The sequence below is a fragment of the Piliocolobus tephrosceles genome, chromosome 9 (genome assembly GCF_002776525.5).
Source record: "Piliocolobus tephrosceles isolate RC106 chromosome 9, ASM277652v3, whole genome shotgun sequence".
NCBI lineage: Eukaryota > Metazoa > Chordata > Mammalia > Primates > Cercopithecidae > Piliocolobus > Piliocolobus tephrosceles.
The window spans coordinates 58184395-58306494 of NC_045442.1; the positions used below are offsets into that span (position 1 = coordinate 58184395).

The 122100-nt window shown below is 36.8% G+C and overlaps 2 protein-coding genes across 2 annotated transcripts; both read right to left on the reverse strand.

The window, feature by feature from the left end:
- Positions 1 to 27833: 27833 nt before the first annotated feature.
- On the reverse strand, positions 27834 to 73688 carry LOC111537963 (rhotekin-2). Its single transcript, XM_023205139.1, has 8 exons — positions 70806 to 73688; positions 70241 to 70438; positions 56980 to 57074; positions 51815 to 51921; positions 50760 to 50891; positions 38511 to 38676; positions 33463 to 33570; positions 27834 to 32162 (listed from the first exon to the last, which is right to left on the reverse strand). The coding sequence occupies exons 1-8, from the start codon at positions 70865 to 70867 to the stop codon at positions 31627 to 31629; spliced, it is 1404 nt and encodes a 467-aa protein (XP_023060907.1). The 5' UTR covers positions 70868 to 73688; the 3' UTR covers positions 27834 to 31626.
- A 47-nt stretch (positions 73689 to 73735) lies between these two features.
- LOC111537964 (rhotekin-2-like) lies at positions 73736 to 109160 on the reverse strand. The gene is made up of 5 exons (XM_023205140.1): positions 109101 to 109160; positions 102801 to 102994; positions 79838 to 79896; positions 75241 to 75294; positions 73736 to 73857 (listed from the first exon to the last, which is right to left on the reverse strand). The coding sequence occupies exons 1-5, from the start codon at positions 109158 to 109160 to the stop codon at positions 73736 to 73738; spliced, it is 489 nt and encodes a 162-aa protein (XP_023060908.1).
- Between the last annotated feature and the right edge of the window lie 12940 nt (positions 109161 to 122100).

The window sequence follows — 122100 nt, forward strand, 5'->3', positions numbered from 1 at the left end:
AGAGCATTAAATTTTTTAGTAGCAAAAAGAAACTAATTACATTTTAAGGGAGAGAGATACAAGGAAGTTTGTGTGGCAAGAGTGTCATTTATACATTAAACATATTATATTTGGTCATGGATAATCCATAATTAGGAAGTCAAAATATACTATGCTGATGTCAAGGCTGATTGCTAGAGCAAAAACAGTTTTAATTTAAAAGTTTCCTTTTTTTCTATACATTTTAAACTATTTTTTTTTGCTTGATGAAAGCCAGAAGCATATGTAAATGCATCTGATTTTTTTTCTTTACCATTATGTTTGAGTTTTTCTCTTTTGTGAAAAAAAATTGAGGATCTAGGTTCACCTGAAAATTTATGAGCTGAAACCTATAATCAAATGAATACATACTTCATAATACAATAAAATTATAGCATGAATTCTTTGTTGCTGGCCTTAGCCCTATTTGGTCTTTAGCTTAAAAGAGACTATATTTTGAAATGGAAAAGAGAGATCAGTTCAAAATAGCCAAATGTAGGAATTATTCATTAGAACACTGAGAAACATGACTTTGTATCCTGAACCCACCCACTACTAGCTGTTTCCATTTGTAAATTTCATTATTCTGTTCAAAAAGATGTGATATAATGCATGTATATTTGAAGTAGTACTTTGAGCTCCCCAGAACTTAATAATTCAAAATATTACAGTAAATTCTCACTTGTTCTGAATCCAAACTACCAGAAAGCTGAAATAATGAGAATTTTTTGTACAATTTATAAAATGGTAATGTCCCTGGAGCATTACAAGATTCTAAAATCCTTTGAACAGTCACAGAAAGATTAAATTTTGTTCAGCATAATTTTCTGGGAAGAATGTTTGATAGAGTTCTAATTCTTTGAAGATAGTAATTAATCCATGTGTAGCCTATGGTAATTCTTTTTTAACTTCAATATAGAAATAGTATCTTTGCATTTCCAGAAAACCTTGGTTTTGTATTTCCAGCTGATAAGACCCTAAAATGTATGGCACATCATAAACCTTACAAAGGTTGAGAACAGATCACATATGTCCTACCTTACCATATTTTAGTTTATTTTTATTTTTTTTAGAGACAGGGTCATGCTCTGTTGCCCAGGCTGAAGCACAGTGGCATGATGACAGCTCACTGCAGCCTCGACTGCCCGGGATCAAAGGATCCTCCTACCTCAGCTTCCCAAGTAGCTGAGATTAGAGATGAGTGCTACCAAGTCAGGCAATTTTTTTTTTTTTTTTTTTTTTCCTGCTATGTGGTCAAGTCTGGTCTTAAACTTCTGGACTTAAACAATTCTCCTGGCATGGTCTCCCAAAGGTCTGCGATTACGGGTGTGAGTAACGGCAGCAAGCAGGCAGGTGGTACCTAACTATAAGTGATTCAGTGTGGTTGCAAGTAAAAGAAACCCACTCAAGCTGGCTAAAGGAAAAGATAATATTTAGTAACATGACACTGGGCTCTTTTATATAACTCAAGTCCATCTTCAGGCGTAAACTAGAACCAAAGAATAGAGACCTGGGAAACCCTAGAAATTTGTACTTTTCTGTCTGTCTCCCTTCTTTCCCCCTCTTTGTGTATCTGCTTTATTCTCTTCACAATCTTCAAACCAGCTTCCCTTCTTGTTCTCTCCACTATGTGGGAGGTTGGACCCTTTATGGTAATTTACCTCATATACTATGGGGTCAGGCTTTAGATACAAACTAACACACTTTTGACTCTACTTGAATTGTAAGGGGAGAGTAAGATAGGCCCTGCTGGGGTCAAAATCCACACCCCATGCCCCTACCCATTAACCCCTCTATCCCTCAATACACTGATCCAGGGAGGAGAGGAAGGATGATAGCCTAGGTAAAACAATAACGTTCATGGATAGAGGGAGGAGCAGTTATCAGAGAAAAGGAATCAATCTGAGCTGGGAATCTTCCAAGAGTTCTCACACTTGTTTTTCTCAGAATCCCTTTATAGTCTTAAAAATTATTGAGGACCCTGAAAAGCATTTGCTTGTGGGGTTATAGTTACCAACATTTACCGTATTAGAATTTAAAATTGAGAAATTTAAAACCATTTAATTTTTAATCCATTAAAAATAATAAATCCATAATGTTAATATTGATATAATTTTTTTTTCTTTTTTGAGATGGGGGTCTCACTCTGTCATCCAGTCTGGAGTGCAGTGGCGCGATCTCAGCTCACCAGGGTTCAAGCGATTCTCCTGCCTCAGCCTCCTGAGTAGCTGGGACTACAAGCACGCGCCACCATGTCTGGCTAATTTTTTGTATTTTTAGTAGAGATGGAGTTTCACCATGTTAGCCAAGATGGTCTTGATCTCCTGACCTCGTGATCCGCCCACCTTGGCCTCCCAAATGCTGAGATTACAGGCATGAGCCACTGTGCCTGGCCTGATATAATTTTTATTAAAAATGAATATATTTGGCTGGGTGGTGGCTTATGCCTATAATCCCAGTACTTTGGGAGGCCGAGGTGGGTGGATCACCTAAGGTTAGGAGTTCAAGACCAGCCTGGCCAACATGGTGAAACCCCGTCTCTACTAAAAATGCAGAAATTAGCTGGGTGTAGTGGTGCATGCCTGTAATCTCAGCTACTTGGGAGGCTGAGGCAAGAGAATCACTTGAACCCAGGAGGTGGAGGTTGCAGTGAGCCTAGATCTTGCCATTGCACTCTATAATGGGTGACAGAGTGAAACTCCATCTCAGAAAAATAAAAAAATATATATATATATAAAATAAACATATTTTCCAAAATGAAAATAAATTAGTGAGAAAAGTAACACTGTTTTACATTTTTGCAAATTTCTTTAATGTGTGGCTTGATAAGAAATAGCTGTATTCTCATATCTGCTTTTGCATTTACTCTGTTGTGATATGTTATTTTGGCTGAATATATGTAGAAAACTGGTTTTATACAGATATGTATTTGCGAAAGGGAGGAGTATTTTAGCAGCCTTTTCATATAATCATAGATATTCTTTTTTGATACTATACCAAAGTCTGACAAATAATAGTTGTAATGTAGAATCTGAGATCATATCAACTAACATTTTGTACTCTGTTACAGTAGTATCCATTGGTTTATCTTGCACTTTTATTCAGGCATGATCATGCACTGGCCATTTGGAAAATATTGGCTGACTGAGTTATAGAGATTTTCCAAATGTTGATACATTTTATTATGCAATGTAAAAAATCATATTTTCTAATATCGCTATCAATTTATCAGAAGAGTTTTTAAGTATTAGGAAGCTGTCACATTCAAGGTGACAGATACAAGTTTTCTAAAGTTCTAATTTTCACTTGAAAGCATACATTTTAGCATTGGCAACAAATACTGTCAATTGTATGTCTTATAATGACAGGCTGACTTCATTCATTTTTTAAAAAATGTCTGCCAAATATCCAAGTATAAATAGCCATAAGTTGTCTTTCAGTTGCACCTTCAAGTAAAAGTAAGGTTCTATTTTTTTTTTTAAGGAGGTTAGTTGCACTCACAACTCAGGCAACCACACAAGTGCTTCTCCTTGAAACAATTGTTCTTTGGTATGCAGAAGAAATACTTAAGCATACTTTCTCTTTCGTCACACAGAATATTAAAAACAAGTAATCAACTGTTAATGTTTAATAAAATTAATGATTTTTTTTTTTTTTTTTTTTTTTTGAGACGGAGTCTCGCTCTGTCGCCCAGGCTGGAGTGCAGTGGCCAGATCTCAGCTCACTGCAAGCTCCGTTTCCCGGATTCACGCCATTCTCCTGCCTCAGCCTCCCGAGTAGCTGGGACTACAGGCGCCCGCCACCTCGCCCGGCTAGTTTTTTTGTATTTTTTAGTAGAGACGGGGTTTCACTGTGTTAGCCAGGATGGTCTCGATCTCCTGACCTCGTGATCCGCCCGTCTCGGCCTCCCAAAGTGCTGGGATTACAGGCTTGAGCCACCGCGCCCAGCCAAATTAATGATTTTTAATTGCTTCATCAAGGATATTAAATAAAACTGTCTTTTTCTTTCTCTTTGAATGCACTGTAGTGAAGAATATAATGACTAATATAGCCTTGGCGTTTCTGCTGAGGTACCAGCAGTTTTATCCAATATAGCCTTTTTATCATTAGTGCAAATGTCAATATAAGAAGGCAAGTGTCTTTTTTTTTGAGACTGAGTCTCGCTCTGTCGCCCAGGTTGGAGTGCAGTGGCGCGATCTCGACTCACCACAAGCTCTGCCTGCTGGGTTCACACCGTTCTCCTGCCTCAGCCTCCCGTTTAGCTGGGACTACAGGCACCCACCACAACGCCGGGCTAGTTTTTTGTATTTTTTAGTAGAGATGGGGTTTCACTGTGTTAGCCAGGATGGTCTCGATCTCCTGACCTCATGATCCACCTGCTTCAGCCTCCCAATCTTTTTAGTGTTTTTATAAAAATAGTTTTGCCCTCTCAGATCACCAAAAGGTGTCAGAGACACACCCTTTACCTGCCCCTACCACCAGAGATTTGTGGACCACGCTTTGATAACCACTGTTATATGCCAACCTGCTAAACACGGATTCACACTAACTGAAGTCACTGAGTAATTTAGAGCAATTTATTATTTTGGTCTATTATCTTCTTGAAAAAAAAGGAAATATACATTCATATTAAATGGGAAAAGATCACATTTTAAAAACAATAAATTATAACTTTTTAGTAATCAGTTCTAGGGGAGAATTTAAAAACTCAGACTGGTAAAGTTGGTTAAAAAAAAAAAAAGAAAAAGCAAATAAACAAATGAAAACCACCCTCAGAGCTGGTGGAGTTCAATGTAATACCCAGTGGAAGACTATTTAGAACAATAAATGCCGTGGTTTCTGCTTGATGGATTACTTTGCAGGAACTGAGAGGGCCATGCAATGAGACATGTGGTATGGCAATTTTCCAAATCACATAAAATTAAAAATGCAAGGAAATCCTCAATGCTTAAGTTACCACAAACAGGTTTGTGAATTAAAACAATAACAATAAAAGCAATAACACAAAACTAAATTTTCAAAGGAGGCAGTTACCACATATAGTATTGATTTGACATAACCAACATAAACTTCCTAAAACTGAGAGACCCAGGGCTAAGGAAAGAGGAGTTTAATCCAAACTCCAAACCATTTACTAGCTATGTAACCATGAGCAAGTGTCAGTACAACTGTTAGGCCTCAGTTTTCAAATGTCTAAGATAGGAGTAACAGTCCATCTCTCCTAGTATTTTTTTTTTTTTTTTTTTTTTTTTTGAGGCGGAGTCTTGCTCTGTCGCCCGGACTGGAGTGCAGTGGCCGGATCTCAGCTCACTGCAAGCTCCGCCTCCCGGGTTTACGCCATTCTCCTGCCTCAGCCTCCCGAGTAGCTGAGACTACAGGCGCCCGCCACCTCGCCCAGCTAGTTTTTGTATTTTTAGTAGAGACGGGGTTTCACCATGTTAGCCAGGATGGTCTCGATCTCCTGACCTCGTGATCCGCCTGTCCCGGCCTCCCAAAGTGCTGGGATTACAGGCTTGAGCCACCGTGCCCGGCCTCTCCTAGTATTGTTATATTACATGACCTGATGTATTTAAAGTGTTGAAAAGTACATGGCACAGAGCAGAGAGTAAAAATGTTCCTGTGAAAGTTTTAGGAGGTAGGTAGTGATACAACAGAGAAACCCCATAGCTTATCTAACAAGATGGCCTTTACTGTACACCCTAAAGAAACCACTAAAACAACAGAGTTGTATCTTAAAAAGGTAAGAAGGGTGATACACGAAATAATTTTAAAAATTCAGTTAATCCAGAAGGCAGAAAAAGAAGAATAATGAACTGATGGCACAAATAGAAAACAGCAAGATGATAGATTTAAACCTAATCACATCAATAATCACATTAAACATAAATGATCTAAACAGCTCAGTTAAAAAGCAGAGACTGTCATACTAAAAAACAAGACCTTAACTGTACAATGCCTACAAAAAACTTGCATTAAATGCAAAGAACAAATGGCTTTAAATGTAAAAGGATGGAAGAAGATAACCATGGTATTACACAGAAAATAAAGAAAAAGAAAGCTGTAGAGGCTATGTTAATATCAGCAGAACTAGTTCAGAGCAAAGAATAGTGCCAGGGAGAAAGAAGGTCATTTCATGATGATGAAGAGATTGGTTCATCAGGAGGACATAAAAATCCTAATTACTAATGAACTAGTAACAGATTTCCAAAAGGCGTTAAGTAAAAACAGAACTGCAAAGAAAAATAAATCCATAATTCGAGGTGATTTTAATGCCTCTCAATAATAAACAGGTAGATAAAATTCAGTAAGTATATAGAAGACTTGAACAACACAATCTGTCAACTGAACTTAATTGATACTTAAAGAAAACTCCACCTAATAACAGCAGATTAGACATTTTTTTCAACTGCACATGAAATATTTACAAGGACAACCACATTCTGGGTCATAAAACAAAACTGAATATTTTGAAAAGAATTCAAGCCATAAGATAGTATGTTTTCTAACACAATAGTATTAAATTAGAAATCAATACTGGGAAGATCTTTAGAAAATCTACGAATGTTTAGAAATTAAATAACACTCTTCATAACTCATGATAAAAGAAGGAATGAAAGATTTTTTTTTTTTTTTCCACCATGGAGTCTTGCTCTGTTGCCAGGCTGGAGTGCAGTGGTGCAATCTCGGCTCACTGCCACCCCTGCCTCCCGGGTTCAAGTGATTCTCCTGCCTCAGCCTCCCAAGTAGCTAGGACTACAGGCATGTGCCACCATGCCAAACTAATTTTTATATTTTTAGAAGAGATGGGGTTTCACCATGTTGGCCAGGATGGTCTCAGTTTCTTTGTATCTGGAATTAGTGGGTTCTTGGTCTCGCTGAACTTCAAGAATGAAGCAACGAACCCTCCTGGTGAGTGTTACAGTTTTTAAAGATGGTGTATCAGGAGTTTGTTCCTTCTGATGTTCAGAGGTTTCCGGAGTTTCTTCCTTTTGGTGGGTTCGTGGTCTCGCTGACTTCAGGAGTGAAGCTGCAGACCTTCGCAGTGAGTGTTACAGCTCTTAAAGGTGGCGCGTCTGGAGTTGTTCCTCCTGGCCAGAGTTGTTCGTGTCTCCCAGTGGGTTCGTGGTGTCGCTGGCTTCAGGAGTGAAGCTGCAGACCTTTGTGGTGAGTGTTACAGCTCGTTAAAGCGACATAGACCCAAAGAGTGAGCAGCAGCAAGATTTAGTATAAAGAGTGAAACAACAAAACTTCTATAGTGTGGAAGGAAACCCCAGCGGGTTGCCGGGACCCTGCTTTTATTCCCTTATCTGACCCCACCCACATGCTGCTGATTGGTCCGTTTTGACAGAGTGCTGACTGGTGCGTTTACAAACCTTGAACTAGACACAGAGTGCTGATTGGTACACTTACAATCCTTTAGCTAGACACAAAAGTTCTGCAAGTCCCCACTAGATCAGCTAGGCATAGAGCACTGATTGGTGCATTTACAAACCTTTAGCTAGACACAGAGTGCTGATGGGTGCATTTATAATCCTCTAGCTAGACATAAAAGTTCTTGACCTCAGGATCTGCCCACCTAGGCCTCCTAAAGTGCTGGATTACAAGTGTTAGCCACCACACCTAGCCAAAAGGAAAATTTTGAAGTGTTTTAAGGCTAGGCATGGTTGCTCATGCCTGTAATCCCAGCACTTTGGGAGGTTGAGGCAAGTGGATCACTTGAGGTCACGAATTCAAGGCCAGCCTGGTCGACATGGTGAAACCCAGTCTCTACTAAAAATACAAAAATTAGCCAGGCATGGTGGCATGTGCCTGTAATTCCAGCTACTCAGGAGGCTGAGGCAGGAGAATCACTTGACCCCAGGTAGGCAGAGGTTGCAGTGAGCCAAGATCGTGCCACTGCACTCCAGCCTGGGCGACAGACTGAGATTCTGTCTCAAAAAAACAAACAAAAAAGCCCAAAAATGTGTTTTGAAGGGAATAAAAATGAAAACATAGTGGAATAAAATTCGTAGGAGAATGCTAAAGTTGTACACAGGAGAGAATTGATGCACTAAGTGCCTGTAGTAGGTAAGAAGAGCAGTCTCAAATCAGCTTCCATCTTAAGAGACTAGAAAATAGAAAACAAATGAAATCCAATGTATACAGAAGAGAAAGCATAGAAAACAAGTAGAAATCCATGAATTTGAAAACAAAGAAACAATAAAGAAAATCAATAAAACGAAAAGTGATATTTTAGATCAATAAAATTAATAAACCTCTAGCCAGAATAGTCAGGAAAAAAATGAGAAGAAATTACCAATATAAGGATAGAAAGGTGACACTACAATAATGTCTACAGACATTAAAAAGGTAATAAAGGAATATTACAAATAATGTTATGCCAGTAAATTTGAAAACCCAGAAGAGATGTATAAATTCCTTGGAAGATACAAACTACTAAAAATTCCTCAAGAATAAATAGATAAACTAAATAGCTCTATATCTATTAAAGGAATTAAATTCTTTGTTTAAACTTTCAAAAAAAGAAAAATTTAGGCCCAGATGGCTTTACTGATGAATGCTATCAAACATTTAAAGAAAAAATAATACTAAGTTTAGACAAGCTCTTCCAGGAAATTGAAGAGGATGAAATATTTTGCAACTCATTCTTTGAGGTCAGCATTAGCCTGATTCCAAAATCTGACAAAAACATACAAGAAAAGAAACTAGCCGGGCGTGGTGGCTCAAGCCTGTAATCCCAGCACTTTGGGAGGCGGAGACGGGCAGATCACGAGGTCAGGAGATTGAAACCATCCTGGCTAACACGGTGAAACCCGGTCTCTACTAAAACAATACAAAAAACTAGCAGGCAAGGTGGCGGGCGCCTGTAGTCCCAGCTACTCGGGAGGCGGAGCCAAGAGAATGGCGTAAACCCAGGAGGCGGAGCTTGCAGTGAGCTGAGATCCAGCCACTGCACTCTTAGCCCGGGGGGCCAGAGCAAGACTCCGTCTCAAAAAAAAAAAAGAAAGAAAGAAAAAAGAAAAGAAAAGAAACTACAAACTCAAATCCCTCATGAACATGTATGCTAAAATGCTGAATAAAAGTTTAGCAAATTGATTCTACCAATATATAGAAAGGATAATGACAAAGTGGTCATTTATCCCATGAATATAAGTTTAACTTTTCAAAATCACCATATAAAAGTCACAAATGTAATTTACTACATTAGCATATTAAAAAAGAAAAACCATGTGATTATCTCAATAGATGCAGAAAAAGCAATTGACAAAATGTAACACTATTCCTGATAAACATTCTCAGCAATCTAGGAATGCAAGAGAATTCCTTAACCTAATAAAGAGCATCTATGAAAGATCTATAGGTAACATCTCATTTAGTGATGAAGAACTGGATGTTCCTTCTAAGATCAGAAATAATACAAGAATTTCTGCTCTTACCACTTCTATTCAACATTATAGTGGAAGTTTTAATTAGCGCAGTAAGGCAAGAAAAAGAAATAAAATAAATTCAGATAGAAATAAAAAAAGTAAAACTGTATTTAGAGATGACATAATCATCTATGTTAAAATCCAATGGATTCTATGAAAAAACTATTGGGACTAATAAGTGAGCTTAGCAAGGTTGCATGATACAAGATTAATATACAAATATCTACTGCATTTCTATATACTGGCAATGAAAGAAGATATTGAACTAAAAAATATGATTTATAATAGCACCACAAAAATGAACTAGTTAGGAATAAATTTGACAAATGATATGCAAGATCTGTACCCTGATAACTATAAAATATTTCTGAGAGAAATTAAGGAAGACTTAAAGGGAAAAATATCCTGTGTTCCTGGGCCAGATGACAGTTAAGATATCACTTTTGGCTGGGAATGGTGGCTCATGCCTGTAATCCCGGTAATTTGTGAGGCTGAGGCAGGAGGATCACTTGAGCCCAGAAGTTCGAGACCAGCCTGGGCAACACAGTGAGACCCCATCCCTACAAAAAACCAAAAACTTAGCTAGGCATGGTGGTGCATGCCTCTAGTCTCAGTGACTTGGGAGGCTAAGGAGGGAAGAAAACTTGAGACCAGGAGGTCAAGGTTGCAGTGAGCTGTGATTGTGTACTGCAACCCAGCCTGGGTGACAGAGTAAGACCCTGTCTCAAAAAAGAAAAAATGTAACTCTTCCCAAATTAATCTATAGATTAAATATAAACCCAATCAAAATTACAGCAGGAGTTTTGTAGAAAACAACAAGCCAATTCTAAAATTCATATGGAAATGCAAAGAATCTCAAATAGCCAAAACAATTTCGAAAAACAATAAAGTTTTAGAAATAATAACCTGGTTTTGAGACTTATCAGAAAGCTGAAGTAATTAAGACAATGTAGTATTGGTGTAAAGATAGAACAATAAATCAATGGAACAAAATAGGGAGTTGCTGCATTAAAAAATTGCTCACAACAACATGAACAATTAACTACAAACTCTACAACTGTAAAGGCAATTCAGTGAAGAGAAAGTAGTCTTTTAAATAAAGGGTGCTAGAGTAATTGGATATTCATATGCAAAAAAATTAATCAATATATCACACCATATACAAAATAAACTATAAAATAGATCACAGACCAAAGCTGTACAATTTTTTGAAGTAAAAAACGTATAAGTAATATCAGTGACATTGGGTTAGACAAACACTTCTTAGACATGACAACAAAAACATAGTTTGTAAAATAATAAAATAAAAACCAAGATTCTGATAAATCTGATCTCATCAAAATTAAAAGCACTGGTCAGAGAATGAACAAATAAGGGAGAGTCTGGGAGAAAATACTTACAAACCACATATCTGATAAAGGACACGAATCCAAAGTACACAAATAACTTCTGAAACATAATGAGAAGAAAAAGTCTAATTTTAAGTGGGCAAAAGATTTGAACAGGTATGTAACCAAAGAAGACATACCGATGGGAAGAATGCACATGTAAAGATCTTCTACATCTTTAATCACAAGGAAAATGGAAACTGAAACCTTTAGAAGATACTACTATCTACTAATTAGAATGACTAATATAAAAAAGCTAGCTACCACTATAAATATATACTGAAATTGAACATAAATGGATAATGGATAGTAGGAGCCAGGTTTTTTACTGTTCCAGTGAGAGGTTACAGATGATCAAGGGGAGGGGGCTACACTGATCTTTGTGGTCATGGTTTAGAGTTGGAGACATCAGTTTAAACTCATGTTTAACTTAATATAGATAGAAATATTTATAGATATGAATATGTACATGCATATATACAAGTATATTTTCTTCTGTCTGCAGAGGCTAGAAGCAATGAAATCCCAGTAAAAATGAGCACACTGAACTACCAGAACTTGGTTTCTAATACCATTCTCGAAATAAAATAAACTAGGGCTCTTTGGAGAAATGGCTGGTTCTAGGATTGGGGGAGGAAATATATAGGAAGAGCCTGGAGTATTTTGTTTTACCAAAAAGAAAAGAAGTGCTCAAACAAAAATACATTGATGGAGGCATGTCAAAGGAACAGAGGAGCCAACTGAAAGCTCCGACCAGCCTGACATGGTGTTGTCAGCTTCTTCTATTCCAAAGCTACTGCTTTTTTTCCCCTACCTTTTCATACTGTACTCTTTGAAGGGAAGTCACCAAGTGAAGCACTGGCTTAAGAAGTGAAGTTATGCTTCACCTCCTTGATAGTAGAGAATCTGCATAAATTATTTTGAATTCTTCTTTCCTATTATTTACTTATTCAACAATTTATATCAGTATGGATAAAAAATAGTTATTTTACATTCTGTGTTATTATCCAATAATACTTTATTTTGTTGCTCAAATGTTTCCAGCTTTGGTTTTTGAGGGTATTTTTTGGAGCAAAAAGATATTCCAGGCTCATCAGATGCTGTCCCTATCCCAGCACCAGAATCAGTCAAGGATCTCTGGTTCCTTTTACTGGAGAATAGTATTTAGAACCAAGATCTGGGGGCTCAGTATGTTTACAGCTACTGGTAAGTCACTATTTCTAGGCCTTCTCGATGGACAGAGTTAGGATAGATACATTAAAAAAAAAAAAAAAAAATAGCCCACAGTGATACTTCCAACTCAAACCCAACACTACAGTGTATGTTCTAGTCTTCCCCTTTCCTGACATGCAAGTTCCATTACCAACAGTAAGAAACCTGGTTTCCACTATCCTTAATATATATACGTATTTATCAAGCCTAGATTGCACAAAAGATTGTTTCAGAGTTGCTAGTCCAGTCATTGCTATGGAATACAACAATGCAGCACTTAGAGATAAGGAGTTCACTTTCTGTGACAGAGGCAGTAGAGAAAGAAAGTTAAAAGCATAGACGTGGAGTCAGAATTTGAATCTCTCATTTTCAAAGTGTCTGAGCAAGTTACATTGTCCCCTCAAGTATCAGTTTCCTCATCTATAAAATGGGAATAATGATGATATCGGCTTCACTGGGTTGTTGTGAGGATGAAATCGTCTATTGTATGGTGGTTGCTATATTTTGGATATTTGTTCCTCCAAATCTTATGTTGAAATTTAATCCCCAATGTTGGAGGTGGGCTTAATGGGAGGTGCTTGGGTCATGGGGGTGGATCCCTCATGAATAGATTAATGCCCTCACCCCAGGGAGTGTGTGAGTGAGTTCCCGTTCTATTAGTTCCTGCCAGAGATTTTTTTTTTTTTTTTTTTTTTTTTCTGAGATGGAGTCTTGCTCTGTTGCCCAGGCTAGAGTGCAGTGGCAGGATCTCCACTCACTGCAACCTCCACCTCCTGGGTTCAAGCGTTTCTCCTGCATCAGCCTCCTGAGTGTTTGGACGAACGGAGGCAAGATGGCGCAGTTCCGGCTTCTTCACCGTCAGCTTTCCCTGGCCCGGGAAAGACACAGGACTGCCCACGTGCAACCCGACCTCCGACGGAGAAAAACCAGAACCCGCCTAGCCACGCCTACCGCCCCACCCCCAACCCGCCTATGTCCCGCCTACTGCCCGCCCACTTCCGGCCCCAGGACATAAAAGCCGCTCCCAGTGGGCACACGGTGGGCACTTCCTCAGCCCTCACTCCTGTGGGGACTGTAGGAACTCCGCCGGAGAGCCCGGTGACTCCCCCGGCCTCCCTTGCTGGAGACTGAGGGACCTCACCCCTCCCCCACACCTTCTTTCCTGAAGCTGGGGGACCAAAAATGAATGTGTAGTTTTGCTCTTAGCCTTGCCTACTCGCTGGTCATTTAATACTCGCCCTGGTTTCCTAGAAAGCAAATCGGTTTCCTGGAAGGCAAATCACCGAGTAGCTAGGATTACAGGCACATGCTACCACACCCAGCTAATTTTTGTATTTTTAGTAGAGACAGGGTTTCACCATGTTGGCCAGGCTGGTCTTGATCTCCTGATGTTATGATCCATCCGCCTCAGCCTCCCAAAGTGCTGGGATTACAGGCTTGAGCCACTGTGCCCGGCCCTGCCCACCTTGCACCTCCCCCAGTCCCTTGCTTCTGCTCTTGCTATGTGATACTTGCTCACACTGTCTCCCCTTCAACTTCTGCCATGAGTGGAAGCAGCCCGAGACCCTAAACAGATGCAGATGCTGGCACCATGCTTCTTGTACAGTCTGCAGAATTATAAATCAAATAAACCTCTTTTCTTTAGAAATTACCCAGTCTCAGGTTTTTTTTTTTTTTTTTTTTTTTTTTGAGACGGAGTCTCACTCTGTCGCCCAGGCTGGAATACAGTGGTGCCATCTCTGCTCACTGCAACCTCCCCCTCCTGGATTCAAGCGATTCTTTCGCCTCGGCCTCCCGAATAGCTAGGATTATAGGCGTGTGCCACCACACCTGGCTAATTTTTGTATTTTTAGTAGAGACAGGGTTTTCTTTTTTTTTCTTTTTAGACGGAGTCTTGCTCTGTCGCCCAGACTGCAGTGCAGTGGCCGGATCTCAGCTCACTGCAAGCTCCGCCTTCCGGGTTTACGCCATTCTCCTGCCTCAGCCTCCAGGTAGCTGGGACTACAGGCGCCCGCCACCTGGCCCGGCTAGTTTTTTTTTTTTTATTTTTTAGTAGAGACGGGGTTTCACCGTGTTAACCAGGATGGTCTCGATCTCCTGACCTCGTGATCCACCCGTCTCAGCCTCCCAAAGTACTGGGATTACAGGCTTGAGCCACCGCGCCCCGCCAAGACAGGGTTTTCAATGTTGGCCAGGTTGGTCTTGAACCTGTCACCTCAGGTGATCCACCCACTTCAGCCTCCCAAAGTGCTGGGATTACAGGCATGAGCCACCGTGCCCGGCTTCAGGTAATTCTTTAGAGCAACACTACACAGACTAACAAGAGTAGCTATAGTAAGCATTCAATAAGTAAAAGCTAATTGTTGTAGATGCCTTTAGGAAAATCTGTTTAAGATACTACGTAGAGTGAAAAAAGAGGGAACAAAATAGAATGAATCTTAAGGCCTCGCTCATGCCTAGACATTTTCTAACTACTACCAAAGGAACTGTTAACATCAAGGTAAAATGAAACTCTTCTCCTTCTACTACTTTCTGTGCTGTATAAAATTTTACCATGTGTCTGTGTTATTTTACATTTAAAAAGACAAGCTTCATCTTAAAAGATGATTTGGCTTATTAAAAGGTTGATTTAATGTCTCAAAAAAAAAAGTTTGAAGACAATATCTGTGAAACTGGTTTTCCTGAGATATATTGCCAAGTGTTCTCTGCATCCTGGCCAGCCTGGGAAGCTGGCCCTGCAAGGCAGCATGCCCATGGCCACTAATTTCTCTTATTACTGCCATATTTAGGTTCCATATCCTATTTTTTCATGGCACTGGAAATAAACATGGATCCACTAGTAATGTTCTCTTCCTTATGTTCTCTCTTTCATTCATATATTCATTCAACAGATATTTATCAAGAACCTACCTCGTTCTGAGCACTACAGCAGGCACCAGGGATGCAGCAGGCAAAAAAATAAAAATAAAACAAAAACGATAAAAATCTTTATCCTTGTGGAGCTTGCATTATAGTATAGGAATATTTCAAGAATCTATTGCTGCTTAACGAACTATTCCAAAACAGTGTCCTCAAACAACAACCTTCATTTCATCAAAATTCTATGAGTCAGGAATTCAGAGCTCAGCTTGGCAGTTCTTTTGTTCCATCTAGTATTGACTGGATCCCTTCCTTGACTCCCTTCAGCTGATTGGTGACGTTGGCACAGATGGTTCCAGAAGGCTTTATTCATATGTCTAGAGCTTTGGTACATGGCGTCTTCTTCACCTGGCTAGTTTGGGCCCCCTTACAGCATGGTTGTTTCAGGGTATTCGTTCTTCTAATATGGCTGTGAACTTCCAAGAGGAGGCATCCCAAGCATGGAAGGCAGAAACTCAGATGCAAGTGAGGGTAAAATAGGCTCCATTTCTTGATGGAGAATGACAACGTCATATTAGAAAACAACATGTGGGATGAAAGTTAATGTTATAGGTTAATGTTATAGTCATCTTTAGAAACATAATCTACCTTAGAGAGACAGATAACTAAAAAGACAAATGAGTAAAAATGAATTTTAAGGAGAAACCAAAAGCAGGAAAGGGAATACAGAGTGTGAGTTTGGGGATGGAGTTTCAATTTTAAGAGGGGCTAGAGAAGGACTGATTGAGAAAGTTACATTTACATTAAGACTTGAATGAAGTGATGATAGTTGGTGTAAGAGCATTCCAGGCAGAGGAAACAGCAAGTGCAAGGCCCTGAGGCAGGAGCATGCCAGGCATGTTCAGGATAGCGCAAAAGCCAGTATATGTGGAACAAAGAGAGTGAAGTTTCTCTAGAGTAGCAGGAGATTAAGTCATGTAGGTAATGGGGTCAGCAGACCATGGACAGTCTTTTACTTCAGCTTTTACTCTGAATTAACTGGGGAGCATTTGAATGTTTTTTGCACATGGAAGGTATATGATCTGACTTGTGTTTTCAGAGGATCCCTCTGTCTGCTATCCTGAGTATAGACAGTAGAAAGCTATGTAGTAGTAGGGAGACCAGTTAGAAGGCTATTGTAATAATTCAGGCAACAGATGCTGGTGGCTTGAGTTAGGGTGGAAGCAATGGAGATGGTGATAAGTGGTTAGATTCTGGAGATATTTTGAACATATACTAAGATTTGCTGGTGAATTGGACATATGGTGTTCTGGATAGAGAGGAACCAAAGAAGACGTAAAGGTTTTGACCTGAGTAACTGGAAGGATCAAGGTGGTGTTTACTAGATGAATAAAACTGTGAGAAGGTCAGAATTGGAACAGAATAGCAGATCTTGTTAAAGTTTGAAATGACTACTATGCTTCCAAGTGTAGCAATTTAATAGGAGCTGCAACACACAAGTTAAGTCCTCACCTGACCTCATCAGTAGGTACTTGGAAACTTCAGCTTTAAGGAAACACACAAAGGAACCAGATTTACTGCAGGCTAATTGATATAAACAAGAGTTAAGTTCCTATGGCATATTTCTGGTCACAGAAACATCGCCAGACTTCTAAAGACTAAAACACTTCTAATATTAAACACTGAAATAAATGTGAACTATATATACATTTAAGAAAGATTAATGAAAACAAGATAATTATTACCCAATTATTCCAGTTGAGGGTTGAGGGTGGCCAGAGTCCATCCCAGCAGCTCAGGGCGCAAAGCAGAAGCCATGCTGGCCAGGACACCATGCCCTAGCAGGGGGCACCTCACACACACAACCACACAGGCTGGGACAATGTAGATACACCAATTCACCTAACATGCACATCTTTGGGATGTGGGAGGAAACCAGAGTACACAGAGAAAACCCACACAGACATGGGGAGAACATGAGAACTCCACACAAACAGGGGCCCCAGGCAGAAATCAATTTTTTTCCAATCAATAGTATAATGAAATGACACTGACATTGAATGGAATGATGTTATTTGAAGATCAGCTGTCATTGCGTGTATATATACATGCACACATTTTTATTTTTTTATTAAGTCTTTTATTATGTTATTATTTATTTCAATAGGTTTTTGGAGGAACAGGTGGTATCTGGTTACATGAGTAAGTTCTTTAGTGGTGATTTCTGAGATTTTGGTGCACCCATCACCCACATGCACACACTTTTAAATGCATAAAAAATGTTTGGAAATATACATTAAAAATTGTTAACAGTGGCTACCTCTGGGTAACAGGAATCTTTGGAAAGCGGCACTGGAATGTTAGGGGAGGAAGTAATATATGTTTTTGTTTTTTGATACCTTTCTGTATCATGTTTGTATGTATATATGTATTACTATGTTCTCTGTTACTTTTATGATTAAAAATTACTTAAAATTTGTGTGGTTGGTGAAATGAACCAAGTCACTGCAAACAGGAGTCTTACTAGGAGAGTCCACATTGGATCAGGGGTTTATAAGGTCCTTTCAAGCTCTGACACTGATTTCTGCAACTGGGCGTTAACTGGTAAGTCTCCCCGTCATTTCCTCCATAGGCTTCTGTGAAATTCGGTATGTGAACAGCCTCTCTAATTCATCTGCTTCATCTTGAAAACAGTACCAAGAGCTCTCGGTGCTTAACTACCTCACAGGAAATTTGAGGTTGGATGAGATAAGGTGTTCAAATACTTTGAGTTACCACAAACACAGGTGCTCATGTAGGCAGAATATTATGAGTCCTGGAATATTAACAGACCTAGTAAAAAGAAGCTGTTTCTGCCTTTTGATCACGTAGGCATTTTGATACTCTTGAACTCCATTTAGTCTGCGGTGGAATGAGTGTTTCTCCACAAACAGTATTAATTTTAGCATTTTTGTTCATGCCTTCTGTCAAACAAGATTTCTTCAGCCTTTGATTTTTATCAAGATTCACTTTATTCTTCAAAGCATTTAATTCAAAGTTCACTCCATCAGTGGGTGGATTATTTAAGTAACTGAAATACCAGTGTTGAATGCCATATTAGTTATAATATTTCTCTTCACAGGGGATATATTTACCAAAGTCATGTACTAATGAACAATTGGAAGTAGCTGTCCAAATAGCAGACACTTGGTAAACACTGAATGGAAAATAAACCAATAGACAGCTCTACAAAATATTTATTCGATGACTCTTAAATATTCTTCTAAGGTCATTATTATGTGTCAGGTGCTGTACTGGGTGCTAGGAATACAGGAAGAAGACAAATGTCTTTTCCCTCATGAAGCTTATATTCTACTAGAGAAATGTCACGTTGTATTTTAAATTTTTCACACTGGTTCTAATGAAGTATTTGAGAAGCTATGTGAAGAGGAATTTGGAAGTTGCTGGCAGTTATCAGTTTCTGGAGATTATGTAGTTGATTACTATTATTACGAAAAAAAAATCACCTTTAGTCCCCCACAAAGGTGAAGAGAAAACCAGAAAGTCACCACCAATCAGAATCACAAAAGGCAGTCAGTGGAAAAGATTGCAAGTTTCAGGAAAAATGAGTTGTCTTAATATGTAAAAAAGTCTTTCTTAGAACTGGAACTTACAAGAAATGGGCTGAAAATTCTAAAAGCAAACAACCTTAAAGAATAATGTCAAATAGAGGCTGGATATTCATGAATATGATGGGTTGGGGGCATGGTTTCTGCCTACAGAAGGAGGTTGAAGTAGGTTATCTCTGAGCAGCCTTCCTAGTCTAAGTGAATAAGTACCACAGTTATGAAATTATATTTTCTCTAGAGAACAATTTCTCAACAACCAAATAACCCAAGATGCTAATATTCTATTTATATTTTATAATTTCTTAACAAATATCTCAAATAAGAACTGAGTAAAGAACAGGCCTTGTTAGTTACTGAAAAGTAAAGAGAAGTATAGTTTTCACTAGACAGTCTTGCCTGAAGCTCAATTAGAAATCTTACCATTCACTAGTAAAACATCTGCCAAAGTTAACAGGTAAACCACTAATTGGTAAGCGGTCACTCCAGGGCCCCTGCCATCATCACCATCCCCAGCTCCCAGGAAATCTTGCTAAAATTTTTCCCATTGTTCTGCTTCCCTTTTCTAATTTGCCAGCCAAATTTGTTTTCAGTACCAACTTCAGATGACTCTCCTCTCATGACAGCTTGACTTGTCACTCATTTCTATAATCTATCAAAAATAGGATCTCCACAGTTAAAAAAAGAAAGAAAAAAACCTCATAATTTTGATGGCAGACCCTTCAAGTTGACTGGTACTCAGGCACGAAGTCAGTCCCAAACTAATGAATATTGATTGCATCAGTTCTTCCAGCTTTGATTCAAAGATTGCTTTTGGCAGGCCAGGCACGGTGGCTCACGCCTGTAATCCCCAACACTTTGCGAGGCCGAGGTGGGTAGATCATGAGGTCAGGAGTTTGAGACCAGCCTGGCCAAGACAGTGAAACCCCATCTCTACTAAAAATACAAAAATTAGCTGGGTGTGGTGGTGGGTGCCTGTAATCCCAGCTACTCCGGAGGCTGAGGCAGGATAATTGTTTGAACCCGGGAGTCGGAGGTTGCAGCAAGCCGAGATCACGCCACTGCACTCCAGCCTGGCAACAGAGCAAGACTCCGTCTCAAAAAAAAAAAAAAAAAAAAAAAAAAAAAAAAAAAAGATTGCTTTTGGCAAAGACATTGACTCAGTTTCAAACTGTGGTGAGACATCAAAGGAAAAAGTTCTTGGTTTGGTTCCTTTAGGAAGAGACCCAGTTAATCTAACATCTGAATTCACAGCAGTTACATGTGACTGCTGACTCCTCATCTTGCAGCCATGCCAATGGGGGGGTCTCCAAAACAGTGTATCAGGTGCTTCTTGTGCCTAGAACAACCTCTGGGGTTGGGATAATAGTAATAGCCACAGTAGCTAACATGTATTGATTATTTGCTGTTTTCCTGGAATTTTACACTTTTATATATAAACTCTTAATTGAATTCTTGCAGTGGTCCTATGATTACCACTTTACAGGGTCTGGGCCTTAAAAGGGTTAAGTTGAACTGCCAAAGGCCAGTCGGTGAAAGTAGCAAGGCTAGGATTTGAACTCAGGACAATGTGCTTTCAGTGTTGCAATGGCTGGAGACTGTAAGGTGTGGCTGCCACAGGAGGGAGTTGGGCTATCATACCTTTGCTTTTGTTTGCTCCATGCCTGGCTCACCTGCCCTGGAGCTCTCAGTCTTGCGTATTCTTAATGTATATGCTTTCATTTCATCTTTTTTTGTTTTACATTGGGGCATTTTTTATAATTCAGCTAATGTTTCTACTTAATGCATTCAGAGAGTGAGTTCCAAAAAAGTTTCCTTTCTGTATATGTAGTTAGGTTTTGCTAAAGAAAGGTGAGTTCAACTGCTGATTTACTAAAAATAAGATTGATGAGGGAACCTTATCTTGTTTTGAAGACGACAAATATGGAGACTTTTCAACCATGGAGGAAGACAAAACACAGTAGCTGAAAAGGAGATTAAAGCAATAGGGAAAGTAGCTTTCTGCCCCTTGACAGAAGATGTGTGTCCTATAGAGAAGCTTCTTAGAGTGCTGGGGTGGGGGCGGGGGAGAGGCATGGTGGGAGGCCAAGTGCTCCTCACCCCCTTCCTGCTCTCAAGTAGTTCCACTTGGCTCTGTCTTACGTATTAAAAGTCTACATAAAGTATTGTTTGGAAATACAGTTCTGCTGCTAAAACAAAAGTACGACATTGTACAATGGTTATTTTACTGCTGGTTACTGGTCAGAAAAACTTTTTTTTTTTTTCCTGACACTGGAACTAAACCCTATGAATAAATCCAACTAATTTCATCCTCCATCCTCAGATGCCCAGGCAGCTAGCAGAGTCCTGTATATGATGGGAACTAGCAATAAGTTGGTTGAGTACTTTTTTCCCAAAATATTTTATTAATAGTACAAGTTACTGATTGCGTCCCAGGAAGTTTATGGCAAAAACATTAAACAGACTATTTTCACTGGTGTTGATAAGACTTGTGGTACATTTAGTCCAAAGCTTTCTGGGTTCTCCACCCTAAGCATTTTATTTTAGTAATTGATCTGGGTTGAAATCGGTCTAAAGTGGAATTATCATCTCCAAATGATTTCAAAAGTTTTACTAAACTTAATTTCTTGGGCTGCTTTGCTGCCTAATACAACAAAGATGTTGAAGTATACCAGACACACTATTCTGATTTCCCAGATAACCTTTGAGTGACTGATTCAGGGATGACGGCAGCTTTGTTCTCATAACTGACTATTTAAGGAACACTTTTGGCATCACAAATTACAAAAAAAAAAGAAAGAAAGAAAAAGAAAAAAAAAATAGGGAAAAAGTTCAGTTGAGTAGTCCTCAGAGGGAAGCAGAAATCAGGAACTCCATTCGAAGTCCTTGGACACATGTGAGGTTTGCCTGAGGTCCCGAAAGTTTTCTCCCTTCAATCTGTTCACCCCTCTGTGTCACCCTTCAGAGCCCTCAGGCCTCTCCTTTCCTCTTGTGTACCGAAAAAAGAATTTGATACATTCAGTCACCTTAAGATGTCACAGGTTGATGCAATTTAATGTATCACCCTCCCCTTGCAAAAGAGCTGCCAGGCAAGAAAAATCAAGTCAATAGTGTCACATTAGTGACCTGGATATATGTGAACCACTGTTTTTTCTTTTTTAGAAATTTTTAAATCAAGTCAGGTGAGGCGTGATTCTCTCAGCATACTTAATATATTGACAAAGCATGCCTTTTTAAAAAAGTGGCCTGTGCCCTTGGTGAACTTAATGTGTAGTGGTGGCATTTACAGGCTGCTTTTCTTCTTCTAGAGACAATTTATGAGGATGCTCCCCAATCTGTAGCTATCTCTGCCCCAACTACTCAGAGAGAATCTGTCAGAGATGTGATCTGAATCCACTAAAGCCCATATGGCAAATTTCTTCAGCATACCAGAAAAAAAAGCAAACTTTAGACTGACATTCAAGGCCATCCATGATCTGACCACATCTGCCTTATTAACCTTATTTGTCAGTAATCCCTAACCATATACAAATGAAACAGTTTCGAGTTTTTAGATAGACCCTACATTTTCATGCATTTTTAGCTATCAGTTACAGTGGAAACAACCCCAAGACTTAGTGGTTAAAACAATATGCATTCATTATCCTATTATCAGTTACAATAGGTCAAGAATTTAGGAGCAGCTTAGCCATGCATTTCTGGCTTGAAATTTCTCAGAAGGTGGCAGTCATGACTAGACTTGAGGGTCTGCTGTCAAGGTGTCTCACTAGCAAGTTGGGGCTGGTTATTGGTGACAGGCCTCAGTTTCTTTCCACATGGGTCTCTCGCAGGACTGTCTGAGTATAGCTACTGGCTTCCCCCTAAGTCAGTGATCCCAAGAGAGGGGAACAGTAAGGGTGTGCTATCTTTTTATGACTTAGCCTCATGTGTCACACAGTATCACTTCCATTATATTCTCTGAGTTACAAATGAATTCCTAAGTCCAGCCCACAATCAATAGGAGGGGAACTAAGCTCCACCTTTGAAGGGAAGAGTGTCAGAGACTTCGTGAACGTATTCTAAATCAACATCATGCTCCCACTCCTTTGCTCATTCTGTTCCCGCTGCTCAGAAGGCTTTTTCCCATATCTGTGGAGCCCAATCAATCCTACGTCTTTCAAGACCCAATTCAACTGTTACTTCCTCCAAAAATCCTTCCCAAATGCCTCCTAAGAGCTTTCCTTTCTTTTCCTTCCTGTTTAATTTTCTACATTTTTTTTTTTAACTACACTTGTTCTTATTTTAGATGGTAATTATTTGGTATTCCAAGCCAGGGTTTATCAACTTTGGCACTATCAATGCTTTGGGCTGGATAATTATTTGTTGTGGGGATCTTGTCCTGTGTATTATAGGATGGTTAGCAGCATCCCTGGTCTCTTCCCACCAAATACAAGTAGCACCTTCTGGCCCTAGTTGTGACAATAAAAAATGTCTTCAGACATAGTCAAATGTTTTGTGGTGGGCCAAAAAAAATCACCCCTGGATGAGATCATAGTTCTAGGCAATTATGTTCTGTGATTCATTTTGAATTTCCAATTTATGGCTCCGAAGGGCCATTCTAACAAGCTAGGAGAGGAAAGGACTTTATTTCAATCTCGACGTTGCTGAGAACCCGAGTTTTCCTGTCCAACCTTTCCTACGCATTCTTCAGTCCTCTGAGTGATTCCAATAGCCTATTAATAAATTTGCCCACCAGGTGCAGTGGCTAACATCTGTAATCCCAGCACTTTGGAAGGCTGAGGCAGGCAGATCACCTGAGCTCAGGAGTTCGAGACCAGCCTGGCCAACATGGTGAAACCCCATCTCTACTAAAAATACAAAAATTAGCTGGGTGTGGAGGTACACACCTGTAGTCCCAGCTACTCAGGAGGCTGAGGGAGGAGAATGGTTTGAACCTGGGAGGGGAAGGTTGCAGTGAGCCAAGAACATGCCACTGTACCCCAGCCTGGGTAACAGAGACTTTTTTTTTTTTCTTAAAATACATAAATTCACCCATTTTTTTTTTCTTCATTTTCAGCTTAAGTGAGTTTCTGTTGCCTTCTACCTAAAGAAATGTAATTAATGAAAACTAACTCATACTTCAAGGTCTGGCTCAAATATCACTTCTAGTAGTCCCATATGTCTCTAGATAGAATTTATCCTTTCTTCTCCTTCATATTTCTTTTAGTGCTTTCTGCAGCCTGATAGTGGAGTCTATCTAGGTTTACATATACCCAAATATTCCCTTAACCCAGGGCCAAGCATTATGCACAGAATAATATAGGCTGGATCTAATTGTAAAGGAAATGGATTTTCATCTGGGGCTTTAATGCAAAAGAATACATCAAGTGACCACATGACTGGGGAAAAAAAGAGTTTGGAGGCTAGTCTGGCAAACCTTGGTCTCAATGCTTTTTTTATATTTCACGTTTATTAGAGGCTGTTGGTATACTGAGGAGGATGAGAGCACTGTGTTGAATAACTGATTAGGTTCAAATCCTGTCTTCTCCACTTACTGGGAGACTATGAGCAAATTACTTAATTGTTTTGTGCCTCCAATTACTAATCTGTAAAATGGGGATTGTTAAAATACTACCTCATGGGGTTAAAACATAAAACAGACAAACTTAGAGCTGCTTTGGCCAAATTAGGAGAGACCCAGAGACTCCCTCACTTGGTATCACCCTACTGGTTGCCACCTCCAACGGCATCAACTCAGGGACCTAGGGCTGTCTAGATCAGTTTGAGACAAACACCAGCAGCCATCCCAGTTGTTAACTAGCCATGTTGTATTGAACACAGTATTTACTCACCTGTTTAACGTTAATAAGGAAGTTGACCAGGTGAGTAAATACATTGTGCAAGACAACGTGGCTAGTTAATGGTAGCCAGGAACTGGGTGCTCTTTCTAACTCTGTCAGCTCTAGTTCTGATGCCAAATATTCCAGCTTAACCCGTCTTATTTTCCTGAACTGCCATTCAGGGTCCTTTGTGTGGTACAACATATCCCATCTCTCCCCTACTGCCACATTTGCTTCAATCGTGCCTACCTGTTTTACCTACAATTTACTTTACAATATGCTCATTCCATTTCTGCCCAGTCAACTGCCCTATCCATTCATTCCTTTCCACTTCTACAACTGACTACTAACCTCCCTTTGAAAGCTGCAAAACTGAAACTCCTCCAGGAACCCATGAGATGAATTGTCTTCTATTTTACTTATTCCTTCTAGATTTGAAAACCGTATTATTATTAATCCTTACATCTTTGCAAGATATTCATAGTATATATACACGTTTGCACTTCTTAACTCGTTATTTTTTTGAGGCAAGGTCTCACTCCGTTGTCCAAGCTGGAGTACAGTGACTTGATCAGAGTTCATGGCAGCTAGAAGTCTCAGGCTCAAGTTACAAGTTATCCTCCCACCACAGCTTCCCAAGTAGCTAGGATTGCAGGCATGTGCCATCACACATGGCTATTTTTTTAAAATTTTTTGTAGAGACAAAGGTTTCACTATATTGGCCAAGCTGCTCTTGAACTCCCTGCCTGCCTTGGCCTCCCAAAGTACTGGGATTATAGGCATGAGCCACCATGCCCAGCCTTAACTCAATCCCTCACAGCTCTTTCATAGCACTTAAAATTAGATGCTAAATTGTGTAATACTGATTACTCTTTCATACTGCCCATAGTGTTTTATGTATTTTTTAATCTTTATAATCTAAGTTTCCCAGTGGTGGGCAGAGATTGCTTGTATCCAGATAGATTTATGTTAGCTATATGGGAGGCAGGTCAAACCATGCTTCATCTCCATAATCTAATGATTGGTTCCACTTACTGGAATTCACGTGAGCTTAAGAATAGGCTGTCTTTTAATTCATAAGCCCCAATAATGCCAAATATAGAGCTCAAGAGACAATGAACAATAAGTATTTAGACACACTTTTAGGTATTTCCTAAATTTTTATGCACTGTGAGCCTAACATGTTCACATCAAGCAAGAAATGAAAATAGGAGAGGGGTTATAAATGACTAAGTTATTATGTGTGTGTTGGGTCTCTATCAGCTGTATCCTCTTCCCTCTTCATACACGTGTTACATACTATATGTCAACCTGTAGAAACAAGGCAGGCACTTAAGTATTAGGTCCTAGACTATGTGTTATCTTATTTAATAAACACATCTATCTTATAAGGTTTTTTTTAAATCTTAAACATTAAAAAACCCAAATGAGGTTAAAAAAAAAAGCCCCAAATCATATAGCTAAGTCATGACAGAGCTAGAATTTAACCCAAGTCTAACTCCAGAGTCCACAGTCAACTACCATGCAGTATATGACCCAGAGCAAGTCTTCCACTCTTGTATGTGTGTTAAGTGGGACTACTGAGAGAATATGGTAATGATTAATTTATACAAAATATTTAGCACAGTATAGTATCTTACACATATTACCCAATAATCTGTACTCACTCTCATTACAGAATACTATGACAGGGTTAAAATGTCAATAAAACATGCTTCCTGCCCTTGAAAAATCTAATAGGGTGTGGTGGGTAGATGTCTAAAATAGCACTCCAGTGGCTCTAATTCAATGGCTCTTTACCCATGAAGACGATGAGATATCACACCCATGACTATATTGCATGCAAAAGGGATTTCCGAATCAGTTCACCAGGAATTACTCAAAAGGGAAATTATCATGGTGGGCATTCCTCATCTAATCATATGAGCCTTTTAAAAGCAAGCACTTATAAATGACGAATTGATGGGTGCTGACGAGTTGATGGGTGCAGCACACCAACATGGCACAAGTATACATATGTAACAAACCTGCACGTTATGCACATGTACCCTAGAACTTAAAGTATAATAATAAAAAAATTAAAAAATAAAATAAAAGCAAGCACTTTCAATTGGGAGCAGCTGAAATAGTCAGAGATTTGAAGCATGAGGGAGGCTTGATGCACTGTTGCTGACTTTGAAGGCTGAAGGGGCTACTTGCAAGGGCCAGAGCACAGTTTCTAGGAGCTAAGAGTGACTCCTAGCCAACAGCTAGTCCTACAAGCACAGGAACTGAGCATGAAGTACCCAGTAGGGCATGGCAGGTTGGAGCTGGGTTGTAATGTTTCTGTAAACTGTGGAAGGTGATTTGAACTTTTTATTCTGCTTCACTGGAAGCACATTTTAAAAGAATTTTTTAAAACTAACTGAAAATACCTGAAGAATCTAACACCAGTATGTGTATGAGTATGTATGTATGTCATATCTATACTTTTATATTTTGCATACATAAAACACACATTTTAATATTTGAGATAAGTGAATAATTCCTCTTACTACTCTTCTCCCTATTAATATAAAACTATAAAATTGCTACAACTAATTCAGTTAAAGATGCTTATTAAGATGGCTAAGTTCAACAAAAATGCATCCATTCATAAAAATAATTTTGAGTAAACAAAATATCAAAATATTTTAAACAAGACACCAAAAAGTATTCATTTTCAGCAAAACTATTTTGATATCTTGAAACATCTGACATAATTATGTATATACAAGATCTTTTCAATCTACCTCTTCTTTAGTAGTTACATTACGAGATTACCATATGCCTCAAAAGCAAACTGCTTCAATTTAAAACACACTTTTCCATAAGATCTGGGATGATCTTTCCTAATTTTCAAATGTGTCAGGATTAGTATTTTCTCCTATACTCAGATAAAGAAAAATGTTTGTTAAAATTTCTGTAACTTTTTTTTGTTGTTAATTGAATGTAGTTTGTTTCTCTAAGCACATTGATTAGTAGGCCTCTCTCCCTAAAGTTTTTTTTTAATGTTAAATATTTCTGACCATACAGATTTAGACATAAAATGCTGAAATAATACAACTGAGCCAGGATTGCTCATTTCTCTCCCCTGCCTCTGAGGTGCTCTGCAGGAATAAAGTACTGAGGGAGGTACATTAAAATAACGAGACTCCCTATTTTACGGCATTCTGTCCACGGAGCAGCGACTGAATATCCTAGGTACCTAATTTATTGCAGTGGCTTAAGCTCTGGGGAAATTATGCATCACTAAACTAAAAGTAAGATTATGTCAATGGATTTTTTAAAGAGTATACTTTAAGAAGGATTATATGTAAACATTTTAATAATGTTAATTATTCAACATGGCTATAGAAATGTTAGTCTTATAATAATTAGCATCAGCTACTTGGTATGTCTTTTTCTGATTAAACTGATTCCACTACACTGTCTACTTACATCAGTCTAGTCTAGAGGAGCACTTAAAGATAAAAAGTTAGAAAATGTCTTCACAAATCAGTTCTTTTAATGTATAGAAGTTTCAATTACATGACTTGGGCTTGCTTACCAAATGCCTTTGGTACTTTAAAAAATGTATGTTCATGATATAATACTTTTTAATCCAGAAGTTTGAACCATATTTAATTAAAAAATAAAAATTATAAACAAAGCCAATTACACAAGCATGTCGGAAAATAACACACCATAATATATTTTCGAACGAAGACTTGTCTTTTAAAAACCCAACGGTAACATCTTTCCCAGAGTTAACTAAGAACATCTATGATCCAGAATAAGCAGATTTCATTTAACTATTAATAGCAATGAAGCAGTTACACACAAACATGTAAACATATGTAAACATTTAAAAATAGTAATGCCTTTGAAATGTAAGGGGAAAATGTCAACTTTATCTACGTTATAATTTAAGATTAACAGTGAAGATAGCTACTAGAATATAAATGGTCATCAGTTAAAGTTTAATTACTATTTGATAATTCACTCTTTAACAAGAAAATGAGTTTTGATAAATTCAGACCACAGGGACCAATATTTTATCTTGCAGAGCAGGTCTTGCTCATGGTGCAATGCAGCATTCTGTCCATGTAGTACAGTTGTACCTCAGTCCTGGTAACACAGGTGATTACATTCAAATGGCATTTAACATAAATTGCACCAAACTGCCCTATAATTTCATTTTGGACTGAATTAATTAACTTCTCAGTAGGTGGCTGAGGTGCTGAACAACATAAGCCTAAAGAAATACTTGACTGCTTAACCTACCTTACGTGAGGTGTCTCTATGTCTCTAATTCAAGACAGCTTCCATTTTTAATAAATAGTACCAAGTAAAATGCATTTAGTAGGATCCCAAAGGGTAAAGATAAGGCATTTATAATAAATGGATTTAGTTTTCCACATATATTCACATCCATTTAAAAGAAGTCAGGGGGCACTGCAGACAGCTAAGGAGGATTTAACAAAACTCAGCAAGAGTTGGCATGCCTGATATTTTTGAAAGACTATTTACCTTAGGAGGTGTGCATTTAGAATTTTAAAAATGTCTTTTTTGCCCTTGCAAGATATTAAAATACAAAAGTTACCACTTATTAGCAATTAAAAACAATACTATCTTAATGCTGAATACGTAATTTATATCCCAGAGCTTGAAATGTAAATGTAATTGTCTAAGACATTATCTTTAGATCATCAGAATTATCATATCATAAAATATCTATTCTATTTCCCCAATTATATTATCAAGAGCTGACAGCTAACTCTTTGCTTCAAGTTTATAGTCTTCATATATCAAGAAACAAATTAAAAGGACAAACAAGGAATGTGAAAGCTCATAAAAAGCTGAAGCAGCTTTCATATTACATGACATATTTCTTTGTCATAAAATTCTGGTTTAAGAAATGAGAAAACAAACACTTCTTTTGAAACACTCTTTAACCCAGTGCTTAACTATTTTTAGATTTTTTTTTTTTTTAAACTGTAAAGGAAGGGAAGGAGGAGAGACAGAGGGCAAGTGGGAATGGGGGATGAGACAGAGAGAGAGGAGAGGGTGCCAGAGAAAGAAACAAAGACAAAAAGAAAGGAAAGAAAGAAAATAACCAACTTTGTATTATAACTACACTCTTTTGGGAAGAGGTAAATTAGCATTTCAGGAGCTGAAGACACCAAGCCCATAAGAAAGAGACTGAATAATTTGGTGGGGAGGAGGTGGTGATCCTCGCTCAGGCTTTTATAGTTCTAGGTAAAAAGGGCTTCAGACCTGTTTCAAAGTTCTGCTCCGAGGGCATAACTGCCAGGTAATTTCTATATGAATATTTTCTTTTTCTTATACAACTTAAATCCTTCCTGCTATTATTTGCATGATGAACAACGACAAGAATATAATCTGGAAGTTTTAATACTGATTTGTAATAAAGGCAGGCATCAACTAGGAAAAAAAAAAAATGCTTAGATGCCAGCTTCAGAAACAATTTTGCCTGCAGCATCTTCTAGCTCAATAATTTAGTGGCAATGACAATCACAAATGCTGTCAAAAACAACAATGAGGTTTTAAAAAATAACCAAAAAATTCAAACATTATCCTTTAGATTTTGAATGTCATTTATTAAATGGCAATCATAACAGAAACTTACGAGAGCCTTCTAGTTAGAAAAATAAATCCACTTTTTAAGGTTTCCACACATGTGATCATCTCTACATGCCATCAAGCAGGCATATAGTATTTTCTTCTCACCCAAACCTGTGTCTGTCCTGGTGTTACTAGTCACAAAAAACCTTTTGTTATCATCACTCCCCTCACGATTCAATACTTACTAGGAGTCCTGGGCAAACAAAAGTGTCCTGGCAGTTACATCATTCTCTATAATGAAAAAGACCCTGCTATCTGAAAATAATGAAAGGCTCCGTTTAAATTAATGCGGTTTTTTGGTCAAGTGTTCATTTTATTTTGTAATCATGTAGTTCTGATCCAAATAGAGTTCTTCCTAGCTTTAAAAAGATCTCGAGATTATACACGGGGCAGCAATTTAATTTTTAATTTTTTATTTCTTGCAATGACATTTAGGGTTCAGTGTGATTTGAGATTTTTAGTGCTATTGCTGACACCTTATGGAAACTGTTTTATTTGGAAATTCTGATTAGATTTTTAAAACTGTTCTGCTCTTGTTTACAAAAAGCATTATTATAAAAAATGGATTTTTTTGTTCCTTTAAGGTATTTTTCTGCTATTTATTCCTCACTTGACTTTATAATCCTGTTTGGGTCACTATGATTAGTTGCTATGGAAATTACCTCCTATGGAAATGATTCCAATGCCATTGTTGTAAGAATATGACTTTTAATGAAAAATACTGCTAGCAGACATCAACTCTTACTAGGAAAAGGAAATCTAATTAAAATTTTAAAAAAGAATTCTGAAAATTATTTACCATGGCCAACTTTTCTGATATTTTTGAATCTCCCATCTTAAGTAAGTATTAAATGAATTTTAAGGTGTTGATCAGCTACTCACTTCCCTAAATTCCAAAGTCACAATGGAAATCAGCACCACATGCAGAAAATTGAATGTAAAGAGCATTTCATCTACCATTTCTCTAATAAGTGTTATGCTTCATTTATGAAAGTTAATGTCAACAGTATTTCAGGGCTCATCAAGGAAACAAGTTTGAATAGCACATTACAAATTCCCTTTAAAGATGAAGAATTTAATATTCCAAAATTTATCCCAGGAATTTAAAAGCTCAGGCCTATAAACTAGTGAGTTAAACAATAGATGAGAGCCAGTGAACCATTAGATGAGAATTCCAGAACGCTAAGAAGAAAATTTTCTTGGGTGGATTCTATAATTTGTGGTTTGAATAAAACCTTTGAAACATTCCATTAGTATTAAAATTCTCACAATGAGAATATGGCTCATATTTAACACATTTTAAATTACTAGACCGTCTCTCCCCAAAAGAAATTTTAATGCTTTATTCCGCCTAGGGCTTATTCACTGCCTGGTACTAATTTAGGAATAAATTAACCCTTCCAACAATTAGGATATTGTCTAGAAACTGCCTCTTGCACACTGCTGGAAAAATCACTCACATTCTGAAAATCAGGAGTAAAAAGATAAATCCATTTCTTCATTATAAAATGTTTTTCTATACCTAATAGCTTATTAATTATTGGTATAAATCACTATCATATTTACCTATATAATTACATTATTCTATAATGCCTCTGAATTAAGTTTCACAGTTATAGATTTTATTAAATGTTTTATCATTAAGAGTTTTCTAAACTTGTGCCTGCAGCCATGATCTAGGGTCCAGAATGTCTTTGATGGATTTCTGCCTTGGAGCTGGCACTGGCTTGGCTTCAAAATTGGTTTTAGTGTCTGTGTGCTCACCATCACTTAATCTATTTTTCCTGGCAGGGAGAAGTTTTCGAGGAGCAGCCATTGGTTTCTGTAAGTGATGCATTAGGGTTGATAGTTTGGTATCCAAAGACGATGTCTGAGATATACTTGTTTTTCCCCAGTTGTCCTTAACCAATTGATCTGTGTTACTCTGTGATTTTAAGCTGAATGGAAGTTTATCAGGAGGAGGAAGCGGGGCTCGTCTCTTTTTCCCTTTTTCATCATGTAATGGCTCACTTGCAGGAGACAGTACCTTTTTCTGGATGATCATTTGATGGTTCCCATCAAAGAGTGTAGCCCAAGGAGGTGGTAAGGATTCTTCATGCTGACCAATAAGGAACTGCCCATTTGTCTCTTCAATTTTTTTTTGTATTATATCCGTTAAACTTTCAAGTTTCATAGGTGAATCAATGCCTATAATTTTTAGAAAAAAAACCATGAAAAAATTCAAAACCAGTATGCACTTTATCTAAACAAGTTCTTTTTGAAACTAGTATGCTATATATAATGGTCATCAAAGACTATGATAAGGAAAACATTCACTTGTAAAAATAACCACACCACCAGAACTAAAAAGATCATGCACTGCACTAATCATACATTATATATGTAAACACACATAATACATAGTATATATATAAACCATATATAACATACATATAATGTACATAATACATACACATGTATAAATATATTTCTATATAAATCAGCAAAATCCAGCTTTCAAAGTGGAGTTACATGAGTTTTCTAAAAAATTCTATACATTAAGTATATATGGGATAACATTTCTTGGATTTAAAACCTTATTCTGACTGCTAGGTAAGAGATTTCCTTTTTATAAAAGCTAGATATATATTGGGATGACTGTATTTGGATGAGTATTCTTTCCTGTAGACCAGCAAAGTCTCTGTTAAAAGGGAAAATGCTTAAAACCAAAAACCCAGGAGAACAGAGTAATACCCTCATACCACTTTGGCAATAAGGGCGGTGGGTGAAATTTTCCTTGGGAAAAATAAAATAACAGAGATAAATGTCTATTAAGTGAATTACTGATATTTTAAAATGTGTGAACCCAAATGTACCATTTTTAACCTAACATTTTAAAGTGAATGTAAGTACAGATACATTAGGGGCAAATTAAACAGAATTTATACTGACATGCTCTTGTTCACAACATTATTTACTAAGGCAACGGCAAAAAATAAACACCCTTCAAGGTGTGGGAAATTGAATAAAAGTCTAGAAATTTAAAATTTTCCAAAGTATTAAACTTAACCAATTTTTTTTTCTGGCTAGAGATGAAAGCTTCCATTCATTAACAAGCATCTATCAACACTACTTTACAACAAATTTAATAAAATACAGAAAAAAATTACTGAACATGATGACATTTTAGAATCTGCAAGTGTTTATTTTCAGAATTTTCATCAGCTACTCAGCTAATGTTTATTTTCAGTGCACCTTTACTCATTTTAAGCCTTAAATTTTTTGTCTGATCTTGAGCATTCAGACTATGAAAAAATGTGTATTCATAATTCTGTATTAATTCATCTATTAAACATGAGTTCCTTAGTCTATAATCATAGTCTTTTTTCATTCATTTTGATTGTGCCCTGAAAATTTTAGCATTTTAATGTCAATAGAATAGGCTGCGTGAGTACGGACAATGTTGTTTTTGTTATCCTGCAGCACAGAAAAGACAAACCCCACTTACTTATATCATGGTAGACTGAGGTTGCCTCTTTTGTCAAGAACAAAGGTGGTTTCCGTGGTGACATAATCTCAATTTTCATAAGTTCTTCACAACAATGCTTCCATTGGCCTAAGACAGACAGAAAAAAGGTAGACCGGTTTAAAACATAAATGTGAAGATATGTATTTCATTTTTAATAGGTAGCAATACATTTTTGCTTTGAATAAAAATCAGTGAATTTATAAATAAAGCACTTCCTTAAGGGAGGCTTGCAGAAAAACCTAGTACTATCCATAATTTCAAAGTCCAGTTCTGAATATAAAAGTAATCTATTTAAAAAATAAAGTTCGGCCAGGTGCGGTGGCTCACGCCTGTAATCCCAGCAGGTTGGAAGGCCTAGGTTTCTTCTGACTGGTAACATCTGAGGTCAGGAGTTCAAGACCAGCCTGGCCAACATGGGGAAACCCCTTCTCTACTAAAAATACAAAAATTAGCTAGGTGTGGTGGTGCAGGTGCCTGTAGTCCCAGGTACTCAGGAGGCTGAGGTAGGAGGATCACTTGGGGGCGGAGGTTACAATGAGCTGAGATTGCACCATTGTTCTCCAGACTGGGCAATAAAGGGAGACTCCATTTCAAAAAAAAAGAAAAGAAAAGAAAAGAAAAAGAAAAAAAAATACTTCTATGCAAACATTAAGCTAAAAGCTCTAGGCTATTAAATACAACACTATTTCACTAAATGGTTAATAACTACTTTAAAACTTCTATTTATTGCAAAAGTTTGTGCAGGTTTTCTTTTTTAAATATTAAACATTAAGTATTCAAGACGCTGAAAGGTTAAACAATCAACTGAAATATAGTTACCTAGAAGGAAATAGAAAAAAACATAAACGAGTGAGGTTCTCAAAAATGGTTTTAACTATGAAAATTTTGATTAAGAAAGAAAAATGATTTAATAGCTGTTCCTTTAAGATGATTATCATGCTTTTCAAAATCATTTAACTTTAGAAAAACACTATATTTTCATTTAGGTTTTAAAAGGTATATAAAAACCTATTATTATAAAGTCATATCACTCAATAAAATTCTGAGTCTTGTTTTAGGAAGGACACATTAAATAAAAGCATTTGAAATCAGAAAAAATACTCGAATAAAATCTTTCAACTATTAAGTTAAAATTTAAGTGTGGACATTAACTTTTATTTTAATTCACACTATTTTAGTCTTAAATTTTTTAGATTTCTCCTGAGTGATGTCTAAAAATTTAATCTTTTCATACTTATTGTGCACCTGCATGCTGGATAGCAACTATGCTAGTTCCTACAGATCTATATATTAATTTTATAAGAGTAAGTTACTGAGGTTCACCTTCTTATAGCCTATCTTATACCAGTAGAAAAGTAAATGTAATACACCTATGTTGTATATCCATATTTAATATCCAATTTGATTTTTTTCTATGACTTAAAAACTAAGGATACTTCATGTTTAATAAAATTACTCATTTTTGTTGTTTGTAGTTGAATATACTATCATAGTAATATGATAATACATGCATAAATTTAAAATCCACCACCATTTGTTAAGAAACATAAAAAAGCCTTTCAGTATGTTTTATTATGATGCTAAGCACAGAATATGGTAAAAATTTCAAAATAAGCCACATAGCAACTGATGAAGGGAATAAATTCTTGAGTACAAGGCTTCAAAGGTTGATCTCTAGAATGTTAGGATCTGAGATCTGATAACTTATTCCTCCCCACACTTCCTTTTATAGATAAATATATAAAAGTCAGTTTTTTTCTTCTTGGGGGCAGGAAAAAAAACCCCTATCTAATGGAAAAATAATGAAACACTTTAGACTGCACACATTTCTGTCACATTCTTAGAAAAATTATTATAAAGTACAGTATCTTCTCTGTATTGATAAATGAAAGCATTTCATTGTTAAACTAGTATCAGAATACGAGTTACAATGAACACTGGAATATAATGCCACATTATTCCACGTGTTACTAAAGTCAGAGGTACAAATGTGTTCATGGGTCAAGACTTCACGATTGAACCATTGATTTTGCCAGCAAATAAATCTCTATGCATAGCTATACATGCTAGCCAATATGCTAACATGAAAACAAGGGCGCAATATGAAATATTAAATGGGTATGTTTTGTTCACGTAACAATTTATATATTGAAGATGTTTCCTAAAATATCATTCACTGTTATAGTATTCCCAGTCAAAATAATTTTTTATGCTATGCTCCTAACTCAATATTTATACTGTTAAATATTTTTAAAATTTTAATGTTCCAAATCTATCTTAATTTTTGATATCTTTGACCTACCATTCATTCTTTGCTCCATTCCTATTGACCATCCAGAACACGTCACTCCTCTTTTACATGTTTGTTAACCCACAAATATTAAAAATAGCTATTACATCCCCCTTGCTACCAACATCCACCCAAGGCTATTCTTCCTTAGGCTAAACAGATAGATTTCCATAAGTGTTTCCTCCTGAGTTCTAATTATCACACCCTCCTGGTTTTCTATTCTTAAATAGCGCCAAATAATTGAGATTTGCTCTCAATATTAAATTTCTCTTACTTTACTCTGCCCTGAATATCTATCCTGTACTTTGTTCTATGTACTATACTTCAACCAGAATCACTAGAGGTTGCACCTGTCACTAGGAAAGTTAAAATTTTAAAGTACAAGTCAATTTTTTAGTATGGTATAAATACCTCCATCTTTGCTTCATATATCCATACACAATGAATTCTGAATTTTGAAGTATAAATGTAATAGAATTTGTACTGTAAAAAGTACATAGGTTGGCAGTTTTTATGCAAAAAAGCATTAAATACCAAAAAAGTAACCAGACCCAAGAACCAAGTTGTCATCACTTATTATGTTGACAGTACAAAAACGTCATGAGATTCTTATTCCTTCAAATCCCCATTTTAGCATGATAAATTATTTCACATAATCTAGAGAATGAAAGCATGAGATGATCATCTAATAGTAACTGATATCTAGACTACAAGATTTTGGTATCATCATCTTCATTTACCTCTCCCCCTGTTTTTATGCACATAACAATTATAAAATAGCTGGGCACAGTGGCTCATGCCTGTAATCCCAGCACTTTGGGGGATGGAGGTGGGCGGATCACCTGAGGTCTGGAGTTTGAGACCAGCCTGACCAACATGGAGAAATCCCGTCTCTACTAAAAATACGAAATCAGTCGGGCGTGGTGGCACATGTCTGTAATCCCAGCTACTCAGGAGACTGAGGCAGAAGAATCGCTTGAACCCAGGAGGCAGAGGTTGCAGTGAGCCAAGATCGTGGCATTGCACTCCAGCCTGGGCAACAAGAGCGAAACTCCATCTCAAAAAAATAAAAATAAAAATAAAATAAATAAAATAAAAATACCAGAATCACTTCTAAACATAAGATAGTCATTTATAAGACGGATTCTCTAAGACAGAGCATTTAGGAAAATGGTTAAAGTTTTAGCTATGATTAGCAAAAGCAAGGAAGTTCTTGTCTTTTAAGTTACACACCTGAGTTTTTTTTTTTTTTTTTTAAGACAAGTCTTGCTCTGTCGCCCAGGTTGGAGTGTACAGGCGAGATCTTGACTCACTGCAACCTCCACCTCCCAGCTTCAAGCGACAAGTAGCTGGGACTACAGGCACGTGTCACCACACCTGGCTAATTTTTATATTTTTAGTAGATATGGGGTTTCACCATGTTCATCAGGCTAGTCTTGAACTCCTGACCTCAGGTGGTGCACCTGCCTCGGCCTCCCAGAGTACTGGGATTACAGGCATGAGCCACCATGCCTAGCCTGAAAATTGTAACTAAATAAATGTGGTACACGCTGATAAGCATGAAATGAATATTTGAACATTTATTGAGTTTCTAGGGATGATACTTAAGGAAAACAAGTCCTAAACAATCCAAGAAAGCCATGGAGGGAATCCTCTAGTTCAATGCTGTGAACCAGAAACCTCTTCAGGCCTAAGTTTTCTCATCTTCAGAGCAAAGGGAAATAATTTCTACCCCGCAAGAGTGTTAAGAGAAATAAATGAAATAATCTGTTATATGGGAAATAATCCATAAATTTAGATCCCTTTCTTGCCTCTTCCCCAACTTCTAACTTGAGGGCTGCAGCTATTACCTCTTCTTTCTAGTGTTCCAGAAAACAGAATTCCTAAAATGTCTGTCCCTAGGATTATTTCTATGAGTTTCAGAAATAATTTTCTTTTTGGAAATGTCTCAACTTTCTATGGAATAGCATTCAATAGACAAAATACTGGTAGTATCCATCAGCAGACTTTGTTTGATCAGAAACAGACATTATCAACATTCTACATTTTCAATATAATGATAATATGCTGTTAAGACTTATTGTCAGTAAACACAAAGAACTGTTACGATTTCAATATTTTCCTGTTGATAAAATTCCTCCTTGAGAAATATGAGAACCTCATATATTTTACACACTAGAGTCCTATTACATTACCATCCCATTGTTTTTATGTCCATGTCATTGGACTGTATTATTGAGATGAGAAAATCATGTGTGTGTGGTTTTTTAAAAAAAACCTGTCTGGATGATGTCCAAGAAGATGGTAATGCATCTGGAGTTAAGGGAAGGCTACAAAAGTGAGACTCTTGAATGTTTCAATATTTTAGGATCATCACTATCCTGGAAAAGTTTCTTGTTTCTCAAATGGCTTCTTATCCCTGGATCAAACACATTGCCTTCAACAGTTAAATCCTAACATTTTGAGACAATATGGTCTGACTGTTTTAGTGACCAAAGGAGCTTCAAAAAGTAGGAGGTAGAGATGCTAGAATCCAAACGTATACTACACAATAGTCAGTCAGGCACTGGAAAGAGATTGAGAGCAAAAAGCATCACTGCATTGATGATATACTACCATTTTTTCAAGAACGTAAAAAAGTTTTGCTACAAACTATAAGATTATAATTGTAAGACTGCTGTGCACATCCTTTTAGGCTACATAAATACACAACTAAAAAATCTAAATATCTATTTACTAAGATCAAAGAAATGCTGCCAGAAGGCTTCCATCCACTGCTGAAGATCTTCTCTGTTGTCAACTGCAAAAATCTGAGTTACAGCTTGTCCAGGAACAGGATTGATGACAGAGAAATTATGGGTTCTTTTCTTGGCATCCTTATCCATTGCCCGGATCCTGGTTTCCTAAAATTTAAGAAAAAAAGTGGAGTTTTGCATGAGAAAATTTCTGTAATGATCAAACAAATGTTTTATTGCTTAGCGACCATATTTACACCTGATGTAACCATGATCTTATTGCTGATCATTTGAAATTTAAAACATGTAATTTTAAGAATTTTTAATATTCAAATATTCAAATTTTTAATATTCAAAATACTCCAATCTAGAAGATTTTTTAAAAAGAATGCTTTATATAAAAAAACTGAATAATGTCTTAAAGTATGCTATATATAGCACATATGCTAAATTACATGAGATTAAAACATAACCCCTGTTTTGATCTATCTCAGTTTAAGTGGAAGTTTGCTGTCTTTTATATACATCTTAAAATTTCTAATAAAACAAGTACAGCATGTTGTAACTATAATGTGGATTATACATTAACTATATTTCAAATTAATAAAATAATCAGTAAAGTATGTTTCTTATTCTAATATTCATGCATCATATCTAGTGCTATCAGTTAAAGCAGTAAAACCATAACTTAGTGTTTACTGTAGCAAGTTAGGTTTTCCTCATTAACATTTATTTTGTATGTAACATTCATTTACAAAGTTCATAGCTAAAGATCCATAAAGTAATATAATCTTATAGTTAAAATTAGTTTTAAAGTGCTAAGTACAACACTACCACAAACGCAATGGTTTCATTCACGCTGACAGTCTATACCTTTTTTTGAGTGATACCAGATATGCTATTATGATGACACTTACTGATTCTATACTTAGAAGATTCTGAGAAGTCTATTCTCAAGTCGCACATATGCACAGCCATGCCACATGGTAAGCTAGCAACTACATGTGGTTTTGACCAAGGAATATTGGGGGATAAAGTCTGTACTAGAACTATCTATTACACAAAGATAGAGATTTGATGCTTAGATAATGATTCATTTACACTATTCTAGGGCAATGCTGTCTGGTATAAATACAATGTTAGGCTTTCATACTAAGCCTTCAGAATCCAGTTTGTATTTTACACTTACAGCACATCTCGATCTGGATCAGCCACATTGTAAGTGTCTTAACAGTCACTACGGGATAGTGGCTACTGCACTGTACATAGCGGTTCAACAGAATCATGGTTAAGCCTACTGTAATGTGTGACAAGAATATTTTGGCTGGTAGTAATAAAAGCTGATTAAGAATAGAAAGAAATTCTTCACTGAGTAAAGTGTGACAAGAGGCTATACAGTCACACACCAAAACCTACATATACATATAATGTGGATATTATGTGGTCATTACAGAAGTAGCAGGGTTAGGAAGAAAAGCTACCCATTCCCCGAAAAATGGATAAATACAGGCAGGTGAACACCATGTATACTACGCAAGGAATTCCTTTCTGAAAGAATAAATTCTTATGTAAAAACCACAGGGGAAAAAATGTATGTTGTATAAAGAGCAACATAACTTTGAACCTTTAGAGTATCACAAAATATAACGATAGTTAACCATGTTAGAGACAGTCTATCCCGTCACTGTAGAAATCTAGGAATGTGAGTGTCTTTAGAGGGCTGTAATGGGACTTATGCCCAGTATCTTGATTTTATCATAACAGAGTCTTTTTACACTTCTATGGCTTGGTAATAAACTTCGTGAATTAATTCTTTTAAGTAATTATTTTTATTACGTAACAGATTTTGCCCTAAATGGTATCCTTGGAGCTCAAAGATGCACCTAATCATCCACTGTGAATATAAAGCTTATCTATAAGCTTTGTAGCTAGCAGAGAATGACTTAAGCTCTAGGAAGAATCTTTGATATGCTACTCTTATCAGACTAATCGAAGGTTAAATCATAGTGGGGGAAAACCCTCTATTGTATTAGAAAATAAAAAGTATTCTTGTTACTGAAATTGTGCTTCCCTGCACCAATTCCATTCTAATAAACATTTCTGACTACTTTTTGTATAAAGGATTAAAGTGGATTCAATTTTTAAATAAGGGAAATTTGATTTTTATCGATGAATTTGGATATTTTTACCAAGGTTTCATTTCAACTGAAACCACTACATAGAAAATCTGATGAACTCAATCATTTATATCCTTCTAAGAGAATATAATGCAAAAATATATAAATACTACTATATATACTCCATTAATTCTGGTAGCCATAAACATTGCTACATTTTTAAAATATGAGAGGGTTTCAAAAGGTACAAATGAAATGCAGAATTTGAATTAACTTCTATGTTATTATCCAAAATAATTTACTGGAAAATTTTTAACCAAAAAATTGCATGTTGAAGAAAAAGTGATTAATACAAGTGAAGTTTCTTAGAGTGTCAGACAGTTCATGCAAGCTGTTTTTTCAGTGTGGGAAAATATCAACAATAGCGCTCAGGTCTTCAATTCTCAAAAAAGGGAGTGATTAGAAAACACTAAGGTGAATTTTAGGACTGTTATTTACGGGCTTATGTGTTTACGTAAGGGAAGTATCTCCTCTTAGGGTATGAAAACAAGGAACTTGGTAATTCTCCGCCTTCCCCCATATTTCTGCCACCTAAAATATTGCCTCGTACTCAGTAAATGGCTAAAAAATATTTAAAGAATAAACAAATGAAATAGGAAAAGAACAACTCAAATAATGATTAAAAAATTTTGTACCGGAAGGCCCAGTTCCTGGAAGTAATCTCCAATCCAATTCTTTATGAGGAAACATGTTCTGTGAGAAGTATTCTATTAAGCCTAGCGTTTCCTGTATTGTTTTTGCTAATCTCAAAACTTTAATTGATCTAGGAGGTTTTACAGTCAACTTTCCTTGATTTGTAAATAGATTTGAGATTATTCACTGTGAAATTTTAATCTGTAGCTGGGTTTGCTTTTTGTCAGTCTGCAATTTTTCACTCCATGAGATGGTGGTGTTACCTAGAGAATGCCAAGTGAAATCAATAAAAACATTATCTGGGAAGTCAATTTTGTAATAAAACAAAAACTCTAAAGTCACAGGAAAGTTTCATTTAGGTTTTAAAAAATTATTATTTTGAATTAAAACTGTACTTCCTTCCACCTCTTCATTTCCCTGTACATGGAAAATTACTAGAACAGGACTCGATTTATAAATTATTTATGTTACTTTTGACGATACAACCCTAAAAAATGCACCCAGATTATGGTCCCTAAATACTCTTTACTACAAAAAGGAAACAGTGCTTTTTGAAGAAATGACTGATCCTCAGCCTGGGCCAGGAAATGTATAAGATGATTCAGAAATATCTTGTCCTATCAGAAATCTAAGATTCCTTGGGTTACGTCAAAAGGATTCAAGAGTCAACTCTAAGGGGCTTCTACCCGTCAAACACTGGACAGTTAGAACATCGACTAGAACAGCAACGGCAATGGACAGACACATGGCTTGTCTTTAAATCCAAAAATTCATAATGATATTTAAAAACTAACTCATTGGTCACCTATGAAAGACAGTAGGAAACTATCTCATTATTTTGGTAACTGACATATAAATGGGAAAAAACAAAGAAGCAAACAAACAAAAAAAACCCAAGCACTTATCCTGTCTTCCCTACAAGAATTATACTTCAGGGTAACCAAAGAGCTGATGAAGTAGAGACATTCCAGCTATAAGCAATGCAAAAAAGCTACCGGTTTGCAATCCTTAATGAAATAAAGGATCTAAACGATGCTCATCAGTGGTTGTTAAGATGAGCGGAAGACCTAGATATATGATATGCTTCTTGATGAAAGTATATGACCCTTCCTAAAATGTATTCTTACTAACCAACGAACAAATCTGAATATGATCCAAAAATGTAAGAAAAGGGCAGGCTGGGTGCAGTGGCTCAAGCCAGTAATCCCAGCACTTTTGGAGGCAGAGGCAGGTAGATCACCTGAGGTTAGGAGTTCGAGACCAGTCTGATCAACGTGGAGAAACTCCATCTCTACTAAAAATACAAAATTAGCTGGGCATGGTGGCGCATGCCTGTAATCCCAGCTACTGGAGGGAGGCTGAGATAGGAGAATTGCTTGAACCTGGGAGGCAGAGGTTACGACGAGCTGAGATCGCACCATTACTCTCCAGCCTGGGCAACACGAGCAAAACTCCATCTCAAAAAAAAAAAGAAAAGGAAAAGAAAAATGGCAACCCAGGGATGCAACTAGAAAAATCCAGACTATGGAAAAACCCTGTAGGATAAAATATCAATTTCTTCAGCAAATAAATTGTGCATGGTGTGTGTGTGTGAAGGGGGGATTTTGAGGTGTGAGTAAACATAAGCCAACATATTCATTATTAGTAGTAGTAGTAGTAGTATTAAATTCAGGGGTACAAGTGCAGGTTTGTTACATAGGTAAACTTGTGTCACGGGGGTCTGTTGTAAAGATTATTTAATCACCCAGGTATTCAGCCTAGTAACCATTAGTTATTTTTCCTGATCCTCTCCCTCTTCCCACCCTCCATACTCTCTGATAGGCCTCAGAGCGTGGTGTTCCCCTCTACGTGTCCATGTGTTCTCATCATTTAGCTCTCACTTATAAGTGAGAACATGTGGTATTTGGTTTTCTGTTGCTGTGTTAGTTTGCTAAGGATAATGATCTCCAGAATGATTTATATTCCTTTGGGTATACACCCAGTTAATGGGATTGCTGGGTTGAATGGTATTTGTCTTTAGGTCTTTGAGGAATCAACACACTGTCTTTCACAATGGCTGAACTAATTTACACCCCCACCAACAATGTACAAGCATTTCTTTTTCTAAAGAGACTTAAAAGACCTATCAATCAACCATAATATGTGGCCCTTATTTGGATCCTAACTCAAAAAACTTAAAAAAATTGAGACTGGGGATTTTAAAGACTGCCTGGATTTTTGACGATATATTAACTACATATAATTATATCTACATATGACAACTTATATATAAAAGCATAAATTTTCTTAAGGGTGACAACTGGAATATTACAAGCAAAATGATATGGTCTCTAGGATTTGCTTCAAAATATATGTAATGTGGAGGCAATGTGTGAGAGTACAAATGGGTTCATTTATACTATTCTATGTATAAATTACCTTGAATTTTTTTCCAAAGTAAACAATCAAAAAATAAAATACAAACACAAAAACCAAAGTCAGTCTATTATTAACGCCTCTTTCTTGTAACGCCTCTTTCTTGTCTGTAATGCAGATAATATTTCATATCTTCCTTACAAACATGCTGTAAAGATAAATGAGTTATTTGAAAAGTGCTTCATCTGAAGTCCTGTTAATCAGGAATGAAGACAAAATGTTGGTGCTAAGAACAAGTTTTAGACTTTATATACACTCTACTGACAAAAAAGGATGTCTTCATATATATGACAAGGAATGTTTGAAATATGTTTGAAATATGTAATCCATAGCTATAAGTTAAACCAGCCATGAGGTATGATTAGTATCAGTTTAATATAATTATTTTAAATTTATATTAATTAAATCAGATGTAAACTCCTGCAGGAAAATGTTTGAAAAATTATTTTTGTTATATTTACTTTTAAAAATCTGAATAGTTGATACGATTAGATATTAAGGAAACTAACATAATTGGATTAAAATCCCATGTGCTCCATAATAATTTTGCTTTCTAGGGTCTATGATAAATATAATAGTTAAAAAGTATTTTCAAAACAATTTAACCAAGGTCTACTACAGTAACTAGTGTTATTGACTTGTTTAGTACAGATTTTATTAAAATGAATGATGTATATGATATTTAAAACAAGAAAAGGCTTGATCTCAAAGACTCACACTTTTTTTTAACCATCACACTCCTCACCCTATTGACAACAGATAAAGCTTTGGTTAACAAAATGCTTTCTATAATGTGTAGGAAATTCAGTTAAGTACCTGTTACTGAGAATGTCTTGCTCAAGAACATTCTTGTGAAGTTTTCTGAATTTGAAGCAATCGCTTTGAAGTAAATCACCCTTTCAAATTTGGATTGAAAATAGGAGGGGAAAAGCTTTTAGGCTTTTCTTCCCTTAATGTGACTATTTCCACAGACGGCTCTCTATGAAAATTAATGAACTAACTTAGCCTTACAGGAAATGCCATTTAGAAGGACAAGAATTATAGCTTGAGAACAGATCCTGTGATCTAAATAACAGAACTATTATTTATATACCTTAGCAACTGTGAAATTTATGTTTTCAAACAATTTTTAAAGTAGCATTAAGGAAAATTATTTTCATGAGAAAAGAAGACAACCAAAAGACAAAAAACTCTGATTTGTATGTAATGTTTAACATTATTAAGCTTAAAGATCTTAGAGACCAACCATTAGAAATATACTAAAAACTAAAAGAGAAACACTATTCTTTTTTCTTGAGACGGAGTCTCACTCTGTCGCCCAGGATGGAGTGCAGTGGTATGATTTCAGTTCACTGCAACCTCTGCCACCCAAGTGCAAGAGATTCTCCTGCCTCAGCCTCCCAAGTAACTGGGACTACAGGTGTGTGCCAACATGCCTAATTTTTTGTATTTTTAGTAGAGATGGGGTTTCATCCTGTTAGCCACGATGGTCTCAATCTCCTGATCTTGTGATCCGCCCATGCTGGCCTCCCAAAGTGCTGGGATTACAGGCGTGAGCTACCGTGCCCAGCCGAGAAACACTATTCTTAAAAGTTTTATTTGATCCTTACCTGCTGTATCAGAAAATACCAAACTGGCTTTTATCTTTTGTTTATTTTAGAATACATTGTTCAAGACCACCCTAGGCAACATGGTGAAACTCCGTCTGTACTTTAAAAAAAATTCTGGGGTAGTTAAAACTTTTAGGTAAATAATAGTTACGGGTCAGTAGCTATCCATTTTGTAGGCACTACCAACAGGGCACAGAGAAAACTTCAAAAATTAGCCGAGCATGTTGGTGGGTGCCTATAATCCCAGCTACTTGGGAGGCTGAGGCAGGACAATAGCTTGAACCCAGGAGACGGAGGTTGCAGTGAGCCAAGATCGTGCCACTGCAATCCAGCCTGGGCGACAGAACAAGACGCCATCTCAAAAATAAATAAATAAATAGTTAAAAAAAAAAAAAAGAATATACTAAAAAGCTGGGTATGGTGGCTCATACTTGTAATCCCAGCACTTTGGGAGGCTGAGGCAGGCAGATTGCTTCAGCCCAGGAGTTTGAGACCAGCCTGGGTAACATGGTGAAACCCTATCTTTACAAAAAATATAAAAATTAGCTAGGTATAGTGGTATGTACCTGTAGTCCCAGCTACTAGGGAGGTTAAGGAGGGAGGATCCCTTGTGTCTGGGAATTGGAGGCTGCAGTGAGCTGTGATGGCACCATTGCACTCCAGCCTGAGTGACAGGGCCAGACCCTGTCTTAAACAAACAAACAAAAAACCAAAAAGACAATGCTAATAACATGTCTCCCTTACAAATGTGCAAGGTAAGAAAAACAATCAAAACATCTACCTTAGAAATTAAAAACCAAGTAATTTAAAACATTGAATAGATTAAAAACCTACGAATTTATCACTATATGAGACAGTGAAGGTAGGGCAGAGAGGAAGATAACACTCATCTGCTACCCCTGGAGAGATAATACCAGCTCCAATATATATTACCAATACTAATGCAACACCAATACATGAGACCAACTTCTTACCCTGAAAATTGGCAATTAATATATCAAGTATTTATCCTGCCTTTTCACAAGAGACTGTAATTCACCCCTAGTTTATAAGAAAAACTTCTTCACAAAAAGAATGCCAAAAGGAAGGACCTATGTAGAAGGAAAGTAGTATGAGAAAATCACTCAGAATCTCCTGTGTAATAACTGATTTAGGCAAAGACAATCACAGGTGGCTAAAACCATTATGTGAAAGACTGTTAGGAAACCAAGACAGTCACACAGTGCTAAAGCGTCTCCTCACTGACTACTTGCTAGTTGTAAAGAGGGAAGATTACTTTATGTTGGAGAGAGGGCATCACCAGCAGTGGCGACAACCTGACATCATGAGCCTTCTAATGGGAGGCTCTATAAAGTACCTGTCTGTCATCAATCATAAAATCTTCTAATAAAAATGTTTTACATAAACACAATCAAGCCTCTAGACCTCATTTACAAATCAGAAGAACTGCAGAGGATGCATAATCCCTGAATAATCCCGGACTGAAGACCTGAGCTAAAAGGCCATTTTGGGAAAACGGGAAAATCTGAATATGGACTGAATATTAGGTGACATAAGAAAATTATTTTTAATTTTCTTAACTGTGATAATGGTATTACGATTATGTATATATATGCAGGCCCCTATTTTTATTAATAGGAGTTACATGTTGAAGTATTCAGGAATGAAGTATCATGATATCAAAGTCTTAAGTTCAAATGGGTCATCAAAAAATATAAATTTAATCAAAGAGATAATGTAAATACGACAAAATGTTAACTGCTGAGTCTAGGTGGTATATACATGGGCCATCAGTATAGTTTTTTTTTTCTTCAACTTTTCTGTACATTTGAATCATTTTGTAAGCTGAGCAAAAACAAAAATTACTTTAAAAGGAAAAATAATTACATAACAGTCATGTTTTAGGAAGTAACAAATATATTTCTTGACTGGAATAGTGCTTGATGTTTTGAATAAGAAGATCAGTGAATTCACTATTAAGTGGGAAGTTTTCAGGTGAATGGAAAAATTCAAAGGAAGCCTGAGGTACAAGTAAGAACTACAAAGAGAAAAAAGCTTCTAAAGAGAAAAACACAGGAAACCAACACTGGAGAAACTTAAGATGGCAATATTGCAAAGAAGGAAAACAGAATACTTTGTCATCAGTTTTATCTTTGAGATTAACAACCAAATTATGTTTTTTTATAATCTATAATAATAATAAATATATCTTTCCAACATTAACTCTTATTTCATGTTCTAATTTTAAAATGCTCTTTTGTACTTTAGATAGAAGTTATGTACAATGGAAGAGATAGTTGAGTCATCAGTCCTCAAGGTCAAATGTAGCTCACATTGTCTCCAAGTACAAGGCTAAATCTATACAAATTAATAAATTAATAATTTTCCTGTGATATGTAATGGCCAATTGTGGAAGAAACACTAGAATTTGTAAGTCTGCTGATTTCAGTCATCTTAACAATGGCACTGATTGACTACAAAATCTCATTAGTCACCTGGCCATCAGCCTTTATTACCACAAGAAAAAGTAAATCAATTAAAAAAGGTCAATTCAGTCAGGCCATATAAACATTGTCACCACTTTTCTGGAATTAGATCCTTGTCATCAGACTGAAAATACAGACACACTGATTACAATAACACAGTTTTATTATAAATGTTCTCTTAAATTTAAATCATAAAGTTTCCACACATGTCTAAGTCATCGCCTATAAGTCTACTGTGGCTTCATGCTCAGAACTTCATTTTACAACTACTTTTTAACTTTCAAAATTGATTTACAGTGATAACGAAGAGAGGAAAAAGTCTAATTCTGCCTTCCAAATCTAGTCTAGCAGTATGCCTATGAGGAAATAGCAAAAACAGTCCATGAATTTTTATCTATTTTTTCCTACTCATTAGGAAAAGGGTGAGCCATATAATTTTCCTTACTAGTTTGGAAAGTTCCATCTGATCTCTATTTCTTCACTTGTAAAACAAATACTATACCTGTAAAAGAGGGCTGCCATACCTGCTTTGCCTATCTTAAAGGGCTGAGATAAGGCGAGTTGAATTCCTTCAAGACTGTCTTCAAATAAAACAAATGACTTTTAAAATATCATTTGTTTAGATTACATTTTAATTTATTTTATGACTGAATATTCTATGGTATAAAATAGAAGAAAAAAACTAGGATTTCATTTTTACTCCTCAGCTATTTAGTAAAAGCCAAATCAGACATAATCACATATATAGAACTTTTACCAAAATTATTTAAGCTGAATCTAGTGAAATAATTAGTTACATATAGATTTGGAGAAATTCTAAGAAGAAAACTGGCCTGGACTTTAAAAAAAAGTCAATGTAATGAAAAGCATAAATAAATAAAGGCAGAAGGTGAAGGGCACAATTTAGATGAAAGGAATCCAAGGAAATGCTGACCAGATGCAGTACATGATCCTTGATGAGGTCCTGGATCAAACAATAAAGAAAAATTAGAAAGGATATTGTGGGGACAATTAGAGCAATTTCTTTTGTATATTAGAGAATAAGTATCAACAACAAACTTTTTGAGCATGACAATACTATTATGGTTACGAAAAACTGTCCTTGGTTTTAGCAGAAATATGCTAACATATTCAGAGAAGAAATGTTATTTGCAACTGATTTTAAAATGGTTCAGAAAAAAATTTTAACTAGAGAGAAAGCAAATGTGGAAAAATGTTAACAACAGCTGAAGAGTCTAGATGAATGGTATACAGGTGTTCATTATTCTGTTTCAGTTTTTCCACATGAAATTTTCAAAAGACTAAAGTGTGAAAAACTGGCAGGAAAGACAACTCTGCACAAACCAAACAAAATAAAAAAAGTTGGCAAGTAACGAAAAAAGCATGTCAATTTTTCATTAATAAAATTATATATTTCAAAAACCTACTTTTCTAAGCCAAAATAGATTCATTATAATACTGAGGTATTATGTCCTTATTTGTTTTGTCAAAACAAAACAGTTTAAACAAAACAGTTAAATTAGGTGAATTTATATAATAAAAAGTCTCACTAAAAGACTTCCTGTAGGTAAAAAGCAATGTAATTTCTAAAAGCGGAATAGAAATAGACAAAAATGTTATTATTGAAAAAGATCATGAAACTAAAGTCTTCATAGATTAGTAGACTGGTACCCACAGGTTTTCAGGAATACAACTATTATATAAAAGGACATACAACTTTACATTCTTCTTTAAAGGATAATTTCAAAGACGAGGAGAACAAACGTGATGCCTCATGTTTCATCACACACTTCAACCGCCAAAGACAAGCAAAGTAGAACAACTAGAAACAATTAGGGGCAGCCTGTAGGCAAAAACCATGGTATTTCGGTCTAGAAATGCAATTATTCTAGAGTAGGAATGCTCTAAAAATTGAGGAAAGAAAAATCCTCTAATCAACACTAGACTTGAATAATAGACAAAGCTAAATTTAAGACCGTGAAGTAGAAGAAACTAAGTCTGCGTTATATTGAAAAGTTGTCCTATAGGATTCTAGATGAAAAAACTGTAGCTAGATTTCAATAGTCTCCTTTGTATCAAACCACTATATATATACTTGACAAATTCTCTAGGTGGTGTGGTACTACCTTTTTTTTTTTGAGACGGAGTTTCGCTCTGTCGCCCAGGCTGGAGTGCAGTGGCGCGATCTCGGCTCACTGCAAGCTCCGCCTCCCGGGTTTACGCCATTCTCCTGCCTCAGCCACCCAAGTAACTGGGACTACAGGCGCCCGCCACATCGCCCGACTAGTTTTTTTGTGTTTTTTTAGTAGAGACGGGGTTTCACCGTGTTAGCCAGGGTGGTCTCGATCTCCTGACCTCGTGATCCGCCCGTCTCAGCCTCCCAAAGTGCTGGGATTACAGGCTAGAGCCACCGCGCCCGGCCGGTACTACTTTTTAAATGCAGTATAAGCACTCAACTATTCTAAATGGACTGGCAGACTTTTCTATTCTGACACAAGATTGGACAATTGCCCATCAATCCCATAAGAAATCAGAAAGTATAGTCAAGAATGTCTTTTTATGGCTTCATTTGAATACTAACTAGAAAGAGCATCACTATAACATGAGCTTAAACAATTAAACAATTTATGTTTAATCTCTTAAATTCATAAAAAAATTAAATATACTGTTAATGTGGAGTTACATTCTCTGCTTTAAAACCTATTTACTGGTATAGATGTCCATTACTATGTTTTCTTAGGAAATATACATTTTCTTATAACAGATAAGCTCTAATAGAAAAACAGAAACAGATTAAATTGTATTTATGAAGTAATCTGTTTTTACCAGTGCTTCTCTTTTATTTATAAGACAACAACAATGTAAACTGCACATACAAAAACAAACTTCCTAAGATGTATCTTTTTTTCTCAAAATAGCATTTCCTTTACCTTGTTAATGGGTACTACCAAAGCTGGTTCCACTTTAGCTTCAATTTCCTCTGGACTGTAAAAACAATAGAGTTTACCTCCTCGCAAAACACAATACAGCCTTCTCCAACTAATCAGACCTTCTACCATTTGCTGGAAAAAAAAAAAAAATCAAGAGACTATCAATTTTAAGTTATCACTTTAAATTCATCAAAATACTTATCAAAGTTAAATTATTTAGAATTTTTAAAATGTGATAGAATTATCCATTAATTTGATATACAAAAGGTCAATTGCTCCAAATCCAAGAGTATGTTAATATCAGAGAAGAAAAGTTTGGAATTAAAGGCATTAAGTGAAATGGAGGCAACGATCACCACCTAACTTTTACACACATAAAACCATAATGGTGTTTTAGAAAAGCTAGTCGGTTAAAAATTAGTGCCTAGAATTCTATGGCAATTCATCAAATGACTCAGGAAAATTATAAAAACAATTCTATATGTTCAAAATATTATTTTCCCTTACTGTTCTCAGAGTATCGGAAAATGTCAACTACCCTGTAAGAATGCAAATTTTCTTTCCTCCTAATGGAATCTTTTAGAAAAAGCTATTGATTCATTGAAGTTCGCAATTAATTATTTACTGAATATAAATAACTATGGTTATAAATAAATCAGGAGTAGGTGGCACAGACACAGCTCTGGAAGCTCCGAGTCCTAAACCGTGCCAAACGCTGTCTGCCAGAAAGACCTTTATGCAAAAGGTGTTGAGCAGACCTCATCAGTTTCCACAAGGAGCCCTCTGTTGCTGATTATCCTGTTCCTGCTATTAATGAAGCAGAGGAGCATGGAGAGGTAGCACCTTAGCCATCAACATTGCAGTAGATCCCTCTCTGCCTTGTCATTCTTTTCACCCCACATCCCCTACAGTTTATATCTGATAACATTTAGAAAACTGACATTTAAAAAAAGGCTTAAAAAATACTTCTCAGTATCAGAAGGTGAAACAACTGCCAGTATATTAAGATTTAAAGTAGAGCTACAATTGTTGTAGGATATTTAAAGTCCTCTAACCTGCTGATTAAGAAATCCTGCAAATGCATCCTCAGCCATACAAGCTGGCTGGGCAACTAGTCGGCAGCACATGTTGCCATATAGGGGAAGCCAAAATGAAGACTCCTCTATTTAAAGGAGAAAGAAAAAAATCAAGTTATAAATATAAGTTTATTTAAGGTCATCATACATTTTGATTTTTCTCTTTTTACAATTTTGTTTTGCTTTGTACAGAACATATTTTAGAATTACTTTTATGTAAAGATTCATCCTACCCAAATACTAGTGCCATATTTAGTGAGAAAATCAAATACGAGAATAGAAAGGACAGGATAATATTATAACTGATCGTTTACAGCATGCTACCACCTGAATAAATATGAACTCTTTAGTCTCTTGTTTGATTTTAATTATTCAATGAAAGCTGTTCAGAGAATATAAGTGATCTCATTTAATATAAAAACATTCTAATAAAGTAATTTATGTTTGTCAAATTCTAATTTTTGCTCTGATTTTCATTATAATAATTAGAAAGGTGATCCTCCGAATGAAACATTATTTCACTTTGCGAGGCCGAGGCAGGCGGATTACTTGAGGTCAGGAGTGAGATCAGCCTGGCCAATATGGTGAAACCCCATCTCTACTAAAAATACAAAAATTAGCTGGGCATGGTGGTGCATGCTTGTAGTCCAGGCTGCTTGGGAGGCTGAGGCAGAAGAATCGCTTGAGCCCGGGAGGCAGAGGTTGCACTCCAGCCTGGGCAACAGAACAAGACTCCATCTCAAAAACAAAGCAAAACAAAAACAAAAAACATTATTTTAGAGAACTTAAGATAACGTAATCAACATTTTTGGCCCTTCCTCCTCCCCTTCTCTTGCTGAACAATTCAGTCATAAGCCATTAGGTAGACCCCAACATAAACATCTGTGCCAAGACTGGAGAAGGAGCTATGGTGTGCTGGAAAGGGATGATGGAGACAGACAGGCAGAGTGAGAATGGTGAGTAGCAGGGGCTGCCTGCAGGAGGTATCAGCAGCTGAAGGGGCTGAGAGGGTGATGACACTGGGGCGCAGCCTAGATTTGGGACTCTAGCTTGAGCAAGCAGGGTAAAAGAGGTATGCCTGGGAAGAGGAGCCTGACATCGAACATTAGAGCCCAATGAATGAAGAACTAGTCCAGATTGAAGGAAAATTAAAAAGCATGATAATTAAATGAAATATGATTCTGCACTGTATCCCTCTGCCATAATGAACATTATTGGGATGATGGGCAACATCTTGAATGGACTCCGAGGATTATATGGTGGTAATGTATTAGTATTCATTCCTTGACTTCGAGAGTGATGGTGATGTAGCTGAATGTCCTGATAGTAGCAAATATGTATTAATACATTTTGGGGTATGGACTATCATGTAAGCAACTTGCTCTCATATTTTTTTGAGGAAAAAAAAAGATCTTGACATTCAAGTTGAGTATGGTAATGTGTGCCTGTAGTCCCAGCTACTCAGGACGCCAAGGTGGGAGGAGTGCTCGCATCCAGGAGTTTGAGGCCAGACTGGGTAATATACCGATACCCATCTCTAATTAAAAAAAAAAAAAAAATCTTGACATTCAACTTGCAACTTTTCTGTAACTTTGACATTGTTTAAAAAAGTTCTTTCAAAAAAACATTAAGATACTCCTTTAATGAAGATACTTACCTGTGTACTACCTATCTATATGGAGGAAAGCATTAAATGATTCTAGGCATCAGAGTATAAATAAAAACCCAACATATGGCCCTTAGTTCACTCTGGACCACATAAAAATGATTTTTAAAGTTTTCGCTGTGCCCTGTTAGTAGTGCCTACAAAATGGCTAGTTACTGGCCATAACTATTATTTACCCAAAAGTTTTAATTACCCCAGAATTTTTTTTGTAAAAATAGTTAATACATACATGCAAGGCAGCAAAGGTTTATAGTGAAACCAAAAAGTTTTAAACTTACCTGCCCAAGATTCTACTATAGAATAGCACCTGCCCAAGATTCTACTATACAATGTTCTGAGACTATTCAAATCATTTTTATTAATACATTTTTAAAACTGCTATATTTTAGAAATAAGGGCTTAATCTGGGAAAAATGAATGCACAAGCATAATACATACTATTCCAAAATGCAAACACAAATAAACAAAAGTTATCTTTCCTAAAACAGGCAGCAAATGAAATAAAAATTCTGTAAAAGCATGTATTTCAGTAATACATCTGAAATTAACTTTGTGATTTATAAGTTTAAAAGTTTGAAAGCAAACTTCTTTATATAGACAATCTCAGATTTATGACTAGCTTATGTCCTAAATATCTGTAAGTTAGTTGAAAAGTACATCATAAAGAGTCAGAAACATGAAGGATACAAAGCATGCAAAAAGAACTAAAGTTACACAACAGCAGAGGCAGTTTCAAATTAGATAAGTGAGATTTTGTCCAAACTGATGAAACATACCAACAACGTAAAGAAGCTCAAGAAACGCCAAGCAGCATAAATAAAATCTACACCTAATTATACCATGGTAAAATTTTAGAAAACCAAAGGCAAAAAGGAATAAAAAGATTACACTCATAGTGGTGACACACTGGCAAATTATTTACAACATTTGTAATAAAATAATAGAAGCCAAAAATATTGGAATTATAATTTCGATATTCAACAAGACAAAATTAAAACTGCAGAATTAAGAAACATCTTCAATAATGAGGCAAAATAAAGCCACCTTCAGATAAACAAAAAGAACAAGAAGTTTGATATCAGCATAACACACTAAAAGAAATTCTAGGGCTTATACTTCAAGCAGAAGGAAAAGTATCCCAGATGCAAGGCATAAGATACAAGTAGTCATAGAAACATATAGGTAAATCTAAGTATTAAATCTATAAAACATCTTGCTAAAAGAAAAAAGAATTACAATATATAACAATAGCACATAGGTTAGGGAAAAAAGAGTTTAACTGTTCTAAAGTCCTTGTATTGTCTGAGAGAAGCACAAAACTATTAAGTTTAGTTTTTAGTAGGTATGATTAATAAAATTTTTAGGGGTAAATTCTAAAAAATGAGAAAAAGGATGTATAACTTTAATTCAAACAAGGAAAAAGTGCCTTAAAAGGCAAGAAAAAAATAACCATGTAATAGGTGAGACAAATAGAAAACACAGGTTATCATAGACTTAAACCCAAATATACAGCTATTTGATATTAAATACAAAAGGACTAAAAGCTTCAGTAAAAAAAAGATTATCAAATTAGAGAAAAACTAAAATCCAATATAATGCTGTTTGAAGAGGCGTGTTTGTAACATAAAAATAAGTACAGTGTGAGGTAAAAGAAGAAAATACACAATTAAACACTTACATGAATCAAAAACAAAGGTTCAAATTATATACAGCAAAAATAGATATAACTATGGGTCGAAAAATCCACAATCACAGAATTAGATTTTATCACACCTCTTGTAGTAATGTAGAGTATATAGACTACAATCATTACTCCTAACAAATAATTAACAAATATGGAACACATTGGTGAATAAAACTGACTAATCTGTTACAAGAATGAGAATTAAAAAACAGAGATGGTACAGAAAGCAGTATCAGGAATGGAAAAGAGGGAACAACATTACAGAGGCTGCAGAAAATTAATAGATATAAGGACATAATAGAAAATTTAATGCCTATAAATCTCAAAGTTTAGATCAAATGGGTAGGTATCTATAAAAACATAACTTATTGAAACTGACCCAAGAAATAGAAAAGTTGAGGAATCCTGTAACTATTAAAATAATTAAATAAGTCTAAGAGATAAATACATATTATCATACAATAAGATACTGTTTAAGTAAGGAAAAGCATACACACTGAATGATGAACAAAAAGCAAATTACCAAGACAACATGATTCCATACCAAAGTTCAAATTAGGCAAAATTATATTATTTAGGGAAGCACACAAAGATGGTATTAATAAAACCATAAAGAAAAACAAGGAAGTATATACCATAAAAATGGAGACTTATGTACACCTAGGGTAACTGAGGGAAAGGAGTGGTAGTAATGTTCTGTTTCTTGATATGTTCTATTTCTTGAGACAGGGTCTTGCTCTGTAGCCCAGGCTAGAGAACAGTGGCACAATCATACCTTGGTGCAGCCTTGAACTTCTGGGGTCAGGCAATCCTCCTACCTCAGTATCCTGAGTAGCTGGGATTACACGCACGCATGACCATGGCCAGCTAATTTTTTTCTTTATTTTTGTAGAGATAGGGTCTCACTATGTTACCCAGGCAGGTCTCAAACTTCTTGGCTCAAGTGATCCTCCCATCTCATCCTCCCAAAGAACTGGGATTACAGGCATGAGCCACCACACCTAGCTTCCTAATTATTTTTTAAACTATATATTTACATTTCATGAACTATTCCATATTTTTAACATAATTTCTCATTGTGAAACAAAAAAAAAATTGATATAACATTATCAATCTTATCAGTACAGAGCCATGATCCTTACAACAGTAAGTATAATTAGGACATTTACCACGTATTTTTATTTATTTGCTTGGAGAAAATGAACAAAAGTAAATAACCCAAATCATACTTCCAAACTGCCTTACCAGCACTGCTCCATATTTTTCATCACAAGTAAAATAACGTGGGAGAGTGGCAAGTGCTCATGCTAAGTTTAACCAATCTTCTTAATGACCTAACCCCCTTCTCTTCAGTTTCCCATATCTTTATTTTGGATAAACTATAACTACCACTACCATCCAAAGAGGAAAAGGTTAAAGAACTCTACTTTCTCTTTCTTACATTCTCTGCTTCCTACTAACAGAAAGGCTGGCTTCCTTGATTTCAAATTTAAAAATAAGTCAGGTCTTTAATTTCCAGCTAGAAAGTGGTGAAGTCATAAATTCCAAGTCAAAAACAAGGATTGAGCATACCCGAGACCTTTCTTTTCCCACTAAGCCTTGCAAACAAATCTCAGCGTAGAGAAAGGAAAATAAACTTTTCTCCTTTGGGAAAGAGGGACAGACATATTTGAAAGAACCAACAGAATCACTCATGTCTCCATTATTTAAGCCGATATCCACTTGAGGGGAACATACTATAATTAGAAATATAGGCAGAATATATGTAATAAGTAAAATATATACTATACTTACCATTTCCATTAATAGACAGATTATGGGTCTTGAAACTATCCTCAGCACTTTCCAAGGTTAGGGTAGTGTGAGCCAGCAAATTATACTTTACACCACTAATAGTAAGAAAGAAGACATGTTTTAAGTATTTTTGTATTTCTACTACTACACAAAATATTTGTATGTTCAACAACAAATAATAAACAACCTAATTTAAAGATAAGCAAAGGACTTGAATAGACCTTTCCTCAAAGAGAGAACAAGATCCAGCATTACATTCTGATGCACTACATTTCTCTAAAGACAGAAATGTCTATTTCTCTTTTATTGACAAATGGTCAACAAAACATAAAAAGATGCTCAATATCATTAGTCACTGGGGAAATGGAAATCAAAACCACAATGAGATATCACTTCATATTCATTAAGATTAGTAAAACAAACAAACAAACAAACAAAAACCAGAAACACATGTTAGCTGGTATGTGGATAAACTAGAACCCTTGTACATTGCTGGTGGGAATGTAAAATGAAACAACCTCCGTGGAAAACATTTTGGTGGTTCCTCAAAAAATAAGAAATAAAATTACTGATCCAGCAATTCTACTCTGATATACACCCAAAAGAACGGAGAGCAGAGACTCAGATATTTGTACACCCATGTTCACAGCAACATTATTCACAATAGCCTAAAGGTAGAAGAAACCCAAGTGTCTACCCAGGGATGAAAGAATCAGCAAAATGTGGGGTGTGTGTTTGTGTGTGTGTACATACACATACATATACATAACGGAATATTATTCAGCCTTAAGAAAGAAGAAAATTCTGACATACAACATGGATGAATCTTGAAGACATTAAGCTAAGTGAAATAAGCCAGTCACAAAAGGACAAACACTATATGATTTCACTTATAAGAGGTACCTAGAGTAGTGAAATTCATAGAGATGGAATCTAGAATGGTGGCTGCCAGGAGGAAAGAATAAGGAATTAGTGTAGGGTGGGTGCAGAATTTCAGCTTGAGCAGATGAAAAACTTCTGGAGATGGAGGGTGGTGATGGTTGTACAATGTGAATATACTTAATGCCTCTGAATGTATACTCAAGAATGCTTTACCACAAAAAAAATTGAGATATTACAGATGACATTTTTTGATGATAGAAGTTATTGATTTAGCAAGTTTCTCTCTATATTTTGTCAATAAAAACCTGCAAATTATTTGTTTTAATTCACACAAATGTTTCTCTGAAGGGTCCCCATTCATTTGTTGTTGTGTTTTTTTTTTTTTTTTTTGACTCACTGCAAGCTCCGCCTCCCAGGTTCACGCCATTCTCCCGCCTCAGCCTCCCAAGTATCTGGGACTACAGGCGCCTGCCACCATGCCTCGCTAATTTTTTGTATTTTTAGTAGAGACTGGGTTTCACCCTGTTAGCCAGGATGGTCTCGATCTCCTGACCATGTGATCTGCCCGCCTTGGCCTCCCAAAGTGCTGGGATTACAGGCGTGAGCCACCGGGGTCCCCATTCATTTAATAAATATTTACTGAACACTTAAAATGTGCCAAGTCCAATGCTAGGTGATGGGCATTCAATGGTAAACAAGATCCAGCATTACATTCTGATGCAGGCAGAATGAAAAAAAGAGTAGGCATAGGAATAAACCAAATACCAGCATTTGTAAGTTGGAATGCAACTTTTTCTATGAAAGAAACAAAGGAGATGAGAAAACTGAGGACCTGTGGTAGGTAGGTGAACTGGGGAAGGATTTTCTGAGGAAGTGACAGTTATCCAGTCATAAAAGAATCTAGCCAAGCAAAGAATGCAGGAAAACATTCCAAGCAGAGTGAGTATGTGCAAAGGGAGGGCTGAAGGAAAACCAGTGTGGCTGGTGCACAACAGGCAAGCAGCAAGCATGGTGCAATGCAAGGCTGGAAATACAGGCAGTGATGAGCTCACCTGGAGGCTCTCTGAGCCCTGGAAGAGGGGTGGATTTAATTCTAAGTTTAGTAGGAAAGTTGATAAAAAGTGGAATGATAGGGTCTGATTTACATTAATTTCCCAGGAACAAAGGCTGTCTTCTTGACCAAACTCCAGCCACACTCCTCTGAGTCCTTTTCTCAACTAGGCCTCAACCTGGCCCCCTAAGGACCCGAACAATCACTAGCATTGTTTCTTGCAGCTCAAAGTTGCATCCCTAAGATGTCTTCTTAAAGTGCCTGCCTGAGAAAACTCAAGGCTGACAAAAGAACTTATTGTTTGTTCCAGCCAACAGCTGAAAACAGTGCCTTTGTCTTTCAGTCTCTGTGGGAGGGTAGGAGACTAATTTTGATAAATACCAGCTAGAACACCCAGGTGGGTTCCACATGGACCAATCCCCTCTTCTCACTATATGGAACTTTTCACTTAGCTAACTCTGAGTCTGACTCAACCTCTCCCAATTTCCTTATTCTCCCTTTAAAATGCCCAGTCGCCTCTACACAAATCAAAGTTTAGTGCAGTTCATGTGTGACTCTTCTTACTGTAATAGCACATTACTGATTCAAATTTGTCCTTACCACTTTAATTAGCATCCAGCTTTGTTTATTTTTCACAGAATGAATCTCCTTCTTCTGGTTATCTACATCAGAGATTTGAGGGTTTTATCTATAGTGTGAGAACATGGAGGACTTCATTACACTCATTCCATTTTTTTCCATTATAGTTCCCTTTGTGGTACTTATGTTAAAATAGCACTCTTACCAAAACACCTAGAATTTCTCATGATGAATTTCATATTCTGACACTTTGTGGTGATAAAAAGTGAATTTATGTTCAGTAACAACTGTATTTTCTGTCTTTTTTTTTTTTTTTTTGAGACGGAGTCTCACTCTGTCACCCAGGCTGGAGTACAGTGGCGCGATCTTGGCTCACTGCAAGCTCCGCCTCCCGGGTTCACACCATTCTCCTGCCTCAGCCTCCTGAGTAGCTGGGACTACAGGCGCCTGCCACCACGCCTGCCTAATTTTTCGTATTTTTAGTAGAGATGGGGTTTCACCATGTTAGTCAGGATGGTCTCGATCTCCTGACCTCGTGATCCGCCCACCTTGGCCTCCCAAAGTGCTGGGATTACAGGAGTGAGCCACCACACCCGGCAACAACTGTATGTTGTATGCTAGTAATCCTAATTTTTTTCATGATTTTCTTGATTTTTTTTTTTTCAAATCAGTAAAATCTCAAAACATCAATGAGTATATTAAAAGAGAGAGAGAGAGACAAAGATATAGAAGACAGTGATGTCTGACGAGAATTTATACTAATTGTGCTAGGTGTTATGTTTCATACACCTCCTTTGTTTCTTACTAAATCTTTAATAAGATTTCTGTATTACAAAGAAAAAATATGCATACACTTAGTAAGTATGCAAAGTATGCATGCACTTCAATAAATAACAGCATACTCCATAGAATACTACTCCCTTGGAGAATGCCTCTTGGCTTTTACTATATAGTCATTACAGACCAAAGATAACTCTCTATACCCAGTGTTTTTGGTCAATGTTTATATATGAAAATTTATGTTTCTGTCTCCATATTTCAACATAACATTTTAAACAAAACAATGCATGAGTATATTTTTGAGTTACAGTTCTGAACTGGTATAACGTCAGACTCACACTTAGGCTTTTCAAAAGTTCACTATGTATCAACAAATCTTCACTGCTGCTAGAACTAAAAGGGGGACAAGTGGCCATTCTCTGCTATTATTCAATTATTCTGAACAAGTTTCTACAGTGTCTTTTACAGTAAGCTCTTATTTTTCCCTATTGTTCACAAAATGAATCCCAAAGAAGTTGAAGTATTAAAACTGTGGAGAAAGAACCAAAGTAGGCTGGGTGTGGTGGCTCACGCCTATAATCCCAGAACTTTGGGAGGTTGAGGCAGAAGTATCGCTGGAACCTGGGAGGTGGAGGCTGTAGCGAGCCAAGATCGTGCCACTGCACCACAGCCTGAGTGACAGAAAGAGATCCTGTCTCAAAAATAAATAAATAAAAAGCAATCAAAGTAATTGAGAACAGCAACTACAATGGAAGAGCAAATGTGATTACACACGAACTGCCTACTAACGTTCGTATTAGTTGTTTGGTTATCAGGGTTCAATATGTTAAGCATTATCCCAACATAATAATTTGTCCGTGATAAATGAGTTTTATGGAACTATATTTTAGAAAACTAGACAGGAGTTTTAAATTGATAACACATTATAATGTTTCCCACTTAAATAATGGGAAGTAGACTCGCTGTGAGCACTTTAGGGCAGAATATGTTATTTTCAAGAAAAGATTATTGACAATAAGTGGGGTTGCCTATATTTGCCAGGCACTGTTCCAGGTGTTAAAACTACAATAATCAACGAAATAGGGGAGGAGAATGTATAAATATGTAAACATACATTTATATATTTATCTACTTTTCCTGTCTTATACAGGAAGAAAAATAGATAGAAAAATATATATCAGGCCCGTGAAGCTAAGTAAAGCATGGTGAAGGAATTAAGGTGAGGGGAGACTGCTATTTCAGATGGCCCAAGGAGAAGGAGGCCTATTTGCAAAAGTAACACTTGAGTGAAAACCTGAAAGGGAGAAAGGAGCCACAAGAAGAACAGAAGGAAGAGTACTTCAGGCAGAGGACAATACATATAAAGGCTAAGGTGAGTACATGCTAGGTGTGTTTGACAAACAAGGAGGACAGTGTGACTGCAGTAGTGAAGGAGGCAGAGTGATTTGAGATGTCCAAAAGGTAAGTAGGGGGCAGACAGACAGTCAATACCACAGTCCTGGTGGGGCATGGTAAGGAACAGCTGTGTGGAGAACAGACTAGAGAGGCCAGGAGTGAAAAATGGAGACACCGACTAAAAGGTTACTGAAATTGACCAGGCAAGAGCTGTTGCAGGCCTGGAGTAGAATGGTGGTAGTAGGGTGGTGAGAAGTGGTTCAGATTCCTGATACATTCTCTAAGTTTCAGTGCAAAGACAGGACGTGAAAGCAAGGAAAGAATTAAAGACATCTCCAAGGCCTCTGGTCCAAGCAACCAGAAAAATGGAATTGTTATTAACTGAAATGAGGCTGACTGAGAGAGAAACAGATACAGGAGGTAAGAATTCAGTTTGGGGCAAGTACGTTTGAGATTGTTTTTGATACCTAGGATGCATTATTTGAGATTGTTTTCAGTATCTAGATGCATCCAGGCAACTGGATATATGAATCTGGAGTTAGAAGAGGAATAGGTATTGGAGATATAAATGTGGGAGTTATCAGTATATACATGAAATTTAATGAAAGTTAGTTAGGTGAAATCCAAGGACCAAATACTGGGACACAAGCACTCCATTAAATGAAGAGCAATGAACAAAGGAGACAGGCAATGAATAAATGGTTACTGAGGTCGAAGAAAAATCAAGAAAGTGTCATTCTAGACGGCATATAAAAATAGTATTTTAAGGAGAGTGATCAATTGTGTTAATACCAAAAGGTCCAGGAAACTGACAATCAAATGTGGCAACATTAGATCACTGTTGACCTTGACGAGAGTAGTTTCTGTAGGACGGGATGGAGGTAACATTAGGTAAGCCAAATGAAATAGTTCAATAGAGAATGACAGAAGAGGAAGTGGAGATAGGAATATAAAAAATTATTTTCCAGGAAGGATAGTTAAGAAATTGAAGGTATTTCAGCATGCTTATAAGTATACAGAAATGGTGCTGTACAAAAGTTGGTGATGTAGGATAGGAGGGGAGGAAACATACAGGAGCCTACTGTGAGTGAGAAGATGGGATCTAGTGCACGAGTAGACAGGCCTTAGATGAAGTGAAGGCAGGTCACAAGAAAGGAAACAGCAAACACTGAGGTAGATGTGGGTAGGCTGGCAGGTTTGGAGGATGGAGGATATTTAAGTTCTCTCCCAATTACTTCAGTAATATCAATGACATATGAAACAAAGTCATTAGCTATGAATGAGGGGCAGAGAGAGGATATTAGCAGTTAGAGAGGAGACATGTGAAATACTTACCTTGAAGAGAGGTAAAGTAGAAGACTGTAGAAACAGAATTGCTCAGTCATACTGAGAACTCACTTAAGGTTAGGGATTATGTATCTCAAGTAAGACCAGGAAGTATAACTGTGTTTTTCTCTTGCTTCTTCATCTATTCCTCATGAGTACGAGTGCATAGGAACTAAAAGTAGGAGTTAACCAAGGTTGGAGTTTTTCCAAGGAAAATATGACAAGAGAGATGCTAGGAAAGGATAAAACAGTAAATTATGTATTCTAAGCTGGAGTCAGAGTACTGAAGGGAAGAACCTGGAAATGTGGGAGATGGTGGAGAGAGTGGGATACCTACTACAAAGATTACAGAGGACATGCAATTACTAGTAATGACAAGATCTAGAATGCAATCACGGGGTAGATGGCTGAAATTGAAAGAGGACAAAATTACTGGGGCAAGGTCATGAAACCGAGAGGTCAAGGTATTACATGGGCTAATACTTGTATTATTCTTAACACATGTATGTTAAGTCTATCAAGAAAAATATCTGAAATGGTAGGATACAGAAAGAAAGAGAATGAAGACACCTTTGGGTTTTATTTTGAGGACCAACACTGTAATTTATTCTCATTGACCACTAAAAAAACTGGAGTAGTCTTCACTTCAGGGAGAGTCATTTCAATATACTGTAGAATGTTAAACACTGCTACTAGTGTGCACAAGAAGGAACTATGTTATTCGCTACATCTGTACTGGGTGCACTGAAGAGATGGCATGTTTAGAAGGCAATTTATGTGGCAGAATTGACTAAAATTATGTGATAACCAAACTATATGTTTAAATTTTTTTCTTGGGCCTTAAGAAATGATTGTGACTGAGACATCTTTTAACTTCTTTAAGATTGATATGTAAGACATTTACCTCTATTTCCAATGAGTGACACATAACAACATGAAAAAAATTATTGATAGCCTCTTCTAAAAACAGTTAAACTATGATATAGTCAACTAACAGATAATGTGGCCATCAAAATAATTATGTAAAGACTGTAATAAATTCTGAAGAAAGTTGAATGTGCAGTATAATTATTATCTAAATATCCCCAAAAGCTAGACATTTAAAAACCTGAAAGTAAAATATCAGCTCAAACTGATAAGAAGTATTTGGTTTAGAGTAAACTATGACTAACTTTTTTTCCTTCTAGGTTCTATTTCCAAGTTTCTATTATTTTTCTTTTTTTCTTTTTCTTTTTGTATTTTGAGATGGAGTCTCGCTCTTGTTGCCCAGGCTGCAGTGCAATGGCACGATCTCGGCTCACTGCAACCTCTGCCTCCTGGGTTCAAGTGATTCTCCTGCATCAGCCTCCGAAGTAGCTGGGATTACAGGTGCTCGCCACCACGCCTGGTTAATTTTTTGTATTTTTTTTTAGTAGAGACAGAGTTTCACCACGTTGGCTAGGCTGGTCTCGAACTCCTGACCTCAGGTGATCCACCCACCTCAGCCTCCCAAAGTGCTGAGATTACAGGCATGAGTGACTGCACTGGGCCTATTATTTTTCTAACAAAATGATTAATGTGGTTAAGTGGTAACAGGATGAAAACCACCCCTAGGAATCAACTGCATGCAAAGCATTGTCATACTTCATCTCTATGTGCAGTTTAAGGCACTTTGACAAGCAACATCTTTTTTAAGGTTCCAAAAAACTACTAGAGATAGGAAGGGCAGATATTTTGTTCCACATTTTCAGATGAAGAAACTGATGTTCAGAGAATGTAACTGACTTGCCTGTAGCTAGCAAGAGGTATACTGGAAAGAGAGCCCCAGTGTATCATATTGGCTTTATAACTCATTAAGAAATAGTTTAAGATATTTTTTCTTTTAAAACAAATAGTGACTACATTTTACTAAACTGGAAGAATTTTGAGTGCAGGGATCTATTAACCTTTGAATTTACCAAATGACATAACTGCTGGATCATCATTTCTACAATGATTTAATTAATTATGTACAATAGTTGAGTAACTCCTTAGTTATGTTTACAAACTGTATTATCTGTCACATCACCAAATCTTTAAGTCTCGTTCCTCAAAACATAAATAATCCATGTATTCTGAACAAGTGTTAGGATACATGTTTCATAACTTTAATCATATTTAAGATGTAGTGTTAGTGGCTTATTTTTAAGAAACAATACATCTTTTGTCAAGTAAATAATCACTCTGAAGTTTACCAGTTTTCACAAGATGACTGTTTAGAATGATGTATAGTTAAAGAATAATGTATTAAATAGTTATCAAGGAGCATAAAATAGTTAATTCAGCTATTAGATGCACTGGGAAAGTCTGGCTAAAGGAATTTTAGTAAGCTAAAGTCTACAATAAAATGAATAAATGAATCTTATCAGGGAGCATACTAAAAATTACCAAAAATGTTCACTGTCTTCTTTCAGATCAAACAATACTTTATGGTATTTCAAGTTGCTTCATTTTTAAAACATGACTAACTACAATGCCAGTGCTTCCAAAACCAACAGTGACCTCACTTTTAAAACATTCTTGTCAGGATAACATTTTCTTTCTAAAACATTACACTCATTCCTTTTAGCCAACCCTAATATTGAGTTCCCAAAAGTTTAATCAGCTACATTTTTTTTTCTATCAAATAGGCCAATTGTTACAACATTTTTTTGGAGGAAAGGGAATGTTATGAAAAAAAATGGCTGCTTTAAATGGTAGTCTAAAAAATGCACTCTTGTCAGGAAGAACGGCTATATTTGGTCACATGTCATATTACTAGGGAAATTTTATCATTTTATATGTGTCCATTTTGGTTAAAGACTAAAATCTGTATTAGAAATCTTCACATTGACCTAGATCACTTAAATACACAAAATGATCTCCTTATGCATCCTGAATTTTAAACTCCTACCATGGTGCTAAAGTGGTCCAGTTAAGGAAGCATCAGGTAAGAGTAGTCCTGGGCTATGAGTTAACCTACCAGACTCTAGGGTCATACTACAGTATCAACAAAATGCTGGTATTAGAAGGACATTTCCCCCTTGAAACTTGCATGCCATTTGTTCATTTGATACCATTAAAGTTGGTTAAAAGATAAAATAAAACCTTTTACAGCATTTACTAGAGAAGGGTTTCACCCTGGTGCCCAGACTGGTCACGAACTCCTGGGCAATCTGCCTGCCTCAGCCTCCCTAAGTGTTGGGATTACAGGTATGAGCCACTGCCCCCGGCCTTAAATATAGTTTCTAACATCATTTAAATGATCTCCTATAAAATTATAAACAGTTTAAATGAAAAATGTGGCTACATTTTATAATCCTATGTCAAGTTTCTAAACCGTGAAGTTTTACCATGAGTTTAAACAAAAAAAAAAAAAGGCCTAGAAAAAGCACTGGTCTGGGGACAGTAAAAATAGTAACCATAATGGTAACAGAGCTTACTATAACATGCTTCCTTTATAAACCAAATCCATGAATTATCTTATTAAATCTCATAATTATCCTATGGAATTGAGATATTATTATTTATTATTATTACAGAAGGAAAAACAAAAAGAGAGTAAATTAATCTCTCGGGTCACAGAAGTAATAAATTACAGAAATTAAAAATTGAGTATTCGTGGCCATACAATGAGGTTTTAAACTATTTAGGAAGTACATTCACTGTTTTTATATGCTGTAAAGGTGCATGAAACTCCAGAAATGTTTCTGAAAAGCTTTCTAAAAAGAAATGATTGTGTATGAACATCTTTGCCTTTCATATGAGAAAGTGAGGGAAAAAATGTAACTTTTCTGTAATCCCAGCACTTTGGGAGGCCGAGACGGGCGGATCACGAGGTCAGGAGATCGAGACCATCCTGGCTAACACGGTGAAACCCCGTCTCTACTGAAAAATACAAAAAACTAGCCGGGTGAGGTGGCGGGCGCCTGTAGTCCCAGCTACTCGGGAGGCTGAGGCAGGAGAATGGCGTAAACCCGGGAGGCGGAGCTTGCAGTGAGCTGAGATCCGGCCACTGCACTCCAGCCTGGGCGACAGAGCGAGACTCTGTCTCAAAAAAAAAAAAAAAAATGTAACTTTTCTATCATATAGTGCAGTTGGATAAGAGACACTACTGGTCCTGTCATTTTTAAAATAGGAGTTTTGCTACTTAAAAAATGTAAAAATTATTGAACTGGGTAATTATCTCTAAGGTCTCTTTCTGCACGAAAACCTGCTTAAACCTGGAAATAGAATTGTTTATCTAATCATCAAAAAGAATTAATTCCACCACCTTATGACTGAATTAAAGTACCTTCCAGCAAATCCTTGATATAATATTAATGCAGAAAAGTTTTAAAGATGGTCTAAGATCTAAGAGAAGAAAATGAAAGGTCTCGTGCCTCCTTTTAAATGACATTTATATTGGAAAGACATCTTCTATGACTGTTTTTCAGAATGTGGACTGGGACTGATTCATGGGTCATGAAATCAATTTAATGATTTACAAACAGCATTAAAAAAACTGAAAGCAACAGAATAAGAAAATGCCTGATAATTATATTGTAAATAGTAAGCGTTAAGAATTACTTCATAAAATCTATCTGCTTACATAACTGTGCACTCAGTCATGATGTAAAATGTATTTTTTTAGCATAAGCATCAATCCAAAGAGATTGAAAGACACTATGCTAGAGTGCCAAAGTATATTTTGCATGTAATACATCTCACATGAAAAGAGTAATTTAATTAAATTTTGATGACTGGCGTTTCCAGGATCTATACCTCAAATATTTTGCTTTTTATAATTACAGTAAAATTACTGACATGCTGAAGAGCCAACTCTACGAAACATGCAAAGAAATTCTAGGAATGCAGCTTGATCAACAGTGTTCCAAAGAAACATCAACATAAAACTATTTGTGAAGAAACAAATACAATGTTTAAAGAAGGTATCTGAAGGAAACCACACTCCTTGGAGAAATGGTGATTCCAAGTCTTGGCAGAAAAATACAAGGTGAAAGGGGAACATCTTACTGTGTCAGAAAGCAAAAAAGCTATCAAAGATTAGATTGTCTCAAAGGATGTAGAAGTCAGTTTAACGGTTTCCCACTGATCAAAGATGAACAACTTGGGCATCAAAGAGAATAGCAGATTGAAACACAAACATTATAAAAATTCAAGGCTGGGTGTGGTGGCCTCACACCTGTAATCCCAGCACTTTGGGAAGCTGAGGCAAGCAAATGATTGCTTGAGCCCAGGAGGTTGAGATCAGCCTGAGCAATGTGGTGAAACACTCTCTCTACAAGAAAAATACAAAAATTAGCCACCAGGCACAGCAGCATGTGCTGGTAGTCCTAGCTACTCAGGAGGCTGAGGCTGCAGTGAGCTGAGAGCTCCACTGCGCTCCAGACTGGGCAACAGATCCAGATTTGTCTTAAAAAAAAAAAAAAAGGAAAAGAAAAGAAAAGAAAATGCAAGAGTTCAAATAAAACAACACTGATCACCTCCATGATTGCTACGGTTTCAACTTAATATTCTAAAATCTAGTAAACAGAAGAATCAGGCATTTTTTTCTTCCCTTTCCTCCACCAATGTTATTGTAGTTGTATCCAGAGAGTTTACAAGGACACGTTCTTTGCAAGAATTCCAGTTTGGAAGAAAAATGCAGGACAGATATATAAAGTCACCAAATTATAATCCATAATAATAAATGATGAGCCTTGACTGTTAAAAACCATTAGATAAAAGACTGATAGAGAACTTTATACCTGATAGGTTAGGCTGGCAACACTTAAACCCACTGATCAATTTTAACATTACTCAAAGTGGGACAAAGCCTCCTACTAGAAGCTAGTAGGAAGTACATCTAATAATATGAATAGTATTCCCCTAAAAGAGAACTGAACCTAATCAGTCCTCTAGATCTAACTGTGAGGTTATAGGAAATACAAGGGCCAGAAAAAAATGTAAAAAAAGACCACAAAGATGCAATCAACTAAATTCAAAATATGGAAAATTCTACAAGACCTACTCTCTTCGATAAATAATGACAAGAAAAAAATAGGACAGGAAATTGTAGTAGGTTAAAAGAAACTTAAAAGATTCACTTTAATGTAATATTGTAGACCTTGTTTGGATTCCGATTTGAACAAATCAAAACAGGATTTTTTTCCAATATTGGGCAATATGAATATAGACTGGATATAAAGGACTTATTTTTTTTAGTTAAGTATGATAACGATAATGTGGTTTTATTAAAAAGAGATAAAATATTTTCCATAAGAATAAAGCATGACATACATAGAGCAATTTAATTAGTAGATTAATATATAAAGAAATACCTTGACATGCACGTAGTTCCTTTCCAACAACATTTCATTTTTTTGGTAGATACAAGCTAAGCATCTCTACTATGAAAATCTGAAATGCCCCAAAATCTGAAACTTTTTGAATGCCTATATGACACCACAAGTGGAAAATTCTACACCTGACTTCATGTGATGTTTGAAGTCAAAACTTTGTTTTATGCACAAAATTATTAAAAATATCATGGAAAATTACCTTTAGGCTATAAGGTATGCGTATGTGTATGTATGTATATATATAACGTTTAGTCCTGGGTGCCATCCCCAAGTTACCTAATTATGTATATGCAAATATTCCAAAATCTGAAAAAGTCCAAATCTAAAACACTTCTAGTGTGAAGGCTTTCAGATAAGGGATATTCAACTTGCATTAGAATTCCAAATCACTGGCCGGGCGTGGTGGCTCAAGCCTGTAATCCCAGCACTTTGGGAGGCCGAGACGGGCGGATCACGAGGTCAGGAGATCGAGACCGTCCTGGCTAACACGGTGAAACCCCATCTCTACTAAAAAATACAAAAAACTAGCCGGGCGATGTGGCGGGCGCCTGTAGTCCCAGCTACTCGGGAGGCTGAGGCAGGAGAATGGCGTAAACCTGGGAGGTGGAGCTTGCAGTGAGCTGAGATCCGGCCACTGCACTCCAGCCTGGGCGGCAGAGTGAGACTCCGTCTCAAAAAAAAAGAAAAAAAAAGAATTCCAAATCACTAAAAACACTCTCACCCAACGTCCTACCTTTTAAGGAGGGTATTAAGGATACCTCAGTTGAGTAAATGTCAAACAACTAAGTTTTGTTTTTGTTTCATAATGTTTTTCCATTTATAAAGTAAACATACACTTCACATATAATACTTTAAAATATCACAAATGCATAATTATGTCACCATAAATGCAGTATTAAAAACTTACAAAACAGCCGGGCTGAGGAGCAAGCACGTTTCATGATCCTCTTCTTGAAGCACTGAACTTATTTTCTTTCCTGTAGCTTTACTTATAGATGTCTTGAGTTTCTTAGCTAGCTTTTTTGGTGTGTTGGTTATAGAAGATTCTTCTGTACAGCAACTATATACTTCCACCTTTATCTGAAAGTCTGGCCCTGCTTCATTACTAAAAACAAGGGCATTCATAATGTTAGAAATTTAACTCAGTAGAAAATAAAATTACAACATTCTTTTATGTTTATGTAACATTTAAAATCAGCATTTGACATCAGGAAAATGCAAATTAAAACCACTATGAGATACTACTTCACACCCATAAGGACGGCTATCATCAAAAAGGCATGAGATAAATGTTGACGAGGGTATGGAGAAAAGGGAACCCTAGTACACTGCTGGTGGAGTCATTATGGAAAGCAGTATAGAGGTTCCTAAAGAAATTAAAAATGGAACTACTATATGATCCAGCAGTCCTTCTTCTAGGTTTATACTCGAAGGAGATAAAATCATTACCTTGTGAAGTCATCTGCACTCACCTGTTCATTGCAGCATTATTCACAATAGCCAAGATATTGAAGAAACTATAAGAATGCAGCATTATTCACAATCGCCAAGATATGTCCACCAACGGTAAAAGAGATAAAGAAAATAAAGTATGTGTGTATACACACACACAGCAGACAACCATTCTGCCTTAAAAAAGGAGATCTTGCCATTTGCTACAACATGGATGAACTTGGAGGATATTAAGTTAAATAAGCCAAGCATAGAAATAAAAATATTGTATGATCTCCATTATATGGGGAATATTTTTTTAAAAAGCTGAAAACCATAGAAATAGAGAATAAAACTGTGGTTACCATGGGCAAGGATTGGGGGAGAGTAAATGGGGAGATGTAGGTCAAAGGACACAAAATAGCAGATACGGAGGATGAACAAGTTTAGAGATATAATGTACTGTAAAAACATGAGGACGAATGTTAATAAAATTGTGTTAGAGATTTTTGTTATATAGATTTTAGCTGCTCTTGTCACAAAAAAGTAACTATGTGAGATGACAGATGTTAATCTGTTTGATTATAGTAACATTTTACTATTTATATGTATCCTGTAACATCGTGTTATAAACCTCAAATATACACAATAAACTTTCTTTTTAAAATAAATAAAAGACTGTAGGGGAGCCAAGAGAAGATTGCAGAATCTCCTCAATAAGTGCAAGGTTTATGGGGAAAAAGTAAGAATTTGGAATAAGTTTATGTTAAAATACGTTAATGAGACAGAATCTCTCAGTGTTTACTTAGCATCTAAATGGCCTGAGAGACTTACTGCAACTTTCAGAGATATCAGCTTCAAAACTATGGCAATCTTAATTCAATTTAACCAATATATACATAGGGATGTTAAAGAAAGAATAAAATACCCTGGTCATTTTGTTGCCCATACTATTTCTCCTTGTCAGTCCTTTAATACATTTTTAAGGTATTTATAAGTGTAATTTTCTGAAATGACTGTTCTTCCAAAAAAAATCTGCTAAACCTTTAGTTTTCATTTCTTCTTTATAAAGAGTCACTTATAGTGCACATGTCACTGTGTCCCGTGACCCGCCCTGACTTTTGCACCTAATAACTATAAATAACATTTTACTATCTGGTTATATAGGGGAAAAAATATACTTCAAAGCATGAACTCCTTGAGAATGGTTGCTGTCTGGGTGATCTTTGTGTTCTTAATCTAGTATTGTGCCTGGAATGTAGAAGGTACTAGATATATATTTATTAAATCAATATACAAAATTCTGCAATTTTAGCAAAAGTTAAGATTGGCTTTGCCCTTTTTCAGACACAATGAACTACCTTTAGCATTAAAGACTGTGGTGGTGTTACTAACAATAAAATATACTTAAGACTGCAAAAGAGGTCCATCAGCAGCAGATGTTACTTGCAGATGGAAGATCCATCAGTTTCAGAGATTTAAAAAATGGAGCACAGACTTTTAAAGATATAAATGGCCAATCTATAGTTTGAATAAATCCCAGGAATAACTTCCAACTATTTTTATAGTTTATTATTTGGCAACTTTTAAACATACAGTATTCCTGGTAATGACTAAAAAAGTCAATATTTAGAGAAAAACCAGAGATTCATAAATATTGAATACTTATTAAAAACAATCATCATAACAAAAAGCACATTTTTCAACATTTATAACATTTGTCAGCAGTTATTTTTAGAACAATTTAAAATATTTACGGAATTCTCAAAAAATTATAAATCATGTGTTGTCTTCCTAACTTCTATTGTTCTTTCCCTGGAAAAAAAAGTCTGATTTTTGTCTACATGATAAAAGCAAACAATAGCAAACTGATGTGAAGAAAAGGGCCCATTAACGGGTAATTTTGGCGGGAAAAAAAATCCACTAGCAATAGTTGATAATGGAAACAAATGTATTCAGATAACCAAGAAAAAAGTAATTTTTTTTAGCCTCAATTATATAAGCATTTGGGAATATGTTTTGGACCCTAAATAAATTCCTTTGGTCCAATACAGCTTATAAGAAGGCCTGCATTACTACTTATAACTCAGAACAATGCATTTTATTTTTCCAGGCTATACTATTACTATGAGACACTGGACCAGAAGCCACAAAATATGGTTTGCTATAGGTTTTTTTAATGTTATGTGAGTGGCAAAACTAGGCCTCTGAAATCTCACCTGTCTAGCTCCATAGCTGAAAATGGCAAAAACTATGCATATGGGTTTTTATATTAATGGTTAGTAGCTATTAACATTCAGATCTAAAGATCATGTCTTCAAAAGTCTAAAATACAAATCCCACACTGATTTAGGCACACAGAACCTTTGAAGGAGTGCAGGAAAAACTATGTTAGTTAAAAATGATTTCTATGGCTACCCAAGGAGTTCTTTCTTGTTCTGTATTATGACCACAATAAAATGAGCCTATAAAAGAGCAGGGACCATAAAAACAGCCCTGAGGATCACCCATTTTTTTTTATTGTTTTGAAGTACATGAAAGAAGTGCACCATAAGAAAAAGAACACCCCAAAATTTCAAAATGCTCTTCCTATAGCATGCACTTCAGGACTATCTTTAGTATTTCTGCAACCAAATATCCTACATGAGATAAAAATCCTGTTTTATGCTTAAATTATCTCTATATCAAATAACATTACAGGATATTCTGTTATATGCAAAGCTTAGTTAATAACTGAACTATAAATCAAATATTTATTGCTAATAGTAATTACAATATTTCCATTTTTATTTTACATCAGAAAATTGCAGACAGAGAAAAGGACTTCTTCTGAACAAAGTAATTTTTAAAATCATATTAAATATTTAAAGATCACTTAAACATTTAAACATAAAAAGAATCCAAAGACCCAATAAGAACTTCCTTTTAAAAAAGAAGAATTTTAGATTTTTCTCTGAAGATTAAAAAATACTTACAATATGGTTACATTTTCAAAACATATATCTGTGATTGTTTTATCTACATTCACCACATCAGTATCAAACACATTAGCTCCCATTTTGAATAAACAAAAAATGGCATAGCATTGCGATCCTGGAGGAAAAATAACAACATATTAAGCAACAATCCATGTAATAAATCATTATGTTAAAATCTACTTGAAAATGAAAAATATTAGCTTAAAGATTATTAATAGACTCTTTTCATACATTGTATATTGTAACCCTTAAGTCTTACAGTGACTGTTCTGCCAGTATATAGGAATACCTTACTCAACTAGAACACAACAATTAAACAAGGAAGCAAAAATAAAGTTAAATATATAGGCCTCTCAGCAGCCTAAAGAAACCACCAAACTCATAAATTTTATTCCTATTAAACTCCTTAAGCTTTAATTAATAGTAAACTTTATATAAACACACACGCACACACTCACACACACACTACTACCTCTGTCATTTTGGTTTCCAAGTCAATTTAAGAAAAAGATGTTTTTTATTAGAAGAGGTTAAGAGTAGGCACATTAACGACAGCAAAATATTTTCCACCAAACTAACAGCAAGGGAGGAAACCACAAGAAAAAAAAAAAAACAATAAAATAGACATGAGAACACAAAAAACATAGCTGCTGGGCCTTTTAATTTGGTGATGTTTAAAAAAGTATTAGGTGATTAAAGGGCTAAATCCTCATTTTGAGAAAATGTAGCTCTTCAGAAAAACTTATTCTCTTTAGTAATCAGAAAGCTTTACTTAATTCTCACATGTATTCCTTTGTAAAGTAAATTATATTTCCTAATTGAATAACAAACACTAACCTGATTTTGAATTCTTCATAGAAAACTAATTATGCTTAATATGATTCAGTTTTTAAAGTATAAGGAACAAAGCTATCACAATAGACAAGGAAGATAAAGTATTATCATATCTTTCCTGCTTTGCCTCTAACAGCTAGAAATCATTTGAGGTTAATTTCCATGACCTAAGCAATACATGGATTTGTAAAGACTATATAAAACCATAAAATACTGAAGGAAAAAAAATCAGATCAAGCTAAAAATCTTTCCTTATTTCATCCTGTTAAATAACCTGAAGTAATGAAATAAGGCAGAAAAATCTTCCAGACTCTGGTCAAATACAAGAAATGTTGGCTTTACCTTTATTCGCTAAACAATTTCTTCTGCTTTACCTTTATTCGCTGAACATTTCCCTTCCCCCGTTCCCACTCTGAACCCAGTACTCACTGTCCTTGCACTGGTTCCTATCAACAACTAAAAGTACACTACATATGCACTATATTAATTAGTATCAAGTAACTGCAACATATTTATATTAAAAATCAGAAAACGGTTCAAGATGCTGCTTATTCTTTCAAATGACATCAATTTATTTCAGCAAAGAAGCAGTCTTTTTTCTCAATAATCAGATATACTACATGCTAAAGAAAACATTTCAATTACAAATTAAAATCATACATACGTTCTTTATTGCTGAAGTGATCAGTGTCTTTCCACATTAGTGGTATTCGAATATCTACAAAGAAGGGAAAAAGAAATGACAAGTAATAATTTTGGTAAGTTTTATTCTTTACAGTGACCTGAACCTCTGCATTCCATAATAATTCTGACTATTAAAGCTAACATAAAGTGTTACTGTTTAACAGCACATTTTCTAGATGTTGTTTATAGTTTGTACTTTTATTTAATCTGTGAAATTACTGTGTGAGGTAAAAATATATTCTTCTTATAAAAATAACTGTTCTAACTCCATATAGATCTGTTTCTTCCTTACTGATTAATGATGACATCTTTATCATATATGCCATTCTGAGTAAATACCTGTTCCTTGACTATACTTTTATGAATCTGAATCATTTATTAATTACTGTCTAGCTAAATACCAACACCGTATTATTTTTCTTTCTTTCTTCTTTTTTTTTTTTTTTTTACAGGATCTTGCTCTGTTGCTCAGGCTAGAGTGCAGTGGTGCCACCATGGCTCACTGCAGCCTTGAACTCCAGGGCTCAAGCAAATCTCCCACCTAAGCCTCCCATGTAGCAGAGACTACAGGTGTGTGCCATCTGTTGCCCAGGCTGGAGTGCAGTGGCGCGATCTCAGCTCGCTGCAACCTCTGCCTCCCAGGTTCAGGTGATTCTCCAGCCTCAGCCTCCCAAATAGCTGGGACTACAGGCATGTGCCACCACCCCTGGCTAATTTTTTTCTATTTTTACTAGAGATGGGGCTTTACCATGTTAGCCAGGATGGTCTTGATCTCCTGACCTCATGATTGGCCCGCCTAGGCCTCCTGAAGTGCTGGGATTACAGGCATGAGCCACTGCGCCCGGCTGCCTACTTTTTATACCTTTTTTTTTTTTTTTGGTCGAGACAAGAGTTTCACCATGTTTGCCAGGCTGTTCTCCAACTTCTGGGCTCAAGCAATCTGCCCTCCTTGGCCTCCCCAAGTGCTGGGATTACAGGCATGAGCCACCATGCCTGGCAACACTATACTATTGTAACTATTGTACCTTTATAATATACTTACTAATCTGTTAGATATATTTCTTTTCTGAAAACAACTTATTCTTACTTGCTAATTTCTTTATATAAATTTTAGAACAAATCTTGTCAAAATCCCCCTTCCCCAAGTGTTTCATTAGTATTCCATTATCTAAATTAATTTAGGAACTGATAACTTTATAATATTCTGTCTTTATATAGAATAGCATAACAATTTGGCTTTATTCTTGAATAATTAATATTTTTGGTTTTTGGAGCTTTTATTGTAAAGGATATCTTTTTTGGTATTATATTTGCTAATTAGTTATTGTTGATTTTAAGATAAAGTACCACTTTTTTGTATATTTATCTTGAATCCAGCCACTTTTACTGAATCTTTATTCATTCAAATAGAGTTGAAGTAAATTCTCTTAAGTTTTGTAAGTTTACAATCTATTATCTTTTTTTTTTTTTTTTTTTGACACAGAGTCTTGTTGTATCACCCGGGCTCGAGTGCAATGGTGTGGTCTCTACTCACTGCAACCTCCACCCTCCCCCCAACTCCTGCCCCCGGGTTCAAGTGATTCTCCTGCCTCAGCCTCCAGAGTAGCTGGGATTACAGGCATGCGCCACCACAGTCGGCTAATTTTTGGATTTTCAGTCGAGACAAGGGGTTCACCGTGTAGGCCAGGTTGGTCTCAAACTCCTGACCTCAAGTGATCTGCCTGCCTTGGCCTCCCAAAGTACTGGGATTACAGGCGTGAACCACCATGCTGGGCCTACAATCTATTATCTTCAAACAGTATTCAATTTATCTATTTTCAATAGTTTCACCTTTTATCCTTATTATTTTAGCTAGAATTTCTAAAATTGTTAAATTATATTGATATAACGGACACTGTAATTTTGTTTTGGATTTTTATGAGAATGCTTTATTGTTTTGTAATTATGACTTGGCTGATATCCTGCCAAAAAGTCCACTTCTTCTTGCTTGACCACAGCTGCTGACTCATTTCATTTCACAACTGTACTTATTCACAGCTGTTCTTGCTCTGTTAGGATTAACAGAGCATTAACTATTTACACTATCATGGGAGGGACATGGATCCTGACTTCCTTTGCTGTACACCCACAACCTGTGGGTCAGCCTTCTTCTATCCCATGCCTAAGAGAGGAGGGTAGATATCAGCTCCACAAGAGGAGAAGTTGGATACTGATTTCCCAGGTAGTCTTGTGCTCTTCAGACAGCAATGGATTTGTAACCCATCAACTCTATTTCTGAATTCAGCTTCCAATAATAGAACTTTCTTCAGGTACTTGCAAATGGCTCAGTTTCAGTTTACAGTACTCTAACCTTTGTCTTGTTTTATGTCTTCAATGACATTTTAATGGTAAACTGAGAGAGTCATATGACAGCTGACTTGATGCTATCAAGTCCCAGAAGTCTGTCTATCATTTTCAAGAGTGAAAACTAAGGTACTTGGCGAACTGATTTGGTTTATTCATTAAATTAGTAGTCGGTGACTAAGCTAATTACCACAATATAATTACGGTAAGTACTACATTTATATATGGTAAATATTTGGTGTTCAGCAGAAATAATAAGAGTAAATTAGTGATTTAGTTTCATAAAGACCTGGCCAGGGAGTGGTGTAGCTGGAAACAAAAAACCCAGGTATTTTCTGGCTATCAATGTATCAAAACATTATGAAACTTCATTGCAAATATTCATCTTTACCAAAGCAAAGGTCACATTTTCATCCCAGTATCAAAAGAAAATGGATTTATAAAGGTGAATTCATTTTTTGTTTTTACAAACACATACAAGATATAATTAAGTCTAGGCAAAGATGAAAAGACATTACGTAAGTATCTGATTTTCTCAGAGTTTCCGTTCCTTAATTTAATTTAAAATTATCTTTTGGAAAGAAGAAGCACATGCAGAAATATGTTCAATTTTTACATTTGAGTAATTGTGGGCAGGAAACAGTTTTTTATTTTATTTTAAATACTTTTACTTAATAGACTCCTTCTAAATGTACAGTTATTTCTAATATTATGAATTGGTACAATCAACAAACTTGTGAAATGACAATAGATGTTGACTATCATGGCATTTGAGTGTTTAACAGCAACTTAACACATCTCATTTATATACTGAGTGGCACTATATTAGAAGCAAGAAACGAAGGATATGTTTAGTTTTTATAAAATCTCAAAGATGTACAGTAATTTGTTCACAAAAAATTTATTACACATAATAAACAATACTACATAAAAGTACATGTTTGACAGCAAAAGGATACAAAGATAAAACATGTTTTGTTTTGTATTATAAAGATAAAAACAACTATAAATAACTATAAAGCAACAAATTTTTACATATTCCAGTTATTTTCTGAAGAATATTGTGCTTAGCTGAATGCAATTCTTCAGATTTTGGCCATTTATGTACTTTGTAAATGTAGGTCTACCGTCCTGTGTGATAATTTTGTTTATCCAGAAAAATATTACTAGAAACAGTTCCTTAGGTGACAGTGCCTCAAATGTAGCAGGCTCTCGAGTACAAGACTTTTGGCCAATAACCTAGTGATTACTTAAGGACCCACGGAGGTATATACTGTTGTTTCGAAAATGTACTGACAAGAAAATAGTTGTAAAAGTGCATTATCTGACTACTGTACACACAAGTCAGCCATGTATTCATTTCAGTCTGTGGCATCTACAAGCCATTGTCTTTAGCTTCCTGAACCCTTTGGAGAAACTGAGACTGCACAGCATAAGTGCCATCTAGTGGTGAAGGGTCTCCTAACTGCATGAGGAATTCAGAGAAAGGAAACATCATTTCTAGCTGGAATGGTAACAGACATTATATTATATATAGATGAACAAACAGATCTTTAAGAGAATGTAGTTATTTCACAAGCTAATTGGGTGTCAGAAGCATTGGTTATGTTGCCAGGACAAGGAGAGAAATGTCTGCTAAAGCAGACAGCTTATGTTTAGGAGTAACAGAAGATATGACTACAAAAAAAATTGGGTCAAAATGGAAGACTGAAGAAAAATGTGTGGTCTTTACACTACACGCAATGAAGAGCAGCCATTCATCCAAGAGTCACTGAGCAATTACTATGAGCCAAGCACTGTGCTAGCTTCTGGGTATAAAGTGATGACCAAAATAAACATGGTACCAAAACCTCATGGAACTTCTGACCTAGACAAAACATTAAAAACATTATTATAGCTTCTGAGCAGGAAAGGAACAGAGTCAAAAGACTTGGGTTTGGCCCAGGTCAGTCACTTACCCTCTGAGTCTGTAGAAAATAACAATTACTCTATCTATTTTACAAGGGTGCACTAAGGAGAAAGCTGTAGAGTATGTAATGTATAAAACAGTTTTCTTAAACTCTGAAGTTCTATATGAATGTAGCACATAATGCTGAAAACAGTGTTTTAGAACAAATATTCTGATAGAGGCATGAAAAACAAAATGAAGAGAATGGAGACAGGGCATGAACCAAAATCCACCATGTAGTTATGTTATCGAATTTATTAAGCAATATAAAAGATTTATAGCATACCTGATATGGCAATCTTTCCTTTACACGCTGTTCGTTCTTTACTTTCAAATTTCACATCACTGTCAAAACAAAAAACCTTATGGAAAAAAAGATCTTTTCTAATAAGCAATTGTTTTAACAGTGTTTCACAAATGTCGAAATATTAAAAGCAAATGCGTATCCATGAATAATAATGACTTCCAGTTAATGTAAACTATTTGACTCAAACTTTAAGATGTTTAGTCAACAGTTAGCAAGTTAAAAGAAATATTTGGAGCCACTCCCTGATTTTTCATATAAACTTTATATTCCTTGATGACTGTATACTGGTTACTTTACGATGAAAGACTTTTGTGACCACTTGTATCTGTAAACAAGATGTACAATATTTGTCCATGTCCCCAGAAGTATAATACCTTAGATCACAATTTCATAAATTACATTTCTAACTTACTAGATACAGTGGCCTGAAACAGTTAACGAACTTCCCAATCATGCAATTTGCTGTCCAGGAGTATCTAATCTGTATAGAATCTGATAAATATCCAAAAAAGTACCCTCTGCTGTATAAATATCTACAGTTAATATCATATTTAATTTCTCCAAGGTTCCAAATAACTAAGTGTATGCTAAAACAATAAAGTAACAAACTAAGATGAGAAACAGAGTAGCTCTGTAGACAGAATAAAATTAACAGAGAAAAATATTATGATTCAAAGGAAATTATGGGGATATAAGACACTTCCAAATCTGAAGTTAGAATATTTTATTACCGTGAAAATTTTAAAAATAGATACAAACAATCCAATCTTTGACTGTTTCCCCAATATCCTATTTTCCTAATAAACTGCATTTAGAGATTAGCATTCCATTTACAGGGCAATATTCCCAAGACTATTCTTTGTATTTTTCATTCCTACTTAATTTGGTCAGCTAATTAACTACCAGTTAATTTAATTTGTTACTTCAAATAAGTTATAAGACAGAAATTTGCCATTTGGATACTGCTGGATTCTAAGAAGGCTTCTGGAGAAAGACTGGATGGGAATTTGAAACGGGACGTTTTCAGAAGGAGATGACAGCAACACACTGCTTTCAGTAGGTCTGTTAAAAACACTGCCAATATATTCATTATAATGCATCCAAATATGAAAACAAATATATCATCCTACTTTTTTGCCCCTTTACTGGATTAAACTCATAAGTATATAGGTGGTATATTTCAAATGAGCTAAAATAATTTACTGATGTAAAGTTCATAAATTTATGAGATATTTATATAGTATTTATAGAATTATACATTAGGTATGACTAAACTAATGCAGTATATTTAAAGCCATATATTCTTGGAATTCTATCTAATTACTTTATGGCCATATCTGGTATTAAAACTAGGGAATTCACTCAGTGAAACATATAAATAAATACTCATTGTTTATTTCAAAATAAAGTTTCATTGAATCATAAATTTTAAAGAGTGAAGTTCAACATTTTATATTAGTTTGTCATGTCAGAGATTATCTTATTACTTAAGTTCAATTCAACAGTTCAATCGAACAGTTTATTATTTATTTTAGTGAAATAATATACTGAAAGGCCCACTAGAAATCAAACACAAATCTCAATTTCTTCAAACTTGTACAAGAAATACAATACAAACCTAACTGGTTGGCATTTGAAAGTAATATTTCTAAAAACGCCTATATGAGTAATGCATAATATAAATTCTTAAAATACTTATTTTAGTGAAAAAGCACAAGGAAGCTCAAATATAGTGAGTAACTTAAGTATTATGGAATAGGTCATAGATTATGCTAAAGTTGAGATCCATTAGGTATTATTAAATTGGATTAAATTTGAGGCTTTGGCAGGCAAATGAAATTCTGAAATACTAGAACTACCAAAAGCAAACTTGCTGAATATTTACCAAGAAAAATTTCCCCCTTCCGAACTATTCAACTACCTGTCAGAGTATAGCTTTCTCCCCTGCAATTATAAATTATTTGCATAGGCATTTCCAGGACTGGTGAGCAAACTTATTATACACAAATATTGTCAAACCATAATATAAATTCAATTAACCATATAATCTTAGAGAATTAAGTATGTCTTTTAAAAAATGAGAGGAGAAAAATTGAAGTAATTCAGCCTTAATTTTCTGAAGCTTGAATTACTTTCAATTCAAATAACAAAACTGCTATTTAGGGTACTAAAATGTGATGTTCTTCTAATTAATCCAAATTGACAATGAAATTGTTAAACACTATCTGTCTAATAATGTGCTACTGTAGCTAATAGTTTAATATAAATACTTGTTCAAAAATCTGCAATATTAATGCTAATTCTGAATGCTAGAATTAGAGAGCCAGCCTGAGGAAACAGAAAATAAGCACAAAATTACCAAAACAAAGCACAGCTAGATAATAGTGTACCTTATTCATATGAACCCAGTCTAGAGCATTATTTTGGTTGAGATTTGTAAATGCTAACTTAAAAGATAGAGATAAACATATAAAAGACAAACTTAATTTGTATTACTTATATTTCTGCCTGTAGGTAAATAAAATGACCAAAAGAGGGTGCCAATCTGCCACATTGTTGCTTAAAAATCTGTATTAAAACTGACTGAGTAAATACAGATTATCCTATCTTATACTGTTCCAAGCGGGAATTTAAAACAGCATTTCTTTGCCAAAATTAACAAGTTATAATGAGAAATAGGCCAATGATGAAAGCATTTTACCTTTTCTTAATGAAGCACTAAAATAATTCTAAATGGGAGTCTATTATTTGAAGCAGGTTATAAAATCCTTTACCTCTGATGCAAATAAGTAAAGATTAAGATACTCAGAAACATTTAGCATGAAATTTTAACCCATCCTAAAACTATGGTATAAAATTTGTAGCTTCATAAATATCTTAAAAATAAAATCAGTAATGTCTTTAAATACAAGTTTTATTATAGAACTAAGAGTACACAATTTTCACTTCCAACCTATACTTTTCTTTTTTGAGTTATAGTACCTGAGCAATGAACAAAAAAACTGGAGGATGAGAGAGTAGTATAATAATCATACAAAATTCACAAAATTATTTTGGCACGATTAAAAATCACAATTACGTTAAATGACACACATAATTAAGTGCTATAAATGACACTGATTAGTATTGTTTTTACAAAGCCAAATAAAGCATTTCAGAAGTAAATCAAGAAGAGATGAACTGGGTTGAGCAGGGGTTGCGGGGTGCGGGGTGTTGCGGGCGGTGGGAAGGGCACAGATGGAGGATATTGCTGAAATATAAGCTCCGTGTGTGCTTTTTTGTGTGGGGGGGGTTGGGGCGTCTATTTTGTTCAGTGGTCTATCACCAGTGCCTGGTATTCAGCTCAGTGCATTCTAAAGAACTCAATGAATGTTTAGGGACTATTAAATGAAATAAGGATATGGTCATTGATGGAGCAGGCAGTAGACATGGATACTTAGCATTGGATTTTACTCATTGTTAACTAATTATATAAGTGGGTTGCTATTAACCTTTTAGCCTCAGCATCTTTATTTGTAAAATGGGGAAAAGATTCACTATCTCACCGAGCTACTAAATGAATTAATATTTTAAATGTATCCTATGTCATTCTTCAAAATGTTACATAAATACAAGGACTACTTTCTGAGTATTTATATTTTTGGCCTCAGTATTTAGGTTGGGGCTCACATAGAAGAGGCAGTAAGCCATTAGTTAAAGTGATCAGAGAATGACTTACCAGTTCCTGTAAAACAGGAGTAGCCATCTAAATCAGATTTATTTCATACATTCTACAAAAGCCTTGAGATCAACAAGGAAAGCAAATAAAATGACCTACAGTCAACACCAACAGCATAACTAGAAAACAGAGACTTCTACGAATTTTAATTTACAGTAAATGGGGAAACTAATATCTGAAACCATCAAAACCAGCTAGTAGAGGCCTTGCATATAAGAGTGAAGTGGGCATTGCAAACCACAAGCAATATCAACTTAGGATTTCCCCTAGAAGAAGAGTGAATGGGTCTAAGACCTAGTGGATACCACAGTACTGGTTCCTGGAGAGGTAAAAGAAAGGGCTCCAAAAGTACTTTGGTTCAAAAGTTAAGTCTTGTGAGCAACACAAGAATGAGAGAGGCGTCCTTTGGAGCCTTGGCTACGAAGAAAAAGGAAGAAAGTAGATGAAGTTTAAAATCCCAAGAAACACATTAGTATCAAAGAACAGAATATTAACCAACCAGCATCCCAAAAGACATCATTTATTAAGGAAACCACTCTTCACAGTTCCAATAATAAAAAACATTCTTGAACTAAGAAACCAAATGCAGTATTCTCCCCCAGCCATGGTTTTGCTTTACATGGTTTCAGTTATCCAGAGTAAACTGCAGTCTGAAAATACGGAATGAAAAATTCCAGAAATAAATAATTCATAAGTTTTATTATTTTTATTTATTTATTTTTGAGACAGGGTCTCACTCTGTTGCCCAGGTTGGAGTGCAGTGGCGTAATCTCAGCTCACTGCAACCTCCACCTCCCAGATTCAAGCAATCCTGCCACCTCAGCCTCCTGAGTAGCTGGGACTAGAGGCACACGCCACCATGCCCAGCTAATGTTTATGTTATTTGGTAGAGACAGGGTTTTACGATGTTGCCCAAGCTGGTCTCGAACGCCTGGGCTCAAGTGATCCACCAACCTCAGCCTCCCAAAGGGCTGGGATTACAGTCATAAGCCACTGTGCCTGGCCTAACAATTCATAAATTTTAAACTGCACACCATTCTGAGTAGTGTAATGAAACCTCACGCTGCCCTATGGGATGTGAATCATGCCTTTGTCCAGTGTATCCATGCTGTATCCATCACCTGGTCATTAGTCACTTAACTGCCGTCTAGATTATCAGACTAACTCCCAAGGTATCACAGTGCTTGTGCTCAAGGTCCATAGTAGCCTAATGCTATACCACAATGCCTATGACATTTATCTCATTTAAACTCATCACAAAAGCAGTTTATCATCTCACATCATCACAAAAAGGGTAAATCAGATATTCTGAAAGAGAGAACACATTTGCATAGCTTTTATTATAGTATATTGTTATAATTGTTCTATTTTATTATTAGTTATTGTTGTTCATCTCGTACTGTGCCTAATCTGCAAATTAAACTATCATAGGTGTGTATGTGTAGGAAAAAAACATAATGTACATAGGGCTTAGTATTATCTGTGGTTTCAGGAATCCAGGAAGGATGATGGAACATACCCCTTAAGGATAAGGGGTCCTGACTCCTGACTCCTAATCACTTGGCTCAGAAAAATCCTACATATTTCCTTACGGACAAAAATAGACTCCAATTACCCATAGAAACCTACTATAAATAAAAGTAGATAATCAAAACTCTTCATTTGATTAAACTACTCTACCAACTCCACCTCCAACAAATATGAAAAGTAACAAAAACCGTTAACACAATACTCCAAAATGAATTAAGTGCATTTATACAAATTATTGCAAATATGAAAGAAACCAGGAACCTAAAACCCAAAATTTGAGACTAGGAAAGAAAAAACAACAGGCAGATATGCAAAGAGAGGAGAGAATGAGAGGAAAGAACAAGCAGAGAAACTGGAAAAATAAAATCATTTTTGAAATGAACATTAAAATGTAAGGTGTCCAAGGACAAATATATAGAAGCAAAAGTACACAAAGGGACATAGTAAATGGGAATGAAAAGAATCAAAAGAACAAAAATGAAATACGGTATTAAAAAAGATCAGAAAGTGATAGACATAGAAGACAGGCAAAGAAGATTCAACTTATATGTAATCAGAATTCTTAAATAGGAAAAACAAAATAATGAGATAGAAAGAATATTTCTGTATAATTCAGAAAGACGTTCTGAAAATAAAAAAGAACAATCCACATATCAAGAGTCCCAAAATGTGCCAAATGGTCAGCCTTACACACATTCCAGTAAAATAATCAGACTTTAAGATAAAGAAAAGTACTTTCAGTCTCCAGGCAAAAAGTCAAACTCATTTACAAAGGAAAGAAAATGAAAGATTAGATTTCTCAATAACAAGACAACAATGGAGCAAAGTCTTCACAAAACTCAAGGAAAGAATGTGTTGGCTAAGGAATTTATAACTGGCAAACTCACCCTAAAAGTAGAAACACTAAAGAAAAACACTTTAAACATACAAGAAAGTGAAGAAAACTGTACTCATGTGGAAGAATCTTCTAGCTGATGAGCTTCTTCCAAAAGAGATGATTTTGGAAAGTACAATGGAAGAACAAGAAGTGAAAATTATACCTACTTAAGTGCATATCAAAGACTAAAACAAAGGTGAAGATACGACTATAAGATTACTATGTAAATATTATCCATTCCACCAAAGAAGAAAAAACAAAACTTGAAAAAAAGTGGAGTAGGGGGAAATACAATAAGCTCATTGATCTTGACACAGATAGTAACTGGAAAAAAAAGATATTACTTAAAACAAAAAATCAAAATAGCAAAACCTGTGTTAGGCCATTCTTGCATTGCTACAAAGAAATACCTAAGGCTGAGTAACTTAAGAAGAGGTTTAGTTGGCTCATGGAACTAAGGGCAATACATATAAAAAACTTATAAGAACTAAGGGCATTATATAGTTATCAGTATATATAAAGTCTTTTATATAAAATTATAGTAACTACTATGACTTATAAAATGCTTCCAAAATTTAAAACAAAGAAAACAGACCACATAGTAAAAGACTGTAATTATAATATACAAAGTTAACATAATATAAAAGAATATTACAGTAGCTGAAATCAGATATATCAGTTATATCAGCAAATATAAAATGTCTTAATTTTCCACTAAAAGGATTTCCAGATTGGCTCATAATATAAAACCTAACTCTAGGATGAATACAAGAAACAAGTCTTCAAAGGTGAGTCAGAAAGGCTAAAAATAAAGAGATGGACAAAGATATATGAAACAAATACAAATAAGAAAACAGGGGATGTGATTTTGTTACCAGGCAAGGTAAAATTCAGGTTCAAAAACACTACCTGAGACAACAACAGAAGGACACTTTATAATGCAAAAGGCTGCAACTAACGATGAATATATCACAAGTACCGAATGTACCAAATGTTACAAAGCATCTTCCTAAAGCATAATGTGCAGAAGATACAAGGATGAAGACAATTAAGCCTTAACAATAAAAAATCTTAACCTATCTGTTTCAGTACAAGACGGTTCAACTGGTCAAAAAATAAGGAAGGTTATCGAAAAGCTAACATAGTCATTAACACAGATCTTTCAAACACCTTTGACTAACATTACACTCTTAAAAAAAGAAATGTAACTTCAAAAGCCAATGCAACACTCATGAAAATAGACCATATTAAGTCATAAAGAAAACCTCAAGATGTTCCATAAAGTAGAAAAAATAAAAATTTATTTGATTAAAAAGCAATTTTAATCAATTAAAATTTCTCTTTTGGTAATGGCAGAGTAGCTCACGCTGGAGAAATCTTCCCACAGAAAACAATAAAAAATTTAAAAAACATCTACCTGAAGTGACTGGCAAGCAACCAAAACTATACAGAAATTTGAAGAGTCAACACTGGAAAAAGTGATACAGTGGAAAAAAAAATAATTGACACATGATGAATCTCAAAAGCATTATGTTGAAAGAAAGAAACCTCCACTGTATAGTTCTATTTATACTAAGTTCCAGAACAGGCAAAATTAACCTACAGTGGAAAAACAAGTCAGAATAGTGGCTTCTTGGGGTGGGAATCATGGCAAGAGCTACTAATTGGAAACTGGGAAGGAGCACACAGAAACACTATCTATCCAAAAAATGTAATTAATTCAAAGAGAAAAAAAGCAAACAGAAACAAATAAGTCTGTTTATGATTTAATAAGAAGACCGGAAGAAAAAGTTCATTGATATGGTTTGGCTCTGTGTCCCACCCAAATCTCATGTTAAGCTGTAATCCCCAGTGTTGGGGAAGAGACCTGGTGGGAGGTGATTGGATCATAGGGGCGGATTTCCCCCTTGCTATTCTCGTGATAGTGAGTACTCATGAGATCTGGTTGTTTAAAAGTGTGTAGCATTTCCCCATTAGTTCACTCGCTCTCCTGTGGCCATGTGAAGGAAGTGCTTGCTTCCCCTTGAACCTTTTGCCATGATTGTAAGTTTCCTGAGGCCTCCAAGCCATGCTTCCTGCATAGCCTGCAGAACTGTGAGTCAATTAAACCTCTTTTCTTCTTAAATTACCCGATCTCAGGTAGTCCTTTATAGCATTGTGAGAACAAAGTAATATAATCAAGTAATTTTTGAATACTCTCTACCTTATATCTACAGGGATGTACATACATGTGTACATATACATATACACACACAAAGAACTGCAAAGATCTTATTTTAAATTGTGTCATAAAGAAATAAAATAGATTAGGCTGAACATGGTGGCTCATGCCTGTAATTCCAGTGTTTTGGGAGGTTGGGGTGGGAGGACTGCTTGAGGCCAGGAGTTCAAGATAAGCCTGGGCAACATAGCAAGACCCTGTCTCTACAAAATAAATAACTAAGCAAGCTGAGACACAAAAAATAAATTAGCTGGGTAGGGTAGCATGAACCTCTAGTTTTAGTTACTTGAGAGGCTGAGGCAGGAAGATCACTTGAACCCAGAAGTTTGAGGCTAGAGCAAGCTATCATTGTGTCACTGCACTCTGGCCTGGGAGACACAGTGAGACCCTAGCTCTAAAAAAATTTAAAAATAAAATAAAATAAAATGGATTGGACAGAGGAATAAAACAAATATTAGTTGTAGAACCTTAGTGGTAGGTATATGGGTATTCACTGTATAATTCTTTCATTTTTTCTGTATGTTGGAAAATTTTCATAATTTCTGTATGTTAAAAAAAAGAATTGTAAGGAAATCTTGAACTTGCCTAGGTAGGTTTACGGTCAGTAATAATATTGGTACTGTAATCACAAACCTATAAACATTGATATAAACTCATGATTTTTTCATCTATTTCATCACTAGATCCACTGAAAAGGCCTAGAAGCAGTGATACCCCAGTAAGCATGAGCATACCCAGTGCCCAGGGTTTGCATTCAAAATACAATTCACCATTAAAGGGAGCAACGTGCCAGAAAAATGGCTGACTCTAGGCACGGGACAGGGAAAATATAAAGCAAGAATGGATCGTCTTTTTGTGTCAGGAAGCAAGAGATTCTTAGTGACTATAAACGATAATAAAACATTGAATAAATATCCAGGAATGGAGAGACTAAAGAGACAAATGTCCTTTATAGAAGAATATCAGCCAGGATCCATGCCAAGATGGCCGAATAGGAACAGCTCCAGCCTCCAGCTCCCAGCGTAAGCAACACAGAAGATGGGTGACTTCTGCATTTCCAACTGAGGTACTGGGTTCATCTCACTGGGATGTGTCAGACAGTGAGGGCAGGACAGTGGGGGCAGCCCAACAAGCAAGAGCCGAAGCAGGGCGAGGCATCGCCTCACCTGGGAAGCACAAGGGGGAAGGGAATTCCCTATCCTAGCCAAGGGAAACCGAGACACACAACACCGGAAAAATCGTGTCACTCCCACCCTAATACTGCGCTTTTCCAAGGGTCTTAGCAAATGGCACACCAGGAGATTATATCCCGTGCCTGGCTTGGAGGGTCCCAAGCCTACAGAACCTCCCTCATTGCTAGCACAGCAGTCTGAGATCTAACTGCAAGGTTGCAGTGAGGCTGAGGGAGGGGCACCCGCCATTGCTGAGGCTTAAGTAGGTAAACAAATTGGCCAGGAAGCTCTAACTGGGTAGAGCCCACCGAAGCTCAAGGAGACCTGCCTGCCACTATAGACTCCACCTCTGGGGACATGGCATAGCCAAACAAAAGACAGATTTAATGTTGCTGTCTGACAGCTTTGAAGACAGTAGTGGTTTTCCCAGCACGGAGTTTGAGATCTGAGAACGGACAGATTGTCTGCTCAATTGGGTCCCTGACTCCCGAGTAGCCTAACTGGGAGACATCCCCCACTAGGGGCAGACTGACACCTCACACCTCACACGGCCAGGTACACCTCTGAGACGAAGCTTCCAGAGGAACAATCAGACAGCAACATTTGCTGTTCAGCAATATTCACTGTTCTGCAGCCTCCGCTGCTGCTAACTAGGCAAACAGGGTCGAGCAAACTCCAGCAGACCCGCAGCAGAGGGTCCTCTTAGAAGGAAAAATAACAAACAGAAAGGACATCCACACCAAAACCCCATCTGTACATCACCATCATCAAAGACCAAAGGTAGATAAAACCACAAAGATGGGGAAAAAGCAGTACAGAAAAGCTGGAAATTCTAAAAATCAGAGTGCCTCTCCCACTCCAAAGGAATGCAGCTCCTTGCCAGCAACAGAACACAGCTGGACGGAGAATTGAGAGAATTGACGAGTTGAGAGAAGAAGACTTCACACAATCAAACTTCTCTGAGCTAAAGGAGGAATTACAAACCCAGCACAAAGAAACTAAAAACCTTGAAAAAAGATTTGATGAATGGCTAACTAGAATAATGCAGAGAAGTCTGTAAACGAACTGATAAAGATGAAAACCATGACATGAGAACTACGTGACAAATGCACAAGCTTCAGTAACCGACTCGATGAACTGGAAGAAAGGGTATCAGTGATTGAAGATCAAATGAATGAAATGAAGCGAGAAGAGAAGTTTAGAGAAAAATGAGTGAAAAGAAATGAACAAAGTCTCCAAGAAATATGAGACTATGTGCAAAGACCAAATCTATGTCTGATTGGTGACGTCTGAAAGTGACAGGGAGAATGGAACCAAGTTGGAAAACACTCTGCAGGATATTATCCGGGAGAACTTTCCCAACCTAGCAAGGCAGGCCAACATTCAAATTCAGGAAATACAGAGAACGCCACAAAGATATTCCTTGAGAAGAGCAACTCCAAGACACATAATTGCCAGATTCACCAAAGGTGAAATGAAGGAAAAAATGTTAAGGGCAGCCAGAGAGAAAGGTCAGGTTACCCACAAAGGGAAGCCCATCAGACTAACAGCAGATCTCTCGGCAGAAACTCTACAAGCCAGAAGAGAGTGGGGGCCAATATTCAACATTCTTAAAGAAAAGAATATTCAACCCAGAATTTCATATCCAGCCAAACTAAGTTTCATAAATGAAAGAGAAATAAAATCCTTTACAGACAAGCAAATGCTGAGAGATTTTGTCACCACCAGGCCTGCCCTACAAGAGATCCTGAAGGAAGCACTAAACATGGAAAGGAATAACTGGTACCAGCCACTGCAAAAACATGCCAAAATGTAAAGACCATCAATGCTAGGAAGAAACTGCATCAACTAGAGAGCAAAATAACATCACAATGACAGGATCAAGTTCACACATAACAATATTAACCTTAAATGTAAATGGGCTAAATGCTCCAATTAAAAGACACAGGCTGGCAAATTGGACAAAGAGTCAAGACCCATCAGTGTGCTGTATTCAGGAGACCCATCTCATGTGCAGAGACACACATAGGCTCAAAATACAGGGATGGAGGAAGATCTACCAAGCAAGTGGAAAACAAAAAAAGGCAAGGGTTGCAAACCTAGTCTCTGACAAAACAGACTTTAAACCAACAAAGATCAAAAGAGACAGAGAAGGCCATTACATAATGGTAAAGGAATCAATTCAACGAGAAGAGCTAACTATCCTAAATATATATGCACCCAATACAGGAGCACCTAGATTCATAAAGCAAGTCCTTAGAGACTTACAAAGAGACTTAGACTCCCATACAATAATAATGGGAGACTTTAACACCCCACTGTCAACATTAGACAGATCAACAAGACAGAAAGTTAACAAGAATATCCAGGAATTGAACTCAACTCTGCACCAAGCAGACCTAATAGACATCTACAGAACTCTCCACCCCAAATCAACAGAATATACATTCTTCTCAGCACCACATCGCACTTATTCCAAAACTGACCACATAGTTAGAAGTAAAGAACTCCTCAGCAAATGTAAAAGAACAGAAATTATAACAAACTCTCTCTCAGACCACAGTGCAATCAAACTAGAACTCAGGATTAAGAAACTCACTCAAAACCGCTCAACTACATGGAAACTGAACAACCTGTTCCTGAATGACTACTGGGTATATAACAAAATGAAGGCAGAAATAAAGATGTTCTTTGAAACCAATGAGAACAAAGATACAACATACCAGAATATCTGGGGCACATTTAAAGCAGTATGTAAAGGGAAATTTATAGCACTAAATGCCCACAAGAGAAAGCAGGAAAGATCTAAAATTGACACCCTAACATCACAATTAAAAAAACTAGAGAAGCAAGAGCAAACACAATCAAAAGCTAGCAGAAGGCGAGAAATAACTAAGATCAGAGCAGAAGGGAAGGAGATAAAGACACAAAAAACCCTTCAAAAAAAAAAAAAAAAATCAATGAATCCAGGACCTGGTTTTTTTTGAAAAGATCAACAAAATGGATAGACCGCTAGCTAGCAAGACTAATGAAGAAGAAAAGAGAGAAGAATCAAACAGATGCAATAAAAAATGATAAAGGGGATATCACCACTGACCCCACAAAAATACAAACTACCATCAGAGAATACTATACACACCTCTATGCAAATAAACTAGAAAACCTAGAAGAAATGGATAAATTCCTGGACACATACACCCTCCCAAGACTAAACCACGAAGAAGTTGAATCCCTGAATACACCAATAACAGACTCTAAAATTGAGGCAATAATTAATAGCCTACCAACCAAAAAAAGTCCAGGACCAGACAGATTCACAGCCAAATTCTACCAGAGGTATAAGGAGCAGCTGGTACCATTCCTTCTGAAACTATTCCAAGCGATAGAAAAAGAGGGAATCCTCCCTAACTCATTTTATGAGGCCAACATCATCCTGATACCAAAGCCTGGCAGAGACACAACAAAGAAAGAATTTTAGACCAATATCCCTGAGGAACATCAATGCAAAAATCCTCAATAAAATACTGGCAAACCGAATCCAGCAGCACATCAAAAAGTTTATGCACCATGATCAAGTGGGTTTCACCCCTGGGATGCAAGCCTGGTTCAACATACGCAAATCAATAAACGTAATCCAGCATATCAACAGAACCAAAGACAAAAATCACATGATTATCTCAATAGATGCAGAAAAGGCCTTTGACAAAATTCAACAGCCCTTCATGATAAAAGCTCTCAATAAATTCGGTACTGATGGAACATATCTCAAAATAATAAGAGCTATTTATGACAAACCCACAGTCAATATCATACTGAATGGGCAAAAACTGGAAGCATTCCCCTTGAAAACTGGCACAAGACAGGGATGCCCTCTCTCACCACTCCTATTCAACATAGTGTTGGAAGTTCTGGCCAGAGCCATCAGGCACGAGAAAGAAATAAAGGGTATTCAATTAGGAAAAGAGGAAGTCAAATTGTCCCTGTTTGCAGATAACATGATCGTATATTTAGAAAACCCCATCATCTCGGCCCAAAATCTCCTTAAGCTGATAAGAAACTTCAGCAAAGTCTCAGGATACAAAATCAATGTGCAAAAGTCACTAGCATTCTTACACACCAATAACAGACAGAGAGCCAAATCATGAGTGAATTCCCATTCACAACTGCTTCAAAGAGAATAAAGTACCTAGGAATTCAACTTACAAGGGATATGAAGGACCTCTTCAAGGAGAACTACAAACCACTCACTGCTCAATGAAATAAAAGAGGACACAAACGAATGGAAGAACATTCCAAGCTCATGGATAGGAAGAATCAATATCGTGAAAATGGCCATACTGCCCAAGGTAATTTATAGATTCAATGCCATCCCCATTAAGCTACCAATGAGTTTCTTCACAGAATTGGAAAACACTACTTTAAAGTTCATATGGAACCAAAAAAGAGCCTGCATTGCCAAGACAGTCCTAAGTCAAAAGAACAAAGCTGGAGGCATCACGCTACCTGACTTCAAACTATACTACAAGGCTACAGTAACCAAAACAGCATGGTACTAGTACCAAAACAGAGATATACACCAATAGAACAGAACAGAGCCCTCAGAAATAATACCACACATCTACAACCATCTGATCTTTGACAAACCTGACAAAAACAAGGAAAGGTGGAAAGGATTCCCTTTTTAATAAATGGTGCTGGGAAAACTGGCTAGCCATATGTAGAAAGCTGAAACTGGATCCCTTCCTTACACCTTATACACAGATTAATTCAAGATGGATTAGAGACTTAAATGTTAGACCTAAAACCATAAAAACCCTAGAAGAAAACCTAGGCAACACCATTCAGGACATAGGCATGGGCAAGGACTTCATATCTAAAACACCAAAAGCAATGGCAACAAAAGCCAAAATTGACAAATGGGATCTAATTAAATTAAAGAGCTTCTGCACAGCAAAAGAAACTACCATCAGAGTGAACAGGCAACCTACAAAATGGGAGAACATTTTTGCCATCTACTCATCTGACAAAGGGCTAATATCCAGAACGTACAAAGAGCTCAAACAAATTTACAAGAAAAAAACCACCCCATCAAAAAGTGGGCAAAGGATATGAATAGACACTTCTCAAAAGAAGACATTTATGCAGCCAACAGACACATGAAAAAATGCTCATCATCACTAGCCATGAGAGAAATGCAAATCAAAACCACAACCAGATACCATCTCACACCAGTTAGAATGGCGATCATTAAAAAGTCAGGAAACAACAGGTGCTGGAGAGGACGTGGAGAAATAGAAACACTTTCACACTGTTGGTGGGACTGTAAACTAGTTCAACCATTGTGGAAAACAGTGTGGCGATTCCTCAAGGATCTAGAACTAGAAATACCATTTGACACAGTCATCCAATTATTGGGTATATACCCAAAGGATTATAAATCATGCTGCTCTAAAGACATATGCACTCGTATGTTTATTGCAGCACTATTCACAATAGCAAAGACTTGGAACCAATCCAAATGTCCATCAATGACAGACTGGATTAAGAAAATGTGGCACATATACACCTTAGTTCTTGTCCTTAGTAGGGACATGGATGTAGCTGGAAACCATCATTCTCAGCAAACTATCACAAGAACAGAAAACCAAACACCACATGTTCTCACTCATAGGTGGGAATTGAACAGTGAGAACACTTGGACACAGGAAGGGGAACATCACACACCAGGGCCTGTTGTGGAGTGGGGGGAGGGGTGAGGGAAAGCATTAGGAGATATACCTAATGTAAAAGATGAGTTAATGGGTGCAGCACACCAACATGGCACATGTATACACACGTAACAAACCTGCACGTTGTTCACATGTACCCTAGAATTCAAGTATAATAATAATAATAAAAAAAGAATATCAGTCAATAAGTGTAGACGGAATACTAGAATTAGATAATCACTGTTTCACAAACCCCATTATAAATATAATTGATTTAGGCAAGAATCATAAATGGATGATAAAGCCATTAAGTTAAAGCTCACTGGATAACAGAATAATCACCCAGTTCCAACACCCCACATATTACTTACGAACTGCAAAGGGGAAACCATTTTATCATGAAGAAGAAAGCTTGCAACTGCCATCTAAAGCAAGGGTTCAAACTCAGCATTAGCTGGTGGTAAGACCAGATATCATATTGCATCAATTGGGAGCATATAATGGTCCCCAGCCTCACCTAGAAAAAAATGTTTAACTTGAGTCTGATAAAGCCTTTAGACTCAATGTCCATCTATGGCAAAAACAGAGAATACAGGAAAAGGTTCAACGATACCTCAAGGAAACAACCAGGCAAATGCAGAATGCAGGATATTTTAAAGGCTAAAAAAAACTAGGCTTTCTTTTTTTTTTTTTTTTTTGAGACAGAGTCTTGCTCTGACGCCCAGGCTGGAGTGCAGTGGCATGATTGTCACTCGCTGCAATCTCAAGCTTCTGGATGCAAGTGATCCTCCTGCCTCAGCCTCTTGGGTAGCTGAGATCACAGGCACACATCACCACTCCTGGCTAATTTTTCTGTATTTTTTTGCAGAAACAAGGTCTTATGTTGCCCAGGCTGGTCTTGAACTCCTGGGCTACACAGCCATCCTCCTATCTCAGCCTCCCAAAGTGTTGGGATTACAGGCGTGAGCCACCATTCCTGGCCGAGACTCTTCAAAGTATAAATGACAAGAGGTTTTTAGAAATAGGCAGAGTTATTACAAGAAACTGAAGAGATATAACCAAGTGTACTGCACAGATCTTGACTGAATTCTGGTTTGGGGGAAAAAAAGATAAACAGTTTTCTTCTGACAACTTGGTAAAATTGAATATTGACTGGATATTAGATTATTATTATGGAATTACTAATATTTTGTATATAATATTTTGATTATGTAGAAGAATGTTATTTTTAAAAGATCCATGCCAAACTATTGTGGTATGTGTGCCATGTTGTCTGCAACTTATTTTTAAATGGTTCAACAACAAAAAAGAAAAATGTGTGCATGTATACACACACTTGTATGTGTATTTGTGTGTGTGTGTGTGTGTGTATAGAAAAAATGGTAGAGTAGATGAAGATGAATATATATAGCAAACTATTAACTGGACAACCTAGGAGGAGAATATACATGATGCTGATTGTACTATTCTCATAATTTTTATGTATGCAAATTTCATATAAAAAGTTGATTAAAAAGCAAACATAGTTGGGAATAAATGATAATCTGGAACATGATAAGCAGACACTTGGACCAATAAATGACAGTAAGAACCTAAGAACATAAAAGAAGGTGACAAAAAAAGAGTAACTGTTATATAATTAACTCCTATTAAATTCTAAGCCCTATTTGCTCATCATACACATTAAAGGGATACAGGGCAAAAATTTATGAAGCATACATTAAATTGTTCTTAAGTAAGTACACAACGCTGTTGGTGTTCTGGGGGATATAAAGTAGAAAGAAGGAGAGAACCAAGAGTTGCCTCAGCTATGAGTTCCCTCTAAGCTCCAGGCACCAAATCCTCACAATAATCCTGTGAAATTAGTGGTGATATCCTCTCTATTTCACTGACAAGAAGAATCATTGTCCCTGTTTCCAGAAGCTTATAATTTATGAAAAGATATGTTGATTATAAATAGCTCTATTAGAATGTAGTATGTTCTAGTGAGGTATTCATGATTTGGATGGTACTAAAAGTAAAAGGAGGTAAATAGTCATTGTTTGGGTCCTTACCATGGACATAAAGGAATAATTACTTTCCGAATAGAATTATCAAGAAAACTTTGAGGCAGGTATGGTGTCCCAGAACAAATGGGTTTCATCAAGTGGGAATGGAAGATATGGTGAAATGCACTGGAAATAAGAAAATCCAAGAACTGTTTTTGGGATATGATCAAGCATTTGACTGCAATAAATTTGTAAAGCAGAAACTGAAAGATAAGAGTGCAAGTAGTTTGGGATCAGACCCCAAAGATTCTGGAATGCCTATTTCAGTAAATGGAAAGTAATAGCTCTTTTTTGAGAAGTAGACTGAAATAAACTGTCTTTTAAGTAGCCATATCCAGCCACAGCATGCAGAAAAAAAGGTACAATGATAGTTTACTAGTCAAAAGTCCAGCGAATTAACAGACTGCTGTAACCAAGCCATGATACTCTCTAAATTGAGGCAGTAAGCAACCTATGTTACATCCTGACTCAACTGGGAACTATACAGAAGCCTGGGTATTTTGGCTTATTCAAGCATAAATAGGCAGTGTACTAGGTGTTTCATACCCAAACACAATTTAGAACAAAGTTTTTGTTATATTATTAGAACAGTATGGTAATAGAACATTTCACCAGTTGCCAATATTCTCAGGATTGTGCAGTTTTAAAAAAACAACAAATGATATTACTGATTTCTCAACTGTGGTTCCTCATCTAAAGCACAGAGTAACCATTTATTGAATTTTTCCAAGGGTGGTACAAAAGTAGCACTATTCTATATGCAGAAGTTAAGTCAATGTATACAATAGATTTCTTGGGACATTAGGACTTAATTATTTCCTGGAACCCCAGTTTTAAAAGCCTCTAGAATGAAATAAGATTATTTGATTTTTTAAATAATTTCATTGGATTGAGAAGTAACTGAAAAGTTCTTGCAGAATGGTTATGTACAGAGAGCACCTTGAGTGAAGATCTATTAGAAAAGCCCTAAAGAAACCCACATGCAGTTTTGATTTCCTCATTTCTCTAACAAAAGGTTACTTCTTTATAAGATCATTTCTGGCCGGGCGTGGTGGCTCAAGCCTGTAATCCCAGCACTTTGGGAGGCTGAGACGGGCGGATCACAAGGTCAGGAGATCGAGACCATCCTGGCTAACACTGTGAAACCCCGTCTCTACTAAAAAATACAAAAAAACTAGCCGGGCGATGTGACAGGCGCCTGTAGTCCCAGCTACTCGGGAGGCTGAGGCAGGAGAATGGTGTAAACCCAGGAGGCGGAGCTTGCAGTGAGCTGCACTCCAGCCTGGGAGATCCGGCCACTGCACTCCAGCCTGGGCGACAGAGCGAGACTCCCTCTCAAAAAAAAAAAAAAAAAAAAAGATAAAGGATAAGCTGGGCGTGATGGCTCACGCCTGTAATCCCAGCACTTTGGGAGGCCGAGGCAGGCGGATCATAAGGTCAGGAGATCCAGACCATGGTAAAACCCCGTCTCTACTAAAAATACAAAAAAAAATATAGCCCGGCGCGGTGGCGGGCCCCTGTAGTCCCAGCTACTCGGGAGGCTGAGGCAGGAGAATGGTGTGAACCCGGGAGGTGGAGCTTGTAGTGAGCCAAGATCTCACCACTGCACTCCAGCCTGGGCGACAGAGCAAGACTCCATCTCAAAAAAAAAAAAAAACAAAAGATAAAGGATAACAGGATATAGAATATTCAAGATTTTTTTAAATTCCAGAATTCAATAATTAAGAAAAACAATGTTTTTACATGATGAAGAAATATACATGTGTATATATAACATAAAAGATATTTTCATGGGTAAGCAAATATATATAAAGCCAGCAGCTTGGCGCAATAGTAAAAAAAAAAAAAAGTACAGGTTCTTTTTCAGAAGGAGTGGGAGATGGAGGTACACAGGTTTTTAAGTCACCTGGATTCATGACCTAGCCACAAAAGCCCTGTGTATCCTTAAAGAGTTACAGCCTTTAAAAGAGGTTTATATCTGATACGGTTTGGGTGTCTCCCCACCCAAATCTCATCTTGAATTGCAGGTCCCATAATCCCCATGTGTCATGGGAGGGACCATTAGGAGGTAACTGAATCACCAGGGGGCAGGTTTTTCCTGTGCTGTTCTCATGATAGTGAGTAAGTCTCACGAGTTCTGATGGTTTTATAAAGGCCCAATTGCCCTGCACACGCTCTCTTGCCTGTTGCCATGTAAGACGTGACTTTGCTCCTCCTTCGCCTTCTGCCATGACTGTGAGGCCTCCCCAGCCATGTGGAACCATAAGTGCATTAAACCTCTTTTTCTTTATAAATTGCCCAGTCTCAGGTATGTCTGTATTAACATGTGAAAATGAACTAATACACTGTCTTTCTCCATTTTTAATGTGATATTTGTGAACATCTTACACAATGCCTGGCACCTGGAAAGGCTGTGAATTAATACCAAAGAACTTCCTAGCATTCTGGGCTTTCTTGGATCTTGCTTCCTCCTTCCTTTTCATCTTTGCCTTGATCTTCAGACTCAACACAACAGATCTTTTCACTGCTCTTGAATAATTCATACTGATTTTTCAACATAAATTTTTATTTTGCTATTTCTTTTTGAGACAGAATCTCACTCTTTTGAGCTGGCTGGAGCGCTGTGGTGTACTCACTGCTCACTCCAGCCTTGATATCCCATACTCGAGCAATCCTCCTGCCTCAGCCTCTCGAGTAGATGGGAGTACAGGCACATGCCATCATGCCTGGCTAATTTTTGTATTTTTTGTAGAGACAGGTTTTTGCCACGTTACCCAAGCTGATCTCAAACTCCTAAGCTCAAGCAATCTGACCACCTTGGCCTCCCAAAGTGTTGGGATTACAGGCGCGAGCCACTTCGCCTGGCCTATTTTGCTATTTTTCTTGGAATGCTGCCTTCCTCCTGCTCACCTACCTGGATTCTATCCATCCTTCACAATCTAGAAGATCCAAACCCAATTGTTCTATTAGATATTCCTCAATTCCACCACTTCACAATTACTTGATTCTTCTTTGAAAAAGTCTAGATTTAGTATCTATACTTATTTTCTGACAGTTTATCATAAAATTTAGAGAAGGTAGACTAGTGTTCTCATTACAATGCTATTTATTTTAACTCTAGCAGCAATATAAAATTGAGCATTTTTCCACCTTAAGGACTAACCAAACTAAGGAACAGACTGCTGAATCTCTAAAGGCAAAATATTTGCTGAATATACAATATTGCCATATTTTGACAAACTCTGTTTTTTTTAATATAGATACCCTAGCACAGTGCTTAATAAGTGTTCTGCAAGTAGTAGATATTCAGTAAATATCTGCATAATTTACATAACTTTCTTCAAGGAACTAAATCATTAATCTTCAAGTCATTTTTGTGATAACAAAGCAAGTATAATTTCTAGTTACATCTGATCAGTGACCTCAGGTTATATCTTCATATACAAAATGAAGCAATAAACAAAGAATACATATAGAATATACAAGATTTTTTTTAAACTCCAGCAATAATAATTAAGAGAAACACTGTCTATACATGAATGATGAACAAATATATATGTGTGTGTATAGTGACAAAGATATTTTCATCAATCACAGATAATTAGTAAAAAAACTGAAAATCAAACACATTTCCAGTTAAGGGTCCTAATTTTTCCCATCACTGCTATATAGATTGAACAGGCATTAGGCTTATTTAATATTTTTTTATAAATCAGCAACTTCAGAAAAGCCACACTGTCAAATTTAAGAAATGGTCAATTCATAACTCATTAATACTTAAAGAGCATTAAATATGGAGGCAGATATGGTCCCAAAAATAATATTCCAGATATTGTGATAGATGATATAATATAATGTTTAGTCCCATACTTTCTAAAATCAGGGCTTCTCAAACTTTTCCACTGAAACTTCCCTTCTCGACAAAATATCCTAATAAAAAGGCTGAAAGGGAACATATATCCCCAGGTATAAGAAAGCAGAAACTCAAAATACTCCACTATTCTAAACTTCTCATGCTTAATCTTAAAAATTCATGCTCTAAGAAGACATGCTATATTTATTCTATGACTTTGCATCATGTACTCTCAGTGCTACATGTTACCAACTTTGAGAAGCGCTGACTTAAATCAATGTATGTCTATCTGAAAAATATTTCAGTATTTTATATTGAATACTGTATACATTATTGTAAATATTGAAAATATTGTATACATACAATGTATGTATGTCTGAAAAATATTTTCCTACATTATGATAATGGAACGATTTCATTGTATAATGCTGGGGGCACACAGCAATGAAAACTGACATTTGTTGAGTACTAAGTATGTAAAAGGCATTACATTAGGTTTTGGAATATATAAAATCTCAATTTTCAAAATGTAAATATTATCATGCCCATTGTAAGGAAGGAACCGAGAGGCACAAGGAGATTAAAATAGCTATCCCAGCAGGGGATAGCTCATGCCTGTAATCTCATCACTTTGGGAGGCCGAGGCGGGTGAATCATGAGGTCAGGAGATTGAAACCATCCTGGCTAACGTGGTGAAACCCCATCTCTACTAAAAATACAAAAAAAATTAACCAGGTGTGGTGGCACACGCCTTTAGTCCCTGCTACTCGGGAGGCTGAGGCAGGAGAATCGCCTTGAGGCAGGCAGAGGTTGTGGTGAGCCGAGATCGCACCACTGCACTCCAGTCTGGGCGACAAGAGTGGGACTCCGTCTTAAAAAAAAAAAAAGGCTATCCCATGGCAATATAGCTAATAAGGTTGGATACTTTGTATCCAGGTCTCTTTTATATCACATTCTCATCAAAATTTTATTTTTACAGAAATCTCAAGACTCTGACTGGTGTTTTTAACTTACTTTTCAAGAAATTAATGATGCTATGCTCAGCTCAACAATCACTATTGTCTAACAAGAAATTCTTCCCTTGTGTCAGAGCTGTAAATCAACAAAGGGGAATGTAAGACTGTTTTTATTTAAAATACACCAAAATCCAGCCACTAAATTGAACCAATTTTTAGGTTCAAGTAAGATTTGGCATTGTAAATGAGATAGGATATAAATTTCATATACAAATCATTGATCTATCTAAAAGAGCAGCATGAGATGATAGAACACATGACCAGAAGTTATTAATACTTAGCAAATCTTAACTCTCATTAGCTTTCATCACTTGTTGCATGAATGTCCTTGAGGTTTTTTGCCTCTCTGAGACTTACATTCACTATATCAAGAAGTTCCTTTCCATTCATAAGGTTTTATCTCTTCATAATTTTGCTGCTCACTCATCTCAGTTTCTATACTTGAGTTTCCACGTCTCACAGCTAGTACCTTTTTATTAGCATATTTCTAAGAAATTAATTTTCTTACTCTACATTTCTATCAATATTGGTCCTTTCTTCTTAAAATGCTCCCTCAGTCATTGCTTCTGAATAATTTTCATTTTATAACTACATATTGAACACAACAGCCCAATAAAAGCTGCTAAGTTCACTGTGAGCACTATCGGCAAACTGTTTATGATGTCAGCTACTACTTCAGTGTATTTGCTTTTTTAAACAGTTTGGTGATTTGACATGTGTACTTAAGCTTAAATTATACTGTGTTTTAAATTTACATATTTAAGTACATTAAAAGTCACAGGTAAACTATGTTACTAACCATCTTCCAGTCTGATTTGCAATCTGTTCTTCCAATTTCTGTAGCTCCGATGTATAGGCCATTATTCGAGCATTGCACACCATGAGATTCTTAACTGCATGTAAAATCTGATCTTTCTGAGTGCTCAGAGAAAGGAGTTTCCATATTCCTTCTCGCATTCGAATTTCTAAGTCTATTTTTTCTTGAATGCAGTCCTAAAAAAAAAACAATGCATCTTTAAAATATAGCAAAAATCCAAAATTACATTTTTTTTTATTTTTTATTTTTTTTATTTTTTATTTATTTTTTTTTTTTGAGACGGAGTCTCGCTCTGTCGCCCAGGCTGGAGTGCAGTGGCCGGATCTCAGCTCACTGCAAGCTCCGCCTCCCGGGTTTACGCCATTCTCCTGCCTCAGCCTCCCGAGTAGCTGGGACTACAGGCGCCCGCCACCTCGCCCAGCTAGTTTTTTGTATTTTTTAGTAGAGACGGGGTTTCACCGTGTTAGCCAGGATAGTCTCGATCTCCTGACCTCGTGATCCGCCCGTCTCGGCCTCCCAAAGTGCTGGGATTACAGGCTTGAGCCACCGCGCCCGGCCCAAAATTACATTTTAACCCATAATAGATGCAAAATGTACTAGATATCATAATTGTATACCATCTTGAGAAAGCAACAAAGTTTTAATATAAATATATGTAGTGTAAAAATAGCTATTTTAAAGTGCTCTTTGCAATTCTTCTTTCTTCATTACGAAATCTTTACAATCTAAAGAAACTGAATAAACAGAACATAAACAAAGGTGACAAACATTATTGTTCTTATAACTATAGGAAGTTTAATAGTGTCTCTCCAAACTTTATGTCCACCCAGTGCCTCAGAATGTAGCCTTATTTGGATAGAGGGTTTTGCAGATGTAATTAGGTAAGATGAGGACATACTGGATTAGAGTAGGTCCTAAATCTAATGACTAGTGTCCTTAAAGAAAGGTCGCATGAAGACACAGTCACATACAGAGAGAATGACATATGAAGACAGAGACTAATACGTCTATAAGTCAAAAAAATACCAAGGATTGATGGCAGTAATCAGAAGCTGGAAAAGGCAAGAAGAGAATTCTTTCCTAGGGCCTTCAGAGGAGCGTAACCCTGCCAGTTCCTTGATTTCAGACATCTGGCCTACATAAGTTTGAGAATAAATTTTTCTTGTTTTCAGTCACTCAGTCTTGGTCATTTGTTATAGCAGCCTTAGAAAACATACAATAACTAACGTGAACAATATATCACACATATATATTATATAAATTGTATTAAGAGATGGCAATGTGGTTGATGACAGTGAATTAACCAAGAAAAACATTCTGAAAAAGCAGATACTGAGTAAAAGAGCCAACGCTTAGTAGCAGGGAGGAAACAGGCTATTTGTAATAGTAGGCAGTGTAAATACAATCTCAGAAGCAAGAGAGCGAAAGCATTGTACATAGAAAATGTCAGAAGCCTTAGCTATCCAGAACAGAGCTTTATAATATAATTCTGGACATACCATTTATTTTAGTTTTAGGGTTCACCATGAAACTACTAAATAGTTTATTTCTGAAAGTCTTTTATTCCATATAATTATCTTTTAATGGCCTGATTCTACATACAAGTTTGACATGCAACATTAAAATTCTACAAACTGAATGTACAGTTCTGATTTAATTCACAATGACTTTATAAAAATTATAAATCAAAGGTACTCTTTATTGTATCACAAACATGTAATGATGTTTCTAGTATGTCTATTTCTTAAAGTGACCACCCTAGTTTCTATGGCAAACAAAATAAAGACTATAATTTACCTTCTGATTGGATCAAAATGTAAATGTAAAAATGTAAATGGAATCTAATAACAAAAGGTCTAGACAACCTTTTCAAAAAGAAAAGATGAAAGTTATGAGAGCTAACAGTCTTTGAAGACTACCCCAAAAGACAAACTGCAGATGATTTAACTTGACTATCCAAATCAATCAACTGTACTATTTACACACAGAAAACAGATCTGTTTAATTACCTCCTGTAATTACATCATGTAATCACCACATAAAAACCTTCTCATACAGTGTTGTAACTCAAAACTGGTGTACTATATAAATGTAGTCATTCGCTGGTTTTCCTTCGCTGCACATGACTGAATTTCAACAACTCCATTTCATCTTTTTATGAGTTAACCAGCCCCAAAGTAAATTCTTCTTTAATGTAATTAGCAATTAATTATAAGAATTATCTATGTGACCCATATGTCTATAGAAATAAACTCTGGCAGACTGACTATATTGGGGAATGCACATAGGGAGCAACCTAAAGCTGGGATGAATAGTTTTACCCCACAACTCAAATATAAACAAATACCATCTGGTGCCACTAAATTCAATTTTGGTTTTAAATGCTGCAATGAAACAGGCAGTTGAACTAGCACAGTGGTTCTCAAAGCTGGCTGCATATTCAAATCATCTGAGGCAGAGAGGAAGGGCCTTATAAAATTACCTAAACCTGTGACCTACCCCAGGCCAAGCAGGATCTCTGGAGGTGGGGCTTGAGTCTTTTTTTTTTTTTTTTTTTTTTTTTAACAGTTCTTCTGGTGATTCAATGGTCAGCCAGGGTAGAGAAGCACAGCTGGACTATTTGAAATTCCACAGCAATCTTGAAAGTTGCAAAAACCTTAAAGAACCAGCAGGTGGCTACAGCCACATTAACGAATCAGTTTGGGTTTCTGTCCCGTAAATAAAGAGTATCTTCTCACCATCACTTACGATGAAGACTCCATAAAACGACAGAAGCTTGGGAAATAGTAGAGAAAGAAAATGTAGCCAGGATTTTTTTTAAAAAAGTACATTTAAAAAGTCTGAAGATGATGTAAGATTAAAGTACTATTTATTAAGGAAATGAGGTGTATCTAACAGATACTACTATGAAGATTTTTTTTCTTTAGAGCAAGGGTCAGAAAACTGTGGCCTGGCTGGGACCTGATTTTGTAAATAAAGTTATACTGGACCACAGACACATTCATTCATATTGTCTATGGCTCCTTTAAGCTACAAGGGCAGAGCTGAGTGACTTCAACAAAGACTGAGTGGCCTGCGAAGGTGAAAATATTTACTGTTTGCCCTTTATAGAAATAGTTTACTGACCCATAATCCAGCCAAATTAACATACATAGTAAACTATAATCTTACCTCCCTCGCTGAGGCAGGTCTCAGGCAAATGTGAGTTAAGTGGATCCCAGAAGGCTAACATAAGCAGGATGAATTGTTAAGTGTATATACGGTTTTCAATGTATTCTGAGTTTTTTTTTCTTTTTTTAAGGCTACTAGTTTTAGCCAGTTTTGTATTTCCCATGCAACTTTTTAGTACACATCTATACTTTACATGCAGAAAAAGCCTCTCTGGTTAAGCAATGCTAGCTCTAGCAAGGAAAGGTTTATGGAACTGAAACCCTTTAGAGCTGTCTTTAGTTACTAAGGGTACACAGTGCAACTGGGGTAAGGGTTGATGTCTAGTGCTATCCCCAGTAAGAATAATGATCATGTAATAAGGGCACCGACTGGGCATTCAATAGTGACGTTTATTGACCTCAAAGAGGATGAGTACGGAGTGGAAAATCATCAGTGTTGCTCCCTCAGCCATAATGGCTCGGCCAGGTAGAGTCAAGGCTGATTAGGACCAAAGACAAAAGCTAGTCTCTCTCTAACCATTCCTTTTAGGAGTGTTTGAATGCCAGTCTCCAGAAAGAGCAGAGAATGAGATAAGGCCATCATCCTCTTCTTTCTTTTCCAATTTTCTGAATAAGGGCTTGCCTCTAATCAAGTCAAACAGTAGCCTGTGTCACTGTCCTGACTCTGAAAGTACTTTAACAAGTTAGGCTGATAAAAATATATGGACAAGGCTATGAATGAAATAGGAGGATACCTTAAAAACGGAAATTTAGGTTAAGTAGGAAACAGAAAACTACTAGGTTTTTTTTTAAAAGCTAGCCTAGTATGAAGGAAGTGCAAAGAAAATGGCTTTATTGTCGGTATTAAAAACTGACTAAAAAAACCTGAAGTTGAACTCCTGGTAAGACAACTGCAGTAATCAAGATAGAAACTACCATTCACCTAATGGATATAGTTAAGCCATGCTAACCAAAAGACCAAGATGAAGAAGAAGAAAAGAGTAAATACAGTCCGTTCTCATTTTGCTAAAAGAAATTGTGTGGATTTTAAGAATTGTTTATGTACAGAAAAAAGTCTGGAAATTGTTAACAGCGGCCATTCTGGGGAATGGAACTAGAGAGAGAATTCGTAAATTCATGTTTCTATGTTGACTTTCCTGCAATGAGATAGTATTACTTTTTGAATTTTATTTTTATTAAGATTCCAAAAGCTTAAACATTTGTAAGAAAAGGTAAGGGATGCCCGAACCACTCAGCTGAATAGGACAAAGGATAATAACAATAGTCATCTCTCAAGCACATCCTGAGTGCTAGGTGCTGTGATAAGTACTTTAGAGATGTTCTTGATTTCCAACAGCTGTCTGGGATGGGCAGCATACCCAATCTACAACTGTGGAAACTGAAACTTAGAAAACAGAGATAACTTATTTAAGGTTGCACAACAAGAAGAGTTTGGTTTGACCTGAATCTGACTCCAAAGCCAATACTCTATGCTGTGAGGAGTCGCAGAGGATTCCAGGGTTTCAGTAGAGGTGTTTGACTAGTGTGTGACCACCTCAAAATCTTTGGCATTATCTCGATAACATGGCAGCTTCATTCATGTATCAAAGGAAATACCAAATAAAAATTCAGTGTTAGTCAAGTATAAAATTAGCTGACTGACCCTCAATATTCCTGTTAGGTTGAAACCTACTACTATTTTGTGTTTTTTCTCCAAATCTAAACTGAAGATTCTGCATTTCAATCATTTCGATTTTGTCCTGCCTAAAAAATTAAGTATTGTACCTTCCCACATGTAAATAACCAAGCCTTTATGTATATTTAAACATTTATTTTCATTCCTTGCAGCTAAACTTCCTTCATGATTTTATCCTCTTGTCGCTTCTGTACCATTCCTATGCCTGCAGCGTGAAGCTCAATAAATACACCTGGACAGCTACACCTACACCTACACCTATATGATACATACAAGAATCTCAATAGAATGCCAATTCACTATAAATTAAGATTTTGTTAGCAATCAGGACAGCCAAAGTATATAACAGGACAGGATCGAAAAAAAAGTACATCAAAATCTTTGAAATTTTTGAAAATGCTGACATAAAACAGCATAAAAATTACTGATAAAGACACTGGACTTCTTTTGCATAATGAATCTTAATGTCTTGCTTTATTTTTCACAGTCTTAGTGAAAACTTCCTAACAATTTTGTGTCTGCTAAGGAAATTCTAGATTTTTAAACAAAGATATCAGGTGCCTCCATATGAATGAAATTGCAAATATTTTACCAATGTTGACCTACAAAACTGACAATTTCATATGGCTTAACCTACTTCTGAAGTAGGCAAAAGAAGGTAGAGATTAAAATAGAAGTGAAGATCCAGCTTAAAGACATCAGAGTTTTAAGACCCTAAAGTTATGGTTAAGAGTGAAAAGTGGTAACATTTTAATAACTGATGCTACCAAGAAATAATGTTGGTCTAGTAAAAAGCAAAATAAAAAGGTTTCTAACACACTTTACATGGCACAAAAGCAAACATCAAACTTCTATCCAATTTAACGTGTACTCTCTTTTTCCTTTCTAATGATCTGAGAAAGAACCCACTATCAAACCTTCAACTTTTCTCTAAAGTGCAGAGGTTGCAGTTTGCCTCTACTCCACTCCGAACCCCCCCGCCCAACCCCAACCATTTCTGTGTTGTGTGTAGACATCGCTCCATTACTGTGCTTCCCATTAAATCTGTAATAAGCCAAATGTCTTCCACGGGCCTCGCTGGGTTTCTTGGGAATCAAGCGGCTCCCATTTCCCCGGCATCACGTACACTTGCAAAAGACCGGCGTCCAAAGCCTAGAGAGGGCGGCAGACAAGTGCACCAGCAAACGCGCGCTGGGACCCCGGCCCCGCCTTCCCACTCCGGACCTCAGCTCCCTCTCTGAGTAATCCGGCGGTGCCGATGTCCAGGTCCTTTAGAGCCGCAAGAATGCAGTCTCCTAGTCCCTCCCTTTGTTTGTGGCCACCGCTGAAACAGAGGAGCGGGGGAGAGGCTTTCCCGACGACTCCACAAAGCGAAGACGCGAGGAACAGAACCCCGGCTCCCTCTCCTTCCGCGGCAGGGTCCCTCCCGCAACTCACCTGCTGGGTGGGAAGCCCCGCCAGGCCGAGCGCAGGACCCCTCAGACTCGGCCCCTCCATCTCCAGCGCGAACCGTCCGGGCCGTCGCCACTCTGTCAAAGGAAGATTTGAAAAGCCCGCCCCTGGCTGGAGCCGCGGAGGACGCCAACCGCCCGGCTGTACCAAGTCCCAGTCGCGGGGCCGGGGGCGCAGGAGGAGCACGGCCGACGCGCACGCGCAGTGGGCACGCCTCGGGTCCCGCCGCTCCCGCCGCCGGAAGTTGCCGAGACCCCAGGCTCCAGCGCGGCGGGGCGGGGGAGAGGGCGGCGGCGCCGGACTTAAAGCCGGGACAGGGATGTGGGCGGGCCTGGAACGGGAGTGGGAGGGGCCGCAGGGAAAGATTTGGCGGCGGAGCGCACCTGTCGCAGCGCAGGTTTCTGGCTGGTGGTTTTCGTGGCACGCCCTTTGCACTGGGAGCCTTCTGCCCGCATCCCACCGAAGGCCTTACAAAGTGATCGTAGCTGGACAGACTCGAGGCTGCCGTCCCTGTACTCCCAGACAACTCAGGAACCCACAGTGTCACTACGAGCCCACGGTCTCGCTCTCAGAGAACCAGCCAGTAACATTGCTCTCAAACACAGCGCTCGCTGTCTCCTCTCACCTTGCCCAGCGTTGTCACCAGGGTCACCCAGAGATAATGGTTTTATTCATCAGGTTCGTAAGATACTATGTCAGCCATTTCACAAGGTCTTGTCTTTGCCCCCAGTGTTTATAATCCTAGATGTTCCCCGCCCACTACTCTGTACACTTACTCTGTTTTCTTGCGAAGGATTTCTTACAGCTCTCTCACCCGCTCTCTCTTTCCCTCTCCCCTTGTTTCCCCACCAACATCCAAAGTGACAGCAAAATGGGGTACTGTTTCTCAAAAGCCTTATTTCTTGCTGCCCTAAAGATGAGCACAAAGACCCATTTTAATTAATGGATTTTGTTAATTATAAAGGGAAACGTGGAATTTTTAAAAATCAAAATGAAAGCAGCAAAGATTTCACACCCTTGAAAAGTCCGTAAAATTCATTGTCCCTAGTTTATCTTGATTTCCCCCTTGAAAAGGCAACAGGAAGCCTCTTTGGGCCTCAGACATTTTTTCTTCTTGAAGAGTCTACCAAATCAACTCTCCAGCCCTCATCGCCTAGAAACCCTTGGGCATTGTTCCTCTATAAATAGGTGCCCATGTTTTTTTATTTGCCTGGGACAGACCCTGTCTGGGTCGGTTGTCCCAGTGTTGCACCAATCTTGCACTTATCCCGAAGTGGATATTATATGGTCATTTTAACTGCAAGACCTTTTTAAAAGCAGTTGGTTTGAGAATGTATTTTAAAAGTATAATGGTTACCCTTCCTCAAATAGGTAAAATGCCTCTTTAAGAACCTTTGGACTAGGTGATATGAGAAGCTTCCCAGTTGGGAATGATGGTCCCCTTGCATTATGAATGACTTCCTTACAACAATAAAAGATGTGTTCAAAATTACCAACATGGAGCTCACCTCATTTTCTACAACACAGGTCTGAATTTCAGAATCATTAAATGCCCTTTCATCCAATGCACATCTCTTTCTTATGCTACCACTTTGTGGTGTAATTATCCCCTACTTAATGTGAGGCTGCATGAGCCTAGCTATAGTACCTGACTCAAAAGAAAAACACACCGAGAGCCCATATCAGACACGTAGTACTTATAACACATACAGCTCTCAGATGCAGATCAAAATACATGTAGAAGCCAGCACTTCATAAAAACAGAGGTGAGTCAACCAGTTTAAAATTGGACACTGATATAGGAATATTTGATGAGTTAAAACCAGATATTTAACTAGAGATACATTTATTTATGATACTTGAAGAAAGAGGTTAGGAAAGGCCACATTTAGTAATTATCTGTAGAATACAGTTGTTACAAAAGACCTTTCTCTTTGGAGAAGAAGTTATGATGTGGTCTTGCTTTTATTATATACCTGGAGAGTCCCCAGGAAGTGCTTAAATACTTAATTATTATATGATGATTAAAATACCTTGGAGTAGGACTTCTGTTTCCTTATTTATCCTAAAGTCCTTTCTTGTTACTGCTAGTTTGATCAGACACAGTTTTCTTTGGTGTATGTAATGCACATAAAATATAATCACTCATGGAAACTACAAAAGTTTAAAGAGCTCACATGCAGTAGTTTGATTAGCTTGAGGATTTATCTTTCGATCTATCTATTTATTTTACAGTTCCCAGAAAGTGAGAAGTACTATGTTTTACCATCTCAAATATTTGAGAGAGAACATTTGGGCATCTCTTAACCCATCATCCCTGGGCTCTTACAGAGGGTTGATATCCACCCAACTGCCCAGATGTAGTAGCTTCAGCTAGAGGATGAGTGACGGAATTACTGTCCTACCAATATTACTTCTCACTATAAGGTCAATATTTAATGCCAATTAAAAATATACATATATTGGTTACCCCTTACATAACAGATAGCATTATAATAAATTAAAAACTACAGAAACCAATCTAGAGAATACTAATATATGCAAAGTACATTTTTCTTCTCTTATTCTCTGTATTCTTGTTTTAAACTAAGAGGCTAAAGGCAAAGAAAACACTGAACTTAAAATCAGCTCTGTTACATAACAGATCCATTATTTTGAAAAATGTGGTTTGACACAGAACAGGTAACTTGTGATTTTGAATATCCTCCTAGCCTCTCTTATATATAAAAAAAAGTCCTATTAAAAATTCTCTTGGTGCTTCCTTTTACTCATCTGTTCATCTTGTAGATAATGTGTTAAGGTTGAACTGAATAAATTAAAGCCATATTTGGAATTATATATGGAAGAGACAGAGAGAGAGAAGGAACTGAGGTCAAGGTGCTAAGCAGAAATGCAGCATTTTCTTAAATGAATGGTCTACGAATAGCTGAAGCATCACATAATCATAAGGAGGCTATGGAATGTGGAGTCTGAGGATTTATTAGCCCGATTACCTTGGGCAAGCCACTCGGTTTTCTTATTTGTAAAACAAGTATAATAATACCCATCTTGTTTTTTAAAGTTGTTGGGAGACTCAGATAAGATTTGTGGGAGTGCTTTGTAAACTGTCCCACAAAAACAGGAGCGGTTACTACTGTAGGAAGAAAACATGAGTACCGAAAGGCAACTGTGAAGGACCTATAGAACTATGAGAACTGAATGAGAAAAAATTATGTGAATTGGATATATTCAAGATATATCACCTACTACTGCTAAATAATAATGCTATATATAAAGAACTCCTATAAATCAATAAAAATCCAACTGGAAAATGGTCAAAAGCTATGGTAGGTATATTATAGGAGAGTAAATCCAAATGACAAATAAAATATGAAAGGTTGCTCAACCTTATTATTAGTCTATAAACTGCAGATTAAGGTCCCAAGGAGATATTTTACAGTCACTAGATTGAGAAATATTAAGAAATCTGATAATACTAGGGGCTGGCAAAGATGCAAGTCCAAGGGATATTATATACTGGTGGAGGAGATAGAAATATGTCCAATCACTTTGGAAAAACGAATTTAGAACTGTCTTGTAAAGCTGAAAATGTGTTTACCTAGCAATTCTGCTCCTTGGTATGTATCCTCTGGGAAATTCTTGCAAATTTATATAGGCAACATTGCTTATCATAGCAAAAGGATTTTACAAATCCAAATGCTCATTTCAGGAGCATGGATTAATAAATTGTGGTGATTTACCCCATAGAACGTCATATATCTTTTAAAAAAACCATAATTATGTTTAATAACATACACATAACTAAATCTTAGAAATACTGAAGAAAACTCGTTGCAGAAGAGTACACAGAATATATAATCTTTGTAAACTTAAATAACAAGAGACTTTAAACAGTACTTTGTTCTGGTTTTTTTTTTGAGACGGAGTCTTGCCCTGTTGCCCGGGCTGGAGTGCTGTGGCGGGATCTCAGCTCACTGCAAGCTCCGCCTCCCAGGTTTACGCCATTCTCCTGCCTCAGCCTCCTGTGTAGCTGGGACTACAGGCGCCCGCCACCTCGCTCGGCTTTTTTTTTTGTATTTTTTAGTAGAGACGGGGTTTCACCGTGTTAGCCAGGATGGTCTCGATCTTATGACCTCATGATCCGCCCGTCTCGGCCTCCCAAAGTGCTGGGATTACAGGCTTGAGCCACCGGGCCCGGCCAACAGTACATTGTTTAAGGAAACAGGTGTGTAGTAAAAGTTTATGCTTAACAGGAAAGGAATGCTAAAAACAAAATTCAGGCTAATGCCCAGCTTTGGAAGGAAAGCAGGAGAACAGGATAGTCACAGAGCCTGCAGATATAGAGCTACTTACTGGTCATGTTTTAATTCTTAAGTTGGGTGATGGGTTCACCAATATTAACTGTAATGTTTACCTGGTAACTTACATATATAACATATATTTAGTATCCATCAAACCTTTCTTTTTTTTTTTTTTTTTTTTTTTTTTTTTTTTTTTTTTTTTTTTTTTGAGACGGAGTCTCGCTCTATCGCCCAGGCTGGAGTGCAGTGGCCGGATCTCAGCTCACTGCAAGCTCTGCCTCCCGGGTTTACGCCATTCTCCTGCCTCAGCCTTCGGGGTGGCTGGAACTACAGGCGCCCGCCACCTCGCCCGGCTAGTTTTTTGTATTTTTTAGTAGAGACGGGGTTTCACTGTGTTAGCCAGGATGGTCTCGATCTCCTGACCTCGTGATCCGCCCGTCTCGGCCTCCCAAAGTGCTGGGATTACAGGCTTGAGCCACCGCGCCCGGCTCAAACCTTTCATAATAATAAATTTTTAATAGGTAAAAAAAGTCCTTGTAAATGTTAAACAATAGTGATAATGTGTGGTTTTTTAAAAAACTAATAATACATAGTATAATATCATACATATTTTAAAACTAATAATACATATTTTGGCTTACAGAATTTGACTTGACATTTGATGCATTACCTTGGTATTTTTATTATGTGAAAGCATGGAAAACACAACTGTAAAGCATTGGTGCCTATAACCAGAAAAAAGATGCTGAAGAATTGGCTATGTAGATTTATTTGTGAATACTTAAGAACCACTGCTTGGGAGTAGTAAGGGGTAGGAGTCTGGCGGAATTTGCAAGGGATGAGAGCTCTTGTCAGCAGATGGGGACAAAATTAAGTGCAATTTAAGTTATTACTGCCAGTGTGACCTACGTATTACACACAATCCTGAGGAAATTGAAGTTACATTATAATCAGAATGCTCTTTACTCACCAAGCAAATCAGTTACAGGAATTAGTTGTATAATTTGAATCGGTGGTTCTCAAATTGGGGCACACAAAGACTTTGCAAGGCCTGGGTATATGTAAATGTCTGACTGTTTATTTTTTTTTTTTTTTGAGACGGAGTCTCGCTCTGTCGCCGGGGCTGGAGTGCAGTGGCCGGATCTCAGCTCACTGCAAGCTCCGCTTCCCGAGTTTACGCCATTCTCCTGCCTCAGCCTCCCAGGTAGCTGGGACTACAGGCGCCCGCCACCTCGCCCGGCTAGTTTTTTGTATTTTTTTTAGTAGAGACGGGGTTTCACCGTGTTAGCCAGGATGGTCTCGATCTCGATCTCCTGACCTCGTGATCCGCCCGTCTCGGCCTCCCAAAGTGCTGGGATTACAGGCTTGAGCCACCGCGCCCGGCCAGGTCTGACTGTTTAAAGGAACTCGTGGTTAAGATCTTCAACTTAGGTTCCTTCATTCTGAAATTGATGGGCCTAACAACTTACCTGCCGTCTAGGCCTCCCCTTGGTCACCCTTTCACAATCACCTTTTCCCATTTGACAAAAGAAAGCCATCACTTTCACCCACTGCATTGTCCTGGAGTATAAAAACCATCTAGAGGTCAAAGAGACAGTTAAAATTATTGATATTGGGCCAGGAGCGGTGGCTCAGGCCTGTAATCCTGCACTTTGGGAGGCTGAGAGGGTGGATCACCTGAGGTCAGGAGTTTGAGACCAGCCTGGCCACCATAGTGAAATCCCATCTCTACTAAATATACAAAAATTAGCCGGGCGCAGTGGTGGGTGCCTATAATCCCACCTACTTGGGAGGCTGAGGCAGGAGAATCGCTTGAACCCGGGAGGTGGAGGTTGCAGTGAGCCAAGATCACACCACTGCACTCCAGCCTGGGTGACAGAGTAAGACCCTGTCTCAAAAAAAGAAAAACAAATTATTGGTATTGATTCTACATTAAGTAATAGTTACCTATGAATACATAACTAATTGGAGGAAAAAGGGCTCATTCACCACATGATATGTGATGTATAAAATTTCAATTTATATACATATGTTTGTTGCAGAGAAATATTACAAGGTGAGCAGTAAAGACTTCTCATGCATAAAAAGATTTTATTTTAGCATAAAATTCTGTGGGGGAAGTGGAATAAAAATACAAGTTCAAGTAGGAAAAGAAATAATGTACAATTTCCAGCATAAAATTGTTTATATATTTTTTACATGGATGATGCTGGATGGGTATCAACTGTTAACATTTTAGATTCCACTGGATACATTTAATAAATAGAATTTTTGAAATTTGAAATTTTAATTATTTTCAATATACCAGCAACTACATCCTTTGTAACTATTTAAATATATGGTAAAACATGACAGATGTCACCTTAAAAATATGTAAGGGGTAAAAAGATTTTTAAAATTATTTTAAAATAATGAAATCACATCATTTGTACCATCAACATGGATGGAACTGGAAGTCATTCTGTTAAGTGAAATAAGCCAGTCACAGAAAGACAAATACTGCATGTTCTCATATGTTGGAGCTAAGAAACTATCTCATGCAGATATAGAGAGTAGAATGATGGCCAGACGCGATGGCTCATGCCTGTAATCCCAGTGCTTTGGGAGGTTGAGGCAGGAGGATGAGGATCACTTGAGCCCAGGAGTTCCAGACCAGTCCTGACAACAAAACAAGACTCCATCTCTATAAAAATAAAATAAAATAAAATAAAATAAAATAAAATAAAATAAAATAAAAAAACAAGACAAAGAAAAGAAATTAGCTGGGTGTGATGGCACACACTTATGGTCCCAGCTACTCAGGAGTCTGAGGTGGGAAGATTGCTTGAACCTGGGAGGCTGAGTCTGCAGTGCGCCATGATCATATGACTGCACTTCAGCCTGGGCCACAGAGTGAGAAGTTGTCTCTCTCTCTATATATATATTATATATATATACACAGACACAGACACATACACACACATATATAAGATGTCTCTCTCTCTCTATATATATATAATACATATATATATATACACACACACATATATATATGAGAGAGAGAGGGAGAGATATCAGAGGCTGGGAAGGGTGTGAGGTTGAAAAACAGTAGGAAGGGGGAATGAAAAGAGATTGGTGATTGGGTACAAAGATACAGTTAAACAGTTAAAGATACAGAAGAAATAAGTTATAATGTTTGATAGCAGACTAGGATGACTATACTTAGTATAGTCATCATAATATACATAATAATATTATGTATATTTTAAAGTAACTAGAAAAGAGGACTTGACATGATGCCAACACATAGAAATGATAATGCTCAGGTGATGGATACCCCAAATACCCTGACTTGATTATTACAAATTCTATGCATATAGAAAATATTTGCATGTACTGCATATATATGTAAATATTACATATGAATAAAAGAAAAAATATTTTAGGTGTATTTGCATAAAAATGTTTGAAAACTGCTGATTTAATTATCTGATGGCACCCACAACAATACCCAGATGCATTGATATAGAGCAGAAGGTCCACTTGCAGATGGAACCGGACCCACTTCCTCAAATTTTCCTCTGACCATTTCCCCCACTGTCTGCAATCCCTCATATTCTCTCACATGCCCCTCTGATTTCCAGGCCAGTCTCAGCTCCTTTCTTAGCTAATTTTTTTTTTCTTTAGATGGATTAATATTATGAATTAGGCTAAGGACAGATTCCTCTTTTCCTACTTTGGTTCTGGAAATTTTTTTTTTGTAGATATTTACTACCTTTTTCTCCTTAAGAGTATCTTGGCTATTATTGTGCTTTTGCTCTTTCACATGAAATTTTGATTTAGCTCCTCAAGTTTGAAGGAACAAAAAAGAGGTGTGTTCGAGTTTTTGTCTGAATTGCATTGAATCTAGAGAGAAATTGTATATTTAGGATGTTGAATATTCCAATCCATGAACATCATGTATGTTGCAAATTTAGATTTTCATTTGAGGTCTTTTGATGAAGTTTTACAGTTTTTTCAACATAGGCCTATGCATATTTTCAGTTCCATGTATTCTTGGGTTCCTTATATCTCTTCTTGCTATTGTAAATAATACTTAAAAAACATATCTTCTGTTTGTGGCTGGTGTATAGAAATAAAACTGATTTTTATCTGTTGGTCTTATATCCAAGTGCCTTGCTGAATTTGCTCATTACTTCCAATAAATCATCTACAGGTTTTTAGGTATATTCTGTACGAAATCAAGTGTGAATACTAACACTTTTCTTTTCTGATTCTCATATTTCTTCTTACTTGACTTACTACATTGGCTAAGGCAGCCAATACAATATTAAATGGAGGTGGCATTCTTGTTTTATTCCTGATTTTAATCTTTATCTCACTAAGTACACATCGTTTACCTTGCAGCTTTGGGTTTACACCTTTCTTAATCTATTGTCTTTAGCTCCTAACTTTTCTTTTATATTCTCTACTTTCTGGACTCTTTGTGTTGAATTCCGAGTATTTTTCCAGATTCTCATTTTTTTCTTTTATCTGTGTCTGATTTTCTCTTAAATCCATCCACTGAGTTTTTTATTTCAACCATTAAATTTTTCATTTATAACAGCACTGTTATAATAACTTTTACAAATCTCCCTGGTCATTTTGAACAATCTTTTGTTACCTGTTCACTTCTGTGATTCTTCTATTTCTTTATATCTTTTTCACAATTGTTCTACATTCTGTTTCTAATCATTGTAATATTTGTAGTGCTTAAGGATATTAATTTGATGTCATTTCCACTGACATTTACTCAAGGTGATTGATTTCCTTGAGATTTGTAATCATTAACTGGGTGTTCATTTTTACCTAATCCAAGCTTTCTTACAGGGGGGATTTACATGTGCTTTTACTGGGAGTCATAGGCTCTAGATGCCTGAGACCAGTTAACTCAGGTTTCTAAGCATAATATAAGAATCTCAGGTGCACGTCCTTCCACTTACCATTGGCAGAGCAAAAATCATTTGTGTGTGTGCACATGCATTTGTGCGCTAATAACTTACACTGTGGTTTTAACTCAAGTTTTTTGATTGTTTTTGTTGTTATTCTATTTCTAGTTCCTTAAAGGTGTTTATTTTTTTCCTAAGATACCAGCAATGCTATAAAAGTTATATTTATGCAAAATATATCTATTTTACAAAAAATTATTCATCAGTGAGAGGAACCATTATTTGTGAAGTCCACTGTACCTCTAATATAGAAGTTCACAGAAGGCCAGGGGCGGTGGCTCACGCTTGTAATCCCAGCACTTTGGAGGCCGAGGCAGGCGAATCACGAGGTCAGGAGTTTAAGACCAGTCTGGCCAACATAGTGAAACCCCATCTCCACTAAAAATACAAAAAATCAGCCAGGTGTGGTGGTGTGCACCTGTAATCCCAGCTACTCAGGAGGCTGAGGCAGGAGAATAGCATGAACCCGGGAGGCAGAAGTTGAAGTAAGCCAAGATCACACCTTTGCACTCCAGCCCAGGCGACAGAGCGAGACTCTGTGCAACCCCCACCCCCGCAAAGAAAAGAAGTCCACAGAAACTGCTAATATAGAAATTCACAAGAAAGGATAGTTTAATACCAAAATATAGTAAGTACATAATTATACATAAAATGTAAGAATAAATAACTGTCCTTTAAATTGCACTCATCTGGTTTTAAGGGAAACTCACCACGTTATATTTTTCTCCTGCAGATATAGCTGCCTAAAAAAGCTGGTCAGTGTCCCAACAGGGTCAGATTCCTTAATGGTCACTTTGAATATATTCCATTTTGAGGAATATGGAAAAGGAAGAATTTTTCAAATGGTAGAATGAAGTGCTATGAGGAATAATAGACTGGGGAGTCCTCTCCAAGGTCTAATCAAGGGACCTTTCTCTCCCTTTGGGATAGAGGATCGTTACAATTTCTACTTGCTGAGATTTCACAGCTACTGCAGACCAGCACTGCTGTGTCTCGCCTTCTTCTCCTTTCTGAATGGGAAGAGTTACATGGAGGCTATCCTGAACAAGTATCCCCAGTATATATTGGATATATGTGGGGCAGATGACCCACATATATGTTCATAGGTTTCTGGTTCAAGAAGACTCCCATCCTCACAGGAAGCGCATTGTTCCCTGAGGTAAGGACTACAGTGTATTACCAAAGATCCTCCTTTTTGAGTTTGATATCATCACTGCATGGGACTTTTGGGTTTTCTCCTTCCAGGAGTGCATATTGCCAACAGGAAAGAGAGTGGACTGAATACTTAGTGCCTAGGAAGACTATTGTAATCAGTGACCCAACATAGTTCCGGTTTGGCTTACTTCCTCATAGGTTTGCCTGTCTGAGGTCAGCCTTGACCACGAGACTTTCTTTCTTTGCTGAACCATGAGCAGAAGGGTCTGTGAAGCAGCTGTAAGAGCAAGTGTTTGACTTGCTGTCATTTTTCCCCCCTCTGTCCCACTGACAGGCAACTTTCCAGATTGTAGATGGCATAATATTGCATGGTTCAGAGTGAAATAACTAAAGACAGAACCCATGGCCGGGCGCGGTGGCTCAAGCCTGTAATCCCAGCACTTTGGGAGGCCGAGACGGGTGGATCACGAGGTCAGGAGATCGAGACCAACCTGGCTAACACGGTGAAACCCCGTCTCTACTAAAAAATACAAAAAACTAGCCGGGCGAGGTGGCGGGCGCCTGTAGTCCCAGCTACTCGGAGGCTGAGGCAGGAGAATGGCATAAACCCGGGAGGCGGAGCTTGCAGTGAGCTGAGATCCGGCCACTGCACTCCAGCCCAGGCGACAGAGCGAGACTCCGTCTACAAAAAAAAAAAGACAGAACCCACCTGTCTTGTGCTGAACACACATTAAAAGCAATAAACATATCTTTGTTATTTTGAGCGTTAAATAATCTGTTATTTTTAGCATTATTTTGAGCCTCTGAATCTGGGAATTGTTTGATGCTACAGTGTTACTTAGCTTGTTCTGGTTTGATACAAGCACCAAACTGAGAGACAGAGGATTTAAATTATAGTCTCAGTACTGCCATCTAATATTCATTTGGCAAGTCACTTGACATCTGTAAAGCTGAGTTTCTTAATCTGCAATATACAAATAATAATCCTTCCCCTGTCTGCTTCATAGGCTTATCGTGAGTATCCAGTGTATATGAAAGTATTTGAAAAATGTAGGGCATGTACAAATATCTGCCAGCAGTGTCATTAACATTGAATTGGTTTATTCCATCTGTGTAATGCCAATCCCCAAAAAGAAAACATTAGAGAAGTTATGAAAACTAAAGATTTAAATTAGATAACAGTGGAATGAAAGACTTGACAAGTTTAGCATGAAGTGGAGATATTTCCATCTAAAATATTTCAATGACTTTGCACACCCTATTTTATAACCATAAAGTTCTTTAAAGAGTCATTAACGTTTTTTAAATTCTATTGTAAATTAAAAGTTATGACTAACAAAGCCAAAACCAAAGGTATTTTTAGAAGAAAAAAAGTTTATTTTGGACTTAGAAAATACTGTATTTTTCTTTTGTGTGATAGCAAAGTGAAGCTTGATTGAGTTGGCTTGCTTTTTACACATTCCGCAGTCAAATCTACTAAACTGCTATGTTTTCAAACTCCATCTGTCTTTCTCTCAGCCCCAAATTCTGAGCACCTACAGGTTGATCCTTGCCTTCCAAGAAATCACCACATTAGAAAGAACAAATCATAGACTCTTGTAGTGTGCCCTTCCCATTATTTTCTGAAAAACTAAAGGCAGAAGAACGTTCTATGATGACTTTCCAAAGTGTGTGAGCCTGTTAGTAGCTCTGCATCGGTTGATGAAGAATATACACTGATCACTTAAGCTGTCAGTGAGAAGGAACTCTGTACCTTGCGGAATGTTGTTTTTGGCTTGCCATTTGCTGTTATGAATGTCCTGGTAGGTAGGGCAGGCCCCCACAGTAATGCTATGAAGTGCTACATTTACTGGTGCTATCACAGTAATGATGATGATGTGTAATGAATAATTATACATGAAACTCCGAGATCCTTCTCGTATTAGACACGTGGAATGAATTATTTATCTCTGTCCTTTCTAGTTTTGCTTTGGGAGGCCTAAAATATTCGGGTTTCATTTTGAGCTGTACAGATTTTACTGATTATAGGTGTTAAATAATTTCTTTTTCTTTCTTTCTTTTTTAGTTTTTTGAGATGGAGTTTCACTTTTTTTTGCCCAGGCTGGAGTGCAGTGGTGAGATCTTGGCTCACTGCAACCTCCACCTCCCAGTTTCAGGTGATTCTCCTACCTCATCATCCTGAGTAGCTGGGATTACATGTGCCTGCCACTGCACCCAGCTAATTTTTTTTTATTTTAAGTGGAGACAGGGTTTCACCACATTGTCCAGGCTGGTCTCGAACTCCTGACCTCAGGCGATCCACCCGCCTCAGCCTCCCAAAGTGCTGGGATTACAGGTATGAGCCACTGCGACCAGCCTCGTGTTAAATAATTTCTTTCTTTCTTTCTTTCTTTTTTTTTTTGAGACGGAGTCTTGCTCTGTCGCCAGGGCTGGAGTGCAGTGGCCGGATCTCAGCTCACTGCAAGCTTCGCCTCCCCACTTTACGCCATTCTCCTGCCTCAGCCTCCCGAGTAGCTGGGACTACAGGTGCCTGCCACCTCGTCTGGCTAGTTTTTTGTGTGT

Coding starts and splice junctions, on each gene's coding strand:
- LOC111537963 (XM_023205139.1), bottom strand. CDS start 70,867: ATGCTGCATTCTTATAGTTTCTTCAATATCTTGGCTATTGTGAATAAT. Junction 70,439..70,805: donor AATAATGCTGCAATGAACAG/GTGAGTGCAGAT, acceptor CCTTGTTTTTAG/TAATGAAGCAGGGCCAGACT. Junction 32,163..33,462: donor CTCAGTCTACCATGATATAA/GTAAGTGGGGTT, acceptor TAAAAATTATAG/GCATTGATTCACCTATGAAA.
- LOC111537964 (XM_023205140.1), bottom strand. CDS start 109,160: ATGGAGGGGCCGAGTCTGAGGGGTCCTGCGCTCGGCCTGGCGGGGCTT. Junction 75,295..79,837: donor AGGAAAGATTGCCATATCAG/GTATGCTATAAA, acceptor CCTTCTTTGTAG/ATATTCGAATACCACTAATG. Junction 73,858..75,240: donor TCACTTCAGCAATAAAGAAC/GTATGTATGATT, acceptor TTTTTCCTCCAG/GATCGCAATGCTATGCCATT.